The sequence below is a fragment of the Dromiciops gliroides genome, chromosome 5 (genome assembly GCF_019393635.1).
Source record: "Dromiciops gliroides isolate mDroGli1 chromosome 5, mDroGli1.pri, whole genome shotgun sequence".
Taxonomy (NCBI): Eukaryota; Metazoa; Chordata; class Mammalia; order Microbiotheria; family Microbiotheriidae; genus Dromiciops; species Dromiciops gliroides.
In genome coordinates this window covers 214575335-214698882 of record NC_057865.1, presented here as the reverse complement: position 1 = coordinate 214698882, position 123548 = coordinate 214575335, and the positions used below count along the sequence as shown (strand labels likewise).

General features: G+C 38.5%; 4 protein-coding genes and 2 non-coding genes across 11 annotated transcripts; 4 read left to right on the top strand and 2 right to left on the bottom strand.

The window, feature by feature from the left end:
- The first annotated feature begins 4860 nt into the window (after positions 1 to 4860).
- Positions 4861 to 50910, top strand: KANSL2 (KAT8 regulatory NSL complex subunit 2). 6 transcript variants are annotated; one of them, XM_043967154.1, is made up of 10 exons: positions 4861 to 4962; positions 5737 to 5995; positions 17478 to 17656; positions 18243 to 18357; positions 20676 to 20839; positions 21086 to 21252; positions 27961 to 28057; positions 34346 to 34599; positions 46494 to 46613; positions 48936 to 50909. In XM_043967154.1, exons 2-10 carry the CDS (start codon positions 5745 to 5747, stop codon positions 49071 to 49073), a joined length of 1485 nt encoding a protein of 494 aa, XP_043823089.1. In that variant the 5' UTR covers positions 4861 to 4962; positions 5737 to 5744; the 3' UTR covers positions 49074 to 50909. The 6 variants fall into 6 exon arrangements, 4 of the variants coding, with proteins under 4 accessions (XP_043823089.1, XP_043823090.1, XP_043823091.1 ...); XM_043967155.1 differs by lacking the exon at positions 4861 to 4962 and adding an exon at positions 4985 to 5069 and having other exon boundaries at positions 48936 to 50910; XM_043967156.1 differs by lacking the exon at positions 4861 to 4962 and adding an exon at positions 5137 to 5264 and having other exon boundaries at positions 48936 to 50910.
- Positions 28154 to 28288, top strand: LOC122730256. Its single transcript, XR_006353448.1, has one exon. It is a non-coding gene; the product is annotated as a small nucleolar RNA SNORA2/SNORA34 family (small nucleolar RNA).
- On the top strand, positions 45092 to 45223 carry LOC122730259. The gene has a single exon (XR_006353450.1). It is a non-coding gene; the product is annotated as a small nucleolar RNA SNORA2/SNORA34 family (small nucleolar RNA).
- Positions 50911 to 71957: 21047 nt separating the features above from the next.
- Positions 71958 to 72896, bottom strand: LOC122728938 (olfactory receptor 8S1-like). Its single transcript, XM_043967638.1, has one exon. It carries the CDS (start codon positions 72894 to 72896, stop codon positions 71958 to 71960), a length of 939 nt encoding a protein of 312 aa, XP_043823573.1.
- Positions 72897 to 85735: 12839 nt separating this feature from the next.
- Positions 85736 to 86238, top strand: LOC122729177 (60S acidic ribosomal protein P1-like). Its single transcript, XM_043967895.1, has one exon. It carries the CDS (start codon positions 85855 to 85857, stop codon positions 86200 to 86202), a length of 348 nt encoding a protein of 115 aa, XP_043823830.1. The 5' UTR covers positions 85736 to 85854; the 3' UTR covers positions 86203 to 86238.
- A 5731-nt stretch (positions 86239 to 91969) lies between these two features.
- Positions 91970 to 92908, bottom strand: LOC122728937 (olfactory receptor 8S1). The gene has a single exon (XM_043967637.1). It carries the CDS (start codon positions 92906 to 92908, stop codon positions 91970 to 91972), a length of 939 nt encoding a protein of 312 aa, XP_043823572.1.
- Positions 92909 to 123548: the final 30640 nt, after the last annotated feature.

Here is a 123548-nt window from a genome sequence, read left to right as displayed (position 1 = left end):
AATGCCAGAGAATTCTGCTTGAAAGAAGCAAGTGGACAGAATTAATAAAATATTTAAACACCCCAAACAAAGGAAAAAATTAAAAGTTAAAAATAGAAAAAAGATCCCAAGACAAGTCACCACTTGTGGATGTGGGGGTTAAAGTGGGGAGATACTGGGAGCTGTAAGGATGAAGAGAACTGGGCAGTTAGGTGGCGCGGTGGATAGAGCCTTGGAGTCAGGAGTACCCGGGTTCAAATCCGGCCTCACACTTAACACTTACTAGCTCTGTGACCCTGGGCAAGTCACTTAACCCCAACTGCCCCTCCAAAAAAAAAAAAAAGGATGAAGAGAACTAGTTTCTCCCTCTATCTGGCCTTCCCTGACTCTGCTCCCCCAACCTACAACCCAACTTCTCCCTTCAGCCTTGATTCTAACCCACCTTCTACTGAGGTGAGGCTAGGCTGGGAAGTATTTCTTGAAGCTGCTGAGTGAATGGAAACCAATAGGAAAAGAAAATTGCCCAAGGCTCTCCCAAACTTCTGAGGAAAAAGCTTCAGTTTACCAAGGCACTTCTCCTTTAATTCTGTTAACTCATTTGTTCTCCAGTGGAATTCATGACAGTCTATAAAGAGTCAAGGAGGGGCAGCTAGGTGGCTCAGTGGATAGAGCACCAGCCCTGGAGTCAGGAGTACCTGAGTTCAAATCCAGTCTCAGACACTTAACACTTACTAGCTGTGTGACCCTGAGCAAGTCACTTAACCCCAATTGCCTCACTAAAAAAAAAAAAAAGAGTCAAGGGAGGGGGTGGAAGGGGCCCGCAGCTAGGTGACGGAGTGGATAAAGCACTGGCCTTGGATTCAGGAGGAACTGAGTTCAAATTTGACCTCAGAAACTTGACACTTACTAGCTGTGTGACCCTGAGCAAATCACTTAACCCTCATTGTTTGTCTTGGAGCTTAATCTTTTCCCCTGCTTTGGGGAGTTAAAATAATGTTATTTTTGGGGTCAGCTAGGTGGTGCAGTAGATAGAGCATTAGCCCTGGATTCAGGAGGACCTGAGTTCAAATCCAGCCTCAGATGCTTGATACTTACTAGCTCTGTGACCCTGGGCAAGTCATTTAACCCTCATTGCCCTGCAAAAAAAAAAAAAATAGTGTTATTTAAAAAATCTCTTTGGTTTTATTCCAAGACCTCATCAAATGAACCTCTAGCAATTTAGAATTTTCTTTGCTCATTCTGTTTAGTTAGCTGATCATAACTTCACTCTTAACTGCCCTGAACAAATGAAATTCATTCAGACCATTAATGTGTTGGATTAACTCTGGTTTTATATTATTGTCAGGCTTTAGAGACCAGGTGAACAGAAATTCAAAATACAAACTTAAAGAAGACAGATGAGTTTGGGGATTAATATATACTCTACCTGCCAAGGAGGTAGAAGGGAGAGGAATATCCCACTATTTGCAATTCCTTTCAAATGAGGACAATTTAAATATTTTCTGCAATGGTTCTGGGTAATTTCATATTTCACCCCTGCTTATGACAGTAGCAGCAGCAGCAGCAACATCAGTTGTCATCCTTAGCCCTAGGAGCAGCTCCCATTTCTCCTGCTCAATTTGTGAAAAAACAGAACAAAATAAAACTAACCACTATAGCCTTGGGTTGCCCAGTGGAGTCAGGAGAGTGGGGTGCAGTGGCAGCCTCCTTGTCTTTACTCACTGTCATAGCTGAAGGTTCTCTTGCTTTTTTGCAGTATGCCCTGGGATCACTGGCTAACCTCTGACAAAATTCTTTCCAGGGATTCTGGCTCCTCATTCTCTCTAGGATGGATAGAGGGAAAAGACTGTCTTTTCAGTTATTATCACAGTCCCATGGCTCCCAGAGTTCATACAGATAAGTACTGGGGACTTCATCTCCACCACCATCACTGATATCCAATGCTCCCCTACACGTATAGGTATATACAAATTAGATACTAGATAATTGGGTTGGTTGGGAGGGAAACTGAATATACTATTATAATCATAACTTCATTTAAAGCCCAGGACCAATATAATGGCCCCTCAGGTCCACATCTTTAGAGGAAAATTTATGAATTCAGTAATTATCCTTCTGAGGCCCAAGTTAGGAAAATTCCCAACATTCAGGCAGAGTTCCGCCTGTTTTATTTATAGCTATCTCTAGTAAACTCCTAACCTCTTTGTGTTTGAGGCAAAATGCCACATATTGGAACCTTTAGGGTAATGAAACTGGAGATTGTGTTACAGGGATAGAAAAGGACTGGGGAGGGATATTGTGGAAAGAGCAGACTTTTTCTGGTGACTTCCCTCAACCTGAAAATTCTGCTCTCCTACTACCTTTGCTCATCAGAGTTGTGCTAGAAAACTCACATGCTCCAGTTTCTGGAATTCCTCTCTGTTCTCAACTCACTGGATCATTTATAGACCATCCCTAAGAACATTTCTCCAGCCCATTTCGACAGACTTCCTTTTTGGCATTATTATACACCATCCAATGGCTTTCAATGATTTTTCATATTTAGTTGAAGTGATTTGATTGAGATGTATTCTCACTTAGTTAGGGCATCAGAGTTAAAATGGGGTGAGATAATTTCAAATTTACCCTTACAATGTTAAAAGGTGGAGCTTGAGCTGAACCTTGAAGGAAACTAGGGATTCTGAGATCTGGAGGTGAGGAAGGAATTCATTCCCAGCATGGGGGACAGCTCCATGGAGATGGAGTACTACAGACCAGTAAGGAACAGTGAGAAGGACAATTTGGCTTGCTTATGGTGTGCATGAAGGGGAGCAATGTATAATAAGGCTGGAAAGGTATATAGGGGCCAGTTTATGAAAGGCTCTATACATGGCAAATGGAGAAGCCTAATCTGTGGCTCCATTTTATCAATGTGGGCACTCCCTCTATCATGCAGATTGCAGCCTTTCCATGTTCTGTCATCTTGTGCAGATATTGTCCATATTTTCCCATAAATCTTTTTTTTTTTTTTTGGGGTGGCAACGGGGGTTAAGTAACTTGCTCGGGGTCACACAGTTATTAAGTATCAAGTGTCTGAGGCCGCATTTGAACTCAGGTCCTCCTGAATCCTGGGTTGGTGCTTTATCCACTGCCCACTTAGCTGCTCCCTCTCATAAATCTTTCATAGGGATCTAATGTGCCTTCCTCTTGGCCTTTTTTAACATGCTATGGGGTATCTTCAGATTGTCCAACTGTTGTATCTCTAGCCCACCTCCTTGTCCGTACATTTTCTTGGTGTCTTTTTCCCATCATATGTCTTTATCGTTGCCCTTTGCATGACCCACAACTTTTATTTTTCAGAGGTTGTAATGTTTCATGATTTTTAGCTGAATTGATAGAACACTTAAAGGTTTTGGGGAAAATATGCTTTAATTACATTTCTGTTTGATCTTTTTTTTTTTTTTAGTGAGGCAATTGGGGTTAAGTGACTTGCCCAGGGTCACACAGCTAATAAGTGTTAAGTGTCTGAGGCCAGATTTGAACTCAGGTACTCCTGACTCCAGGGCCAGTGTTCTATCCAGTGTGCCACCTAGCTGCTCCTCTGTTTGATCTTAACAAACAGCCAGTGCAGGAGTGTAACCAAGTTTAGAGGTGATGGCTTCGGAAAGAACTGAGGGGATGGTGGTCAAAGTGAGGATGAAGAACCGGATTATGGATTGACAGCAGAGGGAAGTTAGAATGACAGACTGTGATCAGATGAACGAATTTCAGGGTTTATGAACACAAACTGAACACTTGATAGCAAGATCAATTATTGAGTATGAGAGTATGACCTCTCTGTGTGTAGGTGAGGTGGGACGATTCCTCAAATTGAGGAACTGAGAGGTGTTCAAGGGACTATCAGTTGTGTTTGAAGTTCCTGCCCCCTGAGGAAGGAAAGCCTGAAAATAAGAGGTCAGAAGAATCTTGATTGGGGGACACAGATTGAATGAACCTCAATCGAGAGGTTACTGAGTGGCAGTGGTAAGGAGGAGAGCCTGGAAGTGGCAAAGGGGAATGAATATTCCAATTCTTCTGGAAAGGGTGGCCAGGGTCTTGTCATCAGGACACAGCAGCTTCTTTCACTGATATCTATAACAAGAAGCTAATACCCGCGCCTCCTCGCACAGGGTTATTGTGAGAACCAAATGGTTTGCATTTTTTGCGTGTGTGTGTTGTTTTTTTCCTGTGTAGTTTGCTCAGCTTATCTTTTTGATCGCCCATGGATCTTACCGAGGACCTGGAGCGTTTGTTCTGGGACCTACAGAGCAGAAGAGTAGAATCCACTAAAAAAACCCCACACCACCCAACAATAAAAACCCCCAACCTAAAACACACCCCTCCCCCGCCAAACTGAGGATCAGAATGGAAAGGGTCCACTCGGTTGTGTGTAAGCCTTCTTTCCCGCGACTTACACTGTCTCAGCTGCCGAGGGCTGACAGTTTAGGCGACTTGCTCTGGCTCACACGCAAACATGTCCGGAGTGGGCCTCGCGCTCCGTTCTTCCGGGTTTCAAGGCCAGCCCCCTCTCCACTACAGCAGGGTGTCTATCCTGTCTATCCAACACCATTCAGCCAACCTTTTTATTAAAGCTCATGTGGCGCCAAGGGGAAGTTACCATCTACCGTTTCCCTTTTGGGAAAATCCAAACGGAAGTCGTTGCAGCAGCCCGGAACTTAGTTAATACCCGGCGCGGCCTCCCCGGGACCATTAAGAGCCCGCGCACCTTTGATCTTCTCTGTCCCTCTCACCGCCCATTGGCACTAATTGCTGAGAGAGGATCCACTCCACCCCCTCCCCATTTCCTCCCAGCGCCACATCCTCCTAGGTCTGATGGACGTGAGCATTCTACCAATGGTTCGGCCGCATTCTCCAGCTGGGATCCAATCGGTGGCTAGGGGGCGGGGTGAGCAGACCTAGAGGTAGGTCGGGAACTGCTTGAGAACTAGCTGCAAGGCCGTTGAGGTAAGATGGCGGCGGTGTCCCGTTTGCTCTTCTGGTGGCTGGGCGGCGCCTTTGTCTTTCCCCTCCTGCTCCGTCGAGGGTCAGGAGCTTTACCTCAAGTGGCGGAGGTCTTTGATGGGGTTTTTAAAAAATTTCGCTCCCCTAACTGCCCCCTAGCCCCTTGAAAAGGATTCTCTGGACACCCCGAGCCCCGGGTCAAAATGGCGCTCGCTGGAGACTCAGTGGGACGGCTGGGCTCGGGGTGGGGTGAAGGTCGGGATCGGCAGCGGGGGCGGGACAAAGCCCGAGGGCGCGGTGCTGAAGTAGGCCTCGCGAGGCTGGGAGAGAGGGAAGTGGGGCGGGGGGTGGGAGAAGATCCTCGTGAGCTTCCTAGGCTTTTTCCTATGAAAGGGCCGGGGGAGAGTGAGGGTAGGGGAGCAGAGCCGAGGCGCATGCGTGGCCCCGGAGGCCCCTAGAGAAAGGGAAGCCGCGGGAGAGGCCGAGCTCTGGGGTAGTTCGTGCCAGACTCCGGGGGCAGAAGGTAGAGCCATCCTTAGGGCTCTTAGTAGTCCGATTCAGGATAGGTGAGACTAATCTTTGTCCTTTTTTTTTTTTTTCTCTCTTTAAAGAGAAACGGTTTTGGGGACCTGAATGTGGGGGCTTGGCTAGGTTTGGCGGCGAGTGGGGGAAGGGCTATGGAGGATCCTTGGGCACCCCGACCTCTCAATGTGTAGTGTCTCTCTCCCACCCTTCCCCCTTGCGGCCCCCCCCCCATCTCTCTCCCCCTGCCCGCAGGTGTTGGTATGAACAGAATTCGGATCCACGTCCTGCCATCGAATCGGGGGCGCGTAAACCCAGTGCCCAGGTCTCAGGAGCCCCTGTCTTGTTCCTTCACACACCGTCCATGCTCCCAGCCCCGTCTCGAAGGCCAAGAGTTTTGCATTAAGCATATCCTTGAAGACAGGAATGCGCCTTTTAAGCAATGTAGCTACATATCCACCAAGAATGGAAAAAGGTGTCCTAACGCTGCTCCTAAGCCTGAGAAGAAAGACGGGTATGTGGAGTTTTTCTTTTTTTAATTGGGTTTTATTTTGGGATAGGATGGTGCTTTGACGAGGGAGGGGTGTGGTGGTTTTTCATTATGGTGCATTGGGGTGTAGAGACCGGGAGCTAAAAGTAGTGCATGCTGGCTATTATTGACTACAGTGAATTTGTCACTTTCTAAAAGTGACGGGGGAGCTGTTGAATATTTTATTAGGTAATGCAGAATATTTTGTAAAGGCAGAATGGACTGTTTGCTGTATCTCAAACTTTAGCACCGTTAATAACTAAGGGATAGGACAAACATTCGTTTTTGTGCATGACTTAACACTAATGTGACCTTCACTTTTAGCCTCATAAAAACTGATGTTAGGGAGTGCTTTGAACTCTTTTTCCCAGAAAGCTGTTATGTAAATATATTTTTAAGCCAGTAATACCTTATGGTAAGGAATTTGTATTTAGTGTAGTTTGTAAAATTTACCTTATTTTTCTGTCCTGGCTTTGTAGTCCACTTGTTACATTTTTACTTGGTGTCCATCATACTAGGAAGTAGCATATAGGGGTGGTCAGCTGGTTAAAAGACTCAATGCCATATTCTTGAGACAATTTCAGGTATTTGTCTTTAGAATTAATCAATCCTTAGGTTGGTATTGGGACAGTAGGACAGTATGTCTTTTTTTTGGGGGGGGTGAGGCATTTGGGGTTAAGTGACTTGCCCAGGGTCACACAGCTAGTAAGTGTTAAGTGTCTGAGGTTGGATTTGACCTCAGGTCCTCCTGACTCCAGGGCTAGTGCTCTATCCACTGCCCCACCTAGCTGCCCCTATTGCCATTTAAAAAATTTTTTTTATTTTTTAATGTTTTGGTGGGGCAATGAGGGTTAAGTGACTTGCCCAGGCTCACACAGCTAGAAAGTGTCAAGGCTCTGAGGCCGGATTTGAACTTGGGTCCTCCTGCATTCAGGACCTGTGCTTTATCCACTGTGCCATCCAGCTGCCCCCATTACCATATTTTTTAATTGTTCAGAGACTTGCAGTTATATCAGTCCTTGAAAGTTACTTTACCAGCCATCTCTTGCCCATAGCATAATTCTGTTGAGATTAGTATTTTTCTAATTGCAAGTCCACCCTCTCTCAGAGTTGTTGTTTTTATTCTCTGCTTAGCATAGGTGATAGGGTGTTGTCTGAAGTCTTTATTTATTTTTGCGGGGAAAATGAGAGTTAAGTGACTTGCCCAGGGGTCACACAGCTAGTAAGTGTCAAGTGTCTGAAGCTGGATTTGAACTCAGATACTCGTGAATCCAGGGCTGGTGCTTTATCCACTGTGCCCCCTAGCTGCCCTCTGTTGTCTGAAGTTGTAATTGATAAGGGTAAGAATCAATATCATTAAGGTTTTTTTTTAATCAAGGAATAGGGAAAGGGGGGTGGAAAAGTATTCACGGCACAAAAATTACAAGCATGCACTAATCTAATGTTCTGTGTAAATACCAAGTTAGATGAAACAACGTTGTGGGGCAATTAGATTAGACCAGACTGTTGCTTTAAAAAAAAAGTTACCTGGGCAGCTTAATGGAGGATGGGTTGGAATGGGAGGAGACTTGAGGCAGGGAGATTGCAATAGGAAGCTATTGCATACTCAAGGGTGGGTCAGCTAGGTAGTGCAGTGGATAGAACACTGGTCATAAAGTTGGGAGGACCTGAGTTCAAATCTCATCTCAGGTACTTACTAGCTGTGTGACCTTGAGCAAGTTGCTTAACCCCAGTTGCCATCTCCAGTTGTCCTAATACATGTCTTGCCACTGTACCTAGATGGCTCTGGAGGAGAGACTGAGGTTGTTGACCTTCCACAGCCCTGCCATATTTAAATTCCATCCAGTGAAAGTCATGACATCACCCAGATGTCACTGTCCTCTTCAAGAATGAATGACAGACAATTGCAATAGTTCAGACAAAAGGTGATGGGGTCATGTTTGTCTGATTGGATAGGAAGTGTAACGGAATCCTGCAGGACTGAGGCCCTTTATGGTATTTTTGTCTTATTTCACGGATCACTGGTGTGATCAACAGACCTGGTCGGTTGGATGTGCACTCAAAGCTTTCCCAACTTGAAGTGCATATAGGCCTATGAAATCAGAAGCACTTCTATACCACAATGAAATATTGGCATTAGGAGTTATTGTTATAATATCTGTTCTTGATATTTTTTTTTCTTTTGGTGAGGCAGTTGGGGTTAAGTGACTTGCCCAGGGTCACACAGCTAGTAAGTGTCAAGTGTCTGAGGCTGCATTTGAACTCAGGTCCTCCTGAATCCAGGGCTTGTGCTCTGTCCACTGTGCCACCTAGCTGCCCCATGTGCCACTTAGCTTCCTTGACGCACAGCGCCCCCCCCATTCTTAGCTCATTTCTTTCTTAGTATAATTTCAGATCATTTCCTTTCAACTTTTTAGTAAAATCAAATTTCCCCCTATAATTAAGTAACATTTAATTAGAATTTGAGTGTGTGTTGAGTGAAGATGTGGCAAATAAAATATACATAATTTGAGAGCAGTCACCAAGTAACATGTCAGCAAGTACAGAATGACAACAAAAATGCAGAAATAGAAGTGGTGTAGACACAGTCTAAGAAGGTTTCTTATAATATTATCTTTTGAGGGAACTTTTCTTATTCATTTAGTGGGTATAAGCCATTGTACTACCTGCTGTGGGGGATGCAAAGATGAATCAAATAGTTCCTTCCCCCAGAGAGCTCACAATTTAGTTCAGAAAATAGTGCAAATTAGTGCAAATTCACACATGCATGCACATGTTGGGGCCCCAAATCTTGGGGTCTTTTCTCAGTCCTCATTCTTCACCTCTTTATAGCACTGACTCTACTTTCTGGGTTTCCATTAGCAATGCCTTCTCTGATTTCCTCCTGTCTATCTAGCTGGTATCTCTGCCATACCTCTATACTGTGAGGGTGCCCTAAAGCTCTGTCCTGGATCCTCAATTCTTCATTCTTTTTTCATTCATACTTTTTTTTTTTTTGGTGGGGCAATGAAGGTGTCTGAGGCTGGATTTGAACTCAGGTCTTCCTCGGTCCAGGGCCAGTGCTTTATCTACTGAGCCACCTAGCTGCCCCCAATTCTGTATACTTTCTTTCCTTTTTGGGGGGGCAGGGTGAGGCAGTTGGGGTTAAGTGACTTGCCCAGGGTCACACAGCTAGTAAGCATTTAGTGTCTGAGGCTGGATTTGAACTCAGGTTCTCCTGACTCCAGGGCTGGTGCTCTATTCACTGCGACACCTAGCTGCCCCCAATTCTATATACTTAAAATGATCTCATTAGTTCCTTGCTGTTCTTTTTGTTTTTGCTTTTTTTGGTGTGTGAGGCAATTGGGGTTAAGTGACTTGCCCAGGGTCACACAGCTAGTAAGTGTTATGTGTCTGAGGCTGGATTTGGACTCAGGTCCCCCTGACTCCAGGGCTGGTGCTCTATCCACTGCGCCACCTAGCTGCCCCCTCTCTTCCTATTTCTGTCAAGGTCACTACTATTCTTCTCTTCACCCAGGTTTGTCATCTCTTTCCTCTCATTGCCATGCCTGTCACATTATCAGGTCCTTATTAAATTCTGTTGATTAATTGACTCTAAACTCTACTCACCCTCAACATTCCCCAAATCCATTCAGTTACCAAATCTTGTTGATTCTACCAAAATAACATTTCTTGCATCTCTTCCCTTTTCCACTTAGGTGGCTACTACCCTAGTTTAGGCTAGGTAGGGAGTGCCTAGCCTAGAGTCAGATGTTTGCTATATGACTTCAGGCAATTGTTTGCCTTAGTATGCTTATCTATAAAATGAGTTAGAGAAAGAAATGGCAAATCACTCCATTATCTTTGCCAAGAAAACCTAAGAGTTGGACATGACTGAAAAACCCCACGTGTAGAAATGAGGGCAGGGTTTCAATGACCAACTGGTTAGGCTACATTTAAAAACAAGAAAGACTACTATTATTCTTCATTTCTAAAACTTGTTTCTGCTAAGCCACACAATCAGCTTTGCTCTATGTTCTTTACCCTCATTTGCTCTCTTTGTTAATCAGTAATGTTCTTTCAGTTATATGCTTTTTAAAAAACTATTTTGTCTTGTCTTTTTGTCTTTTCATCAAGGCTTAATTGTGTCATTTGGTGATAATAGAAAACACTATAATTATTTTTCTTAGCCTATGGTGATTACATTAAGATTGTGATTAATCAGCTGAAAAATACTGTTCCAGACTCAGTGCTCTATCCACTGAGCTACCTAGCTGCCTCCTTATTTTGTAAAATAGTAGCTTAAAGAAGAAATAGGAGGGACCTTAACTGTGCTTCCATTTAAGTATATACAAATAAATATAAAGAAATATAATACAAATAAACACCAGCTATTTGTAGAGGGCATTATAGCAGTTGGAGTGGGGTTCAGATAAGGCTTCTTGTAGAAGGTAATGCTGTATCTTCTCAGCAGTACAAGATAGTTACAAAGGACTCATGATGGAAAACGCTCTCTCCAAATCCAGAAAACAAAACAAAACTGGGAAACATGGATGCAGATTGGACCATACTACTTCATTTGTTTTTGGTGCTGTTATTTTTTCTTTTGGAGGTTTTTCCTTTTGCTCTGATTCTCTTATAACATGACTAATGTGTAATTATGTTTAATGTTATTGTACATATATAACCTATATCAGATTACTTGCTGTCTTGATGGGAGGGAAAAAAATTTGAAACTTGAAATCTTATAAAAACAAATGTTGAAAAATATCTCTACATGTAACTGGAAAATAATAAAATACTTTTTTAATTAAAAAAAAAAAAGAAGATAATGCTGTAGCTGTGTCTTGAAGGAGTTGGGGGGAGGGGGGAGTGCATTCCAGGAAAGGAGGTCAGTGCAGAGGCATAAACATTGGAGAGATGCTAGTGTGGGCAACAGAGAAAGAACTAGTTTGACCAAATTGGAGAGTAAATGAGTTGGAGTAAGATACAGAGTCTGGAAAAAGTGGCTAGATCTTGAAAGGCTTTAGAAACTAAACTGACAAGTTTGGTTTTTATTCTAGGCGGCTATAGGGAACCAGTGGAGTTTATTTACTATTGGAGTGACATAGTTAGATGTGTGCTTAGCACTTTGGCAAGCATGAAGCCCCAGTTTAGGAACTAAAGCTAGAGAGCTGAGTAAACCAAAGAAGGCAGTATGGAAATTATATTATACTATGTAATATATAATAATAAAAATATATATTACATAATATGTATACACCAGTATGAAAATTATAACATCTAGAGATCCACATAAAGAAGAAAAGAAGCAAAAGAGGGGGGAAAATACCTGAAATAAAACCTCTGAAGGACAGAATTGGAAGGGGAAATAAGTAGCTTAAATTAGAAAGTGCTAAACCTTACCCAAGTAATGAACTTTCTGAAAATCAGAATAAATAGAAATCGATGACTGTTATGAGTAAACAAGATATTAGAATAAAATCAGAAGATTAGGGGGGAAAAAACAACCATTTTCTATCAGAAACAACTAACCTGAAAAACAGGCTAAGGAAAGAATCATTGGACTCCTAAAAACCAACAAAGGATTTTAGATATATTTTCAAGAGATGAATGAAAACCATCCAGATCTAATAAAACTAGAGGGCAAAGTGAAAATAGAAATAAAACAATGATCACCTCCTGAAAGAAGCCCCCAAAATAAAAGTTCCAGGAATGTTATAGCCCAAATCCAGAGAGCTTCCCTTTTAAAGAAAATATATTGTAAAATAGAAAGTGGTAGTTGTGATAACAAGGAACCATAGTCAAGACCACTCAGCACTTGGCAGTGTCTGCCATAAACAAAACATCTTGGAATTCTATATTCCAAAAGACAAAAGAAACAGACTTATAACCAAGAATAACTGTAAAATTGAATATAATCCTATAGGGGAAAAAATAGAACATTTAATAGAGGACTTTCATGAGTTGCTGATAAAAAGGCTAGCTGTGTGTGTATGTGTGTTCATGTGATCCCCTATTTTGTGTATGTATATGTGCATGCATTCATGCATACCTTTAGTAGTTTTGTAATAAGAGTTCTGCAAAGAAATGCCCATCAACTGGGGAATGACTAAACAAGCTGTGGTGGATGATGATGATGGAATATTATTGTGCTATAAGAAGTGACAAGCAGGATGACTTCAGAAAGTCCTGGAAAGACTTGTATGAATTGATATATAGTGAAGTCAGTAGAACCAAGAGAACATTGTGCACAAAGACAGCAATATTGTTTGATGAACTATGAATGACTTAACTGTTCTCAACAATACAATGATTCAAGACAATCCCAAAGGACTAGTGATGAAATATACTAGCCACTTCCAAATTGATGGAACACAGACTGAAGCATGCTGTTTTTCACTTTCTTTCATTTTTTTCTTTTGTTCAAGTTTTCTTCTATAAAATGACTAATATGGTAATGTTTTACATGATCGAACATGTATGACCCATATCTGATTGTTTGCCTCTCTGGAAGGAGGGATAAAAATTGGAACCCAAAACTATAAATAAAACTGTTTATTACTTTAAAAAAAAAAAGAAATAAGGATCATTATGCTCTCAGAAAAACCTGGACTTGCATGAGCTGATGCAAAGTGAAATGAGCAGAAACAGGAGGACATTATATATGGTAATAGCAATATCATGTGTTGATCAACTGTGAATGACATATTTTCTTTTTTTGTTTGTTTGTTTTTTTTTTTTTTGGTGAGGCAATTGGGGTTAAGTGACTTGCCCAGGGTCACACAGCTAGTAAATGTTAAGTGTCTGAAGCCGGATTTGAACTCAGGTCCTCCTGAAACCAGGGCCAGTGCTTTATCCACTGCACCATCTAGCTGCCCTGACATATTTTCAGCAGTACAATTTTATTAAAAAAATTTTTTTTTGGTTGGGCAGTGAGGGCTAAGTGACTTGCCCAAGGTCACACAGCTAGTAAGTGTCAAGTGTCTGAGGCCGGATTTAAACACAGGTCCTCCTGAATCCAGGGCTGGTGCTTTATCCACTGCGCCACCTAGCTGCCCCCAAGACACTTCTGAATGGTTTATATTGAAAAATACTATCAATCTTCAGGGAAAGAACTGGTTGAGTCTGAATGCAGATGGAAGCATTTAAAAAAAAAATTGTTCTGGAAAAAGCCAGGAATAGTTAGACATTGGTAAGGGAAAAATTGGTGAGCATCTTAGTGTTTTGGCAAATTTTCTTGGCTAAAGTGTATATAATATGCAGAGAGGGCCATTTATAATATTAATCAGAATGTTAAAATGGTAAGTAGTTTGGTCTAGTGTGTTGTTTTTTTAAGGACCATATATTTTTTACTTTATTTTTTTCATTTACATATAAATACAATTTTAAACATTTAAAAAAAATGTTCTACATTCTCTCCTTTTCTTGTTTTCTCCCAACCCAGAGAAGGTAAGCAATTTAATATAGGTTATATATGTGCAATCATGCAAAACATATTTCCATATTAATCATGTTGTAAAAGAAGAAAAAAACTATTAAAAAATAAAGTTGAAAAGTATGCTTCAATTTGCATTCAAACTCCTTCAGTTCTTTTTCTGGATGTGGATAGCATTTTTCATCATGAATCCTTTTAAATGCCTTGGATCACTGTATTGGCTGAGAATAGCTAAGTCATTCACAGTTGATCTTTGTACAACATTGCTATTATTTTATGCAATGTTCTCCTGGCTCTGCTCACTTCACTTTGCATAAGTGTAAGTCTTTCTGTAATAATCCTGCTCGTCATTTCTTATAGCACAATAGTATTCCATTATAATCTGTAAAAATTATATTAACTGGACCCTAATCTGTGAACTCCTGGCTGGCTGGCTATCTGACTGCTTTAGCTGTCGAAGGCAGTCTGTAAGCTATTTGCTACCTATCTGCCTGGGGGTACGGGGACCCAACCTGTAAGGGCCTGCCCCTTCCCCCACTGCCTCAGACTAATAAGCAAAAGCTTTTTTTTTTTTTCCTTAAAGCACAGGGTTTATTTATGAGAATAAACTTAGTTAAATACAAAGAAAAGAAATATATGACCTGACTGCATTTTAACTTTCTCCCTGGACAGAATTTTTCCTTCCTTGTCTCTTGCCTGTGATAAGCTGCCGCCACTGCAGCCACACCTCCCTCCTCCAGTAGCTCCCTTTCACTGTCAGCCACCCCTCTGCTTTTTCTGTAGCATCCCCTTTCACTCTTCTGACTACCTTCACTACTGACCAACCTCTTAGCATCTCTTTAGTCCTCTTTCTCAATCCTCTCTCTAGCTCCTTCACTCCTGCTCCCTTTCATTCATCTCTCTCTATCTGTCTGTCTGGTGTCTGTAGTGTCTCCTACCAATTGCCTAACTTCCCTGGTATATAAAACACCTCTCTCATTGGGATCCCGGGGTTAAGCCCCCACATGTACCAAGCTAATTGGTTGGCAGCCCTAGGGCTGTGGCTGGGGGGCTTGAGGGAGCCATGCGTACCACGCCCAGGGCTCTAGGGAGCCCTGGCCCCCTGCTGCATGTCCTAGGATCTCTGGGGTCTATCCCCTCAGGGTGGAGGGAACTGGGGCTTTCCACAGCTGTCTAACCCTGCTGGCCGCCCCCCAAGGCTCCAAGGCCCACAGGGCTTCTTAGCTTGGCAGCTGAAGCGGAGGGGGAGGGGCACCAGCTCGACTCATACAGAGAAAAACCCTGAGCCCTTTCAGGGTGCCAAGGTTAATTTTAGCCGCCTACAAATAGCATACCACAACTTGTTCACCCATTTCCCAGTTGATGGATATCCCCATAATTTCTAATTTTTTGCCACCAGAAAAAGCTGCTCTAAAAATTTTTGTACAAATAGGTCCATTCCCCCCCCCCCCCCCCCCCCCCCCCCCCCCCCGCGCCCCACTTTAAAAAAATCTCTTTGGGTTACAGACTTAGTGATGGTATTGCTGGATCAAAGGGTATGGACAGTTTTAATTGCTCTACAGAAGTTGGATCTGAAAAATTAACTGGCTTTCTATTCTGTAACTTTATAACTTTCTATAGCTGGCTTGTGAGTCCTTTCCTGGTCACCATCTGAAAAATTTCTATAGCTGTAATTAGCTGGCTCTGCATCTGAAAGCTGCTAGCTGTCTGCCTATCTGTAGGCTATTAGCTGCCTAAGCCAGTCTATAGGCTTTTATCTGCCTAGCCAATCTGTAAGGGTTTTTTTTTTTAAAGTGAGGCAATTGGGGTTAAGTGACTTGCCCAGGGTCACACAGCTAGTAAGTGTTAAGTGTCTGAGGTTGGATTTGAACTCAGGTCCTCCTGACTCCAGGGCTGGTGCTCTATCCACTGCGCCACCTAGTTGCCTCTGTAAGGGGGTTTTTAAAGATTCCCCAGGTTAGTCAAGCACCGTGTGGGCCAATCTGTGAGGGCCTGCCCCCTCCCCAACTCCTTCTCCTAGACAATGTAGGGACCAATTTTTATTTGGGGAGTGTTAGCTAGGAGGCTTGCCACAATATTGGGTGCAAGGAAGGAGACAGATAGCCTCCTTCAAAACAGAGCAGGATTTATTTAACAAGAAGGAACTTCAAAAAACACAAACAGGATCAGTAGGATTAAGGGAAAGGAAATAAAATGGGGAAAGGGAAATTATACAACCTGAACACCACCACCACCCAGGATTCAGCTGAGAACACATATCAGCGTTCTATTGCCTTCCAGCTTCAAGCTAGAATGGTGAAAAACCTCCCTTCTTCCCAGCAGACCCCAGACTGACCCCACACAGGCCCCCCCCCCCCTGCCAATTGGCTGGCCACTCTGACAGTCACATGACTGCCCTCACTAGGCTTCCAATCATTATAATTTTGCCAGGCCCACGTAGGCGTTGGCAAGTGGTGAGTTGCCAGTACCATGGAGATGGCTACAACCAGTGGGTGGAGTACCATGTGGTTTGTGGAGCCCCAGACCAGTGCAGGCGCTGAGGTTTTTTTAAAAAAATTCTAGCCAAAAGATGGAGTCATGAAAACCTCTAACAACTAATTCTTTACAACAAGAAACAAGATTAAAAAGTCTCCTTTCAATTTAATAACAAATATGGAGCAAACTTAGAAATAAACATAGAAAAGCAAGAAATACAACCTGTGAACTTGATACATTGAACTCAACTGCTTCCTATTCCCCTGCACATCTCGCCATGAACTCTCAGGCGCTCCTTCTCTGTGGGTGTGTCTGGCTGCTGCTGCCCCTACCATGCGTTCACTCCTATCTCCCTCTCTCGTCTACCCCCCCCTTCCCACTCTAGCTCCTCTGTATGTCCCCTTCTCACTACTGCTGCTTGCGCTTTCTCTCGTCTCCCTCTCCATTGCTCTCCTCTTGTCTACCATTCCCCCTCAAGGTCAGCTGCCCCCTGCCGCGTCTGTGCTTCTGAATAATAAACCCTTCTCTCTCACATGAAACTCAAGCTGATTGGCCCATACCCCCCAAGCGAATTCACTGGCTCCCCCATGCCGTGCCCTAGGCTGGCTGGGGTGTGGAGCTTCAGAAACCGTGCATATCTCCCCGCTGGGCATGGCGCACGAGGCTTGTTGGTCCAGGGAGCAGAGGGACCCGTTTGGGGCCCTTGAAGCTAATTTTAGCCTCTTTACAGGTCACTTTACAACTTTACCAGCAGTGTATTAGTGTTTGAATTTTTCCACATCCCCTCTGACATTTATCATTTTCCTTTTCTATCCTATTAGCCAATCTGATAGCTGTGAGGTGGTACCTCAGGATTTTAATTTGCATCTTTGTAGTCAGTAGTGATTTAGAGCATTTTTTCTTTCTTTTTTTTTTTGAGGGACAGTGAGGATTAAGTGAGTTGCCCAGGGTTACACAGCTGGTAAGTGACAAGTGTCTGAGGTCAGATTTGAACTCAGGTCCTCTTGAATCCGGGGCTGGTGATTTATCCACTGTCACCTAGCTGCCCCCGTATTTTTTCATTGGGCTATAGAGAGCTTTGTATTCTTCATCCCCAAACTGCCTGTTCGTATCTTTATTGATTGGGGAATGACTTGTATTACAAATTTGACTCAGTTCTTTATATATTTGAGAAATGGGATACTCTAAAAATTATTTCCCAGATTTTCTGCTTTCTTTCTAATCTTAGTTGCATTGGTTTTGTTTGTGCAAAACCCTTTAATTTAACATATTCAAAAATCTATTTTATATCTCATCATAATGCTCTGTCTCCTATTTGCTTGTAAATTCTTCCTTTCTTCATAGATCTGACAAACTATTCTTTGCTCTCCTTATTACCTTTTATGTTTAAATCATGTATCTATTTTGACTTCCTCTTGGTATATGTTATAAGATGTTGGCCTTTACCTAGTTTCTGCCATATTGTTTCCTAGTTTTCCCAAAAGTTTTTGTCAGATAGTGAGTTCTTGAAGGAAATAATTTTCTAGAAGTTTTGGAAGTTACAAAGATAACTTTTCCTCTTTGTTTTATCTCTAGTGTGTCCTTCTGTGCAGAACATGCCCGTAGAAATGCCCTGGCACTTCATGCTCAGATGAAGAAAAACAACGCTGGACCCATGGGTGAAACACTTTTGTGCCAACTGAGTTCATATGCTAAGACAGAACTGGGTTCCCAGACCCCAGAGAGTAGCCGCAGTGAAGCCAGCCGAATCCTGGGTAAGAGTTTCCTTCTACAGTCAAAGCACAGTGGGAGTGGGGTGGGTTAAGAGTGGGAAAAAATAGAGCTCATACTACTGGTTTAGTGCCTTGTACACAGCAAATATTTGGTAAGAATCCAAAGGTTGACTTATTAGTATCAACTTATTTGCATTTGAAGAGGTATCACTGAATGTGATTAATTTGGTTTTCTTTCATTTTTATTTTACTGAACTAATAAAGGAGCAACCTTTTAATGCTTTACGAGTTTTGTTTAAAAAAAAGTTGGTCAGTTCAGGAGATAGCATTAATTAGGAAGCTGGCTTTCTTCTCTTTTTCAGAGTGATCTCAGAATTATTTATATGATTTGATCTTCCCCCAACTTTAAACCAGATGTATTTTTGGTGGCTTCATTCACTCAGTTCCAAAATGCCTACAGTATCAAAATACTAATACCTACATACAGTTACCTACAGTATCTAAATAAGATCTTTATATTTTGTGAAGTTTGGGTTGTTTAAGTCATTTAGGCCTTTTGGTATTATTGTTGTAATGGAATTACAGAGGGAGGGACGTTTTAATGACTGCATTCCCTTTTTTGTCTTAGATGAAGATAGCTGGAGTGATGGGGATCAGGAGCCCATTACTGTGGATCAGACATGGAGAGGTGATCCTGACAGTGAAGCTGATAGCATAGACAGTGATCAAGAAGACCCCTTAAAGTAAGTTGCAACTCCATAGTTTTTGAGTGTTTTTTGTAGTTAGTGACAGTTTTCTAAACTCTAAGGCAGATATTCAACATGAAAGACATTTTTCAAGGGGAAATTTTAAATAATATGCACTTTGAGGAAATCTTATAAAGTTTGCAGAATTAATTTTAATAACCACCTAGAGCATTTCCCTATAGTGTTTGTATTCCCTCGGTATACTGAGTCTGCTGCTGAATACCACAGAACTGTCTCAGTGTGGTTTATTATTGTGATGACCACAGCTTCAAGATCATATGTTGAAATCTTCCCATAATCTGTACTGCTCTGATTGTGGTTGTTCCCTGGTCAGTACCTAGCCATAAAACCATCAGAGGAGAATTTGAATTAGCTATAACCCTTTGCCCTGGTGATATCCCTAGTTAACATATCCTTGATTGAAATAGTTATAATTATGCTTCCAGTTCTGACTTTGAGCTCTCTCCCTACTGCCTCTGCTTATTATCACTACTGCTGCTTCCTTTATCTTCTCAATTCCCTCTGCTTCAGCCTCCTTGACCACCCCCCAAAGCTGTATATTTATTTTAATTGGGCTACCTTACATTTACTTTCACCAATATTATGGAGTTTCCTTTCTAAAATCTTCTTAACAGGATCTTTAAAAGTGATGAATACAGGGGCAACTAGGTGGGTGCAGTGGATAGAGCACCAGCCCTAGATTCAGGAGGACCTGAGTTCAAATCCGGCCTCAGACACTTGAACTTACTAGCTGTGTGACCCAGGGCAAGTCACTTAACCCCAATTGCCTCAACCAAAAAAAAAAGTGATGACTACAAACTGTCTTTGGATCGATTATAAGTTTGATGGATTCAGTATCTCCAAAATCTCTGTGATACTTCTGGATTAAGTCTTCCAACAAAGATCTTTGGGTTCAGTTACCTGTCTATCTAAGTTGTGTTCATTCTGATCCAAAACACTTACCATTAGCAGACCATTTCATTCATTCATTCATTTATTTATTTATTTATTCATTCATTTATCTATTTATCCATTTATTTATTTATCTGTTTTTCTTTTTATTGATTGATTGGGGCGATGAGGGTTAAGTGACTTGCCTAGGGTCACATAGCTAGTAAGTGGTAAGTGAGGCTGAATTTGAACTCAGGTCCTCCTGAATCCAGGGCTGGTGCTTTGTCCACTGTGCCAACTAGCTGCCCCCTAGCAAGCTCTTTAAAGAGAATAGACTCCAAATCTCTAGATGTTCTTATGTTACAAGTCCATCTTTATTGTGGAAACACTTCGTCATACTTGGTGAAATAGTTTTTCAAGTCCTTTTTGCTTGTTTCTCAACTGAGGCCACTTATATTTTTCCTGCATCCTCCTCATTCTTTTTTTTTGGTGAGGCAATGAGGGTTAAGTGACTTGTCCATGGTTACACAGCTACTGCCAAGTGTCTGAGGCTGGATTTGAATTCAGGTCCTCCTGAATCCAGGGACGGTGCTTTATCTATTGCGCCACCTAGTTGCCCCCCATCATCCTCATTCTTAATGATATTGATCTGATCTTCTTTGCGTCTCTGGCTCCTCTCTGGGGCTTGAGCCCTGAAACTTTTTTGGTTCTTGGCTCCTTATTAAGGGTAGTTTCACAGTCATTCTCAGTAGTGGCTGTTAACTGTCCTCCGTTGCTTCAGACATGGTGGCCTAACTGTGGTGATGGGAAAGAGTCTTGGGATGTTTTGCTTATATTCTAACTGAGGCCACCTCCAAACTTTGGGCAGGTAGTGGCGTAGAGCTCCTGTTCCCACTCCTTTCTACCTGGCTTCTCTTTGGCTGCCTCTTTTTTTTTTTAAATTAGAGAAGGTTACCTTATAAAGATGTCTGAGTTTGTCTTGAACAATCAAGACTTTGCTACCATGCTCTAGAATACTCTTTATCCCAGAACCTCTTTAGCCCTGGAATTCACACCTTGGAAATACTTCCCTACCCCTGTGGGCCCCTCCTGATTGGATAGCTCTTCTCAGAGCTGACCCTGACCAGCTCTCTTTATTTTTCACTGGATTTCTCCACTTTGCTCCCTGCTCTCCCTTTTAGGGCAGGGACTTTTTGCTTATATTTGTGTTCCCAGTGCTTGGCACAGTGCCTGGCCAATCAATAGCTTACTCTGTATTTAAAAAATGCTTGCTGGCTGGCTGGCTGATTGATTAAAATGACATATTTCAAATATAGAGATATAAGATTCTTCTAGTCTTGCCCTCTCCCCACCTCAGAAAGATGATTGGGTCTTGCTGCTTTGCCATTCCACTCATTTTATGCTTGGTGACTATTTTGTTCCAGACATGCTGGTGTCTACACGGCTGAAGAGGTAGCTCTGATCATGCGTGAGAAGCTGATTCGTTTACAGTCTTTATACATTGACCAATTCAAACGACTTCAGCATCTTTTGAAAGAGAAGAAACGCCATTATTTACATAATCGCAAGGCAGAACATGAAGCTTTAGGTAAGTAGTGATGCCAGCCCCCTACAAATTGACCCTCTTTTTCTGAAACATAAAGTAATCATGATCAGTGTCATTTCTCTTTGGGATATATATGGCAGGGAGAATAACTTTGTTTAAATAATCTAGTTCCTCTTTGCCAGAGAGGTTTCTCTGTTTACTCCTGCTAGTTTAGGGTCATGTATGTCTTCAAAGGTATATTAGGGTGGCATTGTCAAGGGGGATGTCTTTTGACTGTTGTCTTTCCAGGTAGTAGCCTTTTGACAGGTCCAGAGGGACTTTTAGCGAAAGAGCGAGAAAGCTTAAAGCAGCTGAAATGCCTTCGGCGCTACCGCCAACGTTATGGTGTGGAGGCCCTGCTACATCGACAGTTAAAAGAGCGCAGAATGCTGGCCACAGATGGGGCTGCCCAACAGGTATTTATTGATTGCTTGGAGTTAAATTTACATATGGTTACCATTGGTCAGACTTTATTGCCTTGTTAATTTTGAATATCATATTTACTAATACTTTTATTATATCCTTGCGATATTTTTGGTAAAATAGAATCTGTTGCACCATGATGTCTTTGTTTCCAAATATGAGAATTCTAACTAAACTGCATAAAAGTAAATTGTTTTGGAACTTGATTGTGATATAATACTTGGTGAGCTCTGTCAGGCTATGACAGGAAGATGTGGAAAAAGTCTATTTTTTTTTCTTTCTTTCTTTTTTTTTTTTTTTAGTGAGGCAATTGGGGTTAAGTGACTTGCCCAGGGTCACACAGCTAGTAAGTGTTAAGTGTCTGAGGCCAGATTTGAACTCAGGTACTCCTGACTCCAGGGCCGGTGCTCTATCCACTGCACCACCTAGCTGCCCCAAAAAGTCTATTTTAACTGGACATCAATTAGTAGCATTATCACCCACTCTTTTTTTCTTGTAAATGAATGAATGGGAAAGCATTAAGTGCTTACTAAGCAAATAGAAAACTGAGACAGTCCCTGTTTGTTCTCAAGGAGTTCACATTCAAATAGGTGGAGACTACTGCGCTGCTTTGAACTCAGGTTCTTCTGAATCCAGGACCTGTGTTTTATCCACTGCGCCACCTAGCAGTAGGATACCAAACTCCTATCACTGAACTTTTTCATTTGTGCCCCCATCTTTTTTTTGTGTGTGTGTGCCCCATCTTTTAAAGGTTATTCCCTACTCTGGAGATAGGGCTTTTCTACATATATTTCCTCTTTAAATGTGGATTCTTTCCATCCAGGTCACTATGGGCTGAGAAGTGGTGTAGTAAGACAGATAAACTCTTGGTTTCCTTTTTCCCCCCAATAGCATTTTATTTTTTCCCCCAATTACATGTAAAAGTATTTTCAACATTCATTTTTGTAAGGTTTTGAGTGACAAATTTTTCTCCCTCCCCATGACAGCAAGCAATCTGATATAGCTCTGTTTCAATCTTGGAATATTAGGGTATTTTTAGTAGCCTTCAGCCTTCTGGAATGAGTGGTTTGAGTTGAGTCTCTGCACTTCCTTGCCTTGTTTAAATTATGAGGAGCTTGTAGCTGTAGTGTGTTTTGGCTTTAGAGATGTGGTATAGATACTGAATTTCTATTTTATAATTACAGAAATGTATTAAAGGAAAATGACAAGGTAACATTACAGAATTGGTTGAATCAGTATCATAAACTTTTTTTTTTTTGGTGAGGCAGTTGGGGTTAAGTGACTTCCCCAGGGTCACACAGCTAGTAAGTGTTAAGTGGCTGAGGCCTGATTTGAACTCAGGTCCTCCTGACTCCAGGGCCAGTGCTCTATCCACTGCGCCACCTAGCTACTCCCAAAGGACCTTGTTTTAATAGCATTCATTTTCTCACTCTCATGTACCTGTAGTTTTTCTTTCTTGTGAATCTTTCCTGTTGCTCTACATACAGACAAATATACGTAGTCCTAAAAAAATTGCCTTGGCCTTCTTACTCCAGCTGTTTCTTTTCTTTCTCTCCTGCTAAACTTCTTGGGAAAAGAAGCAACATGTACCAGTGGATAGAGTAGATATGAAGTTGAGCTAAATTTGAAATCTTCTTCAGATGCTTACTAGTTGTATGACTGTGGGTAAATAACAACCCTTACAACCTTAGGTTTCTTATTTGTAAAATGGAGATAATACTTTAAAATGTCTGCTTCACAGGATTGTTGAAATGAAAACACTTTGTAAAGTTAAAGAACTATATAAATGTGAGGTGGTTGTTTTGGTAATAGTTTTCTTTTTTTATATAATAAACATTTTTATTTATAGTTTTGAGTTTCAAATTTTATCCCTCCTTCCCTTCTTCCCTTCCATCCATAAGCAATCAGATGTGGATTATACATGTGCAGTTATGTAAAACATTACCCTATTAGTCATTTTGTATAAGAAAACTTGAACAAAAATAATAAAAAGAGTGCTTCAGTCTGTTCAATATCAGTTCTTTCTTTGGAGGTGGATCTTGGATCATTGTATTGACTACTGTTAAGTCATTCACAGTTCATCAAACTATTGTAGTCTCTGTACACAATGTTCTCTTGGGTCTGCGTGGTTCTCACTTCACTATAAATAAGTTCATATACATCTTTCCAGGCCTTTCTAAAATCATCCTGCTTGTCATTTCTTATGGTACAATAATATTCCATCACCATCATTTACCACAACTTGTTTAGGCATTCCGCAGTTGATGGGCATTCTTTTGATTTCCAGTTCTTAACCACTACAAAAAGAGCTGCTATAAATATTTTTGTACAAATAGGTCTTTTTTCTCTTTTTCGGCATGTCTATTTGATATAAACCTAGTTGTGTCATTACTGAATCAAAGGGCATGCACAGTTTTATAGTTCTTTGGGTGTAGTTCCAAATTGCTCTCTAGAATGGTTGGATCTTTTCACATAAATTTTTTTTAAAACCTCCTCACTGTCTTGTTAATTCCTTGAAGTCTAACTTCTGCTTCTACCACTCTGTTGAAACTACCACTTCAAAGGTCATTAAGGACAAAGTATGGTTCAGTCAAAAGAGCTCTGCATTTGGGATTATTAGATGTGAGTTTGAGTTCTAGCTCTGCAGCTTATGTTAAGTAAGTCAGTTTTCTTCTCTGGGAATTAGTTTCCTCATCTGTAAAATGATTAGATAGCCTCTTATTCTGTGTGACCTGTGATCACATGATCACCAAACTAATGGTACTTAGTATTACCGCACTGTTCTGTTTCTCCTTTTACCCCTCTGATCACTTCTTTGTCGTCGTTGTTTCCTTAATATAAGTATTTTCTAAGATTCTGTTGTTAGTCCTCTGTCTTCATTATTTCTTTGGCAGGCTCATTCATTTCTATGTCTTTAACTACTTCCTCTTTGTTCCCAAAGTGATTCCCAAATTTATATTTCTATTCTGACATTTTTTCAGAGCTCTGGATTTGTATTTCTGTTTTCTGTTTATTTCTGCCTAGAGTGCTGTATTGTAAAGGTTTGGGGAGTTGTGAGGTATAATAAACATACACTTCTTCTAGAGTTAACAAGAACTTTATTAATTATAGGATAGGAAGTTAGACAAGGACAATAGGTTTCAGGATCATAGAAATAGAGAAACAAAGACACAATTACAATTCCAGTCACAACTACAGTAATAAAGACATACATCACTAAATCAGGGAAGCACCAATATCTGGATTTCTAGCTATGGAATCCCGGTTCACAGCTTTCAGAGTCCTGACTGGGAAAGGTCCTGGGCAGAGCATCCTCTCCACAGGTGAGATTCCAAAGACCACTTTCCCAGCGAAGACTTATATACAGTTTTAATCAAAGTACATTGTCAATTGCTTGCTTCACCAGCAAAGATGTTTATACTTCCTTCCTCAAGGACTGGCCAAGCCTGTGAGATAGGAACAACATCCTGCTTTGACCGGAACACATTAATCTGTTTCTGGAACTTTTGCAAAAGTTCTGTTTTGTTCTAAGGAAGCGGGCCAGACTTTTGAGGAAGAAAACAAACCTATCAATCATCTTGATTGATTTCAAAAAAACAAAAGGTCCCTGCAAGTTGATAGTCTCATGACGGGGAAGATTTTCCTGATTTCATAACCCTTCAAGATAATCTTTTTTTTTTTTTTTTTTGCAGGCAGTGGGGGTTAAGTGACTTGCCCAGGGTCACACAGCTAGTAAGTGTCAAGTGTCTGAGACCGGATTTGAACTCGGGTACTCCTGAGTCCAGGGCCGGTGCTTTAACCACTGCGCCATCTAGCTGCCCCTCAAGATAATCTTTTTATATGTATGCATCTAATTGTGTCATTCCTGCTCATACATCAAGTGTCTGAGGCCGGACTTAAACTCAGGTCCTTTTGACTCCAGGGCCAGTGCTCTATCTATCTACTATGCCACCTATCTTGCCCCCAGCCTCCTTTTAAAAAAAAATTTTTTTTAAAAATCTACTTAGACTCCTTTGCCCAACTGTTCACAATTGAATGCTACCTAATTTTTTTGGTCTTATTCCATGAGGTTGGAACTTATCTTTTTAAATGAAATTTGTCTTGGTGTTCTAGGCATAGTATGCCCATAATGTTTATTGAATGAGTACCTTTATTGACCCTGGATTTCTGATGAAGTAGCAGAGTTTTGTGAGGAGAGGCAGTTTTTTGTTGAGTTTGATAGGCAGCAGCTAAAAACTAAAATCTGAAAAACTTGCATGTGAAGCTTTTTCACAGATCTAAGATAAGTAGTATTTAAACCATTTTAAGGCTTAAAGGCAGCACCTTAATTACATTTGAAATTGGGGTAGAGTTTGAGATGCTGCTTGTATACCAACTGAAGCTTCCCATAGGTCTTTTTTTTAAAAATTAATTTTTCCGTTACATGTAAAGATAGTTCTCAACTTTTGTTTATACAAGCTTTCCAATTTCAGATTTTTCTCCCTCCCTCCCCCCTCCCCTAGACAGCAGGTAATCTGATATAGGTTTTTTATATATATATATATATATATATATACACACACACATATATATACATATATATACATATACATATACACATATACACACACATACATACACACACATAATAACATTAATCCTAATTCTGCATTAGTCATATTATAAGAGAAAAATCAGAGCAATGATGAAAAACCTCAAAATAGAAAAAACAACAGCACCAAAACAAAAGAAATAGTATGGTTCATTCAGCATCTATACTCCACAGTTCTTTTTTTTTTTTTCTTGGATTTGGAGATCCTCTTCTATCATGAGTTCCCTGGAACTCTTCTGTACCATTGCATTGGTGAGAAGAATATAGTCCATCACAGCAGATCAACACTCAATGTTGATAATACTGTGTACAATGTTCTTCTGGTTCTGCTCATCTCACTCATCATCAGCCCACAGAAGACCCTCCAGATTTCTCGGAACTCCTCCTGCTCATCATTTCTTACAGCACAATAGTATTCCATTGTATTCATATACCACAACTTGTCCAGCCATTCCCCAATTGATGGGCATCCCCTCAACTTCCAATTCCTTGCCACCACATAAAGAGCAGCTATAAATATTTTTGTACATGTGGGTCCCTCTCCCCTTTCCATGATCTCTTTGGGAAAAAGACCCAAAAGTGGTATTGCTGGGTCAAAGGGTATGCACAGCTTTATCACTCTTTGGGCATAATTCTAAATTGCTCTCCAGAATGGTTGGATCAGTTCACAGCTCCAGCAACAATGCATTAGTGTTCCCCATTGGTCTTTTGAAAGAAACTGTAAGGATAGGATACTGGCTTGAGAAGCACAGGTATTAATTAAGTCTCTTAATGTCAGCTTGAGTGGTAAAAAATGTGCTTCCTGTTTTGGCTACCTAGATTCATGTATTTAGGGGATGAATTTTAGTCACTCTGCCTGCAGTTTTAGAACCAAGAAAATGTGTAAAAGTAATAATTGGGTGAAATTGACAACCAGTATTTTGCCCTTTTCAGCTGTAAAAGATGAGTTATTAAAAAGTATAAATGAAAATAGCTTGAAAATACCACTTGGAACATTTTCTGGTTTTGAGAGATGATAATCTTCAAAGTATTACATTTTAACTTTGGTGCTGAAATTTGATTTAAAGGACAAATGATGAGGTGGAAAGCCTATTGGACTGGAAACCTTTTTTTGGGAGGGGGGGTGGGCATTTTAAATTTAGGTTTGTTTTATTTATGTTTAATGTTAATTGCATGCTATGTTTCAGTAAGAACAATATAGATTCTGTACCTCTGTGGCTCCAGTCAGATATCTAATAGTATAAATTAGCTTCAAGTTACACATACTGAACGAAAGAGGTTGAGCACATAAAGTATCCCATAGTAGTTTAGTATAAGGATATGTTGCATTTTGTGTGATCTTGGGCACATAATTTGTCTGGGTCTAAGTTTCCTTAATCTTAACTGAATTTAGACAAGTTCTTTTTGAAGGTCCTTTTCAGCTCTAACATTTTATGGTTGGACTTCAGGGAAAGGCCAGACATCTTAATCTAATTTTTTTTTTTTTAGTGAGGCAATTGGGGTTAAGTGACTTGCCCAGGGTCACACAGCTAGTAAGTGTTAAGTGTCTGAGGCCAGATTTGAACCCAGGTACTCCTGACTCCAGGACCGGTGCTCTATCCACTGCGCCATCTAGCTGCCCCCATCTTAATCTATTTTTAAAGGTGACATGGAAAGATTGTAGATTAAGAACTATAGAAGATTGCAACAACTTTGGACTTTGGCAATTTCTCTCTCTCTCCAGTCATCTGTCTCTGGCTCCTTAATTTGGGTATTCTCCCAAAGGTTATCATTGACCCTCTGTCTACATTATCTCCTCGGCAATATCATTCATTCCCGTGGCTTCAGCACTGCCTCTTTCCTCCCAGAGAGGTCCCCAAATCTATATTTTTAGTTTCTGATTTGTTTGTGGGGTAAAACTTGCATTCTCTCCCTTAGAAGAAGGCATTTCTGCCAGTAGTGAGCATCAATAGAATAAACACAATTCTTAACCATATTCAGAATTTTTAAGTGTCTGAGAAGAAACATTTCATTTAGTTTGTAACTTACAACATCAGTTTTATGTAATTTTATTTTACTGTTATGACATTGCATTATTCTCTTGAAAGATCCATTTCTTTCTTCATTTCAGGCACACACTACTCGTTCCAGTCAGAGGTGTTTGGCTTTTGTTGACGATATTCGTTGTTCGAACCAGTCTCTCCCGATGACCAGGCATTGTCTGAATCGTATGTTTTCACCTTATCTATTCAACTTATGATTTGCCAGATGGAGTGAGCTTTAGTGGTTACCAGTTTTCTTATTTCTAAGATTTCAGTTTTCCATTGGCCCTGAATCAAGACCAGCAGTTTGTTGGAACCGTTGGTTTCAAACAGGAGCCTAAAGAAATGTCATCCTACGGTCTTCTGGCCATTTCAGAACATTATAGAGAATGGTCAGTTCATTAGGAAGAAACACTTGAATTATTAGAAGTGAAATGTTCCATGTATTGATAAAATAGGTATTCCCTTTTTAATGGAATGCTGAACATAATATCGAATGGATAAATTGCAGCATAAAATCATTGTGGATGGATAAAAATCTCTCAGATGACATTGAATTTCTGCATATCCAACTTACAGAAGCCATTTTGTTTTTATGGCAGCAGTGAGAGAGAACTCTTTTCTTATTATGTGTGTAAGACTCATCTTATTGAGAACTTCCTGCTCCAAAAATTGTGGTTTTTTTTTTTTCTTTTGGAGTTTTACCTTTCACTTCCCAAAGGAATATGGAAAGCGGACCAGTGAAAGTATATTACCCAGTGTGCCTCTATTTTAACTCTACACCCAAAATTCTTCCCTAAGTTTAAAATTTTTTCTTTGAGAATGTACCCCATTTTAATAAAAATGGAAATACTTGGGAGTGGAAAATTTTGATACTGCTTATTTGGTAAAGGCTATCAAAATTTGTTTAAAAAACAAAATGGGATGTAGTGCTTAATTAGTAATTTTCTTTCTGTAATCAGTACTCTGCTACTCTTTAGCTGCAATAGTCCTTAAAAAGAAGTTATACCTGGGGCAGCTGAACTCAGGAGGACCTGAGTTCAAATCCGGCCTCAGACACTTAACACTTACTAGCTGTGTGACCCTGGGCAAGTCGCTTAACCCCAATTGCCCCCCCCCCCCAGATAAGAAGTTATACTTAATTTTAACCCACGTGCTTCTTATCCCCTAGAAATAGGTGGCTGTCTTTGTTTATGAGTTAACTTTTTTCTTTTCCCTTACCTGATGGGTAGAGCGCTAGATTGAAAATAAAAGAAGTTGAAAGTTGTTCAGTAGTTGGATATACAAAAGCAAGGGGAGGTGTGAAGGGTGGGTATTTTCAGGATGTTGTAATAAATAACAGGTAGTAGTGATGGTTTTTTTCTAGTGCCTCACAAGAAAACTTTTCATGATTATGACATTTATTGTTAATGAAATTGGTTTTACTAAGTACATTCCCTGGAAACTAATTATGCCATCCTTTGTACTATGCTTGCAAGTCTAATTGCTAAGTCTAAAGCTATAGCTTATATTTTTAACACAGCCTTTGTAGCTTAGCTATCTTATCTTCAGTCCTCTGACTGAGGTGAGTTATTGAGGTGAGATAAAAGCACATAATCTAGGCAATTGATTTAATTTGTTCTCAATGGCTTTATTTTTATTTATTTAATTTTTTGGTGAGGCAGTTGGGGTTGAGTGACTTACCCAGGATCACACAGCTTTTAATTTTGATTTAAAAAAAAAAATTACCAAGCATTTGTTTTCTCTCTCCCTCCCATTTGCCCATCTCCAAATGGAAAGGGAACAAAAAAAGAAAAAACAAACCAAACTCTTGTATAATGAATAGTCAGGAAAAACAAATCCACATAGAGGTCGTGTCCAAAAAAGTGCGTCTCTCTTGAGTCCATTGCCTCTCAGAGAGATATTAACATGCTTCAGATTAGGTTTTGAAACATGGTTAATCACTGCATTGATGATGGGAGTTTTTATAGTCTTTGAAAGTTGGTTTTATTAAAATGTTGTGGTCCTTATATATTCTTTTTTTAAGTGAGGCAATTGGGGTTAAGTGACTTGCCCAGGGTCACACAGCTAGTAAGTGTTAAGTGTCTGAGGCCAGATTTGAACTCAGGTACTCCTGACTCCAGGGCCGGTGCTCTATCCACTGCGCCAACTAGCTGCCCTGGTCCTTATATATTCTTCTTCTGGTTCTATTCATTTCCCTTTGCATCAATTCATACTACTTGGGATTCTCTGAAGTTTTCTCATTGCATATGGCATAGTGATATAAATTTTTCTCCTGGTTCTGCTCACTTCACAATGTATCATTTTATATGTCTTAGCAGGTTTCTCTAAAACCGTCTGATGAATTCTTTCTTATGGTATAATAATAATATTACATTTATATACCATAATTTGTTCAACTATTCCCCAGTTGATGGGCATCTCTTTAGTTTCTTTCTTTTTTTTTTTTTTTTTTTTTTTTTGCGGGGCAATGGGGGTTAAGTGACTTGCCCAGGGTCACACAGCTAGCAAGTGTCAAGTGTCTGAGGCCAGATTTGAACTCAGGTACTCCTGAATCCAGGGCCGGTGCTTTATCCACTGTGCTATCTAGTCGCCCTATCTGTTTAGTTTCTAGTTCTTTGCCTTTACAAAAAGAACTGCTGTTAATATTTTTGAACATATGGGTCCTGTTTTTCTCTCTTTAATCTCTTTGGGGTATTATTATTATTTTTTTTTTTTAGTGAGGCAATTGGGGTTAAGTGACTTGCCCAGGGTCACACAGCTAGTAAGTGTTAAGTGTCTGAGGCCGGATTTGAACTCAGGTACTCCTGACTCCAGGGCCGGTGCTCTATCCACTGCGCCACCTAGCTGCCCTCTTTAGGGGTATTATTGCCAACTAGGTCAGTGGATCCTGGAACAGGAAGTTCAAATATGGCCTCAGACACTTAATAGTTGTGACCCCATGGCAAGTCATTTAACCTTCTGCCTCAGTTTCCTCTTGTGTAAAATGGGGTTAATGATAGCATCTACCTAGGTTGTAAGGATCAAGTGAGCTATTTGTCAAATGCCTTACAAATCTTTAAGGACTATATAAATGCTAATTACAACAACTACTACTGTTCTAGTAGTGGTATTGCTGAGTTAGAGTATGCACAGTTTAGTTATTTTTTGTCTCTGCCACTTCATAGAATGTGTTAAGGGACTCCTTGGTGGTCTCAAGGTGATTCTTTGTAGTCAAACCTTTCCAAGTGGAACTTTGCTTTTTGTTTCCTTTCCTCCACTATCAGATGCTAAATAATATGGAGCCAAATAGGGTATGTTCCTTTCCAGTCTTTTAGGATATAGATACTTGATTGACTATTTCTGACTAGGGCTTTTAGTTTTCTTTTGGTAATTTACTCTTTTCTGATTATTGGGTCCATTTACCTTATATAATTTCTTTGTTAAACAGGATCTCGGGAGAGTGGGGAGGGGGAAGGAAGGCAGGGTACAGTAGGAACCAAGGTATTAGTGTAGAAGGATGCAGTGCATCTGGGCTCTTCTCCACAACTCCAGACAGATTTATAAAATGCACAAGACTGAATCCTAATGGAGGAATCTTGAAAAAGTCACAGTGGGTTCTTTGCCCTACCCAGGTTGGTATAGGGAGACTTGACAGGTCTGCAAATATGGGGGGCAGATTTGGGGCAGGAGCTTGAACCAAGCACATGGAGGATTCTCGTGCTGAAGGATAGGCTACACATCAGCACAAAAGGAGGTCCTAGACCCATACCAAGGCACTGCCATGGATATAGGTGCACCCACTACTGCTTTGTCACCCACTACTGCTCCTGGGATACAGATCCAAGGCAAATTGAGGAGACCTGCGAACCACTTAGGGGAGGCTCTGGGTGGTGTATCAAGAAAGGAGGAAAGTTCAGAAGCCAGCAGCAGCAGTAGCAGCAGTGGTTGTGTCTCAGATCCCAGGTGCAAAAGCAGGGTAGTACTTCCAGTATCTAGCCCAGTTTGTAGAGCACTAACCAAGGCAGGAAACCCAGGCCATAGGGAAGCCTACAGTTCTGCTACTTTGAACCAACAGAGCTTTTCAGCCCGCTCATGGGGCAGACTCTAGCACGAGTCTTCTCCTTGTTCAAAACCAAATCTAGGTCAGACCAGGAGGGTAATCAGACTTGGCCCTTGATCATACCTTGGACCTCTTGAGATCACTGAAAGTTTGTAAGTCCCCAGCCTGTCCCAGAGATCCTGGAAAAATACAGTACTCCAGGAAAGCAGCAACAAGATCTATATAACAAGCTGTTATGGTGGAAGGGATACCCAGGATACAACACAGATGAGAAAACCTTTAAAATACAATCAATGCCTCAGAGAAAACCATAGCTTAGGCAAAAACTCATTTAGAATTTTTGGAAGACGTGAAGCAAGAATTTTTAAAAAATGTTTTTAGTCAGTGACTTGAGAGCCCTAGAGGAAAAAATTAGAAAAGAAATGAGAGCTATGGGAGAAAGAATTGGAATGAGAATTAATAGTGTGCAAAAGAGGTACAAAACCTTGCCCAAGCACCAAACTCTCTGAAAGTTAGAACAGGCCAAATAGAAGCCAGTGACTTCATGAGACAACAAAGAATATTAAGACAAAATTAAAAGACTGAAAAAAAATGGGGGAAAAAAAGTAAAGTATAGGAAAAATAGCTGACTTGGAAAACAGATCAAGGAAAAAAACCGTAAGAATCAGTGGGCTAGGTGGCGCAGTGGATAAAGCACTGGCCTTGTATTCAGGAGGACCTGAGTTCTAATCTGATCTCAGACATTTGACACTAGTTGTGTGACCCTGGGCAAGTCACTTAACCCTCATTGTCCCCCCCCCCCAAAAAAAAAAGAATCAGTGGGCTATCTAAAAACCATGACTGAAACTATAGCCTAGACATTAATATTTTAAAAAATCTTAAAAGAAAAATTCCCAGGTCTTTTAGGACTAGAGGACAGTGGAAATAGGAGGAATTAACTGGTCACCTCCTGAGGAAAAACTTCAAAACAAAAACTCCCAGGAACATCATTGCCAAAATCGAGAGTTTCTACATCAAAGAAAAACTACTTTAAGTAGTCAGAAAGAATTCAGGTACCAAGGAGTCATAGGGTGACATATGACTTAGTAGCCACTATCATAAAGGAGTGGAAAATTTGGAATATAGTCTTCCAGAAGGCTAAGTATGTGGGCTGATATTCAAGAATACCTTATCCAGCAAAACTGAGTATAATACTATTGGGGGGGGGCAGTACGGAACAGGACTTTATTGAAATATTATAGGACTTCTGGGGCCGATAGGTGGTATGGTGGATAGAGTACCAGCCCTGGAGTTAGTAATATCTGAATTCAAATCTGGCTTCAAAGAGTAGCGGTATGACCCTGGGCACCATTCATTCTTTTTTTTTTTTTTTTTTTTTTTTTTTTAGTGAGGCAATTGGGGTTAAGTGACTTGCCTAGGGTCACACAGCTAGTAAGTGTTAAGTGTCTGAGGCCGGATTTGAACTCAGGTACTCCTGACTCCAGGGCCGGTGCTCTATCCACTGTGCCATCTAGCTGCCCCTGCACCATTCATTCTTATTCTAGGAAAGACTAATTTATGTTGTCCACAGATATTGAAAACAACATTATTATTTGCTTTTATTCCTTGCCATTCATTTCTTCTTGGCTGCTTGTTTTTAGATAAATTTTAAATGAAAGTTTTTGAGATTAGTGGGGGAGCACATGCTGGTGGGAGAGTCTTGTTAACAAAAGCACTGTATATATTAAATGGTGATTTTAGTTAGAATTGCTGTCATTGTCATTCTACATTCTGACTCAACCTGGAGAGAGAAATGCTAATGTGGAATAATATTCCTTTGGAATTGTTTCCACTTACAATAATGCCTAGAAGTAAATTGCATATATGCTTTAAATAAGAATGAGTTTCTAGGAATATTATTAATATTTCTCTTTACTCAAAACTTTATTTTCTGAAATTGAGCATTGATTAGTTTTTGTTTGTCCATTATCAATTAATTTATGACCCAAATTATCATTCATGTATCTCCAAGGGCAGAAACATCATTCCCATTTGACGATAAGATCCTAAGACAAGTTTAAAATCAATTTCTAGGATAATTTTATTAATTTGAAAGTCACTTCTCAGGGGCAGTTAGGTGGTGCAGTGGATAAAGCATCACCCTGGATTCAGGAGGACCTGAGTTCAAATTCGGCCTCAGACACTTGACACTTACTAGCTGTGTGACCCCGGGAAAGTCACTTAACCCTCATTGCTCTGCTCCCCCCCAAAAAAGATAAATAAAAAAAAAGTCACCTCTCATTAGTTGTATGAAATATAACTGTAGCTGTTCTTTGTTTCTATTTCTATCATTTCCTATGCCCGGACAACTTTAAACTCTTTAAGGGATATACTTCATTATTTTGAATATTCATTGCTTTCTACTTTCTACTCCCTTTGCTGTTTCTTCACAGATATCTGTCAGGATACCAATCAGGTTCTCTTCAAGTGGTGTCAGGGCTCTGAGGAGGTACCCTGCAACAAACCAGTTCCTGTTAGCCTCTCGGAGGATCCCTGTTGCCCACTCCATTTCCAGCTGCCACCTCAGATGTATAAGCCTGAGCAGATACTCTCTGTGCCAGATGAACTGGAAGCTGTTCCCATGGATATGTATTTGAGTGCTGCTGAACTTCAGCCCACAGAGAGTTTACCTCTGGAGTTCAGTGATGTAAGTTGGAGAAACTATGTGCTTTTTTTAGCCATTTCTCCACAAAGCTTTGTTATTGTGGAGAAGAATCTATCTTTTGTGATCAGAAAAATTGGTTACAAAGTGTAGGCATATGGATTCATATCTCCATGGCTGGCTTATTCCCTTATGAAGGGAAACTTTGGGGGCTTTGGGTTGTGTGAACATTTTCTCCACTTGTGTTTAAGCCAAATTAGGCCTTTTTTTGTTTTTTCATAGGGCAATGAGCGTTCAGTGACTTACTTGCCCAGGGTCACTCAGCTAGTACATGTCAGGTGTCTGAGGTCAGATTTGAACTCAAGTCCTCCTGAATCCAAGGCTGGCACTTTATCCACTGTGCCACCTAGCTGCCCCAAATTAGGCCTTTTCAGAGTAGGAATCTGGACAATTTGGGAGGGGGGGCACGGCAATGAAGGTTAAGTGACTTGCCCAGGGGCACACAGCTAGTAAGTGTCAAGTGTTTGAGGCCGGATTTGAACTCAGGTCCTCCTGAATCCTGGTCTGGTGCTTTATCTACTGTGTCACCTAGCTGTCCCCGACTATTTTTTTATAGAATTTTTTTTAATAACATGATGATTGTAACCTGGAATCTACTCAGGCAACTGAGTAAGTTGACTGTTGGAAGCGTTTAGAAAATTAATTGTTTATATGCCTTTTGGGTGAGGAAGGAAGCTCATTTTTAGTTTTGAAGAGTTTGGAGAAACAAGTGGATGATTTTAAAGGATTAATGTAAAGAATAATGGAGGTAGAAAGGTGAAAGGGCCACTGGAATTTTACCAATACAGATTTTGCTTATAATGACAATAAAGATTATAGTAGCTAAATTCACATAGCATTTTTTTTTTTTTGGTGGGGCAATGGGGGTTAAGTGACTTGCCCAGGGTCACACAGCTAGTAAGTGTTAAGTGTCTGAGGCCGGATTTGAACTCAGGAACTCCTGAATCCCGGGCTGGTGCTTTATCCATTGCGCCACCTAGCTGCCCCCTACATAGCATTTTAAGGCTTACGAAATGTTTTATATAAATTCTTTTAATGGTCAACTTTTGACAGCATACACAATACATTCCGAGTAATGGGGTCTATTGTGTAGATCTAGAAGTTGTTTTTACTAAAATGACAGTTCAGTTTCAGCTTGTTCTTTATCTTAATTTATTGTTAGTTTTATACAGCTCTGGTTCTGGACATGTGATATCTTTGTTATGAACTTTGATACCCATGTTTGCTCATAGAATTTTCCAACTGACTCTCATTCTTGCTGTTACCATTTACAGCTGCTTTTAAGATTATTACCTGTCCAAGTAAGCCAATCTTCCTAGTATATAATTGAGTCTGAGGATCTGTATTCCTCTTTTAACTAGCTTACTTCTTAACCCATCTCCTGTCCTTCAGTAAATTTAGTCCTAGGTTGATCAGCCTAAATCACGTTTTATTCATTTCCCTAATCATATTTTCCTCTATATATCCTGGTTATGTAGTTTTAAAAAGTTAATAATAAAGGGATTTTATTTATAATATAGGTTTTTGCTATTTCCTGTGGTAAAGGACTTTTGTACATATTGGTAGTTGTGGGGAATGAGGTGGGGGATTTTTTTTGTAGGTCAGTAGAGGGTATCTGGTGGTTGGGAGTGCTTGATAAATAGAAGCCTGGAGAATGTGCTTGTCTCTGCCAAAGTACATGATTACCTTTCGAAGCACTCCTGAAGCTTCCTTAAACCCCATCTAACTCTATTCCTGGCTTTCATTTCAGCAATCTTAAGTGGATGATGATGTATGCTGAAATTAACTGTTCATTTACGTTTGTTTGTGTGTGTGTGTGTGTGTGTGTGTGTGTGTGTGTGTTTTTTTGTTGTTGTTGTTGGGCAATGACAATTAAGTGACTTGCCCAGGGTCATACAGCTAGTATGTGTCAAGTGTCTGAGACCAGATTTGAACTCTGTCCTCCTGAATCCAGGGCCGGTGCTCTATCCACTGCACCACCACCTTGCTGCCCCTGTTCATTTAGTTTTACTTTTTGTTTCAGGATGGTCCAGATTTTGCTCTGGCATGTGGTCATGCAATTTATATTTGGGACCTCAGTGGTTTTATTTGGTTCTGAAAAATGATTCATATAAACCAGTTTGATAAGGAGATTGATTTGTAAGCCATAATGACAATTTACTAATCTACCAGGAAATAAATATCCCCTAAATCTATGCTTACTTTTCTGCATATCCCATTGAGAGTTCCCTCACCTTTTGGATAGGATTCAGCAATTTTTCTGGTTTTCTATCTTATATTTTAAAAAAAAAAAGTTTATTGATATATTTTTGCATTACCTAGATTTCCTTGTATTTTCTCCTTCCTCCTCCATCCCAAAGAGTTATCCCGTATGACAATATTTTTTAGGGGGTGTTAAGGCTAAAATTATAGCTAAACTGTCTAAAATATCTAATGAGTGGTCGCCAATAAATTATAAGCTTTAGCCAGAGTTAGACTTTTAAGCATTTATTAAGGAGAATAAGAATTCGGTAAAGAGAGAGAGAAAGGCCTACATTCATCTATCTACTATCTACTATCTACTCTCCTTTTGTTGCATGTATATTCTCTCCAGGGCCTGCATCTGATAACTCAGGATAAAGGCAATTAATGTCTTAAATGATAAATTCCCATAGTCCAAGTCTCATATGGATTTCCAATCATTACAGGGGAAAAAAATGAAAAAACAATTAGCAAAACTGATCACATTGAAAACATCTGAAAATATATGCAATGTTCTACACCTGTGGACCTCAGTTAAATATTTATTAAGGTCCTATTATATGCCAGGCACTGTGCTAAGTTCTGGGGATAAAAAGGCAAAAGCAGCTCCTCCTATCAAAGATCTCACATTCTAAATGGCAGATGCATACAGAAATAAGCTATATGCAGGATAAATTGTAGACCATAAACAGAAAGCATTAGAATTAAGGAGAATTAGGAGAGACTTCTATAGAAGGTTGGGTTCTAGCAGGAGGATGTGAGAAGGGAGAACCATTCCAGGTATGATAGATATCCAGTGAAAATGCTTAGAGAAAAAGCAGAGAAGTTGGGGAGATGAATATCTTCTTTTCTTTGGGGCCGTGTTTGTGCTTGTAATTTTTCAACACTTATTTTACATTGTTTTCAGTTTTTTGCTACCACAAAAAGTGATGCTACAAATATTTTGATGTATATGAGGACTTTATCAGTGAACTCCTTGGTGTATGTGCCTGGTTGTGGAATCTCTGGGTCAAAGAATACTTAGGTTGCATAATTCCGTATTGAATGGTTATACTAAATCAGAACTCTAACAAAAATACATGTGTACCTTTCTTTCAACAATCCCTAAAATGTTGATATATTCCCATCTTTTGATTTCTTTTTTTCTTATCATAGATAAATTAGTTTTGTTTGTACAAGAGCTTTTCAATTTCAGGTAATCAAAAATTTGTCTTATTTAAATTTTTTATCTTGTAATTCCGTCTATCTGTCCTTTGGTTATGAAAGCATCTCCTTCCCATAGCAATGAAACTGCAAGACATATGATCTGCTTTAAATTTTTTGTATATAGTTTTTTTTATTAAGGTCATATATCCAGCTTTGTAGAATATTGTAAGAGGTTGGTGTAAGCCAAATTTCTTCCAAACTGCTTTCCAGTTTTCCCATAAATTCTTTTTTCCCTTTTTCTTTTATTTTTTTGCAGGGCAGTGAGGGTTAATTGACTTTCGCAGGGTCACACAGCTAGTAAGTGCCAAGTGTCTGAGGCTGAATTTGAACTCAGGTCCTCCTGAATCCAAGGCCAGTGCTTTATCCACTGCTCCACCTAGCTGCTCTCATTCCCCATAAATTCTTTTTTTTTTTTTTTTTTAATGTTTTTTGTTTTTCGGTGAGGCAGTTGGGGTTAAGTGACTTGCCTAGGGTCACACAGCTAGTGTTAAGTATCTGAGACTGGATTTGAACTCAGGCCCTCCTGACTTCCAGGGCCAGTGCTCTATCCACTGCACCACCTAGCTGCCCCATTCCCCATAAATTCTTAATCAAATAGGGAATTTTTTCCTAATTAATTTATGATTTTAGGTTTATCAGACATTGGGTTTATTGAATTTTCTGATTCTCTCTTTAGTATGTTCCATTGATCTACTTCTTAAAACCTATAAGAGGTGGTTTTGATGATTCCTGCATTATAATCAAATCAGTCAAATAAACATTTATTAAGTGTCTCCTGTGTGCTAGGAACTTTGCTAAGTTCTGGGCATACAAAAAGAGGCAAAAGAACAGTCCCTACCCTTCGGGAGTTCACAATCTAATGGGGGAGACAATAAGCAAATAAATGTGTATAAACATGCCACATAGAGGCAAAGTGGGACGTGATTAAAAGCGGGGAAGGCACTTGAAGAGGGATTGACAAAGGCTTTCTGTAGAAAATGAGGAAGGAGAGCATTTCAGGCATGGGGGACAGCTGGAGAAAATGCCCAGAGGTGAAAAATGGAGTGTCTTGTTTGTGGAACAGCAGAGGCCAGTAGGAATGAATATATAACAGGAAGAATAAGGTATAAGAAGACCAGAAAGGCTAGGGAGGTTATGAAGGGCTTTGATCCTGGAAGCTATGGGGAGCCACTGGAATTTATTAAATAGGGAAGTGCATGGTCATGCTTTAAGAAAATTTCTTTGGTGGCTAAATGGAGGAAGGATTGAAGTGGGGAAACAATTTGAGGCAGGCCAGCCTACCAATTAGCCTATTGGAATAGACCCAAGTGAAGTGATGAGGGCCTGCTGTAGAGTAGTGTTGCAAAGGTGAAATCGACAGGACTTGGTAACAGCTTGGATGTTGGACCATGAGAAGAGTGAGGAGTCAAGGATGACACTTAGAATGTAAGCCTGAGTTTGAGGTATGGAAGGTGCAATTCTTTATTTCTACCTTCTAAAATTATTTTCCTTGGTTTTAAAAATTACATTTTTATTATAGCTATTTTTTGTAATTTAGCCCTCTGCTATATCCCTCCCAGAGAGACATCCTTTATTAAAGAATAAAAGAGAGGAAAAAAACAGTTCAGCAAAACTAATTAGCACATTAAAAAAGTGTGAAGTTATCTCTAGTGTTGGGTATACCCAGAAAGTCCAGCACTTCTTATATATCTAGGCCCAAACTTGGTCATTAATTAAAGCTTTACTAGCTTTTAAAACTGCACTGAGACTTTTGGAACACTTTGTATATTTACAATCAGAATGAGCATGTATAAATTTTCCTATTCTTAATGATCAGATTAAAATACAGATTAAGAATTACTATTGGAAACACAGTTGCTTCCTCATATTGCTTTCTAGGTTTGATATTACTGTAAATCAGGTTTACCACAAATTTCATTTTTATTCTTCTATTTCATTTCTGGCTATTGTTCAGTTATTTCTCAAGCACATAGTCTAGCATCTAGTACATAAATTCTTGTTGATTGCTTAATTGGAATTAAATAGAACAAGTCTAAGTCTAAATGTTTAGAGACAACTATCTTTGTTTCCCCATCATTTCTCTTTATCAAGCTAACCTTCAGCTGGCCTAATCTCAAAGGCCTTTCACCTTTGTGATTGCCTTCTTTTGGATTCTCTGAAACTTATTTGGTGTTCTTTCAAAAAAAAAAAAAGGGTATTCTGAACTGCATTATGTCATTCAGTGTAATCTAAAATCTCATTAATTTTTTTGGGCTTCTGTACCACAGTTTGGTAACAGTTCATTAAAACCCATAGATCTTTTTCAGATGAACTACTGTTTAGCCGTACCTTCGTTGTCTAGTATGTGTGAAGTTGACTTGAACCTAAGAATAAGATTTTACAATTTTTGCTCTTAGTTTCGTGTTACTAAATTTGTCCCAGTAGCCTAGCCTCTCAAGAATGATTTGAATCTTGATTGTATCACCTAATATTTTACTTATCTATCTTAGTATTATTTGAAAATTTAAGAATGCTATATATGCCTTTTTATGTAGTCAGTGTTAAAAATTCCAAGTTAGATACAGATCCCTGTTCTTGGCAAAGCCATTGATGGGCCTTTCCCCCATTAATATTTATTGAAATCTTCTCTTTTGACATCACTTTTATTTCCAGATATATCCATCCCCTACCCATGAGCCATCATTGTAGCAAAGATTAAACAAGAAAAACAATCAGCAAACCAACCAAATAGTTTCTTTGTTTGAAAGTATACACTATTCTACACCTGTAGTCTCCCATCCTGCAATAAAGGAAGTGAAGTGAATTTTCTTTTCTAGGGCTGGTATTTGTTTTTTTGTTTTTGACTTTTCCATTATACTGTTGTCATTGCATACGTGATTTTTCCTGTTTTTTTTAGAAACTTCACTCTTCATCAGTTTATACAAACCTCATGCTTCTCTAAATTCTTTATATTTGTTTCCCATGGCAAAATAAATTTAGATTTACATTCACATACCACAATTCCCTAATTTGTGGCTACTTATTTATTTATTCATTCATTTATTTATTTATCCATCCATCCATTTATCTATCCATTTATTTATTTTTGCAAGCACAAAACTGCTGCTATGAATATCTTGGTGTATATGGTACATAGGAAAAGAGGTGTTTGACCTCTTGTGGGGTGGGGGACCAGAGTTTAGTAATCTGGAACAATCTTTCATATAGTTGTTAATAGTTTGCAGTTCTTAAAAGAACTGTTCATGTCCTTTGAATTCATATCTATGGGAGAATGGATCTTGGTATTATATTTGTATAAATTCCACATATATCTTGAATATCTAACTCTTATCAGAGATATTTGATGCAAAGGTTTTTTTTTCCTCAAACAACAGTTTGTTTTCTTATCATACTTGCACTTTGTTCCTGCAAAAGTCTTTTAATTTCGTATAATTGAAATTATCTATTTTAGTGACTTAATCCACTCATCTTTGGAACCACGGCCCTGGGGCAGTGCTGTCCTGATTGGTGAGTCAGTCAACGGCAACGTACATGGCCCATATTATCTAGTGGCCCCAGACTCTAGACCATGCTTCACATCCCATCTGACCGTCCACCCTGGCCATCTCCTTGCCATCTGTCCTGCTGCTGCTCCCTCTGGACCACTGGACCTCCTGAGACCATGCCCTGGGTGACTTAATCCACACAGCTTTGGAACCACCGCCCTGGGGCCATGCTGTTCTGATTGGTGAGTTAGCCAGAACCAATGCACATGGCCTGCTATGTTTAGCCTATCAAGCCACTTCTACAGTGCAGATCCAGACCTTGCTTTACATCCCATTCAGTCTGTACGCTGGCCATCTTGGCATGAGAAAGTATTTCCCTCCCCTCCTTTCCACCTCTTGCTCTGGGAACAGTAATCATATCAATCCTACCATTTTTTCTATAAAAGGACATGTCATTTGACTGCCCTATGGCTCCATTCACTAATTATCCCTTTTATTTCCAAACCAAAATACCTTTTTATGGACTCCACCTTCTTATATACATTATTTTCCTCTTCCAGAATGTGGGCTTCTTGAGGGCAGGGACTGTCTTCCTTTTGTATTTGTCTCCCTAGTAATTGCTTTTGATTTATCCATTCTTTCATTGTTTTGTGATCTCTGTTCTTTCCTATCCATACTTTTGAAAAGTCCCCATGCTGGGTCTATAAAATCATTGCTTTTTAAAATGTTCACTAAGCACCCCATTAATAATATGTTGTAGAATTTTGCCACTGGCCTGTAGTCACAGATTTTGTTCTCTTTATCTTTTTAAAAAAATTGGCAATTTGCTCTTTTGGAATCCGGTGGTACCTTTTCTTTTCTTTTTTTTTTTTTGTACCTCTCCTTCACAGTTTTCTAGACATCTTTTCTCCAGTATGGATTAAAAAACATATTTTCTGTGTGTTTTTTCACCTACCTTAATCTTATTCTGACCTTTAGGAACTATTCCTTCATAACTGTACCATTTTAAAAAATATTCAACCCATGTTACTTCTTCTTGCCTTCCATGTTTTGCAAATGTTTTTTTAAAAAAGTCTTAAGTTGCTAAGTTCTTGTTCTTCACATAGGTCTTTTTAGACAACTCTCTTTTTTTATCTCGTCAGAATTGTTTCTCTTTGTGTCTTAAAAATTTAAGTTTTGGGGATTCCTCTTGGGTTGACTTCCCCTATAAAATTTTAGTCTGTGGGATCCTACTTCTCCTTTATGAGCCTTTTGAGATACGTTGTCTAAAAATATAGGATACATTTTAGACTGTGCCCAGTTTTCCTCTCCTCTATTCTAGAATGGAGAGTATTCATCTCAAGGTTCATTTCTTTTTCCTTTCTTTCTTTCTTTCTATCTTTTCTTTCTTTTTTTTTTTTTTTTTTGCGGGGCAGTGAGGGTTAAGGTACTTGCCCAGTAAGTCAAGGTTCATTTCTACCATCATTTCCACCACAGTAACTAGTTTCTTCTTGTTGGTGAGAATAAGATTTACTTGGGATCTGCTTCCTGAATGCTTCATTTTTGTTTTCTGTCTCTCAGTATACCTGATTAGTAGTATGTTTTAAAGACACTAATTCTATTGCTTTCTTAATTGATTTTCCTTCAAATTCTCTATGTTTCTAAACCATCACCCCATGATTTCCTCATGTATCTGCCCCACACCTAACTTGTTCTTTTCCTTTTGAATGACATTATACTTCAAAAACTGTATTCTGGTCATGGTGTAACTCATTCTACCAAGTTTCAGTGCTATCTGTGAGATCAAATATGGCCTTTTCTCTTATCCCTAATACTGGTTTTAAAATTACTCATTTTTCTTTCTTTTCTTTATTTTTTTTTTTAATTTGTGTACAGGCATTTGAGGCTCTAGACTTAATTGCTGCCTCCTTTTTTAGGTTTTTGGGTGTGCCATTCTTACACATTGGCTACTCTTTTTTTTTTTTTTTTTGGGTGAGGCAATTGGGGTTAAGTGACTTGCCCAGGGTCATACAGCGGGTAAGTGTTAAGTGTCTGAGGTTGGATTTGAACTCGGGTCCTCCTGACTCCAGGACTGGTGCTCTATCCACTGCGCCACCTAGCTGCCCTTAGCTACTCTTTATAGTATGTAGTTAAAAGATACCATAATGAGTTTGTTTTCTCTGTTCTTCTTTTTTAGTATAAAGCAGGACTTTTTAAACTTTTTCCCTTCATGACTCCTTTTCATCCAAGAAATTTTTATGTGCCCTGGGTTTATAGGTATTTAAATAGGTATATGTAACCTTTTACTGTTACCAGAATTTATGCTATCCCTTTATTCAGTTATTTGGTCCCATATAGAGTCATGCCCTACAGTTTAAGAAGTGATGGTTTGCATTTGATTTGCATTTTGCAAACTGACATTTTGTAAGACTGGGCAACTACATTTTTACCAGTACATTTTGGCCTTTGCCTTCCTAGTTGTTCTGGTTCTTATTTTCAGTGATATGCTTGGGCACACTGGAAAGAAGCAGGAGGAAACTTCTCTAAGTTCATCTGAATCATAAAGCCAATATTTTATTTTATATAGTTCATTAGCTGAAATGCTAGGAGTCCTTTTGATCCATTTAAAAAAAAATCTTTAGCAGAGTGATTTTTGTGAGCTAAAAGAATTATTGATTGAAAGAAGATGGTTCTTTTTAAATCATCTGGGACAAGAAATTTAGAAAATGCGTCTTTCTTCTTTGCCTAGGTGGATAACTATCAGTATAGAACATTGCATATACTGTCACTCTCGTGTGTGTGTGTGTGTGTGTGTGTGTGTGTGTGTGTGTGTGTGTTGGGGGGCGGGGCCCGGCAATGAGGGTTACGTGACTTTCCCAGGGTCACGCAGCTAGTAAGTGTCAAGTGTCTGAGATCGGATTTGAACTCGGGTCCTCCTGAATCCAAGGCTGATGCTTTATACACTGCGCCACCTAGCTGCCCCCATAATGTCAACCTTAATGTATTGATTAGTTTTGCTAAACTGGCGGCGCCCCCCCCCCCCCCCCCCCCCCATTACAAGGGATTGACTCACTGGGTATTTGAGCATTTATATATTCCATTTATTTTTGTTTGTTTGTTTGTTTTAGTGAGGCAATTGGGGTTAAGTGACTTGCCCAGGGTCACACAACTAGTAAGTGTTAAGTGTCCGAGGCCGGATTTGAACTCAGGTACTCCTGAATCCAGGGCCGGTGCTCTATCCACTGTGCCACCTAGCTGCCCGAGCAGAGTTATATATTAAGAAATAAAGGTGATGTAAAATCAAGGACCAAAAACTAAAAATAAAGAAAACAACAATGACACAATTAAGCTGCCAGAGATAGAGCGTAAGAATTCATGACAAAACTAGAACATTACACTTTGAGAGACTAGGGATATAGACTGATTATGAAGACATAAAGCTCTTGATTTCTTTCTGGCTTTCACCATATGAAGAGGAAAATTTTAGTGTCGGAATGGAAATTCTTAGAGAAGAGTGGTAAATAAATTTTCTCTTCTTAATATCTGAGCTTTTGCAATGCCTGTGACAGGCCCTGAATCAAGACCAGTGGTTTGTTGTAACTATTGGTTTCAAACAGGAGCCTAGAAGAATGTCTCCTTATGGTCTGTTGGTCATTCTAAATCTCGGGGAATGACCAGTTCACTTGGAAGAAACAATCTGTGGAAAGTGTTGTTTGGATCAAGATTAAATGTGGGACTTAATTCCTAGCTTGACAAGGGAAAGTTATTCGATTTAATTCAGCAAACTTATATTCTTATGCAAAATGACATCTACCAGGCATGTAGTGAAAATATTTTTAATTTTCTTATTACTTTTGTTACCATCATTAAGGCAATCTGGTGTAACCATTAAAAAATTTTTTTTGCATATTTTCCCCTAAACCTCCTTCTCACTCCCAATTTTTTTCTTAATGTCACTACCCAGTCACTTGCATTCAAAACCTGAGTTTTGAATTAAGAATCTTTTGATTCTTGTTCACATAGCTAATCAATTACCTAGTTCTTATATTTTGACTTTTTCTTTCTGTTGCCACCACACCAATATAGGACCTCATTACTCATCTACCTTGACTTATTTCAATAGCCTCTTGTCTTTTCACCTTCTATTCATGCCTCCTTAGATATCTTCTTTGGTCATTGTTCCTTGTGAGTGACCATGTCATACCTCTGTAACCTTCCTACCTTACCTTGCTATATTTATTCCGTACTTTCCTCTGTACCATCCCCATTTGCATATTCCTTCTCTCTATCTCCACATCTTTTGCTGATGCTGTTTTCTGTGCCAGTAATGTTCTTCTTAGTATGTTCTGTATGGCTGATTTTCTGTCCTTAGAAACTCATATGGCATTTCCTATAGGAAGCTTTTCCTTCCCTCCTCCTTTCACCCAAAGTCAGTAATAACCTTGATCTCACTTTGCACTTTATTTTTCTTTCTCCAGTACACTTAGGCATTCCTTTGTAGTGTAATTTTTGTGTAATCTAATAGACTATAAGTCCTCTGTGTACAAGGATTATTATTAGACCTATAAACTGTGAATCTTGCCTAGGACCAAGGACTTGTGAAATACTTAATACGTTTGTTGAATTGAGTACTTGTAAAATGTATCTAACTTGAACAACACCATAAATTAGAAAAGGCAATCCATTATCTAATCTATAGTATTTCCTGCTTTTCTTCCTTTTAGCTTTTTGGTCATTTTATTGTTGATTGCCATCTTTGCTAGGTTGGGAAGAAGAATCAATGTGGAGTCAGCTGGTGATAGATATTTAATAAATTCTATTTCTTACTGAAAAATAAAGTCAGTAACAGTAATTGGGAGTTGACTGTAGTTGGTTAAAATGAGGTTATTATATCCCCTCTAGATGATAATCAGTTCTCCTGATTTTACTGATAGACTTGTCTATGGTATTTTTTTCTCCTTCTCCTAGGACTTGGATGTAGTGGGTGATGGAATGCAGTGCCCTCCTTCTCCCTTGCTCTTTGACCCTTCACTAACTCTGGAGGATCATTCAATCAAAGACATTGCAGAAGCTCCTGTGGATATTCTGGCAAGTGAAGAACGCCCTTAGCTAGGTGTCCCAAATGCAGTAACACAGCCAGGCAAGGGGTTTTCTGCTGGCCAGCCTGTACCTTGGGGAGTGGGAATATCATCACAGGTAGAGTACAAAGCTACCTAAAATGAATTTTACCTTATTAAATTGTATTTGCCTTTCTAATCAGTCATTTGGTCCAACAGCCTTTATTAAGTTCCTAAGACATACCAAGTATTGTGCTAGACACTGGGAGTTCAAAGACAAAAATGAAACAATTCCTATACTCAGAGTATGCATGTTATTTGAATTTATTTTCTTTGAATCAGCCAAAAAGGCATTTATTTAAATGTACTTCATCTCAGATACATATATAAATTCTTCTGTATCATGATTATATTTTCAAAGACTTTATAATCCTAAATTTGTGTGTGTTTCTCTAGTTGGATAACCTTTCTTTAGTCATCTAGAAAAAGGTCCTGGGGTTTTCCCACCTTTTATTTATTTTTTTTTTGGTGAGGCAATTGGGGTTAAGTGACTTGCCCAGGGTCACACAGCTAGTAAGTGTTAAGTGTCTGAGGCCAGATTTGAACTCAGGTACTCCTGACTCCAGGGCTGGTGCTCTATCCACTGTACCACCTAGGTGCCCTCCCACCTTTTATTTTTTAAGGACAGGTAGCTAGATGGTATAGTATGTTGGAGTTGGAGTCAGGAAGACCTGAACTTATATCCTGCCTCCAAGTCTTATTAGCTGTGTGACCCTGGTCAAGTCTTAACCTCTCTTAGCCTCAGTTTTCTCATCTGTAAAATGGGGCTGATAATATCACATACCTTACTAGGGTCACTATGAAGATTGAATGAGATTATATGTAAAGTGTTTTGCCAGCCTTAAACTTTGAAACTTTATAAATCTTATCGTTGCTAATACATTTACTTCTTATGGAAATAAAATGATAACAACAGGAAAGATCCAGTAGAGACTGATTAATCAGTAAGCATTTATTAAGCTCCAGGCACTGATATTGAAGATTAGCAGTAGTATGTAATGTGGTCTTTTTCTAGTTTTTAAGCCATTGTTTTTAGACAGGAGTCTAGAGGAGGGTAGTCCTGTTTTAGAACTTGAAGAGGGAAAATGGGTTACTTTAGAAGAAACTGCAGAGTGTTGTAATTGTTATCATAGGACATTGACAAAATTAGTTATCAATAAACAAACATTAAAAGTATTGGAATTTAAGAATAACTTGAAGAACCAAACTATTAATCAACATAGTGCTTTTTAAAAATATAAGGTAAAGAAAATGTAGATAGGATGAAAATTTTTTTTTAAAATAAAATTACAACAAAATTTTTGCATCATTTGATGTACCTACCTCCTATATATTCAGCAGTGTGTTGAATCCTGGGGATACAAAGACACTAAATAGTCTTCCTCGAGGAGCTTACAGTCTTATCGAAGGAGACAACATGTACATATATATGCATATGTAAAATGTTAATATATATAGATACAAGATAACTTCTGGATGGGAAACACATTAACAGCTGGGAGGATCAGAGGAAGGCTCACATAGAAACTAATATTTGAGCTGAACTCTCAAAGAATCTAAGGGTTTTATGAGTCAGGGTTCTCTTCTTGTCTGATGGTGCGATGGTGAAGCAAAAAAAGAAGGAAGGATTGCAAAAACCTTTATTAAATGCCTGTTATATGCCAGGCCCTGTTTTAAATGCTGTGGATACAAATATAAAGCAAGATAGCTCTCGCCTTCAAGGAACTTACAAGCAAATAGAAACAACACACATAGGGAAGTGACAGTTTAAGGGGGGGTAGAGTGGGTGGAGAAGGCACGGGGTTATCAAGTGGGACAACTGAGTTGATTAACTTTCCAAAAGTAAAGGTAATATTTAATTACTACTCTTTCTAGAATAAGAAAGGTAGAAAGTAAGGAAGAAGTGAAGGAATGTGTGTGATGGCATGGCAGTAAGGTGGCTGAGGGTGAAGCATGGTCTAAGTTATGGGACTGGTAGGGCATAGTTTGTGGGCTTTTGTTAGTTAGGATAACATAGTTCCATGGTAGGAATTCCAAAGTTCAGTGACTTAGTTCCTCTAGATCATCTTTGGAGATTAGATCTAGAGGTACCATATAGGGTGGTATGACAGGAAAACGGTCAGCATGGTAGTTCGGAGGTTTGAGGACCAGAGGGTGGGGGGTGGGGTAAAATATTCTGAGAATATTGGCACAGGATATTTTGCTATTTTGTTATTCGTTGGCTTCAGTAAGTCAGTTCTCTACCACATTTAGGGACTAAATTCTTAACCAAGGTGTCTGTTTCTTTTAACAGAACCAAGTACAGATTGCCGTAGGTGTGCCCAGGTCACAGGGATCCCAAAAACCTGAAGAAACCACAGTTTCTGCACCATTTCCTGGAAGTGGAGTGGTTGCCACCAATGGGAAGCCAGAACATATTTCTATCAGCTGATAATCGCTACTGAGAACAAGTTGACTTTGGGAGAAGTCGAATTCTTCATTTCCCTAAGAAAAATGTGACTGTTCTTCATCAAAAGAGAGGATCCAGGCTGACTTATTTTTTTTCCCTTCTGGGCAGCTAAGCTGTATAGTCAATCATAAAGCCAAATTGTTCTGAGAATAGAGCAATAACTGTCTCAGCTGTGAGTTAATCTTTAAATTGAGCAAGATGTATGTAATGCTGCCTATTGGGGATCAGTGAATGAGTTTGTGTCCAAGGGGAAGAAAATACCTTAATGATGGAATTCCAAAACCTTGACCAGGAAACCAGTTGGGTAGCCAGTATGACTTCTGAATCTGGAAACTGGTTATCCAGTACACCCTGTATTCTCCCAGCTCCTCTTGACCCTTCACCAAAGTGGAAGTGCTAAACTGGGCATGTCCTACTCCCTCTACCCCAAAAGGAATTCAGGCGTGGACAGTCTGCAGGCTTGAACCCTTCTTAACCTTCCAGCTTCCTGCTTCTAACCTGTCTAGAGTTCTGTAGTGGTCAACCTCTTATGTAAGATAAAATATAAAATTTCTGTACAGAATTTCTATCACATGATCTAAAAAAGGAAAGAGAAAATGTATCAAAAATGAAAAACAGTCTTATCACTTGGAATGAGAGTTGTGGGTTTTGTTGAATAATTCTGTCTTTTAAAGGGCCACCTCTATGATGGAAAAAGGGGTATTGGCATATGGCCTTTGTGAGAATCTTTTACTTTACAGAGAAGAACTCTAAATAGCCATCTTTTAAACCTGTTTTCACACACACACACACACACACACACACACACACACACACACACACACACACACACACACAGAATGTGAGTGAAAATGAAATGTGTCTGCATGTAAATAAAATACTGAAACTACTTTGGGTTGGGTGAAGCCTATGGGGACATTGGCTTGGGGGATCCATTGAGAATGTCACAGTGTTAGAAAAAGTTACCAAAGCAAAAAGCATATGGTGCCAGGGAAAGAGACAACATCATCATTTTCTCTTCCCCCTTTCTGGTGTCTACCTGCTGGGGTCCTCCTTGCTTAATTCTAAGTCTTAGCCCACAGATATTAATGACATTTGCAAAAAGACATTGAAAAGATGTAGTTCCAGAGTAAATGAGATCCCTCCCCCGTTCCCCTAATAGATGTAGTGCATAAGTGATATTAGTTATGGAGTTTCTAAATAAATCTATTCTAGCCTTGAATTTAATTCTGAATTTATTTTAACCTCATTTCTGATTATTGCTACCAACGTTCATAATCCAAGTAGTCTAAAACTTTTGTTCTCCTCTTAGGCCTTCAAAGTTCTTTTCTAGCCAGCCCCTTTTACAGTTTAGTCGTTCCCTCAATTTTAAGTTTTTTAAGTAGGCTAAGACTTCCTTGGCACTTAAATCTCCTCTGTCTCTGTCATTTTTTCTGTCCATATGAAATGCTCTGGGTGGCCCCACAGAAATTCTTGAGTTGACATTTATCTTCTGAGAAATATATTCCTTTCCAACATAAATAACTTTGCCTTTGGCATCTTCTATTTTTAAACCTATCTCACTTTCTAATCTTGAAATCCTCATTGGATCTACCATTCTTTCCAAAATCTACACCTTACTCCTTTCTGGAGGAACTGTTCTCATCTTTTTTTTTTTTTTTTCATTTAATTCCTATCCATTTGCTGTTTCAAAGTCATCAGGCACAGTGCTTGGCATATAGTAAATGTTTAATAAATACTTGTTGACTTGACAAATCTGACTTTGATCCCAGTTATTCCACTGAACTGTGCTGAAGTGCAGTGCCCCCACCCAGTCTGTCGGTACTGGTGTTTTCACCCCACCCACTCACAATATGGCCAAACCTCAATGTTGATTCCATGACCTTTTTGGTGACGTACCCAGAAATTATTGATTATCCTTATCCTAAGGCAGCTGTGATGTGGAAAGAGGTTGGGTTTGGGAGTCAGGAGATCTGTGTTTGAAGCTATGTCATCACAGGCAAATCACTTTTCTGAGCTTCTGGTTATACAGCTATTTAATGAGGATAATGTTCTTCCATTCTCATAGGCTTTTGGTGGTGAAAGCATTTCATAAATACTAAAGTATTATCCGATAATATTTGTAATTCTGTTAGGTTTACTAACTGACAATTCTGATTCTAGCTCTCATTCTCTTTTCCTAACTTTTTTCTACCTACATGGGTTCAGTTTGTACACTTAAGTTATCTAAGTTTTGGACGACAGCTCTAAAACCATAGAATCATTTTTTAGGTCTTCCATCTAGTCTGTGGGTTACTTCATTACAATCATGTGGTGTCTGAGCACACGTTTTGAAGTCAGAAAGTCCAAAAGGTATCAATCCTAGATCTGCTATTTACTAGCTAAGTGACAAGCAAATTAGTTCACTTTTTTCAAGCCTCAGTTTTTTCATCTATAAAATGAGTTGGAACTATATCTCTGAAAACCCCTTTTAGTTCTTGATCCCATAGGGTCCTTTGGATTCTATGACCTAAATCTTTTAGGTTCACCTCTTCCTATTCATTTCTATAACCACTTCATATCTTTTTTTTTTCTTTTTAGTGAGGCAATTGGGGTTAAGTAACTTGCCCAGGGTCACACAGCTAGTAAGTGTTAAGTGTCTGAGGCCGGATTTGAACTCAGGTACTCCTGACTCCAGGGCCGGTGCTCTATCCACTGCGCCATCTAGCTGCCCCTTCATATCTTACTCTAAACGTGGATTTCAAACATCCTCAATTAGTCCACATTCTGAAAGCAAATCTACTTAACCTTCCCATTTCCCTGACATTTTTTCCTACTCTGAAGTCTTTGTTAATGATATTGCTTCTGTCAATAATTCCCTTCTACCATCTCTATGTCAAACCGTATTTTGCCCTTGCCTTGTTTATCAGGTAACTATACTGCTGTGCTCATAGAAAAGGTGAAGCATGTGGCCCAGATCAGAGCTTCACAAACTGTGGGTTTAACCCCACAGTTTAACCCCAAATGGAATTGTGTAACAATGTGGGGGTTGTGAAAAATTTGGCAACAGTAAAAGGTTACATATACATATTTTATATAGATACCTGGGGTTGCATAAAAATTTCAGGTGAAAAGGTCACAGGTGGAAAAAGTTTAAGAAGCTTTGTCCCAGATAATAGCTGACATTTACGTGATGCTCTGTGGTTTGCAAAGTGCTTTCAATTTATTATTTCATTTTAAAGAAAAAATTTGATAGAAGAGATTTTTTCCCAGCATTGTAAAAAATTAAAATCATGTTTCATCTCATATTGCTCCATAGATATGTGCAGTAATACAGTAAGGGAACCTAAGTGCTACCAAGCGATAGGTGCCTGGGTGATAGCAATTAGGTGGGTTTAGAATGGATCATGTGATAGATTCCAAAGGCTAGTTATTAAGGACTTGATTTCACCTTTCAGAGAGTTCTCTAGTAGTGTGTGCTAGAGATCTATCCCTGATAGTATGCTATTTTAACAATTTTTAGCAATGACTTGGATGATATGTATTCAGTGGTTATATATATATGATTTCCTATGATCATATGAGACTAAATTTGGAAGGATGTCTAAAATGGATGGCATCTGCATCTGAAAATATCTCAACAGGCTAAAAGATGCCAAATAGAATATGAAATAAATATAAACATAAGGTACATTTTACTGGTTTGGGAAGGCATGACAAGACTATATATATATATATATATGTACATATATATATATATATATATATATATATATATATATATATATATATGAAAACTATAGAATACATCCTACCTAGTAAGGTCCTCTGTGCGTAACATGTACAATGCTCCCTAGATTATTTTCAAAGAATTTGGTTTATCTTGTCCTTTACTCTGATTCGGCATTTGTGGGCTTTCATCCTAATCCCTGCTGTTATAGACATTGCAGAGATAGGTCAGGTATTCTATGCCCTTTTCCATGAAAACCATTTGATTTTCAGTATTGGTCAATTGTTGCTTTAGAGCTAATGGAGGTTGACATTTGACCTGGTATGTCGTGTCTCGACCTGCTGGCTCAACAGACATTTTACCAGTTACAGAGAAACTTTAATCTATTTCTCAGACATTTAGGTCTTTAGAAGAAACAATGGGGGCAAGCTGGGTGGCGCAGTGGATAGAGCACTGACCCTGGAGTCAGGAGTACCTGAATTCAAATCTGGCCTCAGACACTTAACACTTACTAGCTGTGTGACCCTGGGCAAGTCACTTAACCCCAATTGCCTCACTAAAAAAAAAAAGAAGAAACAATGGGTCCTCTTTATTGGTATGGCACATATTCCCTGTCTTCTTTTTCTCTAGGGGATGGTACGAGAATGTTACTGTGGGCAGTGGGGATCCTGGATCCAAATAAAGACTTAAAATTGGTCCAGGATATAAAGAACATCTACTATAAAATTTCCTACAATGACTATTTTCTGAAAATCTCAATTTAGAGGCTTCTGGTGCCAATCATAAATTTGGCAGGTTTGATTGCACTTGTCTGTTTACCTGCCCTACTGATGTAATAGCTTATTTTTTTGGTGAGGCAATTGAGGTTAAGTGACTTGGTCAGGGTCAGTAAGCGTTAAGTGTCTGAGGCTGTATTTGAACTCAGGTCCTCCTGACTCTAGGGCCAGTGCTTTATCCACTGTGCCACCTAGCTGCCCTCAATGTAATAGCTTCTTGCTGCAACTGACTTCCCAAATGATAACATTGAAGGTCAAAGAGAACTGCAGGATGTTGAGCCACAAGCTCCTTTAAGGCAGATAGTCCCTTGAGGTCATTTTCAGTAGGATCACCATATAAATTTGGATAAGTGTTGGATTTAAGGTAATGCTGAATGAGTATTTTCACCCTTTCTGCATTTGGCTGCATCAAGGACAAATCCATGGTAATTTCCCAATGTTCTGTTTCCACATTGTGTGAGAATTTTGCTATATGCCCATGATAACTTCTTAAATCTGTTGAATATACCTATTTGTAGATCCCCATGATATCCATAGTAAGGGTTGTTTTCCATTTTTTTTTTTTTTTTAGTGAGGCAATTGGGGTTAAGTGACTTGCCCAGGGTCACACAGCTAGTAAGTGTTAAGTGTCTGAGGCCGGATTTGAACCCAGGTACTCCTGACTCCAGGGCCAGTGCTCTATCCACTGCACCACCTAGCTGCCCCTGTTTTCCATTTTCTAAAGGGCTAAGTGCATTATTCTACTCTTGGGGATAAAATTTCTGATAGTAATGTCAAGGGAGTTGTGAGTGTTCATGGATTGCTTTGCCAGTTATGTCTAGAGTTGTTAGCTCTAATCCTGAGGCTTGTGCGGACAACCAAGTCTTATGTCAGGAGCTGGTAGGAACTCCATCTTTTGATGACAAATGGGATAGAGGCATCTCTGATCAGGTGACTAAAGTGTCTTCAATCTTAATAGGGTTAAGTATCACAGCTGAGTCTGAGGTAATGACTTCAATTCTTCAATTTCTCCAGTTTCTGAGAATATACCTCACCTTGGAGGTCAAATGCCAAAAGGTAAAAACCAAGAGTGGATAGAATGCCCTGATTTGGATATGCTCTGTGTTGTTCTTGGACACTAGGTAATTTATTTCTTTTTTTTTTTTTGGTGGGGCAGTGAGGGTTAAGTGACTTGCTCAAGGTCACACAGCTACTAAGTGCCAAGTGTCTGAGGTCAGATTTGAACTCAGTTCCTCCTGAATCCAAGGCCGGTGCTTTATCCAGCGCCACCTAGCTGCCCCAATAATTCTAATTTGTCATCTAGAGGCAGGTCATTTACCCATTGGGCAGGTTCCAAGTGGTTAGAAGTGATTTGATTTTTGGATCAGGAGATGACTTAAGGATCCCATGTAGTTTGATCAACCAAGTATGATCTCTCAGTACAGTTCTAGCCAGCAATAGTTCATTGAGGAATATTTGGTCATGTTGACATGATCTGTTCTTTGGAAAATTTGGAGCAAAGACCTCTGCAATCAATTGTTGATGATGACTGTCTTTTGAATATAATTTAAGGCTGCTGATAGCAGAGGTCAGAAGGTCACCTTACCCTAAATTTGAGTGAATTGAGGCACCCATCGTGAAGGAACTCATATTGAGCTCCCAGAGTACTGCATGGAGAGCAGTCAGTCCTGATCCTCCAGATCTCCCCACTGTGTGCTCATTGTAGCCCAATGTTCACTCATAAATCCCCACCACTATCACTGGTAATGGTGATGGATCATTAGCTTTCACATTTGGGTTTCACCATAAACACTTTACGTCTTAGGCTTTTGCATTGCCCATTGATACTTCTGCTTTCTGTCTCAAAGTTTGGAACTTCTCAATAAGAATAGGCTCTGGAAGAAGAGGAAGGATTCGTGAAAGATAAGAGGTAACCTGAGTGCTTAAGGAACAATCCTTGGTTACTTCTCAAGAGAAAGTAGTTTCCGTAAAAAAGACCTAGTGATTTTGGTGATCAGGCTTCAAGCTCAATATGGGAACCAAGAAGCTAGTGTTAGCCATCTGAGGCTGTATTGAGAGGCAGCGTCCAGAAGAGAGGCTCTTCTCTGCCCTGTCCTCTGGACACTTTGGATGTTTGGTTTTGGCTGCCATATTTTAGTAAAAAGAGGCAGCATTTCTAGAAAAGAATGACCAGTTTGGAGAGAAGATTGGATACTAAGTTATATAAGAATTGAGAAGGGGTATGTAAATGTATAATAGTCTGGAGAAGAGGAGGTATAAAGGTGGGCATGATAGCTATCTTCATGCATTTGACAATCATGTGAAAGACCAGGCTTGTTCTGTTTGGCTTCAGAGAGCAGAATTAGGAATAGTTAGTGCAAGGTATACAAAGACAGATTAAGGGTTGTTGGTATAAGGAAAAACTTGCTAATGATTTAAAAGTTGGATGTACAGCGATTGTAATAATGTATTCCTTAAGGAAGGTAATGTATTTTCACTGGACCACTTACAAGGGATGCTTGATCAGATATGGGTAGGATTTTATGGCCTCTAGGATTGAGTACCTCCCAATTTAGATTTTTGTAATTTTCAGAAAAGTTAATTCTTTAGGAATAAAATAAGAACCTAGCTTTCCTAGCTACTTTCTCCCTTTTAAAAAGACTTCCCTCATTCACCATATCCTTAAAGTATGTAAATTATGTCATGTGCTAGTAACACTTTATACAATCAAAACTGGAATTTGAATAATTTAAAATGATACTGAGGGATTTCACTAGGGGCCCCCCTTGTAAAGCCTACACTCATTTCTGTAATCCCCTAGTTTCTTAAAATCACAGCCTGCAGTATATTAAGTATGCAAAAGTTAAGATACTTATGTTTATACTTTACTCAACAACTTTTTTTTTTTAAGTGAGGCAATTGGGGTTAAGTGACTTGCCCAGGGTCACGCAGCTAGTAAGTGTTAAGTGTCTGAGGCTGGATTTGAACTCAGGTACTCCTGACTCCAGGGCCGGTGCTCTATTCACTGTGCCACCCAGCTGCCCCAACAACTTTTTTTTGAGGGGGTGAGGGGGTGGGATCTTTAATTTGCCAGAAGAAACTCTGTGACCTCATCCCATTCCCTGTTGACTGTTTTTCAGGGTTGCTAAGTATAGCTATAGGATATACTGACACATGGTAGTGATCCTTGTAGCTATTGTGGGTTTGCTCTAAGGAGTTGTGAGCTGACTACTTGATCTACCAGTAGTTTCTGATTTTCTTCACAATATGTTCCTGGGTACCATCTTATGAAACGAATGATCATAAATAGCAAGTCGCATTTTTCCTTTGTAACAATGTTCTGATGAGGGCTCTCAATCTAATACATCACAAATAGGACTGAGATGTCTTAAATGACTGAATTTAACAAAGCTTAAGTATTATATGCAACCCCCTTTGCTTATAAACATGTATCATTTAGCAGGAATTAAATATACACACATATATAAATATATATATGTAAAATTACATACACATATAGTTACCCAATGTGCAGAAATGATAACCTGTACACTACTACTAGCCATGCCTACTGCTAGGCCGACCCTGGGTTCTGTAAGGCTATTCCAGTGGAGCTCAATTTCGGGCATATTCTACCATGCTGGAAAATGGCTTGGAGTAGAGTCCCAGCAATGCCTAGTTGTCCAAAGATTGACCCAGCTAAGTGGAGAGGCTCATCACTAGTAGGCTGGTCGCTTGGCAACCCATGAAACAGAAAAATGCAAAATATCTTGTGTGAGTTCTCTTCTGATTCTGCAGCTGTGGTAGCTGAGATAGAAAAGGGGGAGGGGCACATCTCCTAAATTAATTTTTAGTCCATCTATAAACAGCTGTTGGTACTTTAAATGTGATATATTTATGCAGAGATGAGCTTGGAACTGAATTATATCAGTTTTATGGTTTTTTTCCCCCTGATAAAAGTATTTTATTTTTTTCTAGTTACATGCAAAAACAGTTCTCAACATTTGCTTATACAAGCTTTCCAATTTCAGATTTTTCTCCCTCTCTCCCCTCCCTCCCCCCTCCCCCAGACATCAGGTAATCTGACATAGGTTTTATTTATATATACATATATATATATATATATATATATATACACATACATACATACACACACACATATATATATACACACACATATATATACACATATACATATATATACATATATATATATACACACACACACACATAATAACATTAAACATTTCTGCATCAGTCATGTTATAAGAGAAGAATCAGAGCAGTAAGGAAAAACCTCAAAATAGAAAAAACAACAGCACCAAAAGCAAAAGAAGTAGTATGGTTCAATCAACATCTCTACTCCACAGTTTTTGTTTTTTTTTCTGGATTTGGAGATCCTCTTCTATCATGAGTCCCCTGGAACTCTTCTGTACCATTGAATTGGTGAGAAGAATCCAGTCCATCACAGTAGATCAACACACAATGTTGATGATACTGTGTACAATGTTCTTCTGGTTCTGCTCATGCACAGGAAAGTGGGGTAGCCGTACCAAATCTGGAGCTTTACTATAAAGCAGCAGTCATCAAAACAATCTGGTACGGGCTAAGAAATAGAGTGAAGGATCAATGGAATAGTCTAGGCACAGAAGACAGTAGCAAATGACATTAGTAATGCAGTGTTTGATAAACCCAAAGACCCCAGCTTCTGGGATAGGAATTCAGTATTTGACAAAAATTGCTGGGAAAAATGGAAGATAATATGGCAGAAATTAGGCATAGACCAACATTTGACACCTTATACTAAAATAAGGTAAAAATGATTTAGACATAAGAGGTGATACCATAGGTAAATTAGGAGAACAAGGAATAGTCTACCTTTCAGATCTTTGGAAAGGAGACCAGTTTATGACCAAAGAAGAGATAGAGAATATTATGAAATTCAAAATAGATGACTTTGATTAAATTTAAAAGTTTTTATACAAACAGAAGCAATACATCCAAAATTAGAAGGCATACAGAAAGCTGGGAAACAATCTTTATGGCCAGTACTTCTGATAAAGGCATCATTTCTAAAATATATAGGGAACTAAATCAAATTTATATGAGTCCAAGTCATTCCCCAATTGAGAAATGGTCAAAGGATATGAACAGGCAGTTTTCTGATGAAGAAATCAAAGCTATCTATTCCCATATGAAAAAATGTTCTAAATTACTATTGATTAGAGAGATGCAAATTAAAACAACTCTAAGGTACCACCTGACACCAATAAGATTGGCTAAAATGACAAAAAAGGAAAATAATCAATGGAGGAGAAGCTATGGGAAAATTGGAACACTAATGCATTGTTGGTGGAGCTGTGAACTGATCCAAACATTCTGGAGAGCAATTTGGAATTATGCCCAAAGAGTTATAAAGCTGTGCATACCCTTTGACTCAGCAATACCACTCTTGGGTCTTTTTCCCAAAGAGATCATAAAAAAGGGAAAAGGACCCACATGTACAAAAATATTTATAGCTGCTCTTTTTGTGGTGGCAAGGAATTGGAAATTGAAGGGTTGCCCGTCAACTGGGGAATGGCTGAACAAGTTGTGGTATATGAATGTAATGGAATTCTATTGTGCTGTAAGAAACAATGAGCAGGAGGAATTCAGAGAAACCTGGAAGGACTTGCATGAACTGATGATGAGTGAATTATATCAGTTTTGATACATTCTTACTTTCCAAAAGATCGAAATTGCCCCTAAATAGGAAGGAATCAGTCGAGTTGGTTTTGTCCTTGGTTCAGATATATTTCTTAGGATATTTGATCATTTAGTATTGTGGTGCTCATGATAAGGTTTCAAAAAGATCATGGAAATAAGTACAGCTTGTCTATCATCTTGCAAAAGAGGGGAGGTAAAGAATTCTACAAAGACTAAAACTCCTAAGTTAAATTACATATAATTTGATAAGTATTTTCAGTGCAAAGGTGGAGATAGGGGAGAAGAAATAGCTTTATGTCATATTCTGAATCATCAGAACTTCACCCTATTTTCATGCAGCTTCAGGAAGAATTTTCAGGTTACCCAAACTGAGAAACGGGATCAAAAAGCTCTTTTACATTTCTCAAGATTAATTGAAGTGGATTTCTTTGAATAAACACCAGTGTGTAGAATGTTACAGACTATGTCATTTGAAAATATATGAGGGTGGCCTGTCTCTATTCTAGGTTTTAGGGAACTTAGCTGAGGTTTCTAATATATTGTTACTTATAAATTAGAGGCTGTAGCACCACTCTTTGGGCATTAAACATTTATTAAAGCATATTAAATGTTAGTAATGAGAGAGCACAATGGCTCCAAAAGTTCAGAAGCCCTACATTATCTAGGATAGAGAGAGCGAGGGGAATGTGTGGCTGCCTTCTCTAGCATCCCAGGCCCAGCATAAAATTCCCAGGATGGGGAGAGGGGTAGTGTGAAGAGCAGGGGAGAGAAGAGTGACCCCTCCCCCCCTTGCCCCAAGGGTTTTTATCCTCTTTCAGGTAGAGATAGGTCACTGCACATTGACCCAAGCTAATTGGCCAGTAACATTCTAGTCCATTGATTGGCATGACTTGAGGGTGGTTCATATCAAAATGTGCAGTGCCCTGCTGCTCAGGGTCTGTGAAAGACAGACCCTCTGAGGGCAAAATTTTTAGGTAGGTGTGATTCTAATGTCTTGTTTCTATTCAGAGTTTGAACTCCAACTTGACTGACTCTGGGCTGACCTTAAAAGAGGTCAGGCAAGGCTCTCTTGAATAGGGGGGCCTTTTGGTCCCCCAGAACCCTATTATTTTCTCACAAGACCAAGACACAAACATCAATGCCTCTTCATTATCAAGGATCAAATATTAATTCTTCTTGTTTGGCATTTAAAGCATTTCACAAATTGGTCCCTTCTTATCTCTCTAGTCTTAAACATTGCTCACCTCTGTGTTCTCTGGAGTCTAGCCATACATGCTGTTGCTCATAATTACAGTTCATTTCCTATTTCTGTGACTTTGCATTGGCTGTTACACATGTGTGGAATGCCATCTCCCTCTTGATCTGCATCTCTTAGAAACTGCCTTCCTTCAAGATGCATTTAAAATGCCACCTTTTGCAGGTCTGTTTTCATTCTACAAACTGCTCGTGTTTTCTCTTCAAATGTCATCCTCTTCAAATCTATCTTGTATATATCTATTTACTTATGTGTTGTCTACATGGTTACGTGTAAGTTCCTTGAGGGGAGAAACTTATTTTATTGTTCTTAGTATACCCAGCTCTTACATCAGTGTTTGGCATAAACCTTTAATTGACTGTTTAATTAAAAACTCAAGGAACCTTTTTAATATTACAGCATTGGATATAGCATCCGTGTCAAGAACGCTTTGTGAATCCTTAGTGATTGCAAATTCTAATCAACAGCCCTTTAACTTCAACTTTCCAAATAAAATGCAGATTTACCCTCTCCTGTTAAAGGCACATCTAAATTTGAAGTGTGTTCCATACCTTCCACATTTCCTCCTACTTAATACAAGCTTTCCTCAAACCTAATATACATCATTAAAAATTTTTTTTTACTAAGTTTGTACTTAAAAAAAATCATTCTGCATACTATGATTTACTCTGGCTAAAATCTACTGACACTTGATATATAATATAATCTGAACAGCATCATAAGATTATTATTAACATGCAGACATTATATTTCGCAGGAAGTACAATAATCATGATTAAGACTCCGTGTTTGAAGGTGGAATCAAGGGATCCCGAAGTAGAACTAAGGGGGCGTCTAGGTGGCGCAGTGGATAAAGCACCATCCCTGGATTCAGGAGGACCTAAGTTCAAATTCGGCCTCAGACACTTGACACTTACAAGCTGTGTGACCCTAGGCAAAGTCACTTAATCCTCATTGCCCCGCAAAAAACAACAACCAAAAAAACACCTCCAAAACAAAAACAAAGTAGAACTAAACTAAGATCCTAAATTGCATCAATTGTTCTCATGGAGTTTGGTCATTTAATTTCTAATCTGTTCTGTCAAAACACAAGATACTCAAGTTTGTCAGGAGTCTGAAGTAGGCACAATGATTTTTCTCCCCATTAGTAGTTAGAATAACGTCTAGTGCCTTCCAGTTCTGAAAGACTCTCTTCCTGATAGCCACTATTTTGACTTGGAGCTTGTTTAGGAAATTGGTTGTGTCTTTGTGTTGTGCTGGGATTATGGCCAAGAATCTTTTTTTACATGCATTTTTATTTATTTTTTTAACGTAAATTAAATTTAATATGGTAGTACCAATGATTCCCTACTTTTCTGTGACCCCTTCTGAACTTCCTTCTGTTCTGGTTTTCTTAAATGTTTCATTGATATTTTATTTCTGTCCCTACCCCACTACTTTCTCCCTAAATCCATATATTGGAAGCATCATGTGCTGGATTGAAGTGGCCTACCTCTGTGATTGTTCTCATTGTGAATGTACAGTGATAGTCCACTGGGGGTGTCACATAACTGGGTCTTATGCCTTAGCAAACATGATCTCAATCATTTTGTAGCAGATTTAGATACCCTTAAGGGTCAGAAAGACCTTTGTTTTCTGGTGAATTTGGAGAACAATTCAAAATCCAAATCCAAATGATATTAGCAGATTGAAAACAGGTTATAGCAGGTGTTCTTAATCTTTTTTTGTTTGTCATGGACCCCATTTGCAATCTGCTGAAATCTATGGATCCCTTTTCAGAATAACGATTTTTAAATGCATAAGATAAAATACATAGTAATATAAAGCAAACTAGTTGCAGTTTAGTTATCAAAGTATTTTTTTAGAAAAAAAATCTGTGGACCCCTGTTTAATAATTCCTGGGTTATACTATGATTATAGTTACTGTGACCCAGTGGGATCAACTCATTTTGAATATGATATGAAAGATCAATGGCCTGTCTACATAAATCAGAAAGGGCACTGGCAATTTTCTGTTTTGAGTTTGTATTATACCAGTCAGTGAAGTCTCTGTTCAGAGAAATTTGCATGTATCCTTAGTCAAGTTATAGTTCATGCATTTTCTTTCTTTCTTTTCTTTTCTTTTTTTTTTTTTGTTTGTTTGGTTTTGGTTTTTTTGCGGGGCAATGGGGGTTAAGTGACTTGCCCAGGGTCACACAGCTAGTGTCAAGTGTCTGAGGCCAGATTTGAACTCAGGTCCTCCTGAATCCGGGGTTGGTGCTTTATTCACTGTGCCACCTAGCTGCCCCCTTATGTGTTTTCCAAAAGCATAAAAATTCAAGTATGAGCAAACTAGCATTGGAATACTATTTTGGAATGATGAGGGACATGAGAACGCTTCACATTTACATATTCAAATCAAGCCTACTGATGTAATTAATGGGAAGAATGTGTTCTTGTAGTCACTGGGAACATATGATCGCCTGAGGTAATGGGAATCATTCTTATACCTAATTAGTTTGTGATCCACAGTCCATGCTAATCCTGGTAGGGAAGGTCAAAAGTTGAACATTCCAGGAACTAGGTTAGGTGGAGAATTTACTTTTCTAGATGAGTGGGATGGAACGGCCAGATTCCTTTCATTCCTTTCATTCTTTGGGCAAGGCCTGTGTATGGAAAGCTTTGACACATATTGGTTCCTTCTAATATTCAGAACAATGTCATCAACCACATTCAGGTCAGAAAGTATGTTTGACAGGAGTGATATCGAACATAGTGGGACCTGTTCATTCGTCAGTAGTCAATAATAGTTAATAAACATTAAGTGCTTGTTATACGGGAGGCTAAATGCTGGGCATGTGAATAGAACCAAATAGAAACAAAAGGCAATCTCTGTCCTTAAGGAACTCACAATTTAATGGGGAAGATAGCAATACAACAAGCTACATTAAGAGTGGGAAGGGGCAGCTAGGTGGTGCAGTGGATAGAGCACCAGTCCTGGAATCAGGAGGACCTGATTCAAATCCGGCCTCAGACACTTAACACTTACTAGCTGTGTGACCCTGGGCAAGTCACTTAACCCCAATTGCCTCACTAAAAAAAAAAAAAAAGAGTGGGAAGACACTAGAATTAAGAGAGGTTGAAAATAACTTCCTCTAGAAAAATGGGATTTTAGTTGAGACTGCTGGCAAGACTTCATGCACCCTGAGAGTTATGGAGAGAAAACACCTAATTCAATTTTATCATTCTGCTCCTGCAGATTTGGAGGTATGGGAATTGAAAAATTGAATGCCTTGCAGATTTACCTTCCAATTTGTTCTGGAAAGTGGATACCTCAGTTGATCCAGGTATAAAAGACACCGTGCCAGTTTCCAAGTGTCTTTCTCAGACCTGTTCTTGGAGAATAGCAACATCCCTAAGAATTGCTACAGGAGGGCAGCTAGGTGGCGCAGTGGATAGAGCACTGGCCCTGGAGTCAGGAGGACCTGAGTTCAAAACCGACCTCAGACACTTAATACTTACTAGCTGTGTGACCCTGGGCAAGTCACTTAACCCCAATTGCCTCACCAAAAAAAAAAAAAAGGGTACAGAATTGCTACAGGAGCCTGGCCCTTAACAAGAGAAGCAAACAAAGGTGTGTCCTGAGTTGGGGAAAGAACCTTTGCAGCCGTCAAGACAGTATTAGCAGTAACCCAGAGGGTTTCTGCTAAGCAACCTATCTAATAGTAGTAGCAAAAGGTTGAAGAGCATTAAGGAAAGACTGCAAAGCGTCGTTAACATGCAATTCTTGCCATGAAGAAATCTCCAAAGTGGTCCATAATGCTCACTGCCAAAGGCATACTGAGAATTAGTATAGGTTATTTGCAAGATTTACCAGAAGCTAATGTACAAGGCAGAGAGTTCTGTAGCCTATACTAGAATATACATAAAGATTGGGAATAACATTTCAACAACCTCATTCTGAGATCATACAGCATCCTGTAGTGGTGTGTCTAAGATCACAACTCAAGGCATTGTGAGGTGAGCTGTAAGTTAAAATTGTTTTCATCATAAATTGAAAACTGGACAGTGGGTGAGGACGGTGTGATGAGCAGAGCAGTAAAATTCCATACCTCAGTCTAACATTGGATAAATGTGTTTCTGTTATAAAAAATAAAGGAACAATAATTGGAGCTCCCAAAACACTAGTGGCAGAAGCTTATACCAACAAAGAAGGATCCAGTATGCAGCAATCGAATTGAGAAGTGAATTATAATAAAAATGAGAAATTTGAGTAAAAACGCCTTTGACAGTGCCTTATTTCTCATGGTGAAAAAGGCCTATTATTTTAGAAAGAACTAAGAGGGAGGTTGGGACTTTAGTCAAAAGTCATTCCATTGAGGAACATTTTTGTTTGTTTGTTTCTTGTTACCATGAGAGTGTCAAGGACATTGGGAGCATAAACTTGTATCCATTAGTGATAACATGCTATTGACAACTTGTCTTGGACAAGAAATTTCTCATTTGTGACCTAGTAGTGGGCCTGAGTATTTTAAGAAGAGTTTCTACACAAGAAGAAAGATTATGTTTTCTTGTAGAACTATCATGTTCCAAATACTGTTCTTTGAGAAGGCATAGCTTCATCTTTCCCTAGAGGTCTTTTGGAAGGTTTGGAAGAAGAGATTATGGCAAGATCAAAAATACCCACATGAATGATCCTAATAGAAGAAAGTGAGTGTCCTAAGCGACCTAAATGTCAGAACTCCACCTTGTGCACAGTCTGGTCAATTAAAGTCACCTCTTCTCAACCCCACCCCTTCAGTGCATAAGGATTTATGACTTCATTTTATCTTTTTGCTTCACTTTTCCCTTTAGGTCAAGCTGGTATCTATGTTTCTTGAAGATTAACTGGAAGAAAGCATGCTATTGATAATGGATCTTGCTGCTCTGCTTTCAGGACTTTTTTGTTTTGTTTTGTTTTGTTTTTCTGGGCAATGAAGGTTAAGCGACTTGCCCAGGGTCACACAGCTAGTAAGTCTCAAGTGTCTGAGGCTGGATTTGAACTCAGGTCCTCCTGAATCCAGAGCCAGTGCTCTATCCACTGTGCCACCTAGCTGTCCCAGGACTTTCTTAATAGCCCTCTATCCTCTAAGGCTCTTAATGCCATTGATTGGCATTTCCAACCAAGTTATCCTTCATCCTCTTTTCAATATCTTGACTATTTCATGGATACCATTTCAGACAATTTTCTGAATCCTTCACTTACAAAATCTTCTAGGTTGAGATCTGTCAGGTTGTATTATTTACTATATTCTAGTCAAAGTGCTTGATGTTCCTGTGAAAATGAGTCATCTGAGTCAACAGCCTTTGAAGAAGTCCCCTTCTCTATTTCTCACTTTTCCCAGTTAAAAGTGGAAATTCTTAAAGGCACTGCTGTCTCCTTGGTTTAACACGCCAATGAGGATGTGTAAATTGGACTTGCCCGGCCTGTCAGGATTAGACTTAAATCTTCAGAAACTCTGACTCTTACTTACAAAGTAGCCTTAAATTAGAAGCTGAAAAAAGTATCCATTTAGTAATAACTGTACTATTGAAAGAAGATACTGTCACTCCTTGTTTTTGTTTTTGTTGGTTTTTGTGGCTTTTTTGCAGGGCAATGAGGGTTAAGTGACTTGCCCAAGGTTTCACAGCTAGTAAGTGTCAAGTGTCGGAGGTTAGATTTGAACTCAGGTCCTCCTGAATCCAAGGCCGGTGCTTTATCCACTGAATCACCTAGCTGCCCTTGTTACTGTCACTCCTACCAAGAGCCTTTTTTATAGTTCTACTGATGAAAAGGCTGGAAAAGAATACACTGGAAAATAGAAACTAGGAATAAAGAATCAGAGACCTGTAAACTACACTGAAGTTTCATGCCTATCCTATGCATAAAGAGTACTTTCTTTAAAAAATTATTGGAAGGCACAGGACATGAGCACTGAATAACATCCCCTCCAAAATGAAATTAATTTAATTGATAATGGACAAGAAACATGTCATTATTGCTATGGGAGCCATTCTGCAAGCAGCTGCCCAGACTGGTGCTCTATCCACTGCACAACACAGATGACCTCTGAAGCAAAAGCCCATCTCTTTAGAGTGTTGTTTCTATATATCTTTTCTATCACCTTTATTTCTGAATATGTCCTTCCCTGTTTCACTTCCCAGTAAGTCATTCTTTGGATATTTGTAAGAACAGTTTAGAGAAAAAGGGGAAAAAAAGTTCAGTAATACCAACCAACATATCAACCATATATGACAATGTACATAATTTTTCATATCTCTAGTCCCCCACTTATAATTACACAGCACTAAATTTCCTCCCTTCCCTTCCTCTCGCTCTCCCTCTTCCTCCCTCCCTGTCTACATTGTTGTAGTAATTGTGAATATTGTTTTCCCAATTCTGCTTCACTCTGCATCAGTTCATATACATCTTCCCATTCTTTAAATTCTTTGTAGTTTACCTGTTCCCTAAATGATGGGCATCTATTGTGTTTCTAGGTCTTTGTTACCACAAAAAGTACTGCTATCAATATTTTAGTGGTCTCCTTGGGGGATATGCCCATCTTTTAAATATGAATTTTTTATTTTGGGGCAGCTAGGTGGTGCAGTGGGATAGAGCACTGGCCCTGAAGTTAGGAGGATCTGAGTTCAAATCTCATCTTAGACACTTACTAGCTGTGTGATCCTGGGCAAGTCACTTAATCCCCATTGCCTTAAATATCCAGGGCCATGTTCAGTCATCCTGATATATATCTTGCCACTGGACCCAGAGTGGCTCTGGAAGACAGAGTGAGGTTGGTGACCTTGCACAATCTTCCCTCACTTAAATCCAATTCAGTGCGAGTCATGACATCATCCTGATGTCATGGTCCTCTTCAAAAATGAAGGACAAAAATAACAATTCTATTTAAAAATTTTATTTTTTAAATATGAAATTGACAAGCACAAACATTTCCACACACAAAGAAGAGGAAAAAGGAACAGAATAGAAAAGAGGACTGTGAATTTCTGTTATGTACAATTTACTTTTTTAAAGCATATAATAAATTTAATGTTGTGCCAACACTACCCTACTTGACCGTGTCCCTTATGAACTCCCTTCTGTTCTCTTCTGTGTATTTTTAAAAAGTTTAATTGAGCCTCTTTTCTCCTTTTCCCCAACATTATCATTTCACTCTTTTTAATTGCCATAACTCCTCCCTTTCCACATAAATAAAAGTAACAAATATATATAGTTATCGAATTACTAATATTGAATTTTTAATTGATAGAGCTCTCTAACTAAACCATCATATCATTAGCAAAAGGTGATAATTTGGTTATTTCTTTTCCTATCATACTCTCAATTAGTTTTTTCTGGCAATAGTAGATATTTTTGCTTTCCTCTTGTTCTTGTAGAAAAGCTCCCACCTCCTCTCCCTCCATTACAGATAATGCTTATTTGTCTTTTTAGATACTAGATTAACTATTTTCCTTAGGAAAGGTTCATTTACTCCTATGCCTTTTAATGTCTTTGACAATCAGTTAGTAAACATTTTTGTAGCACTTTTCTGCATCTCTTGAAGTAATAATGTGATTTTGTTATGAATATTTTGAAGAAATTGGAAGCATAAACTTCATTCAAAAAGCCATTATTGCTTCAAGAACTCAGAAATAGTTATGCTAGTGGTAGTAGTAGTAGTAGTAGTAGTAGTAGTAGTAGTAGTAGTAGTAGTGGTAGTGGTGATGGTGGTGGTGGTGGTGGTTGTGGTAGTTTTAAGTAGTTGTGCTTTTGATACATATAAATTCTGACAATACAAGAGTTTTGAAAAAATAATTCCTATTTAGGGGGATGCCTTCAAGATAATCTGGTCACGTCTTGTGTATAGCTAGTATAGTTTGTAAAGCCTCTAGATGGTTTAAGATTTTAGGAAAATAATTCCATGCATGTAGCGATGAAAATGTAATGAGGTTACTAGCTGATGGTTCAAATAGAGGGTAGATAATTCCCCCCCCAAATAATTAATGATAAATAATAATAATATCATAATATATGCTGTCTGTCTGTAGGCTTCAAGAAAGTGGCACTCAGACCAGACAAGTCCATTTGGATTTCTTTACCTGTCACAAAGAGAGTTTGACTAATGGTTTTAGGTCACTTGACTTTGGAAGTTCTAAGATGTAATAGGACTCAAGCAAATTGATTTTCCCCTATGGTGAACCCTTGGGAGCAGGGGCCCCCAAGATGGCCTAGAAAAAATGTTGAACCAAGTTTGGACATTATCTACTTTAGAAACTGAGGAGCTCAAATCTCCTGGCTTGGTCCATGAGAGTGAGATTGGGTTGGCAAGTAGGCCCTGCACTTTCAGCCTGGGCCAAGTATGGAGACTTAGTCCTAAATAGCTCCCCCCTCTTCCAAATACTGTCCCAAAACAAAACAAGTCTTGGTCAAATTGAGAATATACTATGGGAATTTCCAGGTTTGTCCTATGGACTCCCTTGAAGCTTAGCACAGTGCCTGGAATATATTGATTAAAAGATGACCAAAAAAGAGGTTACTCCTGCTGGGAAGGAGATTATAAAGATGTAAAATCTTGGTTGTATGCTTTCCTAAAATGGTAGACTCCTTCCTAGGGTATCCTGGGTCACTTTTCTTGGCATATGATCAAAGTTACTCTTCCCAGAACCCTAAGTTCCAAAATACCTTAATTCTAGGTTTTACACTCAAATCACATTGACCCCAGTGCTTCTTCTAAGGCAGGTGGTCCTAATTTTTCCTTATAAACTATTTTTTAATTTGCTGAATTGGTAATGATCCCTGCTAGATTTGTGGGTAGAGGATAAGGAGAGCCAACAGAAAAAGGAGTACAGACAGCAGATGCAATGCATAATGCTGTATAAATTGAGAGCAACCTATTGGATACTCCCAAAGGGCTATAAAAATGTGCATATCTTTTGACTCAGCTCTACCATTACTAAGTCTGTATCCCAAAGAGATAAAAATCAAAAAGGAAAAGGACCTCTGTGAACAAAAATATTTATAGCAGGGGCAGCTAGGTGGTGCAGTGGTTAGAGCACCGGCCCTGGAGTCAGGAGGACCTGAGTTCAAATCCGGCCTCAGACACTTGACATTTACTAGCTGTGTGACCCTGGGCAAGTCACTTAACCCCAATTGCCTCACTAAATATATATATATATATTTATAGCAGCTCTTTTTATGGTGGCTAAGAATTGGAAATTAAAGGGATGCCCATCAATCAGGGAATATCTGAACAAGTTGTGATATATGATGGAATACTATCATGCTATAAGAAATGAAGAGCAGGATGCTCTCAGAAAAACCTGGAAAGGCTTACATGAATTAATGCAAAATGAAATGAGTAAAATCAGGAGAACATTGTATATGGTAACAACATGTACAATGATTAATTGTGAATGACTTAGCTATTCTCAAAAATACAAAGATCTTAGCAATTTCAAAGGACTTATCATGAAAAATGCTATCCACCTCCGGAGAAAGAACTGATGGAGTATGAAGACAGATTGAAGCATACTTTTCTAAGCTTTCTTTTTCTTTTTTTGACTGTGTTTTCTTTCACAATCTGACTAATATAGATATGTTTTACATGACTGCATGTATATAATCTATATCAAATTGCTTGTCTTCTCAATGAAAAATCAGGGAGGAAGGGAAAGAATCTGGAACTCAAAATTTAAAAAAATGAATGTTAAAAATTTTTTTGTGTGTAATGGGGGAACAATAAAATATTAAATAAATATTGTTTAAGTGCTTAAAAATAGCTAAATCATTCACAGTTGCTCATCATACAATATTGATGTTACTGTGAACAATGTTCTCCTGTTTCTGCTCATTTCACTTTGCATCAGTTCATATAAATCTTTTTTTGGTTTGTTTTGGTTTTTTTGTTTGTTTTGTGGGGCAATGAGTGTTAAGTGACTTGCCCAGGGTCACACAGCCAATAAATGTCAAGTGTCTGAGGCCGGATTTGTACTCAGGTCCTCCTGAATCCAAGGCGGGTGCTTTATCCACTGCATCACCTAGCTTCCCCCTCATGTAAATCTTTACAGGTTTTTCTGAGGGCGTCCTGTGGTCCATTCTCACCCTGGTACAACAGAACTTTTCTGCCAACTTTCTAAGTTGTCTTGGGCTGGAATATTGTTTCAGCCTCTCTTTTTGTGTTGCTTTAGAATTCATATTGAGGCATTATTTAAAGTTGTTTGGATGGGAATTTGGGAGAGCTTAGGCAAGTCTCTGTCTTTTCTTTACCATTTTTGAGGGTAATATTGAGGAACTTGTAGAGTCAGTTTGGCAAATGGATAGAGTGTGGGGCTTATTGTTAGGAAGACCTAGGTTCAAATCTTGCCTCTTACCTTTTGTGCCGTTGGCAAATGACCATCTCTATATAAGTTTGGCCCCTCCCCATCCCTAATTGATCTATTAAGTTTTAGATGGGTTTTATAAATTTTGGAGAAGGAAATGGCCTTACTTACAATTGTAAGTAGGCAAGATTTGGAAATGTGGTTTCATATCTTTGTATGCCCTTAGAATCCTTAGGAAATTTACAAGGGCTTTGGGCCTGCTAAAGTCGCAGTAGAAAACGGATAGAGCCTGGTGTCTATTGGTATCTACAGCTGAAATGGGGAATAATAATAGCATTTTTGCTAGCAAGAGTAATTCACATTTATCTGTTAAGATTCACCCTGGTGTTGGCAGGCAGGGAGGGAGTAGAGGAGGGAATCTTGACAGCAATGGACTTACAGATCCTTCACATATACCTATACTGAAAGGCTAGACTTTCTTGTGTAATCTTTCTCATTAATCTTCCTGGAAGTTCCCCAAGAAATATGAAGTTTGTACTTTTCCAATGAAATGTGACTAGAAAACAGAAAAAAACCAAAATAAAGTATGAAAGAATGGGTTTACAGAATCAAACAGTCCCTTACATACAGGCTAGAAATTAAAATGCTCACTGAAAGAATGGAAGAACAATTCATGTAAATCAGGGTCACCTGAGTATTTCAGGGAGCAAGGAATGTTGATCTTCCTTGCATAGTGAAAAGCAAACTGGATTCAAAGTAGAAAGATATGGGATGTAGTCCCAACTTTCCCCCTAACTGTGTGAATTGGCATAAGACACTTAATCTGTTGATGCTTCCATTTCAAAATTGGTAAAATGGCCAAAATAATATGATGAGGAGGATAAAATAAAACTAATACTGTCCTTACTTCACAGGGATTGTTAGGCCCAAATGAACTAATGGAATGTTAAATTGCTTTGGAAAGAATAAATCAAGGCAAAAGGGTACAGTGGTTTATGTGATCATTACTGTGATCTCTTTGGTCCATTCCATTTTTGTGGCTGTCAGAAAGCCTATATAGGCTCTGTACTGAAAATCACTTCTCAGATTCTGCTCATAATCACCAATGCTTAGGGACTTCTTAATCAATAGCTGCCAGAGAGGATACTCTTCTTTTCCCACATTTTCTTTATGGCTGTTTTGACTTCCACATTCTTCAGACTATAGATGATGGGGTTCAGTAGTGGTGTCACAATGCTATACTGCAAAGAGATGACTTGCTCCAGGATGGAGCCCGTAGCGGGACTTAGGTATCGGCCCACACCTGTCAGGAAGAACAAGGTCACTACAATCACATGGGAGGAGCAAGTAGAGAAGGCTTTGCTCCTGCCTGAGGCTGAGTTGATCTTCAGGATGGCAGAGATAATTCGGGTATAAGAAAACATGATGGGGAAGAAGCAGCCAAAGCCAAAGATGACCAAAGTAGTGAACAAGATCATCTTGTTAAGGAAGAGGTCAGTGCAGGAGAGAGGTAAGAGCTCAGGCAACTCACAGCTATAATGGTGGATGAAGTAGGGGCCACAGAAATGTAGTCTTAACAAAGGCAGGATGTTGAGCAGGGAGTTGATGACTCCTAGTAGACAAGACCCACAGGCCAGAAAGATGCAGAATCTTTTGCTCATGACCATCACATAAATCAGAGGGTTGCAGATGGCTGAGTAGCGGTCATAGGCCATGGCTGAGAGGATAAAGGATTCAGATGAAGCAATGAAAAACATCAGTCCAATCTGTATCAGGCACTCACTTAAGGAGATGGTTTTCTTCTTGGATAGAAGTGTGTAAACCAACTTTGGTGCCATGACTGAGGAATAAAAGATATCAAAAAAGGATAAGTTCACCAGGAAGAAGTACATGGGTGTGTGCAGGTGAGAATCCATCTTGATGACTGACATTATCAAAAGGTTCCCAGCCAAGGTGAGGAGGTAAATCAACAGAAAAATGAAGCCTAGCATGTACTGGATGTGGAGACTGCTGGGAAATGGTAGGAGAATGAATTCTGTGTCTGTGGTCTGATTATCTCGCATCATTTGTTCAGAAAAATCCCTCCCTGGGAAACAGAAAAGCACATCAACCAACCAACCAAAAAATCTTTATTGATCAACTAGTAGGTGTTCAACACTATGCCTCACACTACAGAGTAAACCATAACACCTTGAAGAAATACTCCTTGCTAACTTGTGAGCATAATCTTTGTGAGTAGACAAGATGGACACAGGAAAAGGTTACCAAACAACAACAACAAAATACAAACCAGAAATTAAGCATTAAGTCATGTGATCAAGACTGTGTACTGGAGGAGTGGAAATGAATAGAGTACAGTGTTGGTTGGCATGGGCAGGAATGGAATGATTTTAATTCAATGTTGGGCCATGATATTATTGTTATTACAATTCTCCCTCTCATCTATGAACAGAGTCCTGAATTCTATCCTTTTTCTACTGACTCTCGAGTGCAAAGAGGGTGGCAATTTGCACTGGTAGAGGAATTTTCTTAATGGGGTCTCTGTACTGGTCTGCCCAGTAAAAAAAAAAAATAAACAAAGAAATTAATTTATTTCCCTCAAAAATGGCTCCTCATCCTGACATTTCTTTCTTGCCTTGGTCCTGTTGGTCCCATTTTTCTATTCTCCTAGAACTGCTACCCTTCCCTTCCTTATCTCTGCTTGTTCAAATCATATTCATGTAGATGCCACCTTCCCCATGAAGCATTCCTTGGAGTGGAAATATCACTTATCATCCTCTTCCATAGTATTTTGCTCATGATTTGCTATAACATTGGGGAATTCTACCTTATGTCATAGTTATTTTTTCATGTGTTATATGTAATTATGTTCATATATTGTTTATGTGTACAAGTAGAACACAATCATCTTGAGGACAAGAAATATGTCTTGTTCCTATTTTTCATTTTTGTATCACCCCAGTACCTGCATGGTATCTTGCACATATTAGATTTTAACAAATGTCAGTGGTCAGTAGCATTCAGTTTGAAAATATACATTCAATGCTCAAAATAAAATACAGAAATAATTTTTTTAAAAATTGAGGACATGACTTTCTAGGAAAGATGACCAAGTAATAAATTTAAGGGAGGCAACCTCCTCCCATTATTCCCGAAAAATATCAAATAGAAACAACATAAAGAAGAGATATGGTTACAAAATAAAACAAGTCAAAATAGAAAATGAGCAAAGTGAAGAAAACTTCAGTATAATGAAGAACTATGATGGCACAACTGAAAAAAAGGAAAAAATCCCCCAAAGTATCAGAAGCAAACCATATGTAAAAAAGTAACAATGCAAGATAGCTTCAGAGATGTCTTCTTCAGATGTGTCTTCAAATGGATAAATGACACAATTAGCGAAACCAACCAAGAAAATCATGTGAACATATTTTAAAAGATCTTATAGAAAGTAAAAAACCACAGGAGGAAATGAATCTGGAATTAAAAATCTTTAAAAAGAACCAGAGAAATAGTGAAGAATATTGCCAATATTGGAATGGTCAGGGACCATTGGCATTGTGGAGGAGGTAGGATGATTTGAATTCAGTGTTGGGGCATGGTACTATAATAGAACACTTCAAAAAATCTATAGATATAACAAAGAAGATACCACAGTAGAAAACAAAATCACATGCAATGTAGAGTAACTGGAGTCAAAGTTACAGAAATGCTGATTCAAGGGATGGACCTAGAGGACTAATTATTGCATGATAATCTTAAGAATGCTATATAATAACAATATTAATAAAGGACTTTTATTCCCCCAAATTTAGAGAAACAAAAGAATTTAAACATTATATAGCACCCTCTCTTGACTACTTCAAATTCCACTCATATTTGTGGGTTTGTTCTCCAGAAGGTGGCTACTGCTGGGGGCTGTAAAGATAACTCTGTGGGTTGGCACTCCTAAGACTATATAGCTTATAGGCCCCCACAGTGTACTTCTCTTCAACAATCAGCCAAGAGACACAATTAATTTTTAGCAAAGGTATTTTTTAAGATGGCACAATAATAACAGTAGCTACCTACACCCCCCTCCCCAATGTACATGGTGTTTATGTGGAGAGTAGATAGAATCCGAGAGTACCATGGTAGGGAAGTACACATCTAGGCAATATATGTGGCTAAGGCACTCACAATTGTCGTACTGACTGCTCTCAGTGTTTTTCTCTCTTTATAGACTTTGTCCATTTCTACCTTGCATGCGGTACCTCTTCAAGTTGCATAGCTGGGATTTTTTCTCTCCATAGTCCAACTCTTGATTGCCAGGGCTCCCTTTCCCTTGAACCTACAACTAACTTCCTTATCATGGTGGATGGTGAGGAAGTCCCTTTTGTTTCCCTCTAATCTCCCAGAGCAATTCACTCTCAGGGGTTGGTTACTCCTCCATTTCTACTTCTAAGAGTGGACTCCCTGACTTGGACACATTTGAAGTAAATACAACAAGGACTTAATTTAAAACCCCTCAAAGGCACATTCAGTTTTTGTTTGTCAAAGCAAAACCAGAGTTATTCCAACTTGGAACTGTGATCCAAAAGTCATTAAATTATGCATACTCTTTGACCCAGTAATAGCACTAGGAGGCCTATACCCCAAAGAGATCAAGGCAAAAAGAAAAGGAACTATAAATGTACAAGATATTTATAGTAGCTGTTTTTGTAATTAGTCTTAGCTCAGGAATAGAGAGGAGTACTTGAGTACCCCAGATAGAGCTCAGGTAACAACAGTAAAAACTCTGAAACCTGATACATTATTCCCACATCTCAGGAGTAGAGCCTCACTCTAAGAAGAAGTTAATGGACAAGAAATAAACCACTAAAAAAATAAGTAAGCAAAAGAGAGAGACCCCAGTTATTGATAGCTACTATAATGATGGAGAACATCTGGGTTCAAAGTCAGAAGATAGTAAAATTAAAACAGTTACTTTTACTTCAAAGAAGAAAGCAAAATGGTCATAAGCTCAAAAAGAGTTTCTAGAAGAGCTTTTAAAAGGATTTAAAAATTAAATAAGGGGGCAGCTAGGTGGTGTAGTGGATAGAGCACTGGCCCTGGAGTCAGGAGTACCTAAGTTCAAATCCGGCCTTAGACACTTAACACTTACTAGCTGTGTGACCCTGGGCAAGTCACTTAACCCCAATTGCCTCACTAAAAAAAAAATAAGAAAGGCTGAGGAAAAATAAGGGAAAAAAGAATAATACAAGAAAATCAAGAAAATTATGAAAAGAAAGTCAACCAAAGTGAAAAAGGGATCAAAAAAACTTATGGAAGAAAATAACTTTAAAAAAAATAGAATTTGGCAAGAGAAAGTTGATGATGTCTTAAGACACCAATAAATAATAAAATAAAAAGAATGAAAAAAAAAAGAGAAGAGAATGTGAAACACCTAATTTGCAAACAAAACAAAATAAAACAAAAAACTGATCTGGAGAACTGATTGAGGACAGGCAGTATAAGAATTGTTGGACTACCCAAAAGGTATGATCATAAAAACAGTCTAGACACTATATTTCAAGAAGTTATTAAGGAAAATTGCCAGGAAGTTTTAGACCAAGAGGGTAAAATAGAAAATTTCAAAATCCCCTGATCATCCCCTGAAAGAGATCTCAAGATGAAAACTGACAGAAACATCATAGCTAAGTTTTGAAGCTCCCAGGTCAAGAAGAAAATGCTAAAAGCACCTGGAAAAAAAAATCACTTTGCACTTATAGTCAGGATAACACAAGATTTAATAGCATCTACACTTAAAGATGGAAGGGTATGGAACATTGTATTCTGAAGAGCAAAGAAGCTGGGTTTGCAACCAAGAATAACTTGAGTATAATCCTGACTACAAAAAATGGACTAAAGGACTTTCAAGCATTTGTGATTAAAAAAAATCCAGAACTGAATAGAAAATTTGGTTTGCTAGATCCTGGAGAAACATAAGAAGTAAACATTAAAGTCGAATTATCAAGGATTTAATAAGGTTGAAATGTTTGCTTCCTATATGGGAAAATGTTATCTGTAACTCTTAAGAATGTTATCATTACTTGGGTAGTTTGAAAGAACATATATAGATAAAAGGCTTAGTGTTAAGTTGAATTTGATGGAATGATCCTGAAAATAAAATTAGGTAGAGATAGGTAAAATGGAGCAATTATCTCATACAAATGAGGCATGAATGGAAGAATTATTACAGATACCTCCTATAGGAGATAGGAGGGGGTGAAGGGTAGTAGTATTAGAACCTTATTCTCATTAGAATTGGGTTAAAGAGGGAATAACATATACATTTAGAAAGGTATAAAAGTCTTAACTTACAAAGAAATAGCAGGGCAAAAGATGGCATAAGGAAGATAGAAAGGTGTGCAGATCAAGAAATCAGAGGGTACAGGGAGATACAAGGAAGGGACTCTTAGAAGGGTGGGTAGATTAAAGAATAAGAAATTAAAGGATAGATTTTTCAGAAGAGGTTCAGAGTAGAGAGGCAGTAGTTGGAAGAAAATTAGACACTTGAGGAGGGATCAGGTAAAAAGAGAGGAAGATAAGAACAAGCAGTAAGGAAAAATAGAATGGAGGGAAATGCACAACTAGTAATTATAACTTTGAATGTGAATGGGATGAACTCACCTATAAAACAGAAGCAGATAGCTGAATGTATTAAAAATCAGAATCTGACAATATATTGTTTGTAATAAACATTTAAAAATGAAACATTGAAACATATTAAAATAAATTTAAATACACATAGAATAAAAATAAAGGGCTGGAGTCGCATTTATTATGCTTCAGGTAATGTGAAAAAAAAACACAAGGGTATCAATCATGATCTCAGACAAAGTTAAAGCTAAAATAGTTTTAATTAAAAGAGATGAACAGTGAATATACATCATGATTAAAGGTACTATTGATAATGAAGTAATATCAATGCTAAACCTAAATTTACCAAATGCTATAGCATTCATATTTTAAAGTAAAAAGCTAAATGAATTATAGGTAGAAATGAATAGCAATACTATAATAGTAGGCAACTTCAATCTTCCTCTCTCAGAACTCGTTCAATTTAACCAAAAAATAAAGAAGAAAGACATCAAGGAGATGAATGGAATGTTAGACAAGCTAAATATGATAGATACTTGGAGAGAATTGAATAGGAATAGAAAACAATCTACCTCTTACTCAGTAGTACCTTTACAAAAAATTACCATATATTAGGGTATAAAAACTTTATGGTTAAATGCAGAAAAGCAGAAATATTAAATGCATCTTTTTCAGATCATAGTGCAATAAAATTATGTTCAATAAGGGACCGTGGAAACATTGATTAAAAATAAATTGGAGAATAAATACTCTAATCTTACAGAATGAGTGGGTTAAAGAACAAGTCATAGAAACAATACATAATTTTATTAAAATGATAATAATGAAATAACATACAAAAACCTAGAGGATGAAGCAGAAGCAGTAATCAGAGCAAAATTTATATCTTTTATTGATGTAAGCATCAATAAAATAGAAAAAGAAAAGATCAATGAATTGGATATGCAATTTGTAAAAGAACTAGAAAAAGAACAAATGAAAATTCCCCAATTAGAAACCAAATTGGAAATCCTAAAAATTAAAGGTGAGATGAATAAAATAGAATGTAAAAAGCCCCTTGAATTAATGAATAAAACTAAAAGTTAGTTTTATGAAAAAATGAATAAAATAGATAAACCATTGGTTAATATGATTTTTAAAAAGAGAGAAGAAACCAAATCACTCATATAAAAAATGAAAAGAGTGAATTTACCATTAATGAAGATGAAATAAAAGCAATTATTAGGAGTTATTCATTTGGAAGAACAAAAGGTCAAGAATATCCAAGGAAGTTAAACAATGTAAAGGAAAGAGGCTTAGCAGTACCAGATCTTAAACTATATGGCAGTAATTATCAAAACTATCTGATACTGGCTAAGAAATAAAAAAGTGGATCAGTGGAACAGAGTAGCCATATAATACATAGTAGTAAATGATTATATTAATTTCATGTTTGACAAATGTATAGATTTAAGCTTTTGTGATAAAAATTGCTGGGAAAACTGGAAAGTAGCATGTTAGAAATTGGGTATAGACCAATATCTTACATCATTTACCAACATAAAGTCAAAAAGGATACATAACCTAGATATATAGAGAGATATAAGAAAATTAGAAGAGGATGGAACACATTATCTATCTGACTTGTGGAGAGAAAAAATTTATAAATAAACAACAGATAGTATTGTTTTAGATATAAAATGGATAATGTTGATTATATTAAATTAGAAAGGTTTTATTTTTTATTTTTTTAGTGAGGCAATTGGGCTTAAGTGACTTGCCCAGGGTCACACAGCTAGTAAGTGTTAAGTGTCTGAGGCCAGATTTGAACTCAGGTCCTCCTGACTCCAGGGCCGGTGCTCTATCCACTGCACCACCTAGCTGCCCTAGAAAGGTTTTATACAAATAAATCCAATGTAGCCAAGATGAGAAAGAAAACAAAAAATTGGGAAAATTTGTTTTTATAGACAGTTTCTCAGATAAAGGTCTCATATGTCAAATATATAGAGGACTTTGCCAAATTTATAAGAATATGAATCATTTCCCAATTCATAAGTGGTCAAAGTATATGAACGGGGAGTTTTTTGGTGAAGAAATCAAAACCATATATAGTCATATGAAAAAGTGCTCTAATCATTATTGATTAGAGAAATGCAAATTGAAACAACTTTGAGATATCATCTCATCCCTATCAGATAGACTAAAATGATAGAAAGGGAATATGTTAAATGTTGGAGGGTATAGAAAAATTGGAACACTAATATGCTGTAGGTAGAACTGTGAACTGATCCAACCATTTTGGAGAGCAATTTGGAATTATGCTCAAAGAGCGTTGACCCAGTAATCTGACTATTAGGGATTTTCCCCAAGGTGATTAGGGAAAAAGGAAAAGAGCCTATATGTTCTCAAATATTAATAGCAGCTTTCTTTATGGTGGCAAAGAACTGGAAATTGAGGGGATGCCTGTCAATTGGGGAACGGCTAAACAAGTTGTGGTATATGATTGTGATGGAATACTTCTGTGTTGTAACAAATGATGAGCTGGTTGATTCAGAAAAATATAGAAAGACTTGCATGAAATAATGAAAACATTTTTCAAAGAATAATTGTCAACAACAAAGTTATTTTGAGTGTTATAATACTCAAATACTCAAAAAAAGCACCTATGAAGAAAGATGCTATCCACCTCCAGAGAAAAAACTTATAAATAGAAGTATGCATGGTATTACATGGATTTATAAATCTGTGTCAAATGATGACCTTCTCTCTGGTATGGGGTAGCGAGGGAAGGAAGGACAGTTTGGAACTTAAAATGTAGCAAAAAAATAAATTAAACTAATTTAAAAAAAGAATGAATTAAGGAAGAGTGAAAAAATTGTCTTGCTACAGTGAGGGACCAGTTGATGTTATAGATTTATAGATCCAATCAGCTGACTTCTTCCAGCTCTGTCCAGCACTTCAGTAGGACCAGATGAGGCAGATAGAAGGGTAGAAGATAATCTAAGGTGCTGTTGTGGCAAAGTGTGGGTGGTAATTACGAAGTAGGAAGGGATTCAATGGCAAAGAATAATGTAGAATTGAATTGACTTATTAAGGGGGCAACAGTAAGAGAAAACAAAAAGAGAGGACCACTGCGTGGGGAGAAATGGACCAAGCATAGTGTCTTACATACTATAGAAGCTGACCTTGTGATGCTGAGTCCTCATTGATTAGCTCTTTGGTATTCTTAGTGCTTAAGACCTCAAAAAGCTTGTGAGCATAGACTTTATTAGGGACAAACACAATATATGGGAATATATTGAAATATATGACAATATATCAATCCCCTGGAGTCACACTGCTCTACATTGAGTTTATTTTAACTGACTCTCTTGATTTATCCCCATCAAGACAACCATCTTTACAAATACAATATAAGAATCAGTTTGGGAACATTAGCACAGAGGTTCTGGATCTCCCTTTTATTCTAATTCTCTGACAACCTGAGAGTCAAGAAGATGCTAGCCTTTTTATAAGGGCTTAAAGAAAGTAACTACTGCCTTCATGCTCCCACATTTCAACCATCTTGGTTCCCTTAATATCTGGGAGGTAAAAAAGCTTATGGATATAACTAATGAGTGTTAATTAATGATCTTTGATAAATTGTGGAAAAAGAAGTTCTATAGGAATATATGTATACATATAATATGCATTTTATAAATATTTATTATGCAACAAAGATAAATATAATAAATAAAAATGTAAAGATAAATGCTGATCTAATTTTTAAAAAGGAGGTGCATTATTCAAATTACAGTTTTGTGTATATATATCTATGTCTTAAAATATATGTGTATATACATATACATGCATATATGTATATATCTTGAAAAACAAAATAAGATGGTTTATGAGCCCTTGAAAAATAAAGGACCATTAGAAAGAATCAGAATGGGTTCATCAAGATTATCAGGTCATGATTTACAAACCATATTTCCTTTTTAGTCAGGGCTATCATAATATAACATCGAAAGAAAACCATAGACATGGTATATCTGATTTCAGCAAGGCATGCAAGAAAGCCTCACATTGTAGTTAAGATGGGAGATACAGGTTGGATCACAGTATGATTAGGGACATTCAGAGCTCATTGACTGACTGACTTCAAAGAAGTATGATGAATAGATTGATATCAATCTGGAGGGAAGTCTTTTATTATGTATCCCAAGTCTTTGTTCTGTTCAAGATTTTTATTGATGACTTTGATGAAAGTTCTGCAAATTCTCTAACTTGTGTATTATCAAAGCTGGTAGTAATAATTAATACATTGGATGAAAGAACTGGGATCCAAAACAGTCTTGAAATTTAATAGTGATACATTCTAAACTTGGTGAGAAAAGTATAGTATGGCTTGATAACAGTTCTTTTGAAAAAAGATGATAGAGTTTAAGGGGCTTGCAAGCCCAACATGATGCCATTCTGTGATGTGGCGGGCAAAAACATTAACGTCCTTTTGTCCACATTAATAGAAACCAAGTGTCCAGCACAAGGGAGGCGCTACCCCTATTATTCCAGGTCAGCTAGAGACTGTGTTTAGGTCTGTACGCCCCATTTTGGGAAGGACATTGATAAACTGGAATATATCCCCAGCAGGGTGTTGGGTAGAGAGGGGAGCTGAGAGAATGACAAGCAAGAACCAGTTGAAGCAACTGAGGTCATTTAACCTGGAGGAGGGAAGACTTGGGATGGACTTGAAAGTTGTCTTTATATGAAGCACTGTGATAGGCAATAAGGATTAAATGTAATTGACCCCAAAGGACATAACTAGCAGTGGTGAGTAGACCTGCTCCTCTCTAGCAAATGAAATCTTTTTCTTGCTCCCTGATTCCTCCTCTTTCCTTGATCAGACACCACAATGGAACAGGAACAAGAAGAGAAGACAAGAAGATATAAACTAGAAAAAGGAGGCAAACTCTGAAGGATCTCATGAGGATCAGGAGTTAGAGGAAGCTGGCATCAGAGAGGGAAGCTGGAGTTTTCAATAGATCAGAATGGAAAAAGAAAGACAAGACCCAGGAAGATACAGATACCAGAGAAGGGAGCAAGGCAAGTGATCTGGAGTCCAGGCAAATTCATAGAAAAATACAGGCGCTAAGAAGACAGGGCAAAGTAAGTAAGAGAGCAGGTACGAGGTCCAAGTAGCTAAAATGACTCCGACTCTTGAGGGCAGCTGTCCCTTCAGTCAGCAAGGTTTATCCTTCTGGGTTTACATAAGAGTGCTAATTTTCAAAGGAACAAAGGAGACCACTTCAGAAACAATGCCCTAGCTAAAGATAATCCAAAAGTGTGTATAACAGAGAACCAGCTCAGTAGGTTAATGGAATTCTTAGCTGCAGGCAGGGACTGTATTCTTTCTGGACAGTTGCTGAGGACCTGTATTTAAAGAGAGACAAGGTGCCTGTTTCTGGGGAAAGGGAGATGCTTTCATTTGGACAAAAGCAGGAGTGTCAAGGGGCTCACATGAAATAATGGATGTACTATATATATGCCAGTTATTATTACTATTACTGTTATTATTGTTGTTAGCCTACAGTCACCAGCTAATGGCAATGACTTCATTTTCTGAGCTTTTTAGTGCACTCCTGCTAAGCCCAAGCTTAGAGAGATACAGAGGTGTGCTGGTAAATGTTTTACAACCAGCCTCTCTGGAAAAAAAAATATTATGCACCCTCATTTTAAAATTTTACCTGCATTACTAACACTTTCCTAAGTCTAAAACAATAAGTCAAGCCCTGGTTTGTGGCCAAAATTTGAGAAGTGTAAATGCTCCCCTGGAAAATTGAACAATTGTCTGTCACAAGTTGTTAGGGTTGGCTCCAGCACAACTCTGGACAAAAATTTCAGGCTTGTGGAGCATCGGTGGGCAGGCAGGAAGACCCAGGGGAGCCTAAATACCTCTTTTCTTTTCATCTACTGTTCTCAGTCCCTTGAAGCCTGACATCTGGCTTCCCTCCTCTATTGAAATCTCTCTTAGACGTCATCACTGAGTAGTGAAATTCCATGGCCTTATTCCCCCTTTATTTTTTTATCTTCATTGACAATGGGATTGAAGGATCTGGAGGCCCCATTCTGCTAGAATCTAACCTTATGACTTTGCAAGTGTTTAAAAGTTTTCTCTAATGGGCTCATGTGTGAAATGAGGGACTTGGAGTAAATGATCTTGAAAGTCCCTTCCACCTTTAATCCTATGACCTTCTGAGAGCCTGAGCTTCCTCCCACCCCACCCCCACCTCCGAGTTTTTTCCTATTTACATGGACAACCCTTCCCAGCTTTTCCTCAGGTGGTTTTTCCAGGGAAGCTAGATGGACTTAAGAAAGAAAATATCCACTTACCTTGACTCTGGGCCATAAGATAGGCAATGGCCACCATCATCACTACCCACAAACATGGGTTGAGCACCTGCTATAGGTAGACACTGGTCAGCTTGAGTCCTTTGGTTGGTTTGTTTGTTTTGTTTCTTTTATGGGACAATGAGGGTTAAGTGACTTGCTAGTTAAGTGTCAAGTATCTGAAGCTGCGTTTGAACTCAGGTCCTCCTGAATTCAGGGCCTGTGCTTTATCCAGTGCACCACCTGGCTGCCCCCACTCTTTTTTTCTCCCCCCTCCTCCTACAGAATAACCAACGTATTCATCTGGAAGTCCCCAGCACTTGGAGCAAGCAAAACACACTTCACTATATCTACACCCCTTAAATAATCACAGGCTCCTTCAACTTGATGAGCTACTCTTCTGAATGTGAAACTCCTTGACTGCCCAGCTGCCCCTGGGAAGAGGTTGCATCATTATCATTCTAGAGAGTAATTTAACATATAGGATTGGATTAGATCCCAGAATATTGTTTTTTATTCTAGGCTCTTACTTCGGGGATCTTGTCCCTGTAGAGTCTTCTGCCTAACAAGTTAAAACTTCTTTTATGGCAAATGCTGTTTATTTTATGGGAAGCAGCAGTCCTCTGGGGAGGGGGGTCATCTTACTGAACTCTCTTCTTTGGGGCATTATGGACTTGGACCCATCCAAGGTCATTGGTGAACTTCTTTTTTTTTGGTTTGTGAGGCAATTGGTGAGGCAATTGAGGCTAAGTGACTTGCCCAGGGTCACACAGCTAGTAAGTGTTAAGTGTCTGAGGCCAGATTTGAACTCAGGTCCTCCTCACTCCAGGGCCGGTGCTCTATCCACTGTGCTACCTAGCTGCCCCCATTGGTGAACTTGTAAACCTTGCTGGTTAGCTAGTCACAGAATTGCTCTCAGTATGAGAATCCTATTATACTCCCATAATCTTATTCTGTTCCTCTCTTCTTTAACACTGTCCAAGTACTTTCCATCATATCTCCTCTTCAGGTTCATGCATTTCTAATCAAGCATGTATCCCTTAGATGTATGGTGCTTCTAGCCACCCCTTTTGCCATGTCTATTCCTCTTAATAAGACATATTCCATTGCTAGTCATATGTTCCATTCTACCAGGGATATAACTAGGTTTGGGAGTCTGGGGCATTGACTTAGGGTAGTTAAATTTAGGTGACACTGACAAAAAATTTAGCCCTTCTCTAAACAACTGAACTTAGTACTTGATTAACAAGAATAATGTGCCAAATATAAATTCCAGGGACTTCAAGTGGCCCCACTGCAGGTGAGTTTCTCCCTGGCCCTACCCCACCCTCTACCCTCAATCCTCCCTTGGGGATCTGTGGCCTGCTCCACAGCTCCACAGCTCCACAGCTCCCTGAATTTGTGTCACTTACTACAGATACAAAATGGCTAGTGAAGGTTCTGTGTTACACCAAGGTGGTAATACTTCTGAGGTTATATTAATTCTTTTGAGGTCATAGTACTCTAAGAACTCAAGTTCACTTCTGTTAAGAGGTTCTCTCACTTTCTTCTGTTAAGATTTCAAATACCAAAAATACTGAAGAAGGTGGTCTAGCAGCACCAGATTTCAAACTGTATTAGAAAGAGGAAATTATCAAAATAATCTGGTACCGGCTAAGAAATAGTGGTGGATCAGTGGAATAGAATAGGTATGAATTATGCTACAGTAAATTACTATAGTAATCTAGTATATGATAAACCCAAACATCTAAGCTTTGGAATAAAATTTTATTATTTGACAAAAACTGCTTGGAAACTGGAAAACAGTATGGCAGAAATTAAGTATAGACCAACATCTCACACCATATACCAAAATAAGGTCAAAGTATGTTCATGATTTACATGTAAAGGATGATACCATAAGCAAATTAAGAGAGCCTGGAGGGGTTTTCTCTTCAGTTGTCTGTAAGGTGCTTGGTTCTTCTTCGGAAGCTAAGGCCACGTTGGGGTGAACCCTCACTTCAGCCGGCGGCTAGCACCACTACAAACAAGTTTCCTCATCCATCTCCCGAAATGGCCGTCTCCGAGCTCGCTTGCATCTACTCTGCTCTCATCCTTCACGACGATGAGGTTACGGTCACGGAGGATAAAATTAATGCCCTCATTAAAGCAGCAGGTGTAAATGTTGAACCGTTCTGGCCTGGATTATTTGCAAAGGCCCTGAACAATGTAAACATTGCTAGTCTCATCTGCAATGTAGGAGTTGGTGGACCTGCCCCAGCAGCTGGTGGTGCTGCCCCTGCTGGAGGTGCTGCTCCTGCTAGCACAGCTGCCCCAGCTGAGGAGAATAAGAAAGAGGAAGCAAAAAAAGAAGAGTCCGAGGAGTCTGATGATGACATGGGCTTTGGTCTGTTTGACTAAATATATTTTTTGAAACATTAAATAAAAAGCTTAACTTAAAAAAAAAAAAGAGAGAGAGAGCATGGAGGGGCAGCTAGGTAGCACAGTGGATAAAGCACCGGCCCTGGATTCAGGGGGACCTGAGTTCAAATCCGGCCTCAGACACTTGACACATAATAGCTGTGTGACCCTGGGCAAGTCACTTAATCCTCATTGCCCCTCCCCCCCAACTCCCAAAAAGAAAGCATGGAATAGTTTGTCAGATTTATGGACAGGGGAAGAATTTAGAATCAAAGAAAATATAGAAAACATTAAAAATGTAAAATAAATAATTGTGATTATATAAAATTAATCAGATTTTATACAAACCAAGCTAATGTAACCAAGATTGTAAGCAAAGCAAAAAACTGGGAAAAATTTTGTAACAAGTATTTCTTTCTTTCTTTCTTTCTTTCTTTCTTTCTTTCTTTCTTTCTTTTTTTTTTTGTGAGGCAATTGGGGTTAAGTGACTTGCCTAGGGTCACACAGCTAGTAAGTGTTAAGTGTCTGAGGCCGGATTTGAACTCAGGTCCTCCTGACTCCAGGGCTGGTGCTCAATCCACTGTGCCACCTAGCTGCCCTGACAAGTATTTCTGATAACGACCTCATTTCTCAAATATATAGAGAACTTTTTAAAATTTCTAAGAATACAAGTCATTTCCCAATTGAGAAGTGGTCCAGGCATATGAACAGACAATTTTCAGACAAGGAAATCAAAGCTATCTATAATCATATGAAAAAATGCTCTAAATCATTATTGATCAGAGAAATGCAAATTAAAACAACTCTGAGGTATCACCTCACACCTTTAAGAGTAGCTAATATGACAAAAACGGAAAATGTTGGCAGTTGGAGGGGATGTGGGAAACCTGGGACACTAATCCACTGTTGGTAGAGTTGTGAACTGATCCAACTATTCTGGAAGGCAATGTGGAATTATGCTTAAAGTAAAGCACATTCACTGCCTCTATAGATTAGATTACAAAATGCTCCTTAAAGAATTAAAGAACAATTTAAATAGCTGAAGGAATATTCAGTGCTTATGGCTAGGCTGTGCCAATATAATGAAATGACAATGCTACCCAAGTTAATTTACACTTTTAATGCTATACTTATCAAACTATCAAATGGATACTTTACAAAACTCAACAAAATAACAAAAATCATTTGAAGGAACAAAAGATCTAAAATATCCAGGAAAATGATGCAAAGATTAGGAACAAAGGAAGGATATAGCACTTCTAGACCTCAAATTATAGTATGAAGTGGCAATCATCAAAAGCACTTTGTTGTTGTTCAGTTGTGTTTGACTCTATATGACTACATGGACCAAAGCATGCCAAGCCCTTCTATTCTGCACTATTTCTTGAAGTCTGTCCAAGTTCATGTTCATTGTTTCCATGATGCTATCTAGCCATCTTATCCTCTGCTATCTCCTTTTCCTTTTGCCTTCAGTCTTTCCCAATATCAGGGTCTTTTCCAATGAGTCCTGTCTTCTCATTATGTGGCCAAAGTATTTAAGCTTCAGCTTCAGTATTTGATCCTCTAGTGAACAGCCTGAATTAATTTAATCATTGACTGATTTGATCTCTTTGCTGTCCAAAGAACTCTCAAGAGTCTTTTCCAGCACCACAATTTGAAAGCATTGATTCTGGGGTGCTCAGGTTTCCTTAAAGTCCAGCCCTCGCAGCCATACATTGGTACTAGAAAAACTGTGGCTTTGAATATTCAGACTTTGTTGGCAAGGTGATGTCTCTGCTTTTTAGTATGCTGTCTGTATTTGCCATAACTTTCCTTCCAAAGAGCAAGTGCCTTTTAATTTCATGGCTGCAGTTACTATTGACAGTGATCTTTGAATCTAAGAATATAAAATTTGACACTGCTTCCATTTCTTCTCCTTCTATTTACCAGGAAGTGATAGGACAAGTTGCTGAGATTCTTTGGATGGATGTTAAGCTTCAAGCCAGCTTTTACACTCCCCTCTTTCATCCTCATCAAGAGGTTTCTTAATTTTTCTTCACTTTCTGTCATTGGAGTGCTATCATGTGCATATCTGATATTGTTGATATTTTCCCTGGCATTTTACATGATGTACTTCGCATGTAAGTGAAATGAATAAGGGGACAATACTTGTACTCCTTTTTCAATCTTGGTACTTATTAAAATATAGAAAAAAAGTATCTATAGAACTGAGTAGACCAAAGAACATTATGAGTAATGCAAGTCAATAATCCACAATGTGATAAACCCCAAACATAAATTACATAGGAAAAACTCCCTGTTTGTTAAGAACTGCTGGAAGAAATGAAAAGCAGTTTGGTAGAAATTAACTTAGATCAGTATCTTACACTGTTTTCCTCAACAAATTCAAAATGGATATAGGAACTTAATATTAAAAATCATACCATAAGAAATGTGAAGAGAAGCAGATCTTATACCTTTCACAGGTATTGGCAGAAGATAAATTCTTAACCAAAAAGAGAGAAAGGCAATAACAAATGGTAAAATAGATAACTTCGTTTACATGAAATTGAAAAGCTTTTGCCAAAATGAAATGAATGCATCTAGGATAAGAGGGAAGGAGACCAAACAGTACCCAAAAAGCAATTTGGAGTTATGCAAATAAAGTGACTATAATTTCTTTATCTTTTGATCCAGAACTCCATTGCTAGGCATATACCACAAAGAGGTCTCTGATTAAAAGAAAGGCTCCTTATACACTAACATATTTATAGCAGCACTTTTTTTTTCTTGTAGCAAAGTAGATCTGTTAATTGGCTTAAAAAATTGTGGTAAATGAATGTAATGGAATATTACTTTGTTGTAAGAAACAATGAATACGGTGAATAAGAGAATTGAAAGGCTTATATGAACTGATGTCAAATAAAGTAGCAAAGCCAAGGAAGCAACATTCACCATGACTATAGCAATGTAAATGGAAATAACAACTGCAAAAGAATAAAAAATGAATCAACATTAAATTACAGAGAATCAGTATGGCTTCACGGCTTTGCAGGGGGCAGGAGAGGATACTTGGGTGTAAAGTATTGCATAAATTCTCAGATTGTTTTCAATGTATTGATTGGTTTTGCTGATTTTCTTCTTTTAAAATGTTCTTTTATATCACTAAATGTTATCTTAAAAATTCTTTGTTATAAGGCATGGACCTCTGGGAGTGAGAGGAAGAAAGATGGAGGGGCAAATTTAGAGGCTATAAAAACAAAAGATAGTAGGAATCATTTTTTTGGAATAAAAGTATTTTATTATTTTCTAGTTACATGTAGAGATAGTTTTCAACATTTGTTTTTATAAGATTTCCAATTTCCAATTTTTCTTCCTCCCTCCTCTCCCTCCCCCCCTCCCCTAGACAGCAGGTAATCTGATATAGGTTATATATATATAAAACATTAAACATATTTCTGCATTAGTCATGTTATAAGAGAAGAATCAGGGCAAAAAGGAAAAACCTCAAAAAAGAAAAACAACAGCCCCCAAACCAAAAGAAATAGTATGGTTCAATCAGCATCTATATTCTACAGTTCTTTTTTTTCTTTCTGGATTTGGAGAGTCCTTTGGAACTTTCTTGTACTGTTGTATTGTTGAGAAGAATCACATAATGTTGATGATACTGTGTACAATGTTCTTCTAGTTCTGCCCATCTCATTCATCATCAGTTCATGCAAGTCCTCCCAGGTTTCTCTGAACTCCTCCTGCTCATTGTTTCTTACAGCACAATAGAATTCTATTACATTCATAGATATCCAATGATTGGGCAATGCTTAAACAAATTTTGGTAGATGAATGCAATGAAATATTACTATGATGTAAGAAATAATGAACATAATTTCATTTGCCTATGCTTTTGTTCCTCTCATAGGTATTTGCACAATTACAAAAGGTAGGATTAAATCCTCATTGTAATACAACATGATCTTGTTTGTTTTTAGCTTGACATCTGAGACAGGTCTCTCCGCATCACCTGGAACTGGCAGATGGTACCATATATTCACATTCCATGTCTGAGATCCACATTGTCACTGCATTCCATTTCTTGAGGGAGAACATATTGTCCTTTCTGGCACTGGAGTCTGTGCTCCTTGAGTGAAAGAAGGGTTCATTGTGATCCTCTCTCTCCCTTGTCTTATTAATGGTAACTCAGAAAGACCTGCCTTACTATCAGACCATTTTTCCCATGAACCTTTTGAATTTGATCCATCATCTTGGCCTGAGTTTCCTGGTTCTTTTTTTTTTTTTTTTTTGGGTGAGGCAATTGGGGTTAAGTGATTTGCCCAGGGTCACACAGCTAGTAAGTGTCAAGTGTCTGAGGTCGGATTTGAACTCAGGTCCTCCTGAATCTAGGGCTGGTGCTCTATCCACTGCGCCACCTAGCTGCCCCTCCTCCTTCTTTTTTTTTTTTTTTTTTTTTTTTTTTTTGTGAGGCAATTGGGGTTAAGTGACTTGCCCAGGGTCACACAGCTAGTAAGTGTTAAGTGTCTGAGGTCGGATTTGAGCTCAGGTACTCCTGACTCCAGGGCCGGTGCTCTATCCACTGCGCCACCCAGCTGCCCCCCTCCTTCTTTTTTAACTTCTTCTTTTGATATTTTTATAATTTTATTTCCTCCATCAGTTCCTTCTTTAGGAAAACAATTTTATAATTTTCTGAGGAGTTTTTAGTATTATTTCTTTTGTTGGCCGTATGTGACTCTTTTTATTTTGTCATTTGTATGTCTGCTTCTCTTGAGTCATAATATTTTTTCCCTTGTAACTCTTCTTTTATTTGTTTAAGTGATCCCAACCCCCTAAAAAACCCCACATGTTTCCATTGAGAATTTTTGGTACTTTTGTTTCTTTTCAGCATTCCCAGCTTGGGAAGTGGATAGAGAGCTAGGCTTGTAGTTAGAAACATCTAGGTTCAATTCTTACCTCTGACTATGTGCCTTGGACAAATAATGATCTCTTTCTCCCCCAGTCATACCTCATTCCTTTGCCCCAGCCTGATTCATTAAGTTATAGATGGGCTTTATTTGTCCTGGAAGAGGGTATAACTTTATTTACAATTATACCTAGTAAGACTGGGAAGTGTGTTTTCATATCTACAGACTTGGTCCATTGTCTTCTGGCTAGTGGTTGCTAGTAGTAAGAGTTCTCTAAGAAGCATAAAGTTTGAATTTTTCCAAAGAAACTTGACTAGAAGGAAAAGGAAAACCAAATAAAACAATATCATGGGTTTATAGAATCAAGTACAATACCTTGCATAGAGTTGTAACAAAAATGCTCATTGAGTAAATAGACAAATACCTGGTATAGGATCAGCTGAGTATTTCAGCAAGAAAAGCATGAAGTCTTTTTTATGTAGTGAAAAGAAAGCTGGATTAGTAAGAATTAGAATGCAATCCCAACTTTCCCCTAATTTTTTGTGTGGATTGGGCTAAAACACAATCTCTTCATGCTTCCATTTCAGGATCTATTAAATAGAAATAGTAATATGATAATGAAGATAAAATAAAAATCCTCATACGGGGCTTATATCACAGGGATTGTTATATTTAAATAAGCTAATGTTAAATTGCTTTGGAAGGAATATATCACAGCACAAGGGTAGGACAGTTTATATGATCATTACTGTGATCTCTTTGGTCTATTCCATTTTTGAGGCTGAAAGAAAGCTGAAGGCCTTTCTAGAGTCTGTACTGAAAATCAAAATTTCTCAGATTCTGCTTATAATCACCAATGCTTATGAAATTCTTAATCAATAGGTGCCAGAGAGGATACTCTTCTTTTCCCACATTTTCTTAATGGCTATCTTGACTTCTACATTCTTCAGACTATAGATGATGGGGTTCAGTAGTGGTGTCACAGTGGTGTACTGCAGGGAGATGACTTGCTCCAAGATGGAGCCCGTACCAGGACTTAGATATCGTCCCAAACCTGTCAGGAAGAACAAGGTCACTACAATCACATGGGATGAGCAAGTAGAGAAAGCTTTGCTCCTGCCTGAGGCTGAGTTGATCTTCAGGATGGCAGAGATAATTCGAGTGTAAGAAAATATGATGGGGAAGAAGCAGCCAAAGCCAACCATGACCATGGTTGTGAACAAGATCATCTTGTTAAGGAAGAGGTCAGTGCAGGAGAGAGGTAAGAACTCAGGCATCTCACAGCTATAGTGGTGGATGATGCGGGGGCCACAGAAGTGCAGCCTCAACAAAGGCAGGGTGTTGAGCAGGGAGTTGATGACTCCTAGTAGACAAGACCCACAGGCCAGAAAGATGCAGAATCTTTTGCTCATGACCATCACATAAATCAGAGGGTTGCAGATGGCTGAGTAGCGGTCATAGGCCATGGCTGAGAGGATAAAAGATTCAGATGAAGCAAGGAAAAATGTCAGTCCAATCTGTGCCAGGCACCCATTGAAGGAGATGGTTTTGTTCTTGGCCAGGAGTAGTTGAACCAACTTTGGTACCATGACGGAGGAATAAAAGATATCAAAAAAGGATAAGTTCACCAGGAAGAAGTACATGGGTGTATGCAGGTGAGAGTCCATCTTGATGACTGTCATTATCAAAAGGTTCCCAGTCAAGGTGAGGAAATAAATCAATAAGAAGAGGAAGACCAGGGCGTAATGGATGTGGAGGCTGCTGGGAAATGGTAGGAGAATGAATTCTGTGTCTGTGGTCTGATTATCTGGCATCATTTGTTCAGAATAATCCCTTCCTGAGAAATCGGAACACCAACCAACCAACCAACCAATAAGTCTTTATTGATCAATAATAGGTGTTCAATATTATGCCTAACATTGTAGAGTAAGATAAAAAGACCTTGAAGGTATATTTTCTGCCATCTCTGTGAGAAGATGAGATGGGGACACAGGAAAAACTTACAAAGCAAAACAAAAAATGCAAAATAGAAATATAGTATTAAGTTCTGTGGCCAAGATTCTGTGCACTGGAGGAGTGGAAATGAGTAGGGCACAGTGATGGTTAGAATATTCAGGAACCATTGGCAGTATGGAGGAAGTGGGATGTTTTGAATTTGCAGTTGGGGCATAGTATTGTCATTAGTTCTCCATTTCAGCTATGAATGTAGAATCCTGGACTCTATCCATTGTCTACCGAGTGTAGCTTGCAAAGAGAGTTCTTATCTGCACTGGTAGAGGGGGTGAGAGTGTGAGCTCTGTACATTTGCCTGCCAAAAACAAACAAAAAAGAACAAAGAAATGAATTATTTTTCTCTCAAAACTGACTTCTCATTCTGACATTTTTTCCTGCCTTGGTCCCTTTGTTTCCATTGTTTTCTTCTTTAGGAACTGCTGTTCTTCCCTTCCTTATATCTATCTGCCTATGAAATCCTACTTATCAAAGTCCTCCACACCACCTTCTCTATGAAGCATTGAAGTGGAAATGATCATACCTCAATTTTGACCATATTTTCATCATAATTTGGTATAACACTCAGAAAATTCCACTTTGTGTTATAATTATTTGTTTGTAGATCCAGTCTGAAACTAGAGCACAATTTCATCAAGGATAAGGAAGATGTCTTGCTCATATTTTTAATTTTTGCAATACCTCAGTACCTGGCATAGGGTCTTATACAGTGTAGATATTTCATTAATGTTGAGCTGACCAGTGGGAAGTAATTGAATTAGTAGTTTGAATTACATTCTGCTTTAACTATTGTCATGAAGCATTTGAATATATACTTTCCATACTCAAAATAATATAAAAATTATTTCTTCAAGAAATTAAGGATGAGGCTTTTCAGTCAAGATGACCAAATGACAAGTGTCTGAGGCCGGATTTGAATTCAGGTCCTCCTGACTTCAGGGCCGGTGCTCTATCCACTGCGCCACCTAGCTGTCCCTCAAGTAACAACTTTCAAGGAAGCCTGCCTCCTCCCATCACTACTGAAAAATCTCAAATAGAAATGACACAAATAAGGAAAATGGTTACAAAATAAAACAGGTCAAAATAGAAAATGAACAATGTTAAGAAAACTGCTATACAATGAAGAAATGTGATGGTACAACTGTAAATAAAAGAAAAAACCCTAAAGTATCAAAAGCAAAGTATATGAAAAAAGAAACAATGTGAGATATTTCTAGAGTTATCTTCAAATACAGAAATAAATAACTCAACTAAAGAAATTAACCAAGAAAATGGTGGAAAGAAAAGGTAAGAAAATCACAAGATCAAATTTAAAATGATCAAGTAGAAAGTAAAAAACCACAAGGAGGAAATGAAGCTGGAATGAAAAGATCTTTAAAAAGATCAGGATCAGCATTGAAGAATATTGCCAATATGGGAACAAAAGCAGAACAGAGACATGCAAGATCAATAACCAGTGAGATTTGCTGTAGTAGGAAAAAATCGAATACTATATAAAGTAACTGGAATCAAAGTTTCAAAACTATTGGAATTTCCAAAGGACTGGAAAAAAACAGATTCAAGGGATAGATTTGGAGAATGAATTATTACATCATATTCTTAATAACCTTAGTAATATTACAAAATGGCAGTATTAATGGGGGCATAGGGTGTGATTAGGGAGATCCTCATCATCAATGCACTGGAAGACAAGCTCATAATTATTATAATTCTGGGTAACTACTGCAAGAATAGGCACAGACTACCAGGAAGACCTTGGGAGGAATGGAGTTGGAAGAAGCAGTAGTGATGGTTACTTGCTATTGAAGACTCATGCATCTCATCACCAACTCTGTCTTCTGTTTATCTAAACACAATAAAACTTCATGCATGCACCCTTGCAGCAAACATTGGCATTCAATAGTCATTCAATGTCATTGTAAGGAGAAGAGACAGACAGGATGTGAGAGTGATGAAGACAATATGTGGTACAGAGTGCTGGACTGATCATAAACTAATCTTCTCCAAGCTAAATAATTGAATTCAACAAAAGTGGTGGCCCTAAGATAAGATGATTACCTTAAGACATAATGTCAACAGATTAGAGCTCTACTCCAAGGGGGAAAGTGTAGATAACTTGGAGGGAAAGTTGAGCCAACACATTGTTGGCAACTGGGGATCAGAAAAGGAGAGGGCAGCTTTCAGATATGTGGGGTACAGCATTGCATCTGGGCCAGAATACTTCCAAATATCAGGAGTGGTTTGATGAAAATGATGGGGAAATTCAGAAGCTGTTACATGAAAAATGAGAGGTCGAAAGGGTTTATCAGGAGGATCATTCATCCATCTCCAAGAAGACAGTGCTGAACTCCATGAAAAGTAAGGTGCAAGTGAAACTTGAAGGATTTTTGGCTCAGTAAGAAGGCAGATGAAATTTAGTTTTGCACTGACAATCCAAATGACTTATATGATGCCCTGAAGGGTATTTATGGTCAACAACCTATGGTGCATCTCAGCTACTCAGTGATGATGGAACCACATTGATTAGTGATAAGGGCATGGTCCTAAAGAGATGGGCTGAATGCTTCCATAATGTTCTTTTTTTGGGGGGGCAGGGCAATAGGGGTTATGTGACTTGCCCAGGGTCACACAGCTGGTAAGTGTTAAGTGTCTGAGGCTGGATTTGAACTCAGGTCCTCCTGACTCCAGGGCCTGTGCTCTATCCACTGCACCACCCAGCTGCCCCCCATAATGTTCTTTTTTTTTGGTGAGGCAATTGAGGTTAAGTGACTTGTCCAGGGTCACACAGGGCACACCTAGCTGCCCCCATAATGTTCTTAATAGACCATTATCAATCAATGCTGAAGCCAATGATCATATATTTTAGGTTGAAGTGAATTCCTCTCCAGGTGAATTTCCAACTGAACAAGAGGTTTTGAATGCCATTAGGTTCCTCTTATGTGGAAAATTACTTGGCACTGTTTCCATCCCAGCAGAGATCCCAGAGATTTCACCCCAGGTAGGGAGTCCACTTTGCATACAGAAGCTGATTGCAATCTTTTGGATTATATGGCAAGGGAAGGTTATCCCCTTGGAGTTCAAGGATGCCTCCATTTTGCTTGCATGTCTATGAAGGAAAAGAAAACAGGTTGTCCTGTGACAATCACAAGGGGGATCTCCCTTAGTCATTGTTGGTAAGAACCATGCCAGAATCCTCCTTATTAGGTTGATCCTTCACCTGGAAGTTGGCCATCCACCAGAGAGCCAGTGTGACTTCAGAAAGGGCCAAGGAACAGTTGATATTGTTGCTTCCCATCAAATCTAGGAGAAATGCCAGGAGCTGAATAGAGGTCTGTATACAAACAACGTTTGTTCATCTGATCAAGGTCTTTAATACTAACCAATTTGGGGCGGCTAGGTGGTGCAGTGGATAAAGCACCGGCCCTGGATTCAGGAGTTCCTGAGTTCAAATCCGGCCTCAGACACTTGACACTTACTAGCTGTGTGACCTTGGGCAAGTCACTTAACCCCCATTGCCCCGAAAAAAAAAATACTAACCAATCTGAGGGCTTGTGGAAAATTATGTCAAAATGTGGGTTCCCAGAGGAGTTCATCAGCATTGTACCTCAGTTTCATGACGGCATGCTTGCATGGGTTCTGGTTAATAGATGATGCTCTTGTGCTTTCCCAGTAGTCAGTGGAGTGAAGCAAAGCTGTGTGCTTGCTCCCATGCTTTTTAGTGTAATGCTTTGGGCCATTTTATCAGATGCCTTCAATGAGAATGAAAATGGCATCAAGGTCAGCCACTTCACTGATGGTAAGTTTTTTTAACTTGAAAAGGCTACAAGCCAAGACTAAAGTGGAAGGAAAGTTGGTGCATGATCTTTTGTTTACAGATGATTATGCACTCAATGCAGCCTCTGACGCTGAGAAGCAACAAGAGTATGAGTCAATTCTCTGCTGCTTGTGTTAATTTTGGTCCAACAACGAACACCAAGAAAACACAGGTTCTGACTATCCAGCGCCACTCCATTCATATGTGGAATTGAATACTGTGTATAAGTTCACTTTGGCAGTATACTTTCCAGTGATATATGCATCAATAATAAGGTAAAAGCATGCATTAACAGAGTTAGCTCAGAGTTTGGGAGACACCTAAGAAGAGTATGGGAGAGAAGAGGGATTAGACTGATAACCAAACTGAAGGTCCACAGTATCATTCTGCTGACCTCATTGTATGCCTGTGAAACCTGGACAATATACCAGTGCCATGCCAGGAAACTGAATTACTTCCATTTGAATTGTCTTAGAAATATACTTAATATCACCTGTCAAGATAAGGCACAGGGGGCAGCTAGATGGCGCAGTGGATAGAGCACCAGCCCTGGAGTCAGGAGTACCTGAGTTCAAATCCGGCCTCAGACACTTAACATTTACTAGCTGTGTGACCCTGGGCAAGTCACTTAACCCCAATTGCCTCACTAAAAAAAGAAAGAAAGAAAGAAAGAAAGAAGATAAGGTACAGGACACCAAGGTCCTTTCTGAAGCTCAACTGCCAAGCATTCAAAGTCTGCTGCAAGGAGCACAACTCTGATGGGTTGAGTACATTGTCTGAATGTCCAAAGTACATTTATCTAAAAGACTGTTTTGTGGAGAACTCACAGAAAGGAAGCACTCACATGGAGGTCAGAAGAAGTGGTACAAGGATACTTTCAAGTTCTCTCTGGAGAACTTTGGAATTAATTGCATGACATGGGAGAGACTGGCAAAGGACCACCAGGCATGTTGGGACTGCATCAAGGAAGGCACTGTGCTCTATGAGTGAAGCAGAATTGCGGTAGCTCAAAAGAGCCTTCCAAGCTCATATTGCTTTGATCAGCCAAAGTCAGACATGTTATACTTTTTTGTTGTTGTTGTTTTGGTTTTTTTTGGTGAGGCAATTGGGGTTAAGTGACTTGCCCAGGGTCACACAGCTAGTAAGTGTTAAGTGTCTGAGGCCAGATTTGAACTCAGGTCCTCCTGACTCCAGGGCCGGTGCTCTATCCACTGCGCCACCTAGCTGCCCCTAGACATGTTATACCTTGACCCCAACATAGTGATGTCATTTTGTTCCCCTTCAAGAACAAAGAAGAACAAAAAACCAATAACCATATTAATAAACAAATAAGGCTTTTTTCCCAGAAAATTCAAAGGAGCAAAAATAGTATAACATACTCTCTCAACTACTCTTTCAAATGCCACTCATAACTTGTGGGTTTCTTTGCCAGTAGTTGGCTGCTAGGAGGGGCTTTAAGGCTGATAACCCTGTGGGTTTGCATTTCTAACACTAGATTCTTTACAGTTCCTCAACAGTATAGTTCCTATTAACAATCAGCCAATAGACACAATTAACCTTTAGCAAGGGTTTTTGTTATATAGTAATAACAGTAGTTACAAAACCATCTTCCCATGAAGTATAGGTAAATTTCTCTTAGCTCCCAAATATACACAGTGTCTGTGGGAAGATTGGACAGAGTACAACCATAAGGCGGTACACATATGGACAATATATATGGCCAAGGAGATGCATATATTGATGGTGGTACTGACTGCTTGCTCTCAGTGTTTTTTCTTTTTTTATAGAGACTTCATTCTGCACTGGATGGAGTACGTCTTTGAGATGTTCAGCTGGGGTTTTCTTCTCTCCATATTTCAACTCTTGATTGTCATAGCTAGCTTTCCCATGAGCCTACAACTAATTCCCTTCTGTGCTGCCTGAGGTCCTTCTTAGAAACTCTTTCCGTGTTTTACTGGACCAGTAGCTGCCCATCAGAATGACATGGTTTATGGTGAGGTATGGTGGAGAGGAAATCCTTTTTGCTTCTACCTCTCTACCCCCTGCCACCTCCAAGAGTAATTCACTCTAAGGGATTGGGTTACTCTTTTATTCCTACTTCTTCTTCCTTTTTTTTTTTTTTTTGTGAGGCAATTAGGGTTAAGTGACTTGCCCAGGGTCACACAGCTAGTAAGTATTAAGTGTCTGAGGCTGGATTTGAACTCAGGTCCTCCTGACTCCAGGGCTGGTGCTCTATCCACTGCGCCATCTAGCTGCCCCTATTCCTACTTCTAAAAGTACATCCCTTGGCTTGGATACCTTTAGACTACTAAAACTGCCAAGGCTTAGTTATTTAAAGCCTTACAAAACTGTATCCAATTTTTACTTGTTCAATGAGATTGCTCCAATTTGGAATTATGATCCAAAAATTATTAAATTGTGCATATCCTTTGACCCAGTGCTACCACTAGGAGGCCTATGCCCCAAAGACATAAAGGCAAAAAGAAAAGGAACCATGGGTTCACAAATATTTATAGTAGCAGTAGCAAAGAACTGGAAACAAAAGGGGTGACCATAGGTTTGGGAATGGCTCGGTAAATTATATTGTATGAATATAATCGAATACTACTGCATCATAAAAAATGATGAAAGGGATGGTTTCAGAGGAACCTTGTGAAATTTATATGAAGTAATGCAAAGTGTAGTGCGCAGACCTGAACGATATGTGTGTGTATCTGTATTGTTACAAATATATAACATCAAAGTAGTAAAAAGGAACATTTTTAAAGACTTAAGAGCATGGATCAACACAATGATCAACCATGGCTCTGGAGGTTAGATGATAGTTACCCACCTTCTGACAGAATGAACGGTGATAGACTCATGGTTGAGCACAAGATCTATTTTTGAACATTGCCAATGAAGGAATTTGTTTTGCTTGATTAAGCATATTTGTTAAATATTACATTGTTACAAATTACATGTTACACATTTGTTGTTTTTTTCCAAATGGGGAGATATTGGAAGGAGTGAGAATGTATTCTTGTTAATTGAAAGAAAATAGAAAAAATAAAAAACCAGTGAGGTTGTTCCCTTTAATTGTGTCACAGAATGATGTACGTACTTCATACAGGCATCATAGGATGCCTTTTAAACAACATTATCACCTTTGACAACACATTAACACTTTGTTATTTTTGTTATCTATCCTTTGTTTTTTATGATATAATCAATTTGGTCAAGAAGACACACGATCTCACCCCTCTTAAAATCATGTTTCTGGAAATTATCAAAGAAAACTCCCAAGAATTAGCAATTCAAGCTCAAAATAAATATCGAAATGAACCCATAGGTTGTTGTTACAAGGTTATGCCATATAGGCAATCTCTAAGACTGCAATAAGGACAAAGTGCTGTAAGCTTCTAGAATGTAATCAGAAATAATTTAATAATAAATATAAAGATCTCACCAGACTTTTCCAGGAAGGTAGCAGCCATTAGGAGAAAGTAGAATATAATGTGTAAAAATTAAAAAGGACAGACTTGGAATTCCCAATTATGTAGTTTATATAGCATGCTCAGAGTGGGGTGTTTGTGGATAATCATAGTTACATGAATATGACTTGAGACTCTATGCGGGGCATTCTTTGGGAGTTGAGTAGGAACTATAAATTAAATAATAAATTTTAATTTGGATCAAATAACAAAGTAAATAGTAATAATGCTCGCTAATACTGCTATAGCACTTCCTATGTACTGGAAACCACACTAAGTGCTTTATCATTATCATCTCATTTGATCCTTACGGCTCTGGGAGGTGGTGCTATTATTATCCACTTTTTACATCGGAGGACAGTGAGGCAAACCAAGGTTAAGTGACTTGCCCAGGGTCATACAGCTAGTAAATGTTTGAGCTCAGGTCTTCCTGACTTCACTCCTCGTACACTTTCCATTTTACCATCCAGGTTTCTTAGAATAGCAAGGAAAATTCCACGGACTCCTATGCCATTGGTTGAGATAGGGATAACTCATGATCCTCGGACTATGTCCTGATCTCTCATAGAATCACATTATCACAGAATCACAAAATTTGACAATTGAAGGGACATCATCAGCTCTCTGGTCCAATCTTTCCTGGATAGGAGCCCTAAGTATACAAGATACTTAACAAGTCCTCATTTGGCCTCTGAATCTCTTTCATTTCTGAGTGGCTCTGATTATTACAGAATTTTTCTGCCACAAAGTCTGAATCTTCATTTTCTACCTATTGTTTTTGTTTGTGCCCTCTAGGGCCAAACAGAACAAGCTTAAATTCCTCTTTCACGTGATGTTCTTTCAAATGCTTGAAGGCATCTCTAGTCCTTTTTCTAAGGATGGAGAAGCTTTGGCAATGCTTTCCAGCAGCAGAGAGGGAACCAGTAGATGGGGAGAGACTGAAGAAGATGGAAAGGGGGAGGATCAAGGTTTCATGACAAGGAGGTGGCTTTGGTAAACAGAAGGGTCATCATCAGAGACTGGTGTGAAGGAGATAATGGAGGGTAATACAAAAAGACTGTATGATGGAGAGAAGTGGTGAACAGTCTCAATTTTCTTGGTAAAATATCAGAGCATGTGCACAGGTGGGAGAATGGAAGACAGAGCTACTGTAGGAAGCAAGGAGTGGTGAATAGCATAGAGAAAGAATCAAGGAGGAGAAAAAGAATTGTTTTACTATAGTGAAGAGCCAGTGGAAATGAGATAACCCTTATTTGTAGATCCACTTAGCATGGTTGTGTGACTTCTTCCAGCTCTGTTCAGTAGCACCCACATAGGAATAGGTGAATTAGATAAAAGGGGTTCAGGATAATGTAGATTTGAGGCATCCGCAAGGTGTGAGTGGCAATAGAACAAAGTGACAAGTGATTCAAGGGTAGAAGATAATGTTCACTTGAGCTGGTTCACTAATGGGGTAACAGTAAAAGTAAAAAGAGAGGAGGAGGACTCCTTGGTGAGAAATGGATCATGATGGTAGTCCTCTGACTTCTGAGCCATATGTAAATAGAAGCTGATGTTTTTGTACATTGTTTAGCTCCTTGGCATTCTCAGTGCCTAAGATTTCAATCAGCTTTTGAGCACAGACTTCATTAGGGGCAAGAATATTCCCCATCACTCCCTTGGAGACACACTGCTAAGCTTTGAAAGGATCTTAACTGGTTCTTTGGCTCAACCCCCACCAAAAAAACCAATTCTTCAGACACAACATAAGATTCAGTTTGAGAACACTAGCACAGAGGCACTATATTTCCCTTCTTTTTATCTTAAATTCTCTGGCAAACCTCAGAGTCAGGGAAAAGCTAACATTCTCATAAGGGCTTAAGGAAAACAGCTGCTGCCTTCTTGCTTCCAATTCTCAATTGCCTTGGTTCCCTAACCTTTAATACAAGGGAATGAAAAAAAGTAAATGATGAGTGGTAATCTTTGAAAATTGTGGAAAATGTAAGAAGTTTTGCAGCCATGGAGATAGTTAAATGCCAATCTGATTTTAAAAGATGTGAGGGTTGATTACTCAAATTGTAAGCTAATGATTTTGATAGACAAAATAGGATGGTTCATGAGTCATTAAAAAAAGAAAGACCATCTTAAAAATCATAATGGGTTCATCTAGATTATTAGGTCATGATAAACAAGTTATTTCCTTTTTAGTCAGGACCACTAGACTAGAAGATTAGAAGAATACCATGAATGTGGCATATCTGGATTTCAGCAAGACATTCAACAAAGGCTCAAAATATACTTGTAGATAAGATGGAAAGATGTAGATTGGAGGACAGTAAAAACAGGACATTCAGAGTTGATTGACTGGTATCAAAGAGGAGTAAAGAATAAATTAATATCAACCTGGAGGGAGATTTCTAGTGATGTAACCTAGATCTTTGTTCTAATCAAAAATTTTATAGATGACTGTGATGAAGGTTCATTTAGCAAATTCTCTAACTGGTGGATTTTATCAAAGCCAGGCAAGATAGTTAATACATTAGATGAAAGAATTGGAGTTCAGAAATTTCCTACCAGGTTAGAATTGTGAAGGAAATCTATTAAATTGACATTTAATAGTGACAAATCCTAAGCTTGGTGAGAAGAGTACCTTATGGCCAGACAATAGTTCATTTGAAAAAAGGAGGGGGTGTCTAAGAGGATTGTAAACTCAGCATGATGCCACTCTGTGACATGGCAGGCAAAAACACTAACATGATTTTAGGCTGCATTGATGGAAACCTAGAGTGTTATCAGAAGGTTGGCCATAGTCCTAGTGACACTGTCAGATGATAGCTGGAGTACCACATTTAGGTACCACCTAGTTTTGGTAAGCACATTGATAAAGCTAGTCCTGAAGAGGATGTTAGGTGGGAAGGAGAATGGTGAGAAAAAGAGAAAAGATTTAGGATGGATATGACAATTGCCTTTAAATATCTGAAGGGCTATAACATAAAGAGGGATTAAACATGATTGATCCCAGGGCTCAGAACAAGGAGCAGTGGGTAGAAGGAGCCACTTATGAATGGCAGGCCAGCTGTCTGGGCAGTTGAAAGGGCCCCATTACTGAGCACCAGGAGTCAGGAGCTTTGGCTTTATAAGAGACAAGCACCAGTTTCTGGGGAAAAGGAGAAACATTCATTCTGATAAAAGCATGAATGGTATTAGGATCAAATGAGATAATAGATGTAAAGCACTTTTCAAAACACAAAGATGTTATATAAATACCAGTTCTTTTTCTTCTTCATGTTCTTATTTTGAGTCTTCTGCCACCATTTGATAGTGACGACTTTATTCTCTGACCCTGAGCTCAAATAATTTTTAGAGAGAGACAAGGGTATACTGGTAAATGTTTAACAACCAGGCTCTCTGGGGGAAAAATGTGTGCACGATTTTTTTTTTTTTTTGGTGAGGCAATTGGGATTAAGTGACTTGCCCAGGGTTACACAGCTAGTAAGTGTCAAGTGTTTGAAGTCAAATTTGAATTCAGGTCCTCCTGAATCCAGGACCGGTGCTCTACCCACTGCACCACCTAGCCACTCCATGCACACACACTTTTAAGTTTAATTTGAATTTCTGACATAAGTCTAGATGATCAACAAACAATAAATCAATCCCTGGTTTGTGGCTAAAATTTGAGATGTGTAAATGCTCACATAGAAAATTGAATAATTGTGTCTCAGAAGCTGTTGGAGCTGGCTCCAACATAAGCCTAGACAAAAACCTGAGACTTGTGGAGTATCTATGGGTAGGCAGGAAGATTCAGAGCAGCTTAAGGTTGGCATGAATACGGCTTATTTTGTTCCACCTATTATTCTTTTTTTTTTTTAGTGAGGCAATTAGGGTTAAGTGACTTGCTCAGGGTCACACAGCTAGTAAGTGTTAAGTGTCTGAGGCTGGATTTGAACTCAGGTACTCCTGACTCCAGGGCCAGTGCTCTATCCACTGCGCCACCTAGCCGCCCCCGACCTATTATTCTTAATCCCTTAAAGCCTGACACCTGGCTATTGAAACTTCCCTCTCAGAGGTCATCACTGAATAGTCAAATTCCGTGGCCTTATTTTCCCTTTATTTTTTTCCTCTTTTCTTTTTTTAAAGCAGTAACTTGCCCAGGGTCACACAGCTAGTAAGTGTCAAGTGTCTGAGGCTGGATTTGAACTCAGGTCCTCCTGAATCCAGGGCTGGTGCTTTATCCACTGCACCACCTAGCTTCCCCTTCTCTTTATTTATTTATTTATTTTTTTTTTTGATGAGGCAATTGGTGTTAAGTGACTTGCCCAGGGTCACACAGCTAGTAAGTGTTAAGTGTCTGAGGCCGGATTTGAACTCAGGTCCTCCTGACTCCAGGGCCTGTGCTCTATCCACTGCGCCACCCAGCTGCCCCACCCTTCCCTTTATTTTTTACCTTCATTGACAAGGGGGTTAAATGATCTGGAGGCCCTGCTCTGCTAGAATTTAGCCTTATGACCTTGGACAAGTGTTTTAAAATTTTCATTCAATGGGCCTCAGTTTGCCCATCCATGAAATAAGGGTGTTGGAGTGATGATCTTGAAAGTCCCTTCTGCCTTTAAATCCCACAAACCTTCTGAGAGGCTGAGCTTCCCCCCACCCCTCAAGATTTTCCAGATTTACATGGACAACCCTTTTCAGCTTTTCCTCAGGTTAACTTTCCAGGGAAGTTAGATGGACTTAGGAAAGAAAATACCCACTTACCTTGACTCTGGGCCATGAGATAGGCAGTGGCCACCATTATCACTAAACATTGGTTGAGCACCTACTGTACATAGACACTGATCAGCCTGAGTCCTCTTTCTTTTCTTCCTTCTACAAAATGACCTACCCACTCATCCCATAGTCCCAAGTAGTTGGAGCAAACAAAACATGCTTCTTCATATCTATGTCCCTTAAATAGTCACAGGTTCCTCCAACTTGACAGATTGCTAGTCTGTACATTAGAATCTTTGACTACCCAGCTGCCCCTGGGAGGAGGTTGCATCATTATCATTCTAGAGAGTAATTTAACATATGGGACTGGATTCAATCCCAGAATATTGTTTTTTATTCTAGGCTCTTACTTTGGGGATCTTGTCCCTGTAGAGTCTTTTGCTTAACAAGCTAAAACTTTTATAGTAAATATTATTTCAGTTTTATGGCAAGCAGCAATCCTCTGGAGAGAGGGGTCATCTTGTTGAACTCTCTTCCTTGGTGCACTATGGACTCGACCCTATCCAGGGTCATTGGTGGCTTGTAAACCTTGTTGGTTAAGTATTCATAGAATTGCCTTCAGATGAAAATCCTGCTCTACTCTCAGAAATTATTACCTCTGTTGTTTTCTTCCTTGTTACTGCCCAAATGCTTTCTGTCATATTTTGGCCACAGGTTAATGAACCACCCAATAGGTATATACTCCTCAGAAGTATAATGCCTCTTAGTCATCCCTTTTGCTTTGTCTGGTCCTCTTAATAATCTGTATTCTTCCTTTGCTAATCATGTATCCTATTCTACCAGATATGTAATTACTTTTGGGAGCCTGAGTTTTGACCTAGGGCACTTCACTGACAAAAATTCAGCAACTTACTTCTGTGAGCAACTGAACTTAGTACTTGGTTAGCAAGAATAATAAGTGTCAAATAGAAATTCAGGCACTTCAAGTTATCATACTCCAGGTGAACTTCTCCCTGCCCCTACCCCATCCTCTACCCGCTATTCTCCCTAATAGTAATCTATTGATGTTTGGGGACTTGTGGTCTATTCTATACTGCCTCCTGAATTTTGTGCCACTTACTGCAGGGACAGAGATGTCAAGTTAAGTTTCTGTATTCAATCAAGTGTTGGTAATTATTTTGAGATCATGCTTTAACAATTTTTCCCCAATTACATACATTTTTTAACATGTTTTTTATTAGTAAATATTCCTTTATTTTATTTTATTTTATTTTAGTGAGGCAATTGGGGTTAAGTGACTTGCCCAGGGTCACACAGCTAGTAAGTGTTAAGTGTCTGAGGCCGGATTTGAGCTCAGGCACTCCCGAATCCAGGGCCGGTGCTCTATCCATTGCGCCACCTAGCTGCCCTTAATACTCCTTTATTTAAAGTTTTGAGTTCCAAATTTTATCACTCCTTCCCTCCCTCCCCTGACCTTTCCCTGAGGCATTAAGCAATCAGATATAGGTTATAAATGTATGTAAAACATTGCCATATTAGTAATTTTATATTAAGAAAATATTCTCTTGGTTCTTCTCACTTTACTATACATCAGTTCACTCAAATCTTTCCAGGCCTTTCTGAAATTATCCTGCTTCTCATTTCTTATAGCACAATAATATTTCATCAGCATCATATACCACAGCTTGTTTAGCCATTCCCTAATTGATGGGCATTCCTTTGATTTTCAATTCTTAGCCACCACAAAAAGAGCTGCTATGAAGCATTTTTGTATAAATAAGTCTTTTACTCTTTTTTGGGATGTCTTTGGGATATAAACCTAGGAATGGTATTGCTGGATCAAAATGTATGCAGAGCTCTATAGCCCTTTGGGTATAATTCCAACTTGCTCTCCAGAATGGTTGGATCTTCACAATTCCACCAACAGTGGATTAGTTTCCCAGTTTTACTACATCCCCTTTAAATCTAATATTTTCCTTTTTTTGTTATATTTGCCACTCTGACAGGTGTGAGATGATACCTCAGAGTTGTTTTAATTTGTATTTTTCTGATCAATAATGATAGAGAATTTAAAAATATGATTATAGATAGCTTTGATTTCTTTGTCTGAAAAGTGCCTGTTCATATCCTTACCATTTATCAATTGGGGAATGACTTATATTTTTATAAATTTGACTCAGTTCTCTACATATTTGAGAAATGAGGCCTTTATCAGAGATACTTGTTTTTAAAATTCTTTTCCAGTTTTCTGCTTGCCCTGTAATCTTGGTTACATTAGTTTTGTTTCTGCAAAAACTTTTTAATTTTATATAATCAAAATGGTCCATTTTACATTTTGTATTGCTTTCTATGTCTTCTTTTGTCCTAAATTCTTCCTCTTTCCATAAATCTGACAGATAAACTATTCCATGATCCATTAATTTGCTTATGGCTTCACCCTTTTTGTTTGTTTGTTTGTTTTTAATTAATTAATTAATTATTTTTTCAGCAACAAGCATTTATTTTATTTTCCAGTTACATGTAAGGGTACTTTTCAACATTCATTTTCATAAGATTTAGAGTTCCAAATTTTTCCCCCTCCCTCCCTCCCTTTCCTCCCCCCTCCACAAGATTGCAACCAGGTTATATATGTACAATCCACAAGTGTTCTTTTTATCAGTTCTTTCTATAGGGGTGCATAGTAAGCTTCCTCATTAGTTCCTTGGGATTGTCTTGGATCATTGCATTGCTGAGAGTAGTTAAGTCATTCACATTTGATTATTGAACAATACTGCTGTCACTATGCACAATGTCCTCTCAGTTCTGCTCACTTCACTATACATGGATGTTCATGAGTCTTTCCAGGTTTTTCTGGGATCATCCTATTTGTCATTTCCTATAGCACAAGACCATTCCACTACAATCATATAGCACAGCTTTTTCCATCATTCCTCAATTGATGGACATTCCCTTGATTCTCAATTCTTAGCCTCCACCAAGAGTTGCTATAAATATGTTTTGTACAATTTCCCCCCCCTTTTCTCTTTTTCATGATTACTATTGTTAACTGTTTCCCTTCCATCCTATTCCCTTCCCCATGATATTTATTCTATTAACCATCTTCTTTCATCCTATCACTCTTCAAAAGGGATTTCCTTCTGTCTGTCCCCTCCCCCACTCTGTCCTTCCTTCTTTTGCCCCTCTCTCTTTATCCCCTTCCCCTCCTATTTTCCTGCAGGGTTAGAGAGATTACTCCACCCAATTGAATATGTACATTATTCCCTTCTAGAGCCAATTCTTTTTTTTTGTTTTTTGTTGTTGTTGTTTTTTGTGGGGCAATGGGGGTTAAGTGACTTGCCCAAGGTCACACAGCTAGTAAGTGTCAAGTGTCTGAGGCTGGATTTGAACTCAGGAACTCCTAAATCCACTGCGCCACCTAGCTGCCCCTCTTGAGCCAATACTAATGAGATTGAGGTCTATGAGCCAATGCTGATGAGTGTTAGGCTCATTTATTGCCCAGATTAAATAGATTACTCTACCCAGTTGGGTGTGTCTGTTAGTCCCTCCTTGAGGCAGCTCTGATGAGTTTAAGGTCTTTGAGCCTTTTCTAATGAGTGTAAAATTCATTTACTGCCCTGTTCCTCTCCCATCTCTTCCCCCACTCCATAAGCCTTTTCCTGTTTCTTTCATGTAGGATTTCACCTCTGCCCCCTCCCCCAATGAATTCCCTTCACCCCTCAATTTAACCCTAAAGATGTTATCATCTAGCTAGGTGACACAGTGGACAAATCATCCACCCTGGACCCAGGGGGATCCCAGCCAAAACCTGGCCTCAGACACAAGACATTCATCCACTGTCCGACCCCAGGTATGTCCTCCAGCTTCAATTTTTTATGGTTCTCTAGGGTCTTGTACTTGAAAGTCAAATTTGCCATTCAGTTCAGGTCTTTTCATTACAAATATCTGAAAGCCTCCTTTTTCATTAAAGTTCCATTTTTTCTGCTGAAAGATTATGCTGAGTTTTGCTGGGTAGATGATTCTTGGTTGTAATCCCATTTCCTTTGCCTTTTGGAATATCATATTCCATGCCCTCCGGTCCTTTAATGTAGAAGCTGCTAGATCTTGTGCTATCCTGACTGGGGCTCCTCAGTACTTGAATGCTTTCTTTTTGGTAGCTTGCAATATTTTCTCCTTGACCTGAGAGCTCTGGAATTTGGCTATAATATTCCTAGGAGTTTTCCTTTTGGGATCTCTTTCTGGAGGTGATCAGTGGATTCTTTCAATTTCTATTTTAGCTTCTTCTTCTAGAATTTCAGGGCAATTTTCCCTGACAATTTCTTGGAAGATGGTGTCTAAGCTCTTTCGTTGATCATGGTTCTCAGGTAGACCAATAATTTTCAAATGATCTCTCCTGGACCCATTTTCCAGGTCAGCAGTTTTTCCCAGAAGATATTTCACATTGCCCTCTATTTTTTTATTCATTTGGATTTGCTTTATTGTGTCTTGGTTTCTCATAAAGTCACTGGCTTCCATTTGTTCAATCCTAATTCTTAGGCAATTATTTTCATCAGAGAGGTTTTGTGTCTCCTTTTCCATTTGGCCAATTTGACTTTTCAAGCTGTTGACATTTTTCTCATGTCTTTCCTGCATCTCCCTCATTTCTCTTTCCATTTTTTCCTCTACCTCTCTAACTTTATCTTCAAAGTCCTTTTTGAGCACCTCTATGGCCTGAGACCAATTCATATGTTTCTTGGAAGCTTTAGATATAGGGGCCCTGATGTTGACATCTTCCTCTGAGGGTGCCCCTTGGTCTTCCTTGTTACTGAAGAAACTTTCTATGGTCCTCACCTTTCTCTGTCGGGTCATCTTGCCTTTCTTTTACTTGACTTTTAGCTCCTTAAAGTGGGGCACTGTTTCCAGGCTGCAGTATCCCAAGCTTCAGAAGTCCCAGGTGGTATGATTTAAGGAGGATCAGGTTCTTCACTCACCTGGTCCTTAGATGACCCCAGACCAACTTGCTAATCAACCAGCTTTGTGTGTTGTGGTTGTTAGCTCTGATGAGCCTGTGCCCCTCCCCAACGTGGGCCACTGCTACTCAAGCCTACCTCCTGGTTCTCAGCAGGGGTGTAAAATCCAAGTTCTGCCTTAGCACCAGCATAGACCCCTGTAGTCTCTCCCCTGCCCAGGGCTTAGCCCACTCACCAGACTGTGAGCTTAGTTCCAGACGACACTATCGTTTCAGCTGATTCAGAGGCTCTGGGGGTCTTCTTCTCTGGTGAGGCCTTCCTAGGACTGGATCTGTGTCAGTGTGACTGTGGGGTTGGGATTGACTCCTGTATTAGCACAGCAGCTCCCTCCTTCTGACCTTCCAAGCCGTTCTTGGTTAGAAGATGATTTCAGCATGTTCTTCTGTGAGTTTTGCTGCTCCGGGCATTTTCCTCATGGTATCACTCTTTATGTGTAAATCATGTACCCATTTTGACCTTATTTTAATAGACTCTATGAAATGTTGGTCTATATCTAGTTTCTACCATACTGTTTTCCAGTTAACATTTCTTTCTTTTTTTTTTTTAAATTTTGAGTTTTGTCAGGCAGAGTCAAGATGATTTAGACAAAGAAGGGACTCACCTGAGCTCTCCCAAATTCCTCTCCAAACAACTTTAAAATAATGCCTGGTAGGAAAGGTCTGCTTATACCAGGTGGGATAGAGCTCAGTCCAGGGCAGGCTTTAGGGGCAACTGAATCAGCAGCAGTGGTGTCTGGAGCTCACAGCCCACAGACAGTAAGGGGGTCAGACAACTCATCAGAAGGAGATTACAGGAAATATGAAGAACCTGTTCATATCCTTTGGCCATTTGTCAATTAGGGAACAACTCTTATTCTTACAAATGGGCTGTTAGCTATTTATTTGAGAAATTTATTAGAGAAACTTGTTATAAGACATTTCCCCGTAGTTTTCTGCTTCCCTTCTAATCTTGGCCAGATTAGTTTTGTTTGTGCAAAATCTTCTTAATTTAATGTAATCAAAATTACACATTTTACATCTTGTAAAGTTATGCATTTGTTGGCACTGGATACAAGACTCTGTTGCATTGTCCAAATATGAATCCAGGTAATGGCCCAGAAATTTGGAACTCAAATTTTTAATAAATGAATGTTAAAAATAGTTTTTGCATGTAATTGGGAAAAATGAAATATCAAAATAAAAAAATTCAGTTCCAAATTCTAAGACTTCCTCAATTCCCTACCCATACCCTGAGAAGGCAAGCTATTTAATATTGTGTGAAATCATGCAAAAATATTTCCATTTTAGCCAGGCACAAAAGAAAACACAGATCTTTCTAAAAAATAAAGAAAAAAGAAAAATAAATTTTTTTTTAAAAGTATGCTTTGATTTACATTCAGACTCCATCAATTCTTTCTATGGAGGTGGATAACATTTTTCATCATAAGTCCTTCAGAACTATCTTGGTTAATTGCATTGTTGAGAATAGCTAAATCATTCACAGATGATCATACAATATTGCTGTTACTGTGTACTATGTTCTCTTGGTTCTGCTCACTTCACTTTGCATCACTTCATGTAAATATTTCCAGGTTTTTCTGAAAGCATCCTCCTTGTCCTTTCTTATAATATGATACTATTCCATCACAATCACAACTTGTTTAGTCATTTTCCAACTATTGAGCCCTCAGTTTCCAATTCTTTGGCATCACCAATAGAGTTGCTATAAATATCTTTGTACATACAGATCCCTTTTCTCTTTGAAGATCTTTTTGGCATGCAGAACTAGTAGTGGCATTTCTGGGTGAAGGGGTATGCAAAGTTTTATAGGGCATAGTTCCAAATTACTCTGCAGAATAGTTGGATTAGTTCACAACTTCATGAACATGGCATGTATTCCAATTTTCCCACTTCCCCTCCAACATTTGTCATTTTCCTTTTCTGTCATATTAGCCAAGGTGATACCTCAGACTTGTTTTACTTTGCATCACTCTGTGTGATTTAGAGCATTTTTTTTTATCCTTTTTTAAATTTTTTTTTTTTTTGGTGAGGCAATTGAGGTTAAGCAACTTGCCCAGGGTCACACAGCCAGTAAGTGTCTGAGGTTGGATTTGAACTCAGGTCCTCCTGACTCCAGGGCCAGCCATTGCGCCACTTAGCTGCCCCATTTAGAGCATTTTTAATATGATTATTGATTTTAATTACTTTGATTACTTGGTCTGAAAATAGTGTGTTCATATCCTTTGGCTATTTATCAAGGATGCAGTTCTCTATAATTTGAGAAATGAAGCCTTTATTAGAGAAACGTGATGTAAAAATTTCCCTCCAGTTTTTTGTTTTCCTTCTAATCTTGGCTAGATTGATTTTGTTTGTATAAAGTCTTTTTTAATTTAATGTAGTAAAAATTATACATTTTACATCTTGTAATACTTTCTCCCCCCCCCCCCGGGGCAATGGGGGTTAAGTGACTTGCCCAGGGTCACACAGCTAGTAAGTGTCAAGTGTCTGAGGCCGGATTTGAACTCAGGTACTCCTGAATCCAGGGCCAGTGCTCTATCCACTGTGCCACCTAGCTGCCCCCCTTGTAATACTTTCTATCCTTCACTTGGTCATCAATTCTTCTCTTATCCATCAATTTGATAGGTAAACTATTCTATGCTCCCCTAATCTACTTATTGTATCAGCCTTTATGTCTAAACTATGTACCCATTTTGACCCTATCTAGACATATAGCTTGAAATGTTGGTCTATACCTAGTTTCTGCCAAACTGCTTTCCAGTTTTCCCAGCAATTTTTGTAAAATAGTGAATTCTTGTCCCAAAGGCTAGGATCTTTATATTTATCAAACATGCCATAAATATGGTCTTTTGCTACTGTTTATTCTGTACCTAATCTAGTCCACTGATACACCACTCTTTTTTTTTAAGCCAGTAACAGATTATTTTGATGATTAGTGCTTTGTAATACCCCCTTCCTTCTCATTTCCCCCCTATTGATTCTCTTGATATTCTTGACTTTTTTCCTTCCAGATGAATTTTATTATTTTTTTAGCTTTGTAAATTTTTTTGGGTACTCTAATTGGTATGGTACTAAATAAGAAAATTAATTAATGTAGAATTATAATTTTTATTATATTGGCTTGGCCTACCCATGAGCAATTAATATTTTTCCAGTTGTTTAGATCTGACTTTATATGTTTGACCTTTTTTGTAATTGTGTTCACATAGTTCCTGGGTTTTTCTGGGCAGGTAGGCTCCCAAATATTTTATATTGTCTATAGTTATTATGAATAGAATTTCTCTATCTCTTGCCGCTGATCTTTGTTGGCAATATGTAGAAATGCTGATGTGGGTTTATTTTATATTCTCCAACTTTGCCAAGGTTCTTAATTATTTCAACTAATTTTTTATTTTATTCCCTAGGATTCTTTAAGTATACCATCATATCATCTGCAAAGAGTGATGGTTTTGTTTCCTCATTGCCTATGCTAAATGCTTCAATTTCTTTTTCTCCTCTTATTGCTATTGCTAGCAATTCTAGCATGATGTTGAATAATAGTGGTGATAATGGGTATCCTTGCTTCACCCCTGATCTTACTGGGAAGACTTTTAGCTTACCCCCATTGCAGATAATGCTTGCTGCTGGTTTTAGATAGATAATACTTAAAATTTTTAAGGAAAGCTCCATTTATATCTATGCTTTCTAGTGTTTTAAAAAGGAATAGGTGTTATATTTTGTCAAAAGCTTTTTCTGCATCTATTGAGATAATCATATGATTTTTGTTGGTTTTGTTATTGATATGGTCAGTTTTTCTGATTCTGTTGTTGTTCATACCTATCCAACTCTTCATGACCCCATTTGGGGTTTTCTTGGCAAAGACTGGAATGATTTGTGATTTCCTTCCTCAATTTATTTTATAGATAAGGAAACGGAAGCAAACAGGGTTAAATGACATACCCAGGGTTACACAGCTAGTAAGTGTTGCAGGCCAGATTTGAATTAATGAAGATTTGTCTTCTTTCATTTTATTATTATTATTATTATTTGTTTGTAATAAAGTATTTTATTTTTTCCCATTACATGTAAAGATAGTTCTCAACTTTTGTTTATACAAGCTTTCCAATTTCAGATTTTTCTCCCTCCCCCCTCCCTCCCCCCTCCCCTAGACAGCAGGTAATCTGATATAGGTGTTATATATATATATATATATATATATATATATATATATATATATATATATATATATATATACATACACAAAATAACATTAATCATATTTCTGCATTAGTCATGTTATAAGAGAAAAATCAGAGCAATGATGAAAAACCTCAAAATAGAAAGAACAACAGCACCAAAAACAAAAGAAATAGTATGGTTCATTCAGCATCTATACTCCACAGTTCTTTTTTTTTCCCTGGATTTGGAGAGCCTCTTCTATTATGAGTTCCCTGGAACTCTTCTGTGCCATTGCATTGGTGAGAAGAATATAGTCCATCACAGTAGATCAACACTCAATGTTGATGAATGTTCTTCTGGTTCTGCTCATTTCACTCATCATCAGCCCACGCAAGACCCTCCAGGTTTCTCTGAACTCCTCCCGCTCATCGTTTCTTACAGCACAATAGTATTCCATTGTATTCGTATACCACAACTTGTCCAGCCATTCCCCAATTGATGGGCATCCCCTCAACTTCCAATTCCTTGCCACCACATAAAGAGCAGCTATAACTATTTTTGTACATGTGGGTCTCTCTCCCTTTTCCATGATCTCTTTGGGGAAAAGACCCAAAAGTGGTATTGCTGGGTCAAAGGGCATGCACAGCTTTATCGCCCTTTGGGCATAATTCCAAATTGCTCTCCAGAATGGTTGGATCAGTTCACAGCTCCACCAACAATGCATTAGTGTTCCAATTTTCCCACAGCTTCTCCAACATTTATTTTTTTCCTTTTTTGTCATTTTAGTCAATCTGATAGGTGTCAGGTGGTACCTCAGAGTTGTTTTAATTTGCATCTCTCTAATCAATAGTGATTTAGAGCATTTTTTCACATGGGAATAGATAGCTTTGGTTTCTTCATCAGAAAACTGCCTGTTCATATCCTTTGACCATTTCTCAATTGGGGAATGACTTGGATTCTTATAAATTTGATTTAGTTCCCTATATATTTAAGAGATGAGGCCTTTATCAGAAGTATTGGCCACAAAAATTGTTTCCCAGCTTTCTGCCTCCCTTCTAATTTTGGATGCATTGCTTCTGTTTGTACAGAAATTTTTTAATTTAATGTAATCAAAATTATCCATTTTGCATTTTATAATATTCTGTATCTCTTGTTTGGTCATAAACTGTTTTCCTTTCCAAAGATCTGAGAGGTAGACTATTCCTTTCTCTCCTAATTTACCTATAGCATCACCTCTTATGTCTAAATCATGTATCCATTTTGACCTTATTTTAGTGTAAGGTGTAAGATGTTGGTCTATGCCTAATTTCTGCCATTCCAGTTTTCCCAGCAGTTTTTGTCAAATACTGAGTTCCTATACCAGAAGCTGGAGTCTTTGGGTTTATCAAACACTACATTACTAGTGTCATTTACTACTGTGTTTCCTGTGCCTAGCCTATTCCATTGATCCTTCACTCTATTTCTTAGCCAGTACCAGATAGTTTTGATGACTGCCACTTTATAGTAAAGCTCCAGGTTTGGTACTGGGAACCCACCTTCCTGTGAATTTTTTTTCATTATTTCCCTGGATATTCTTGATTTTTTGTTTTTCCAGATGAATTTTGTTATTATTTTTTCTAGCTCTATAAAATAATTTTTTGGTAGTCTGATTGGTATGGCACTGAATAAGTAAATTAATTTAGGTAGTATTGTCATTTTTACTATATTAGCTCTGCCTATCCATGAGCAATTGATATCTTCCTAATTATTTAGATCTGATTTGATTTGTGTGAAGAGTGTTTGGTAATTGTGTTCATAGAGTCCCTTTTGCTTCCCTAAAGAATGAGCTAAGTTTCTTTATCTCAATGAATGTATATGTTATTCCCTCTTTGAATCAAATCTAATGAGAGTAGGGTTGAAACAATGTTCACCCCTCCTTTCTTTCCCTCTATTGTAATAGGTTTTTTTTCACCTCTTCATATGATATAATTCACCCCATTCCACCTCCCCTTTCCTCTCCTCCCCATAGACTCCCTTTTTAACCCCTTAATTTTCTTTGTATCATCACATCAAAGATAATTTATATTTATACCTTCTGTGTAAAGTCCTTCTCTCTGCCCAAATACATTTACAATTCTCAAGATTTATGAGTATTATCTTCCCGTGTAGGGATATAAACAGTTTAACCTAATTGAGTAACCTTTTTTTTTCCCCCTCTGTTTACCTTTTTAAACTTCTCTTGAGTCTTCTATGTTAAGATCGAATTTTCTATTCAGTTCTGGTCTTTTCATCAGAAATGATTGAAAGTCCCCAGTGCCATTAAATGTCCATCTTTTCCCATGAAAGAGAATGCGCATTTGTGCTGGGTAATAGATTCTTGACTGCAATCCAAGCTCCTTTGCCTTCCGGAATATCATATTCCAAGCCTTGCGGTCCTTTAATGTTGAAGCTGCCAGGTCCTGAGCAATCCTGACTGTGGCTCCATGATATTTAAATTGCTTCTTTCTGGCTGCTTGGAGTATTTTCTCCTTCACCTGATAATTCTGGAATTTGGCTACAATATTCCTTGGAGTTTTCCTTTTGGGGTCTCTTTCAGGAGTTGATCTGTGGATTCTTTCAATGATGATTTTATCCTCTGATTCTATGACATCAGGGCAGTTCTCCTTAATAATTTCCTGGAATATGGTGTCTAGATTCTTTTTCTGATTATGGCTTTCAGGCAGTCCAATGATTCTCAAATTGTCTCTCCTGGATCTGTTTTCCAGATCAGTTGTCTTTCCAATGAGGTATTTTACATTTTCTTCTATTTTTTCATTCTTTTGATTCTGCTTGACTGATTTCTGGTGTCTCATGGATTCCTTATCTTCCAACTGTCCAATTTTAATTTTTAAGGCATTGTTTTCTTCAATGAGATTATGCAACTTTTTTTCCATTTGGCCAAATGAATTTTTAAGGCATTGTTTTCTTCAGTGAGATTATGCACCTTTTTTCCATTTGACCAGATGAATTTTTTAAGGAATTGTTTTCTGCAGTCAATCTTTGTGCTTCCTTTTCCAAGCTGCTTTCTTTTTTCATAGTTTTCTTGTTTTGCTTTCATTTCTCTCCCCATTTTTTCTCCTACCTCTCTCAATTGATTTTTTTTTTTTTAGTGAGGCAATTGGGGTTAAGTGACTTGCCCAGGGTCACACAGCTAGTAAGTGTTAAGTGTCTGAGGCTGGATTTGAACTCAGGTACTCCTGACTCCAGGGCCAGTGCTCTATCCACTGCGCCATCTAGCTGCCCCTCTCAATTGATTTTTTTTTTTTTTTAGTGAGGCAGTTGGGGTTAAGTGACTTGCCCAGGATCATACAGCTAGTAAGTGTCAAGTGTCTGGGATTGGATTTGAACTCAGGTACTCCTGACTCCAGGGCCAGTGCTCTATCCACTGCGCCACCTAGTTGCCCCTCAATTGATTTTTAAAATCCTTTTTGAGCTCTTCCAGGAAGGCTTTTTGTTCTTGAGACCAATTCACCTTCCCTTGTGAGGCTTCACATTTAGGCAATTTGAGTGTATTGTCCTCATCTGAGTCTGTGTTTGCTTCTTCCTTATTGATACAGAAGCTCTCAATGGAGAGGGCTCTTTTTTGCTTCTTACTCATTGTTGCAGCTTATTTTTTTTTTAAGTTGAGGTCTGCTCTGGGGGCACCAGGGTCCCTGTTTTGGGCTTCTTGTGCAGGGGTATAGGGTGCTGTTTCACCAGCTTTTTACACTGAGGACTTTAAGTGTGTGCAGTTCCACTCTCCCGCCCCCCCCCCCCCCACACACATCCTGTCTGAACACGCCATTATCAGTAGGCCTAGTTGCACCTGTTCTGTTTGTGGCCCTACAGCAGGCAACTTGCCCTCTTGGCTGGTGCAGGTAGGTTTTTCTACTGTCCTTCTTGGCCACCAGATTTTTAAGCCAGGTTCCAGGGGCCTCAGTTGTTCGGCTGTGGCCCGCAGCTCCTGCTGATTTGCCCCAACCCCCTCAGTGTTGGGCTGCTGCCCTGCGCTGCGCCTCCCTTTTGCCCGAGTCAGACCAACCTTTTCCTGAAGTCTTCTAAATTATCTCTTTTTGGAAGACTGTGTCTCTCTGTCTCTTTGCAGGTTCTGTAGTTTCAGAATCCATCCAGAGGCTTGATTTAATGTTCTTTTTGAGGGAACACAAGGAGAGCTCAGACAGCTTGCTGATTCCTCTCCGCCATCTTGGCCTATTATTATTACAATTATTTTTAGATTTTTAAAAATTTGTCTTCTTGACTCTAGGTCAGGTATTCTATCCATGGTGCCACCTAGCTGGCTTAATTATGCTGATAGTTTTCCTAATATTGAATCATCCCTGTACTCCTGGTATAAATACAACCTGGTCATAATATGTGATCTTTGTGTTCTATTGCTGTAATCTCCTTGCTACTATTTTATTCAATTTTTTTGTATCAATATTTATTAGGGAAATTGATTTATAGTTTTCTTTCTCTTTTTTGCTTTTTCTAGTTTAGATGTCAGCACCATATTTATGTCACAATAGGAATTTGGAATAGGAATAGGAATTCTTTACCTATTTTTTAAAAAGTTTGTATATTATTGAAATTAATTGTCCTTTAAATGTTTGATAGAATTCACTTGTGAATTCATTTGGTCCTGGTGATTTTTTCTTAGGTAATTCATTGATGGTATGTTTAATTTCTTTTTCTAAGATAGGGTTATTTAAATATTCTATTTTCTCTTCTGTTAATCTGGGAAATTTATATTTGTGTAAATATAACCATTTTACTTAGGGTATTGTAAGGGGCTAAAATTCTAGCCATACTGTCTAAAAATCTAATGAGTGGTCACCAGTAAATTAGAAGCTTTAGCAAATGTTTAGACTTTGAAGCTTTTATTAAGGAACATAAGAATTTGGTGAAGAAAAAGAGAAAGAGAAAGAGGCCTAGATTCAGCTTTCTATCTCAGGGAGCCAGCATCTCCTGCTCCACTCCCCCCTGAGGTTCTTGCGAAAGAGAGCACCTTGCCCCTTCTTTGTCCCAGAAGCCTCCTGTGAAACTGGACACAGGGCCATCCCAAAACGCACAGCTCCAAGCTAATTGGCTGGTAGCTTTGATTGACAGTACCCATGAGCAAACGTCACTTCCTGATGCCAAGGAACCAACCTCCCAAGCCACATGGCTTGCCCTCAGATGCCTTCTCCTCATGGCGGGGCTTTCCTACAGTAACTCAACCAGCAGGTGGTATCACTCCAATTGTCACAGTATTAGATTTATTGTCATATAGTGGGCAAAATGGTTCCTAATAAGTACTTTAATTTCATCTTCATTCAAGGTGAATTCACCCTTTTTCATTTTTGATACTGATAATTTGGTTTTCTTCTTTCTTTAACAAAAAATCTAATTAAACCAATGTTTTTTTTACTCTTCACCTCCCCCCTCACTCCCCGCCAAACCAGGTCCTAGTTTAATTTATTTGTTCAATAGTTTACTTTCAGTTTTATTAATTTCTCCTTTGATTTTCAGGATTTCTAATTTGGTGTTTAATTGGGGATTTAAAATTTGTTCTTTTTCTATTATTTGTCTAATTAATAAATCTGTTCTTTCTCTATTTTACTGATATAAGTGTTTAGAGATATAAAACTTCCCCTTTGTACTGCTTTGGCTGCATCACATTAATTTTGATGTGTTGACTCATTGTTATCATTCTCTTTAATGAAATTATTTATTGTTTCTATAATTTATTCTTTGACCCACTTATTCTTCAGGATTCAATTATTTAGTTTCCAATTAATTTTTAATCTTTGTTTCCAGGGCCCTTCATTAAATGTAATTTTTATTTCATTATGATTTGAAAAGGATACTTTACTGCATTTGCTTGTGGGGTCTATATAACCTAATACATGGTCAATTTTTGTGTTAGTGCCATGTAACACTGAGAAAAAGGTATATTTCCTTTTATTCCCATTCAGTTCTTTTTAGAGGCCTATCTTATATAACTTTTCTAAAATTCTATTCATCTCCTTAACTTCTTGGGTTTTTTTTTTTGTTTGTCTGTCAGGTTTATCTAGTTCTGAGAGGGGAAAGTTGAAGTCCCCCACTAGTATAGTTTTTCTATTTGCTATTCTCCTTTAGAAATTTGGATGCTATACTACTTGGTGCATATATGTTGAATATTGATATGGCACCTTTATGGTGTCTTTTAGCAAAAATGTAGTTTTCCTGCTTATCTCTTTTAATTAATTCTATTTTTGCTTTTGCTTTTTAGGAAATCCTAATCGCTATCCTTGCTTCTTTTTTTTTTTTTAACTTCAGCTGAAACATAATATATTCTTCTCCAGCCTTTTATCTTTACTCTTTGTGTCTCTCTCCTTCAAGTGTGTTTCTTTCTTTCTTTTCTTTTTCTTTTCTTTTTTTTGGGGGGGGTGGGGCGGCACAATGGGGGTTAAGTGAATTGCCCAGGGTCATACATTTAGTAAGTGTCAAGTGTCTGAGGCCGGATTTGAACTCAGGTCCTCCTGAATCCAGGGCCAGTGCTTTATTCACTGTGCCACCTAGCTGCCCCCCCCCAAGTGTATTTCTTATAAACAACATATAGGACTTTGTTTTTGTTTAAAATTTTTTTTTTGTGGGGTAATGGGGGTTAAGTGACTTGCCCAGGGTCACACAGCTAGTAAGTGTCAAGTGTCTGAGGCCGGATTTGAACCTAGGTACTTCTGAATCCAGGGCCGGTGCTTTATCCACTGCACCACCTAGCTGCCCCCTTGGACTTTGTTTTTTAATCCACTCTGCCATCTGCTTCTGTTTTATGAGTAAATTCATCCCATTCACATTTACAGTTATGATTACTTTCTATTTCCCTCCATCTTATTTTTCCATTTATTTTCCTTTTTCTCCTTTCACCCTCTCCCTCCTCTAAAGTGTTTTGCTTCTGACCCTTATCTCTCCCAATCCTCCCTCCTTTTTATCACCCCATTCCCTTTGTCTTATCCCCTTCCCCTCCTTCTTCTCTTTATGGTATGTATATTATTCCCTCTTTAAGCCGATTCTGATGAGCAAAAGGTTCAAGTGCCGCCACTCCACTTTGCTCTCTAGTGTAAAAGCTCTTTAGGACATCTTTTATGTAAGATGATATACCCCATTCTACCTCTCTCTTCTCCCTTCTCGCAGTGCATCCCTCTTTCTCCCCCTTAGTTTTATAAATTTTGATATCGTCCTATCATATTCAAATCACACCCATGATCTCTGTCTATGTATAGCCCTGACTTCCCAAATAATGAGAAAGTTCTTAGAAGTTGCAAGTATCATCTTCCCATGTAGGAACATAAAGAGTTTAACCTTATTGAATCCCTTATTTCTCTTTCCTGTTTACCTTTTTATGCTTCTCTTGGGTCCTATCTTAGAAAGCCAAATTTTCTATTCAGCTCTGGTCTTTTCATCAGAAATTCTTGAAAATACTCTATTTCATAAAATGTTCATTTTCTTCCCCTGAAGGGGGAATTCTTTGGAATTGTGGTTGGTCGTTGTGTTAGACAGAGCTACTAAGTTTTTCCAGGTGCATAAACTTTACAAAACTTCTGTTACCGTAGAAATTGTTTGTTGGGTTTTGCTGGATAGGTGATTCTTGATTGTGATTCTAGTTCCTTTGTCCTCCAGAATTTCATATTCCAAGCCCTCCAATACTTTATTATAGAAGCTGCTAAATCTTGTGTGGTCCTAACAATGACTCTATGATATTTGAACTGTTCCTTTTTGTCTGCTTGCAATATTTTCTCCTGACCTGGGAGCTGTGGGATTTTTCTATAATATGCCTGAGAATTTTTATTTTGGAATCTCCTGAAGGAGGTGAATGGTGGATTCTTTTTATTTCTATTACTTTTTGCTTCTACGATGTCAGCACAATTTTCCTTGATAATTTGTTGGAAGATGATGTCTTCTTTTTTTGATATAGCTTTCATTTAGTCCAATAATTCTTAAAACATTTCTTTAATCTATTTTCTAGTTCAGTTGTTCTTCTAATGAGATATTTCACACTTCTTTTTTTTTCATCCTTTTGATTTTGTTGTATTGTTTCTTGACATTTCATGGAATTATTAGCTTCCACTTGCACAGTCCTAATTTTTAAGGAATTATTTTCTTCAGTGAGCTTTTGTACCCCCTTTTGTCATTTGGTCTATTTGATTTTTAAGGTGTTATTTTCTTTAGTATTTTTTGTGCCTCCTTTACCAAGCTGTTGAATCTTTTTTCATTATTTTCATCACTTTCATCATCTCCCCAATTTTTTCTTTACTTCTCTTATTTGATTTAAAAAAATTCTTTTTGAGCTCTTCCAGGAATTCTTTTTTTGTGCCCAAGACCAGTATGAATGTATGTATATATGCATGCATGGATTTTTATGTGTGTATACACACATATGAATACACATATACATATAAATTGGTCTTGGGTATAAAAAGACTATACATATACACATACATACATACATGCATGCACACATATGCTTTGATATAGCTGTTTTGACATTGTTGTCTTCTTCTGAGTTTGTGTTTTAATGTTCCCTGTCACCATAGTAACTTTCTATGACCAGGTTGTTTTTTTGTTATTTGCTCATTTTCCCAGCCTATTTCTTGATTTTTCACTTGGTGTTAAAGTTGGATTTTGCTCCCAAGATGGAGTGAGTACTGTCCCAAGCTTCAGGTTTTTAAGTTTCTATGGTGGTATGACCTAAAGAGAGGTGTGTTCACTGCTGTCTTATTCTGTGCTCTGCTCTGTGAGAAACCACAAGCACTCTTTTCTTTCCTGGGACTGTGAATAGGGTCCCTACCCCTGCCAGTGCTCCTCCTCACCTTGAGACTACAACCCAGAATTTTATATGGGCAATATAACAGAGTCTTGCACCAATGCCAGCAAAGGATCATGTTTTAAGAAAACAATATTTTATTTTTCCCCCAATTACAGATTAAAACAATTATTTTAACATTTTAAAAAAAGTTTTGGGTTCTAAATTCTATCTCTCCCTCCCTCTGAGGCAATAAGCAATCTGATATATATATATATATATATTATATATATATATATATGCAATCAAGTAAAACATTTCCATATTAGTCATTTTGTACAAGAAGACTCAAATAAAAAAGAATGAAAGAATGAAAGTGAAAAACAGTATGCTTCAGTCTATACTCAGACAATATTGGTTCTTCCTCTGGAGGCTGATAACATCATGAGTCCTTTGGGATTGTCTTGGATCATTGTATTTTTTTTTTGTGAGGCAATTGGGGTTAAGTGACTTGCCCAGGGTCACAAAGCTAGTAAGTGTTAAGTGTCTGAGGCTG

Coding starts and splice junctions, on each gene's coding strand:
- KANSL2 (XM_043967155.1), top strand. CDS start 5,745: ATGAACAGAATTCGGATCCACGTCCTGCCATCGAATCGGGGGCGCGTA. Junction 18,358..20,675: donor GATCAAGAAGACCCCTTAAA/GTAAGTTGCAAC, acceptor ATTTTGTTCCAG/ACATGCTGGTGTCTACACGG. Junction 28,058..34,345: donor GACCAGGCATTGTCTGAATC/GTATGTTTTCAC, acceptor GTTTCTTCACAG/ATATCTGTCAGGATACCAAT.
- LOC122728938 (XM_043967638.1), bottom strand. CDS start 72,896: ATGCGAGATAATCAGACCACAGACACAGAATTCATTCTCCTACCATTT.
- LOC122729177 (XM_043967895.1), top strand. CDS start 85,855: ATGGCCGTCTCCGAGCTCGCTTGCATCTACTCTGCTCTCATCCTTCAC.
- LOC122728937 (XM_043967637.1), bottom strand. CDS start 92,908: ATGCCAGATAATCAGACCACAGACACAGAATTCATTCTCCTACCATTT.